This window comes from Delphinapterus leucas, chromosome 7 (genome assembly GCF_059928025.1).
Source record: "Delphinapterus leucas isolate spDelLeu-1000000601 "Yukka" chromosome 7, BTC_Dleu_Yukka2, whole genome shotgun sequence".
Lineage (NCBI taxonomy): Eukaryota > Metazoa > Chordata > Mammalia > Artiodactyla > Monodontidae > Delphinapterus > Delphinapterus leucas.
Window position 1 is genome coordinate 75707148 of NC_143135.1, and position 144179 is coordinate 75851326.

A 144179-nucleotide genomic window follows, 5' to 3' on the forward strand; every position below is an offset into this window, starting at 1 on the left:
TAATTTCTCCTCACGAGAAGGGATTCTCTGATACCCACTGCCTAGTGTAACACCTAACATATAGTAAGGTTATTGACTATGTAACTTATTTATTATTAATCGACCAAACTAGCTCTTTGAGATTCCCTTATGTCCTCTATGAAATAGGGATTATAATGCCCACCTCACGGTGACATAGAAATAGGTGAACAAGTTAATGTTTGCAAAATACTTAATGACTTAATACAGTACAGTGAGGATATGATAGCTATTGGTATTATTGTTACAGTTAATATTCTTATCTTTATATCGTTAGACTCACTCCTCCATATCCATGTCACTGCAGTCTAACAACTTGTTAGACATCTTCAGTACCTGGATCTCATTTATCTTCCACACCTCATCCTTAGCTACCATTTTAATACTCTGAACTTTAATTTATATTGGTGACACATCAAACATATTGTTCCATAAGTCCTTGACCTAATAATTATATTTCCCATTTCATTCCAGATAAACACAAATTCTCATCAAAAGTTCCCTACACTTAAATCACAAATTCTACTATTTTCTTCTCACAATTTCTTATTCTTACATCTTCCCCTCATAAAAACCTGGTTTCCTGGACTCTGCTCTTTTATTCTAACTTTGTTGACTTGGTCAGTTCCACTTCAAAATTATGTTATTGAACCAAACTTGAACTCCAGGACTATTCCAAAATACTTATATTTCACTCTTCTTCATGTCTTTCCTCTTTTATCATGGGCTTATTCAGACATTTTCCATTCTCCTCTAGCTCCCAATCCCATTCTCACCCAACAACCTTCACTTTCTGTGGATAATTTTTCCTTCTTTAGTGAAAAAAGGAGAACCTTCCCAAATGAGCTCTCCCAACTTCCCTTCTTAACATTTCAAAAGCTTTATCTCTCTATTCATTGTTTCTTCCTTAATTTCTCTAGAGGAAAAAAGTATGCCACTTCTCATGGTTATCCTCTACACGTTTGCTCACAATCCCAGTCTTTTGTCACCTTCCTGATGGAATAGTCCTTGTCTTCTAAGTCTTGAGTCTCTGCTAGCCACTGCTGGTTCTACTTACTCTTGATAAAACACTCATTTCTCATTTCCTAAAAATGTCATTCACTTGGTGATGTTTAAAAAACACTTTGTCCATCTCATCGTCCCTTCCTTATTTTGTACTCAGAGGTCTTTACTGTCTCCATCTCTTTAGCATTCCACCATTTCTTAGCTCCTTACAGTCTAGGTCAGCCCTTACTGCTCAGACTTCATAATCCCCAAATCCAGAGAGCAACTTGCTACATAAGGACTAATTTGGAAAATAAAATATTTAAAGGTGGATTATATTTTTCATTGAAAATAAAAGCATCCTTGCAGCTTGCATTGTCCATATTTGGGAATAGAAAAATGTTAATAAGGAAACTGACATTGTTCTTAGCCACTAAAATATCAACATTCTATATATTTTTGAATGTTATTAGAAATCCCTGTTTTAGAAATAGTAATACAGAGGTATATTTCTCCTCATATCAGATCTTGGTTGTTTTTTGAAGCTGGAGTCTACGTGCACATCACTTGATAATCACTATTCTATACCAATTTTTTATGATCAAAAGGGGAATAATCTCTAATTCATCATCCTCTCACCCTCACCAAAAAGTCATCATCATTATCATCATCTAATCATTTTTCCATGTCTCACTTCTAGTATATACTCTTTCTTGGTCTGAAATCTCATTATTTCAGAGCCTTTCATTGTTCACTGTTTGAATTTTTTTTTGTTTTGGCTGTGTTGGGTCTTCGTTTCTGTGCGTGGGCTTTCTCTAGTTGTGGCGAGCGGGGACCACTCTTCATCACAGTACGCGGGTCTCTCGCTGTCGCGGCCTCTCTTGCTGTGGAGCACAAGCTCCAGACGCACAGGCTCAGTAGTTGTGGCTCACGGGCCTAGTTGCTCCGCGGCATGTGGGATCTTCCCAGACCAGGGCTCGAAACCATGTCCCTTGCATTGGCAGGCAGATTCTCAACCACTGCACCACCAGGGAAGCCCTCCCTGTTTGAATTTAAGCTACTTGATAAGTACATCACACTATTTGTACACTGTACTCTTCGTGAACATGAAAATTAGGCCCATACACCTGTAGGTTTGTGGTAATGATGGGATTGTTTCTGTTCCTGATAGCATTGCCTATCACTCTGTTGTTGCTTCTGTAAGCTGTGATTGATTTCAAGAGTCATAGTTGCTCCTGACATTCAAATCCTTGTATTTGTTTTTAATTATATTTTCCTCTTCTATAAAATGCAATGCTAACTGGTAGCTGCCTCCAAGCACAAAGTATTAGAAAAAAAAATCTAAACTATAATTAAGTTATCCCCAGGAATCATGGAAACCAACTTGCATCTCATTTCTTTTTTACTGTCAACGTTCATTACTAAATATGTATTTCATTAAGATACTTACTAGTTTTGTTGGGTCCTTACTGGAAATACAATTTCTCATGGCTTGACCTTAACTTTATCCATTCCCTTTTGCTTATAGGTCCCCCAGGCCCACCAGGGATAGTGATCGTTGAGGAAATCACTGAGAGCACAGCCACACTTTCCTGGAGTCCAGCTACTGACAACCACAGCCCCATCTCCTCATACAACTTGCAGGCTCGCAGCCCCTTCTCCCTGGGCTGGCAAACAGTAAAAACAGGTAAGAGGCTCTAAGGCAGTGTCAGACACCACCAGAGCAGCTTCCTATGTCATGAGCTATATTTGCTAACAATCTTAGTTGGATTATTTTGGATTCTGGAAATTTTGTTATTTATGACAACATTAATCATTGTTGCCTTCTTTTTATAAAGTCACCTTGCTTTCTTCTTTTCTCATTTCCCAAGGAAGGACCACATCATTTATCTTTGTTTATTGAAATAACCTTAGACTCACATAAAAGTTGCAAAAATAATACAAAGATTCCCTGTGGGCCCATCCCTCACCTTGCCCCAATGAAAACATTCTACATAACAATGGCACAATGATCAAATCAGGAAACTGACATTGATACAATGCTATAAACCACAGATCATATTCAAATTTCACCCTTTTTTACATGCAATATTTTTAGGGTATAGTTCCATAAAATTCTATGAAATTTTATTATATCTATTCAAATCGCTACCAAGACAGATACAGAACTGCTCCATTACTCCAGTTCCTTGGGCTACCCCTTTAGAGTCATACATCTGTTTTACTTATCAAAAGAAAATCTAACATAAAATCACATTATTTAAAACAATACAGCATTTTAATGCTTACTTCTAAGATGTGTGCCTTCCACTTGCGTTATTTTAAAAATAATTTTCTTCCCTGAAGGTTTTCTCATCACGTTATAACTAAACTTCCCTTCCCTCTCCAAATGTGGCTGTCTGCAAGGATATGTGAAATTACACTCAGTTGATAGTTATCACCAATTTAGCATATTGGTGAAAAAGTGTACAGTATCTATAAAATGTAATCTTCAGAAGCAGTTGTCCATACTGAGCAGGGATTTGTGATTTTATTTTCTATCTAAATATAAAATTGATTTACCTGCATAGAAGTGAAATATAAAGTCAGTAAAATATCTGAGTGCAGTAACCATAAAACTCAATCTGAATGTTATAGGAGCAAAGTGGTCCATCTCATTGCTTAAATAAATTAAATTTGAGCAGAAAATTGTTTTGGGGTAAAAATTTGAAATTTAGGGGAAAGAAAGTATATTCATCCACATGCAAAATACAATTTAGGTTTTTCTTTTTTTTTCTTAATTTTATTTATATATTTATTTTACTTTGGCTGTGTTCGGTCTTTGTTGTTGCACAGGCTTTCTCTAGTTGTGGGGAGCTGGGGCTCTTCTTTGTTCGGGTGCACGGGCTTCTCATTACGGTGGCTTCTCATTTTGCAGAGCATGGACTCTAGGCACATGGGCTCAGTAGTTGTGGCACACGGGATTAGTTGCTCCACGGCATGTGGGACCTTCCTGGTCCAGGGCTTGAACTTGTGTCCCCTGCACTGGCAGATGGATTCATTTTTCCTTTCTTTTTTTAAACATCTTTATTGGAGTATAATTGCCTTACAATGGTGTCTTAGTTTTTGCTTTATAACAAAGTGAATCACCTATAAACATACATATATCCCCATATTTCCTCCCTCTTGCATCTCCTTCCCACCCTCCCTACCCCACCCATCTAGGTTGTCACAAAGCACCAAGCTGATCTCCCTGTGCTAGGCGGTGGCTTCCCACTAGCTATCCATTTTATATTTGGTAGTGTATACATGTCCATGCCACTCTCTCAATTCGTCCCAGCTTACCCTTCCCACTCCCTGTGTCCTCAAGTCCATTCTCCATGTCTGCATCTTTATTCCTGTCCTGCCCCTAGGCTCTTCAGAAACATTTTTTTTTTGATTGTATATATATGTGTTAGCATACAGTATTTGTTTTTCTCTTTCTGAATTACTTTATTCTGTATGACAGTCTCTGAGTCCATCCACCTCACTACAAATAATTAAATTTTGTTTCGTTTTATGGCTGAGTAATATTCCATTTTATATATGTGCCACATCTTCTTTATCCATTCATCTGTCAATGGACATTTAGATTGCTTCTATGTCCTGGCTATTGTAAATAGAGCTGCAATGAATATTGTGCTACATGACTCTATTTGAATTATGGCTTTCTCAGGGTATATGCACTGTAGTGGGATTACTGGGTCATATGGTAGTTCTATTTTTAGTTTTTTAAGGAATCTCCTTACTGTTCTCCATAGTGGCTGTATCAATTTACATTCCCACCAACAGTGCAAGATGGTTCACTTTTCTCAACACCCTCTCCAGTGTTTATTGTTTGTAGATTTTTTGAGGATGGTCATTCTGACTGGTGTGAGGTGATACCTCATTGTAGTTTTGATTTGCATTTCTCTAATGAATAGTGACATTGAGCATCCTTTCATCTGTTTCTTAGCAATCTGTATATCTTCTTTGGAGAAATGTCTATTTAGGTCTTCTGCCCATTTTTGGATTGGGTTGTTTGATTTTTGATATTGAGCTGCTTGTAAATTTTAGAGATTAATCCTCTGTCAATTGCTTCATTTGCAAATATTTTCTCCCATTCTGAGGGTTGTCTTTTCATCTGGTTTATGGTTTCTTTTGCTGTGGAAAAGCTTTTAAGTTTCATTAGATCCCATTAGTTTATTTTTGTTTTTATTTCCATTTCTCTAGGTGGTGGGTCAAAAAAGATCTTGCTGTGATTTATGTCATAGAGTGTTCTGCCTATATTTTCCTCTAAGAGTTTTATAGTGTCTGACATTACATTTAGGTCTTTAATCCATTTTGAGCTTATTTTTGTGTATGGTGTTAGGGAGTGTTCTAATTTCTTTCCTTTACATGTAGCTGTCCAGTTTTCCCAGCACCACTTAATGAAGAGGCTGTCTTTTCTCCATTATATATTTTTGCCTCCTTTATCAAAGATAAGGTGACCATATGTGCATGGGTTTATCTCTGGGCTTTCTATCCTGTTCCATTGATCTATATTTCTGTTTTTGTTCCACTACCATACTGTCTTGATTTCTGTAGCTTTGTAGTATAGTCTGAAGTCAGGGAGTCTGATTCCTCCAGCTCCATTTTTCTTTGTCAAGGTTGTTTTGGCTATTTAGGGTCTCTTGTGTTTCCATACACATTGTGAATTTTTTTGTTCTAGTTCTGTGAAAAATGCCAGTGGTAGTTTGATGGGGATTGCATTGAATCTGTAGATTGCTTTGGGTAGTAGAGTCATTTTCACAATGTTGATTCTTCCAATCCAAGAACATGGTATATCTCTCCATCTATTTGTATCATCTTTAATTTCTTTCATCGGTGTCTTATAGTTTTCTGCACACAGATCTTTTGTCTCCTTAGGTAGGTTTATTCCTAGGTATTTTATTCTTTTCATTGCAGTGGTAAATGGGAGCGTTTCCTTAAATTTACTTTCAGATTTTTCATCATTAGTGTAAAGGAATGTGAGAGATTTCTGTGCATTAATTTTGTATCCTGCTACTTTACCCAATTCATTGATTAGCTTTAGTAGTTTTCTGGTAGCATCGTTAGGATTCTCTATGTATAGTATCATGTCATCTGCAAAGAGTGACAGCTTTACTTCTTTTATCCAATTTGGATTTCTTAACGTTCTTTTTCTTCTCTGATTGCTGTGGCTAAATCTTCCAAAACTATGTTGCATAACAATGGTGAGAGTGGACAACCTTGTCTTGTTCCTGATCTTAGAGAAAATGGTTTCAGTTTTTCACCATTGCAAACGATGTTGGCTGTGGGTTTGTTATACATGGCCCTTATTATGTTGAGGTAAGTTCCCTCTATGCCTACTTTCTGGAGGGTTTATATGATAAATCGGTGTTGAATTTTGTCCAAAGCTTTTTCTGCATCTATTGAGATGATCATATGTATTTTTTCCTTCAATTTGTTAGTATGGTTTATCACATTGATCGATTTGCATATATTGAAGAATCCTTGCATTCCTGGGATAAACCCCACCTCATCATGCTGTATGTTCCTTTTAATGTGCTGTTGGGTTCTGTTTCCAATATTTTGTTGAGGATTTTCTCATCTCTGTTCATCAGTGATATTGTCTTGTAGTTTTCTTTCTTTGTGACATCTTTGTAGCTTTTGGTATCAGGGTGATGGTGACCTTGTAGAAAGAGTTTGAGAGTGTTCCTCCCTCTGCTATATTTTGAAAGAGTTTGAGAAGTATAGGTGTTAGTTATTCTCTAAATGTTTGATAGAATTTGCCTGTGAAGCCATCTGGTCCTGGGCTTTTGTGTTTGGAAGGTTTTTAATCACAGTCTCAATTTCAGTGCTTGTGATTGGTCTGTTTATATTTTCTATTTCTTCCTGGTTCAGTCTTGGAAGGTTGTCCTTTTCTAAGAATTTGTCCATTTATTCCAGGTTGCCCATTTTCTTGGCATATAGTTGCTTGTAATTATCTCTTATGATCCTTTGTATTTCTGCAGTGTCAGTTGTTACTTCTTTTCCGTTTCTAATACTGTTGATTTGAGTCTTCTCCCTTTTTTTCTTAATGAGTCGGTCTAATGGTTTATAAATTTTGTTTATCTTCTCAAAGAACCAGCTTTTACTCTTATAGATGTTTGCTATTGTTTTCTTCATTTCTTTCTCATTTATTTCTGATCTGTTCCTTATGATTTCTTTCCTACTGCTAACTTTGGGGGTTTTTGTTCTTCTTTCTCTAGTTGCTTTAGGTGTAAAGTTAGGTTGTTTGTTTGTTTCTTGTGGTAGGATAGTATTGCTCTAAACTTCCTTCTTAGAACTGCTTTTGCTCTATCCCATAGGTTTTGGGTCATTGTGTTTTATTTGTCCTTTTTTTCTAGGTATTTTTTGTTTCCTCTTTGATTTCTTCAGTGATCTCTTGGTTATTTAGTAGTGTATTGTTTACCCTCCAAGTGTTTGTATTTTTTACAGATTTTTTCCTATATTTGATATCTAGTCTCAAATCATTGCGGTCGGAAAAGTTAATTTATTTGATTTCAATATTCTTAAATTTACCAAAGTTTGATTTGTGACCCAAGATATGATATATCCTGGAGAATGTTCCATTAGCGCTTGAGACAAAAGTATAATCTGCTCATTTTGTATGGAATATCCTATAAATATCAATTAAGTCCATCTTGCTTAATGTATCATTTAAAACTTGTGTTTCATTATTTATTTTCGTTTTGGATGATCTGTCCATTGGTGAAAGTGGGGTATTAAAGTCCCCTAGTATTATTGTGTTACTGTCGATTTCCCCTTTGAAGGCTGTTAGCATTAGCCTTATGTATTGAGGTGCTCCTATGTTGGGTGCATAAATATTTACAATTCTCATATCTTCTTCTTGGATCGATCCTGTCATCATTATGTAGTGTCCTTCTTTGTCCCTTGTAATAGTCTTTATTTTAAAGTATATTTTTTCTGAGATGAGAATTGCTACTCCAGCTTTCTTTTGATTTCCATTTGCATGGAATGTCTTTTGCCATCCCCTTTCAGTCTGTACATGTCCCTAGGTCTGAAGTGGGTCTCTTGTAGACAGCATATATACAGGTTTTGTGTTTGTAATCATTCAGGCAGTCTATATCTTTTAGTTGGATCATTTAATCAATTTACCTTTAAGGTAGTGATTGATATGTAGTTCCTATTACCATTTTCTTAATTGATTTGGGTTTGTTATTGTCGGTCTTTTCTTTCTTTTGTGTTTCCTGCCTAGAGAAATTCCTTTAGCATTTGTTGTAAAGCTGGTTTGGTGGTCCTGAATCCTCTTAGCTTTTGCTTGTCTGTAAAGGTTTTAATTTCTCTGTCAAATCTGATTGAGATCCTTGCTGGTCCAGTAATCTTGGTTGTAGGTTTTTCCCTTTCACCACTGTAAATATGTCCTGCCATTCCCTTCTGCTTTGCAGAGTTTCTGCTGAAAGATCAGCTGTTAGCCTTATGGGGATTTCCTTATATGTTATTTGTTGATTTTCCCTTACTGCTTTTAATATTTTTTGTTTGTATTTAATTTCTGATAGTTTGATTAGTATGTGTCTTGGTGTGTTTCTCCTTGGATTTATCTTGTATGGGACTCTCTGCACTTCCTGAAATTGATTGACTGTTTCCTTTCCCATATTAGGGATGTTTTCAACTATAATCTCTTCAAATATTTTCTCAGTCCCTTTCTTTATCTCTTCTTCTTCTTGGACCCCTATACTTTGAATGTTGGTGTGTTTAATGTGGTACCAGAGGTCTCTGAGACTGTCATCAATTCTTTTCATTCTTTTTTCTTTATTCTGCTCTGTAGTAGTTATTTCCAGTATTTTATCTTCCAGGTCACTTATCAGTTCTTCTGTCTGATTTATTCTGCTATTGATTCCTTCTAGAGAATATTTAATTTTATCTACTGTGTTGTTCATCATTGTTTCTTTGCTCTTTAGTTTTTCTAGATCTTTGTTAAACATTTCTTGTGTTTCATCCATTCTGTTTCCAAGATTTTGAATCATCTTACTATCATTACACTGAATTCCTTTACAGGTAGATTGCTTATTTGTGATACATTTGTTTGGTCTGGTGGGTTTTTACCTTGCTCCTTCATCTGCCGTGTATTTCTCTTTCTTTTCATTTTGTTTAACTTACTGTGTTTGGGGATCTTCTTTTTGCAGGCTCCATGTTCGTAGTTCCCATTGTTTTGGGGGTCTGCCCCTAGTGACTAAGGGTGGTTCATTGGGTTGGGTAGGCTTCCTGGTGGAGGGGACTAGTGCCTGTGTTCTGGTGGATGAGGCTGGTTCTTGTCTTTCTGGTGGGCAGAACTGTGTTTGGCAGTATGTTTTGGGGTGTCTGTGATCTTATTATTATTTTAGGCAGTCTCTCTGCTACTGGATGTTGTTGTGTTCCTGTCTTCCTAGTTTTCTGGCATAGGGTGTTCAGCACTGTAGCTTGCTGGTCATTGAGTGGAGCTGGGCTTAGCATTGAGATGGGATCTGTGGGAGAGCTTTTGCCTTTTGATATTACATTGATCCCTGAGGTCTCTGGTGGACCAATGTCCTGAACTCGGCTCTCCCACCTCAGAGGCATAGGCTGGACACCCAGCCAGAGCCCAAGACCCCATCAGCCACATGGCTCAGAAGAAAAGGGAGAATAAAAAAGAAAAAATTAATAAAATAAAAGTTATTAAAATTAAAAAATATATCATTAAATGTAAAAAAATAAAAAGTCATTAAAAAAGAAAGTAAGAAAGAAAGAAGAGAGCAACCAAACCAATAAACAAATCTATCAATGAAAACAAGTGATAAAAACTATACCAAAAAGGTACAAAAACAAAAAATACAGACAGAAAGAACCCTAGGACAAATGGTAAAAGCAATGATATACAGATAAACTCACACAAAGAAACATACACATACACACTCACAGAAAGAGAAAAAGGAAAAAAAAATTATATCTATACTGTAAAAAAAAAGGAAGAGAGCAACCTAATCAATAAAACAATCTACCAATGATAATAAACTCTAAATACGAAAAGAAGATAAACATAAAACCAGAAACAAATTGGATTCAGAAAGCAAACCCCAAGTCTACAGTTGCTGCCAAAGTCCACTGCCTCAATTTTGGGATGATTCATTGTCTATTCAGGTATTCCAGAGATTCAGGATACATCAAGTTGATTGTGAAGATTTAATCTGCTGCTCCTGAGGTTGCTTGGAGAAATTTACCTTTCTCTCCTTTGTTCGCACAGCTCTTGGGCTTCAGCTTTGGATTTGGGCCCGCTTCTGCATGTAGGTCACCTGAGCGCATCTCTTCTTCAATCTGACAGGATGGTGTTAAAGTAGCAGCTGATTAGGGGGCTCTAGCTCACTCAGGCCAAGGGGAGGGAGGGGTACGGAATGGAGGGTGAGCCTGTGGCAGCAGAGGCCAGCGTGATGTTGCAACAGCCTGAGGCACGCCATGTGTTCTCCTGGGGAAGTTGTCCCTGGATCACGGCACCCTGGCAATGGTGGGCTGCACAGGCTCCTGGGAGGAGAGGTTGGATAGTGACCTGTTCTTGCACACAGGCTTCTTGGTGGCTGCAGCAGAAGCTTTATCATTTCATGCCCATCTCTGGTGTCCTCACTGACAGCTGTGCCTCATGCCCATCTCTGGAGCTCGTTTATGCAGTGCTCCATACCCCCTCTCCTTGCCCACTCTTTTGGGAAGTCTGAGGTCTTCTGGCAGGTGTATTCTTAACCACTGTGCCACCAGGGAAGTCCCACAATTCAGGTTTTTCTTGCTGTTAGGTTCCTATATTAATTCATAGAATTCAGTATGATTATCTTTATAGTGTACTATACATGCATATATATTTATCTTGTAATATATGTAATTGTGAGTATTAGACTCATTCCTGGCTCCATTTTAACCCTGTAATAATATGCAGAGTCAAGAAATTGGGGGAATGTCTATGTTCAGTAGATAATTCTGGAAAGGACACAAATTCAGACCACATGAACAGGTTTATACAAGAATTCTTATAACCTCCATTTATAAGATGCTCCCACATCATCCTTAGTGTGAGAGCCCAAACCCTTTGCTATGCTGAGAGGAAATGGATTCACCTTCAGATCTCATGTTGTGCACTCAGGAAACTCATTCTCCTGCTTGTGGCTATGTTCCCTGCCCAGTCTTGCCACATTGCCTACAATACTTACTTCTTGGGAAGTTTCACTTGTGGGTACATTGCAATACATATATATGTTTCCTTGCTCATCCGTACCCATGTTCTTGTGTTTCTTACCTTAACACATGGTACGGCAATCCAGGACATCTAATCTTCCATATTTTCCTAGTTACTCTTATTTCTTGATTTCTTACATACCTTGACTCACCTGTTTCTACATTTTGTTGTTTGATAGATTAATAGATAATGATAGATAGATAGATATGTGTATATATATCTATATATCTTGTGCATATATATGCATATATACATATATAAACTAAAATATTTTGGCATAAGCTAGGGAAAGACAAAAGCGAGGTGTGTGTGTGTGTTGGTGTTTGTGTGTGTGTGTGTTGTATGTATAGAGAGCTTAATTGTTTGGATTACATGCTATTTTAGGTATTTGTTTATTTATTTAGAAGTCCACGATATAAGGTTGCATTCTTATTTTTCTAATTTAATTTGAATGTTATAAATATTTTTGAGTAGAGAGTTCTTTTTAAATTCAGTTCAGCAAGTACTTATAAAAAAAATCTATGGTTGTACTGTATTTATAAGTAAATATATATTTTTCAGAAATATATTTCTATAAATGATCAATTTTATTTGCCCTTGAGAGTAATAGTTCTCTAGCAAGGAGTTCCTCACCTAAGTTAGTCACACCTTTCTCTAAAACTCAGCATCTCTTGAAGCTACTGGTAGAGGCATTGCCATCCTCCAGGCCAGCCAAAGAGCAGTCCTCACCTTTTGCATGCTCTAAAGGAGATGTTTCAAATGTTTCCTGGGTTTTGCCCCTAGCTCACACTGACCATAATTTTTTTCATGCCTGTGATAGGGAAAGAAGTCCTTCTGGATGCAAGTCATCTCCACTGGGCAGCAGGTCTTTTGTTTTCATAGTTACTATCTCACCTAAATCAATTTCAGTAGAGATATGCTCTAATGTAGAAACATATGATAGAAAAAATAATTTAGTTCTGCAGTTTGAACTCTCTGATGAAGTTAATGCAACACATAAGCTAGCATTTAAAAAGCTATTAAAATTCCGTTATATGCCAACATGAATACAAAGAATAATGAGTTCCTCATTTTTGACAAATGAAGTAATGAATCGCACATGGGCCTTCTAGCCGAGGACATCTGGAATTAACTTATCAATGCCACCCACCCAAAAATAAGACTTAAAACAGGTGACTGTGAATGGGGCTGTTTATTCATTTTGAAAGTATGAAAACAATCATAAGAAATAGATGATTTCACTTGCAAACCCCCTTTTCTGTTCAAACTACTTGTTTTTGATTTGAACACTTGCTTTCCTATTTGTATTACTGAGCAGTATTAGCTGACTTCGTTTTTTTGACTATGTCTGATTAAGAATACCAAATCACCTATAATCAAAGAATCGATTGGCCTTTATTCACTTAATTCAAATATGTTTCTTAACTATTCTTCAATCAGTAGATATGCCTCCTCTTTGTGGATAGTTTCCACTGACTGATTGGTGGTTAAATTTATCAACTAAATAGGTTTATTGTTTTAATATAATTTAATTTAATTTAATTTTTGGATACAATTTTTTAACAGGAAAAGCATTTTAACAAGTTTTTCTCCTGGAATCAATATGCAGTCCTCCACTAAAGTTGCTGTGTGTTCTCTCTGAAGCAGAATAGTTTCTTTGAAACCAACTTGTCTCCAGAGTTCCAGAAAGACTAATTTTATATAAAGATACATGCAAGTCTTTAAAAATGCATCCTTTGATATACATTCTCCATTATCTTTAATCTCCACAATATTGCATTTGAAATAAAAATACTAATTTTATAAAAGTATTTCTATTCTAGTTCATATTGTATGTTATTTCATCTCAAATATTAATACCTTCAACTCTTTTTTTTTGCAATTTTTTAATAGTCCTTACAAGTAGCAATGAATTCAGAATTCTAAACTTTCTTTTATCATTTTCAAAGAGAAATTAGAATTAAGGATGATGGAGAGGATATGGAATAGGGGTGGGAGTCTTTAGTTTTTGTTAACATCTTTATTGGAGTATAATTGCTTTACAGTGGTGTGTAAGATTCTGCTTCATAACAAATTGAATCAGCTATACATATGCATATATCACCATATCTCCTCCATCTTGAGTCTCCCTCCCGCCCTCCCTATCCCACCCCTCTAGGTGGTCACAAAGCACCGAGCTGATCTCCCTGTGATATGCGGATGCTCCCCACTACCTATCTATTTTATATTTGGTAGTGTATACATGTCAATGCCACATTCTCACTTTGTCCCAGCTTATACTTCCCATACCCTGTGTCCTCAAGTCCATTCTCAATGTCTGCATTTTCATTCCTGTCCTGCCCTTACATTCTTCAGAACTTTTTTTTTTTTTAGATTCCATATATATGTGTTACCATACAGTATTTGTTTTTCACTTTCTGAATTACTTCACTCTGTATGACAGTCTCTAGGTCCATCCACCTACTACAGAAACTCAGTTTGTTAATTTTTATGGCTGAGTAATATTCCATTTATATATATGTCATGTCTTCTTTATCCATTCATCAGTTGATTGACACTTAGGTTGTTTCCATGCCCTGGCTATTGTAAATAGAGCTGCAGTGAACATTGTGGTACATGACTCTTTTTGAATTATGGTTTTCTCAGGGTATATGCCCATTAGTGAGATTGCTGGGCCATGTGGTAGTTCTATTTTTACTTTTTTAAGGAACCTCCATACTGTTCTCCATAGTGGCTGTATCAATTTACATTCCCACCAACAGTGCAAGAGGGTCCCGTTTTCTCCACACCCTCTCCAGAATTTATTGTTTGTAGATTTTTTGATGATGACCATTCTGAATGGTGTGAGGTGACACCTCATGGTAGTTTTGATTTGCATTTCTCTAATGAATAGTGATATTGAGCATCTTTTCATGTGTTTGTTGGCAATCTGTATATCTTCTTTGGAGAAATGTCTATTTAGGTCTTCAGCCCATTTGTGGATTGGTTTGTTTGAATTTTTGTATTGAGCTGCTTGAGCTGCTTGTAAATTTGGGAGATTAATCCTTTGTCAGTTGCTTCATTTGCAAATATTTTCTCCCATTCTGAGGGCTGTCTTTTCATCTTGTTTATGGATTCCTTTGCTGCAGAAAAGCTTTCAAGTTTCATTACTTTATTATTTTATTACTGTAGTATAGTCTGAAGTCAGGGAGTCTGATTCCTCCAGCTACATTTTTCTTTCTCAAGATGAATTTGGCTATTCGGGGTCTTTTCTGTTTCCATACACATTGTGTAATTTTTTGTTCTAGTTCTGTGAAAAATGCCATTGGTAGTTGTACAGGGATTGCATTGAATCTGTATATTGCTTTGGGTAGTATAGTCTTTTTCACATTGTTGATTCTACCAATCCCAGGACACGGTATATCTCTCCATCTGTATGTATCCTCTTCAATTTCTTCCAACAGTGTCTTATAGTTTTCTGCATACAGGTCTTTTGCCTTCTTAGGTGGGTTTATTCCTAGGTATTTTATTCTTTTTTGTTGCAATGGTAAATGGGAATGTTTGCTTAATTTCTCTTTCAGATTTTTCATCATTAGTGTATAGGAATGCAAGAGATTTCAGTGCTTTAATTTTGTATTCTGCTACTTTACCAAATACATTGACTAGCTTTAGTAGTTTCCTGGTAGCATCTTCAGGATTCTCTATGTATAGTACGATGTTTTCTGCAAACAGTGACAGCTTTACTTCTTCTTTTCCAATTTGGATTCCTTTAATTTCTTTTTCTTCCCTGATTGCTGTAGCTAAAACTGCAAAATCTATGTTGAATAATAGTGGAAAGAGTGGGCAACCTTGTCTTGTTCCTGATCTTAAAGGAAATGTTTTCAGTTTTTCACCATTGAGAATGATGTTGGCTGTGGGTTTGTCATATATGGCCCTTATTATGTTGAGGTAAGTTCCCTCTATGCCTACTTTCTGTAGGGTTTATATCATAAATCAGTGTTGAATTTTGTCCAAAGCTTTTTCTGCATCTATTGAGATGATCATATGGTTTTTCTCCTTCAAATTTTTAATATGGTGTATCACATTGATTGATTTGCGTATATTGAAGAATCCTTGCATGCCTGGGATAAACCCCATTTGGTCATGGTGTATAATCCTTTTAATGTGCTCTTGGATTCTGTTTGCTAGTATTTTGTTGAGGATTTTTGCATCTATGTTCATCAGTGATATTGGCCTGTAGTTTTCTTTCTTTGTGACATCTTTGTCTGGTTTTGGTATCAGGGTGATGGTTGCCACATAGAATGAGTTTGGGAGTCTTCCTCCCTCTGATGTATTTTGGAAGAGTTTGAGAATGATAGGTGTTAGCTCTTCTCTAAATGTTTGATAGAATTCTCCTGTGAAGCTGTCTGGTCCTGGGCTTTTGTTTGTTGGAAGATTTTTAATCACAGTCCCAATTTCAGTGCTTTTGATTGGTCTGTTTATATTTTCTATTTCTCCCTGGTTCAGACTTGGAAGGTTGTACTTTTCTAAAAATTTGTCCATTTCTTCCATGTGGTCCATTTTATTGGCATATAGTTGCTTGTAGTAATCTCTCATGATCCTTTGTATTTCTGCAATGTCAGTTGTTACTTCTTTTTCATTTCTAATTCTATTGATTTGTCTTCTCCCGGTTTTTTTTTTTTTGATGATTCTGGATAATGGTTTATCAATTTCTTTTTATCTTCTCTAAGAACCAGCTTTTAATTTTATTGGCCTTTGCTATTGTTTCCTTCATTTCTTTTTCATTTACTTCTGATCTGATCTTTATGATTTCTTTCCTTTTGCTAACTTTGAGGTTTTTTTGTTCCTTTCTCTATTTGCTTTAGGTGTAAAGTTAGGTTGTTTATTTGAGATGTTTCTTGGTTCTTGAGGTAGGATTGTATTGCTCTACACTTTCCTCTTAGAACTGCTTTTGTTGCATCCCATATTTTTTGAGTCATTGTGTTTTCATTGTCATTTGTTTCTAGGTATTTTTTGATTTCCTCCTTGATTTCTTCAGTGATCTCTTGGTTATTTAGTAGTGTATTGTTTAGCCTCCTTGTGTTTGTATTTTTTACAGATATTTTCCTGTAAATGACATCTAGTCTCATAGAGTGTGGTCAGAAATGATACTTGATATGATTTCAATTTTCTTATACTTGCCAAGGCTTGACTTGTGACCCAAGATATGATGTATCCTGGAGAATGTTTCATGAGCACTTGGGAAGAATGTGTATTCTGTTGTTTTTGGATGGAATGTCCTATAAATATCAATTAAGTCCATCTTGTTTAATGTATCATTTAAAGCTTGTGTTTCCTTAATTATTTTCATTCTGGATGATCTTTCCACTGGTGAAAGTGGGTTGTTAAAGTCTACTTTGTGTCCTGTACTATGATTTCCCCTTTTATAGCTGTTAGCATTTGCCTTATGTATTGAGGTGCTGCTATGTTGGGTGCATAAATATTTACAATTGTTATATCTTCTTGGATTGATCCCTTGATCCTTATGTAGTGTCCTTCTTTGTCTTTTGTAATAGTCTTTATTTATAAGTTTATTTTCTCTCATATGAAAATTGCTACTCTAGCTTTTTTTGATTGCCCTTTACATGGAATGTCTTTTGCCATCCCCTCACTTTCAGTCAGTATGTGTCCCTAGGTCTGAAGTGGTTCTCTTGTATACAGAATATATACTGGTCTTGTGTTTTTATCCGTTCAGGCAGTCTGTATCTTTTGTTGGAGCATTTAATTCATTTACATTTAAGGTAGTTATCGATATGTATGTTACTGTTACCATTTACTTAATTGATTTGTGCTTGTTATTGTAGGTCTTTTCCTTCTCTTGTGTTTCCTGTCTAGAGAAGTTCCTTTAGCATTTGTTGTAAAACTGGTTTGGTGGTGATGAATTCTCTTAGCTTTTACTTGTCTGCAAAGATTTTAATTTCTCCCTCAAATCTAAATGAGATCCTTGCTGGGTAGAGTAATCTTGGCCGTAGGTTTATTCCCTTTCATCACTTTAAATATGCCCTGCCCCTCACTTCTGGCTTGCATAGTTTCTGCTGAAAGATCAGCTGTTAAACTTATGGGGATTCTGTTGTATATTATTTGTTGTTTTTCCCTTGCTGCTTTTAATATTTTTTCTTTGAATTTAATTTTTGATAGTTTGTTTAATATGTGTCTTGACATTTTTTTCTTTGCATTTATCCTGTATGGGGCTCTCTGCACTCCCTGGACTTGACTATTTCCTTTCCCATACTAAGGAAGTTTTCAACTATAATCTCTTCAAATATGTTCTCAGTCTCTTTTTTTTTTTCTCTTCTTCTTCTGGGACCCCTATAATTCAAACGTTGTTGCTTTTAATGTTGTCCCAGAGGTCTCTGAGAATGTCCTCAATTGTTTTCATTATTTTTTTCTTTATTATACTCTGTGGTAGTAATTTCCTGTATTTTATGTTCCAGGTCACTTATCCGTTCTTCTGCCTCAGTTATTCTGCTACTGATTCCTTCTAGAAAAATTTTAATTTCATTTTTTTGTTGTTGTTCATCATTGTTTGTTTGCTCTTTCATTCTTCTAGGTCCTTGTTAAACATTTTTGTGTTTTCTCCATTCTATTTCCAAGATTTTGGATCATCTTTACTATCATTACTCTGAATTCTTTTTCAGGTAGATTGCCCATTTCCTCTTCATTTGTTTGGTCTGGTGGGTTTTTACCTTGCTCCTTCAACTGCTGCGTGTTTCTCTGTCTTCTCATTTTTCTTAACTTACTGTGTTTGGGGTCTACTTTTCACAGACAGTAGCTTCGTATTTTCTGTTGTTTTAGGTGCCTGTCCCTAGTGATTAAGGTTGCTTCAGTGGGTTGTGTAGGCCTCCTGGTGTAGGGAACTGGTGCCTGTTTTCTGGTGGGTGGTGCTGGATCTTGTCTTTCTGGTGTGCAGGACCACTTCCAGTGGTGTGTTTTGGGGTGTCTGTAACCTTATTATGATTTTGGGAAGCCTCTCTGCTAATGGGTGGGGTTGTGTTCCTGTCTTGCTAATTGTTTGGCATAGGCTGTCCAACACTGTAGCTTGCTGGTCGCTGAGTGGAGCTGAGTCTTAGCGCTGTGATGGAGATCTCTGGGAGAGCTTTCACCATTTGATATCACATGGAGACAGGAGGTCTCTGGTGGGCCAATATTCTGAACTCGGCTGTCCCTCATCAGAGGCCTGACACCCAGCTGGAGCACCAAGACTGTCAGCCACATGGTTTCAAAGGAAAGGGAGATTAAAATAAAAAATAAATAAATAAATAAAATAAAGTTATTAAAATAAAATTTTTTTTAAATTATTAAAAATTAAAAAGTAATTTAAAAAGAATGAAAGAAGAGAGCAACCAAACCAAAAAACTAGTCCACCAGTGATAACAAGTGCTAAAAACCATACTTAAAAAAAAATAAAAAGGACAGAGAGAACCCTATGAAAAATTGTAAAACATAGCTATACATACACAATCACACAAAGAAGCATACACATACACACTCGCAAAAATAGAAAAAAATATATATCTCAAGTCTGCAGTTGCTCCCAAATTTCACCGCCTCAATTTTGGGATGATTTGTTGTCTATTCGGGTATTCCAGAGATATAGGGTACATCACGTTGATTGTGGAGACTTAATCCGCTACTTCTGAGGCTTTTGGGAAGTCTGAGGTTTTCTGCCAGCATTCAGTATGTGTTCTGTAGGAGTTGTTCCACATGTAGATGTATTTCTGTTGTATTTGTGGGAAGGAAGGTGATCTCCACATCTTACTCCTCTGCCATCTTGAATGTCTCCCCCTAGGTAGGAGTCTTTAAAACTTATAGTTATGGCTAGGAGAATATAAATATATGTAGCTTTAGGAGGAAGGATAGTTATAAATTTTATATTAATTTTGTTTTTTAGCATTGCATCAGAAATAATTACATCAAGATTAAAACAGAAATTAACTGTTGGTCACACCTGGCAATTTGAACTCCCCTTTCATTCATTCAACAATAATGTAACAAGCAACCTTCAGACAGTGATCTAGGCATTTAGGATGTATGAGGGAACAAAACAAAACAAAACAAAACATTCATGCTCTTGTGTAGAGAGTATTCACATGGGTGAGGACAAACAATAAACAGAGAACATAATAAACATGTAAGTTAAATAGTATCTTGGAAGTTAATGAATGAAACAAATAAAGAAATATTATATTGTAAGGAAGATCAGAAATACTGTGGAAGAGGTAGTATATTAGTCTGCTTGGGCTGTCATAACCAAATGCCATCACCTAGGTGGCTAAAACAACAAAATATTATTTTCTAACAGTTCTGGTGACTGAGCATGTAGGTGTCAGCCAGTTCCTTTTGATTTCTGCTGAGAATGCTCCCCCTGGCTTGCAGATAGTAGCCCTCTCACTGCGTACTCACATAGCAGACAGACAGGAAGCAAGTTTTCCAGTGTCTCTTCTTATAAAGACACTATTCTTATCAAATCATTGTCCCACCCTTATGACTTCATTTAACCTTAATTACTTCCTGTTTTCAACATAGCTTAATATATTAAAGATAACACAGTATCAATTCCCCAATGTCTCTTCATTTCTCTCAGGATGAAAGCCCAAATCCTTTATGTCTTGGTTCCTCCAATCCCTCTACAAACTCATTTTCTACCATTCTCATTCTGCTCCTGATTCACTGGTCTTCTAATGTCCTGCCTATAATGCATCTAATACCTTTGTACTAGTTACTCGTTTTACATGGGATGCTTTCCTCCAAATATTGGCGTAGCTAAATCCAAACTTCATTCAAAAGTTCACTCAAATGCACCTTCATAATGAGGCTCATACTGACCACTCTGTTTAAAATTTCAAGAGATGTGTGGTGAAGATAGCTGAGTAGAAAGATCCTTAACTCACCACTTCCCATGGACACACCAAAACTACAGCTATTTACAGAGTGACTACCTATGAGAATGACCCTAAGACTAGGAGAAAATATTATTCTGCAACTGAAGATATAAAGAAGAAACCATAAAAGAGATGGGGACGAGGGACAGAGACACTGTGTATTTGAAACCCACACCACCAGGTATGTGACCCACAAATGGGAGGATAATCACAGTCTCAGAGGTTCTCCCCAAGGAGCAAGGATTCCAAGCCCTACATTGGGCTCCCCACCCTGGGCATCCTGCACCAGGAAGAAGAGTCTCTAGAACTTCTGTCTTTGAAGGCTAGTGGGGCTTGCATTCAGGAGAATTGGAGGGCTGTAAGAAATAGGGACTCCACTCGTAAAAGGCATGCACAAAATCTCACACATTTCAAGTCCCCGTGTAGAGGCCATAATTTTAAAGGCATCTGGGTCAGCCCACTTGCTGATCTTGGAGAGCCTCCTAGAAAAGCAGGAGGCAATGGAGCTCCCCTTGGGGATGGAGACACTGGTGACAGCCATTTGGGGGAGCTCATTCTACCACACGCACACTGATGCTGTCAAGTGCCATTTTGGAGTCCTTTGTCTAACCTATTATTGCTGAGGGCCTACCTGCCCACCAGCAGGCTGACACCATCTCAGGGCCCACCCAGGCTGAGCAGCCAACCATTTCAAAACTTGGCCCTGCCCTTAGCAGGCCAGCAGCCATGAGGCAGTACCTGAGAGTCAAACAGAATGGAGGCCAGTCTAGCCCACCAGAGCACCCACAGTAGTCAGCCTCACTACAATAGATGGGTCCATGCAACCCAAATAGGGGAGACCCCTAGAGTATATAGCTCCAGTGACTAGAAGGGCGTGTGCTGTTGGACATCTATTAGATGTCTCCTACATGAGGCTACTTCTCAATGATGGGGAAGTATAACTGACTTATCCAACACATAGAAATAAGCAAAGAATTAGGCAAGATGAGGAGACAGAGGAATATGATAAAAAGGAAAAAGAAAAAATCTCATAATATCTCAGAAAAAGAACTAAACAAAGTGGAGATAAGCAATCTACCTGGTAAGAAATTCAAGATAATGTTCATAAAGATGCTCACTACACTCAGGAGAACATAGATGAATGTGGTGATAATTTTAACAAAGAGTTAGAAAATATAAAGAGGATCCAAACAGAGCTGAAAAATACAATAACTGAAATAAATACACTAGAAGAAATCAATACTATATTACATAATACAGAGGAACAGATCAAACTGAAGACACAGTAGCGAAAATCACCCAAGTTGAAAAAAGAAGAAAAAATTTTTTAAAAAATAGGACATGGGCTTCCCTGGTGGTGCAGTGGTTGAGAGTCCATGTGCCGATGCAGGGGACACGGGTTTTTGCCCCGGTCCAGGAAGATCCCACATGCCGTGGAGTGGCTGGGCCCATGAGCCATGGTCACTGAGCCTGCACGTCTGGAGCCTGTGTTCCACAATGGAAGAGGCCACAGCAGTGAGAAGCCCACATACTGCAAAAAAAAAAAAAAAAAAAGGACAGTTTAAAAGACCACTGGGACAACATCTAATGTAGTAGCATTCATGTTATAGAGGTCCCAGAAGAAGAAGGGTCAGAGAAATCATTTGAAGAAATAATAGCTGAAAACTTCCCTAACCTCATAATGGAAACAAACATCAGGTTCCTGGAAGCACAGTGTCCCAAACAAGATCAACCCATAGAAGCCTAATAGTGGAGAATTTAAGATCTTGCTTACCTCAATGAACAGATCATCCAGGCAGAAAAACCAATAAGGAAACACTGCCCTTAAATGACACATTAGACCAGATAGATTAACAGATAGCTACAGAACATTCCATCCCAAAACAGCAGAATACACATTCTTCTCAAGTGCACATGAAATATTCTCCAGGATAGACCACATGCTAGACCACAAAACAAGTCTCAGTAAATTCATGAAGAATGAAACCATACTGAGCACTTATCCAAATGCAATGATTTAAGACTAGAAATCAACTACAAGGAAAAAAACTACAAAAAACACAAACACATGGAGGCTAAACAATATACTACTAAACAACCAATGGCAGGGGATTTCTCTGGTGGTCCAGTGGTTAAAACTCTGCGCTTCCACAGCAGGGGGTATGGGTTCAATCCCTGGTTGGGGAACTAAGATCCCGCAGGCTGCACAGACAAAATAAATAAATAAATAAAATAAATTTTAAAAAATAAAGAAAGCATTGTTCTGCTAAGATATATTGTTTGGAAAAAAGAATAATAACTAACATTAAGAAATGAAAGACTCCTTATAAAAAAAAATCAATGGGTCACTGAAGAAATCAAAGAGGAAATCAAAAAAATTCCTGGTGACATATGAAAATTAAAACAACGTCTTAAAATCTATGGGATGCTGCAAAAGCAGTTCTAAAGTTTTAGAAATACAAGTCTACCTCAGGAAACCAGAAAATTCTCAAGGAAACAACCTACCCCTACCCCTAAAGGAACTAGTAAAGGAACAAATAAAACCCAAAGTTAGTGGAAGATATGAAATAATAAATTTCAGAGTAGAAATAAGTGAAATAGAGATTAAATAAAACAATAGGAAACAAAAACCAATAAAACTAGGAGCTGTTTCTTTGAAAGTATAAACAAAATTGATAAACCTTTAGTCAGACTCATCAAGAAAAAGAGAGCCCATATCAATAAAATCAAGAATGAAAGAGAAGTTACAACCGTTACATAAATAAAAATAATACTAATCTCTTATAAAGGATCATAAGAGATTACTATGAAAAATTATTTGCCAATAAATTGACAATCTAGAAGAAATAGATAAATTTCTAGAAACTTATAATCTCCCAAGACTGAATCAGAAAGAAATGGAAAATAAAACAATCAGTTACTAGTATTGAAAATGAATCAGTAATAAAAAAAATAAAAGCCAACAAAAAGAAGTACAGGACCAGATGACTTCAAAGGGTATTTCTGCTAAACATTTAAAGAAGAGTTAGTACCTATTCTTCTCAAACTATCCAAAAAAATTGAAGAGGAAGGAACATTTCCAAACTCTTTCTATGAGGCCAGCATCACCCTGATAACAAAACTAGATAAAGACAACATAAAAAATAAAAATATATGCCAATATCACTGATGAACATGGATTCAAAAATCCTCAACAAAATGTTAACAAACTGAGTTCAACAATGCATAAAAAAGATCATACAGCAAGGTTAAGTGGGATTTATACCAGGGATGCAAAGATGATTCAATATTCCTAAATCAATCAGTGTGATATACCACATTAAATAATTGAAGAATAAAAATCATATACATATCAAAGTAGATACAGAAAAGCTTTTGAAAAAAATCAACATCCATTTATGATAAAAATTCTCAACAAAGTAGGTATAGAGGAAATATGCTTCAACATAGTAAAGGTCATAAATGACAAGCCCATAACTAACATCATATTGAATGGTGAAAAGCTGAAAGCATTTCCTCTAAGATCAGGAACAAAACAAGTATGCCCACTTTTACTACCTTTATGGAAGTCCTAGCCATAACAATCAGACAAGAAAACATAAATAGAAGGAATCCAAATTGGAAAGGAGAAGTAAAACTCACTGTTTTCAGATGAAACAATACTATACATAGAAAATGATATAATGAAAGAATTAATATTGTTAAAATGACCAAACCACCTAAGGCAATCTAAAGATTCAATGCAATTTCTATCAAAATACCAATGGCAATTTTCACAGAACTAGAACAAATAATTCTAAAATTTGTATGGAAACACAAAACACCCCAAATAGCCAAAACAATCAAGAAAGAAACAAAAAGCTGGAGGTATCATTCTCCCTCATTTCAAACTGTACTACAAAGCTACAGTAATCAAAATAGTATGGGAAATGAGAGCCCAGAAATAAACCCACACACATATGGTTAACTAATCTATGGCAAAGGATGCAAGAATATAAAATGAGGAGAAGAAAGACCTTTCAGTAAATAATGCTGGGAAAACTGGATAGCTACATGCAAAAGAATCAAATTGGACCACCTTCTCACACCATATACAAAAATAAACTCAAAATGGATTAAAGACTTAAATGTAAGACATGAAACCATAAAATTCCTAGAAGAAAACATAGTACACTGTTCGACATCAGTCTTAATATTTATTTTGGATCTGTCTCCTCAGACGAGGGCACTAAAAGCAAAAATCAACAAATGGGACTACATCAAACTAAAAAATTTTAGCATAACAAAGGAAACTATCAACAAAACAAAAAGGTAGACTACTGGAATATTTGAAGATATTTGCAAATCATACATCTAATAAGGGGTTAATATCCAAAATATACAAAGAACTCATACAACTCAACATCAAATAAAAAAATCAAACAACCTGATTAAAAAATAGGCAGAGGGCCTAAATAGACATTTTTCCAAAGAAAACATAGAGATGGCCAACAGACACATGAAAAGGCACTCAACATCACTAAGCATCAGAGAAATGCAAGTCAAAACTACAATGAGATATTACCTCACACCTGTGAAAATGGTTCTTAGCAAAAAAGCAACAAATAACAAATGTTGGTGAGCATATGGAGAAAAGGAAACTCCTGTGCATTCTTAGTAGGAATGTAAGTTGGTATATCCACTATGGAAAACAGTAATAGCTTCCTCAAAAAAATTAAAAATAGGATTACTAAAATCTGGTGCTTGCTGTTGTATTGCCAGATGCAGAAATGCAGCAGAACACTGATGCTCCCTCCACAAGCTCTTATCGTCGACCAAGCTCTTGATTTTTTTAACATCTGGACTTAGCCAAGTATATTTGGCCACGTTAAAAATAGTATCTTTGTTATTAAAAATTTGATTGCATAATTTTAAAAAATAGAATTACTATAAAATCCAGCAATCCCACTTCAGGGTACTTATCTAAACAAAACAAAAACACTAGTTCAAAAAGATGTATGCACTCCAATGTTCATTGCAGCATTATTTATAATAGCCAGGATATGGAAGCCACTTAAGTGTTCATTGATAGATGGATAAAGAATATGTGGTAAATATATAAACAATGGAATATTACTCAGCTATAATAATAATGAAATCTTGCCATTTGACATCATGTGTATGGATTTAGAGGGTCTTATGCTAATGAAATATCAGAGAAAAACAAATACCACATGATCTCATATACGGAATTCAAAAAACAAAAAAAGAAAGAAAACAGACTCTTAGATACATAGAACAGACAGATATTGCCAGAAAGTTGGCACTGGGGGATGTGAAATAGGTGAAGGAGATTAAGAGGTACAAATCTCTAGTTATAAATAAATAAGTTACAGGCATGTAACATGCAGCCTAAGAATATGGTCAGTAATATTGTAATATATTTGTTTAGGGACAGATGGTTACTAGACATAATGTGGCAATCATTTCATAACGTATGCAATGCCAAATCATTCTGTAGTGCACGTGAAACTAACATAGATTGTGCATCAAGTGAATTTCCAAAATTAAAATAAATTTTAAAAATCACAACCTGCCTGCTATGGACTGACTTGTGTCTCCCCAAAATTAATATGTTGAAATCTTAACCACTGTATGACTGTATTTGGGGGAGACACCTTTAAAGAGGTCAGACAGAAATTAGATATACAAGGCTGGAGTTTAAGAGTGAGGTTTAGAATAAAGATATAAATTAGGAAATTATTGGCATATAAATTTCATTTAATACCATAAAACTGCATGCCATCTCAAAGGATATAAGCATAAAATAAAGAAGAAAGGAGTGTGAAAACTAAGCCCTCAAGTATCAAATAGAAAAAAGTTGTGGAAAAGGAGCCATCCAAAGGATACAGAGGGGAAGCAACCATTTGTTAAAAAAAAAAAAAAAAAGAATGTGATATCCTGACAGAAAAAAAGAGTAAAATCTATCAAGGAAGAGAAAGTAATCAACTGGGTCAAATGCTGCTGACTTGGAAAGTATGATGAGGAATGAGAATTGATCATTGATTTAAGCAACATAGAAGTAATTTGTGATCTTGACACTAGAAGTTTTAGTAAAATAGTAAGGACTAAAGTCTCATAAGAATTGGTTTAAGAGAAAATGGAGAAAAGTTAATGCAGACAACTCTTTTAAGAAGTTTTGCTCCAAAGGGAAGTGGAGAAATCAAAACACTTTGAAGTCAGAGATGTCATAATTTGCTTATGAGTTGGAGTAGTGCAGGGGAAAAAGAAAGAAATCCAGGATGACCCCCAAATTTTGGATACAGAAATTCTCATTCACTGAGTAGGAAATACTGCAGAAGTAGGTGTGGGAAATTAAGGTTAAGAATCCCATCTAAATAGAAATGTTTAATAGGTCATAGGACATGTGAATTTGGAGTCTAGGGAGGAAGTTCATGGCTGAAAATATTGGCGTCATCAGCATACAGAAGGTATTTAAAATCATGAGACTAGATAAGATCACCATGGAGTTAAAAAAAAATGGGAGTTAGTAGAACTGTGGTGCACCTGGAAGAAGAAAAGAAACTAGCAACGGAGACTGATAAGGCATAATCAGAAAGGAGAAAAACAGAAGTTTTGAAAAGTATTTCAAAGAGCAGAGCATGATCAACTGTGTCATAGCATGATGTTAGAACAAAGAATCTAAGGAACAGAGACCCAACCATACGGTTTTAGCAATAGAGACCATTGGTGATCTTTACAGGAGCAGTTATAGTGGAATGCTGGAGGTAAGAGCTTGATTGGAGTGGGTTCAAGAGTGAATAGAAAGAGAATAATTGGAGATAGCAAATAAGGCACAAATAACTCTCGAGAAGTTTTGCTATAAAAGAAACATAGAGACTGAGTGAAGGCTGGAAGGAGAGAAAATTTTGAGACAATTTTGTTTTGATTTGTTTTTAAGTGGGAAAAATACCTGCATGCTTGCTTTAGAGACATTTGTGGGGGAGGTGGGGAGGAGAGAGACACAACTGAGATGGATTGACCTCTTCTTTACAATATCTTAAGAGGGCCACCCCTTGAGAGGCATAAAGTTGCCTTAGAGTAGATTCATGTTTCTACTGTAGTTAAAAGTTGGAAGAATGTTCAGAAAGAAGAATGGGTATATGGCAATTTTGCTAATGACGGATTATGAATTCCAAAGGCCCTAATAAAAGGATTTTAAACAGTAGGGAAGGATGACAACTGAGACAGAAAGAGGAAATGTGCAGAGTTCTATGGGGATTAGAATAAAACGGATGAGGCACAACCTATCTGTCTGGAGTTGCTTGAAATGACTGACATAAACAGAAGTCAATGAAACAGTAAGTCCTGAGGGACCCAAGGCAAGTATTGGCGAAGCAGTGTATGTTGGGCTCTAAGGAGAGCTGAGTGTCTTGGTATCTCTTCTTCCCACCTTTATGTTTGGCATACACAGCTCAGTATTCTACCAAGCTATGGACTGAACAGTGGCCTTTATCCCCTACCTCTTAGACTCCAAGCATGTTGGTCATTTGCCAGTGCAGCAAAAGGGGACAGACTTTTTTCATGTCTTCATTTCACTGCTTTAAAAAGTCAGCTCTGTAGGGCTGTGAGATTTGTCAGGCAGCCCACACTGCCTATGCGCTGATCATTCACCTTTCAGGGAGCTAATTATTTGGTAATATTCTACTGTTACATTTCAAAAGAGATTTTTATGGGAAATCCAAGATGCATTTAATTACACCTTGTCACAGTAAAAGTCCATCAAGTCATCAGATCAAGAGCTCCCCCCTGCCACTGCCCTGCCATGTTTAAACAGAAATCCAGGGCTGATATAAACCCAGAGAATGACTGAACTTCATAAGGGAGGTTTTCTACTTTCCCCCTTTTCACCTCTATAACAAATGTTCTTCCAGAAATATTTCCTACACAGCAGAGATGAGTGAACAAGAAAAGCAGTCAAATAGAGCATAAATGCTATGTAAAAAATACTTTACTATGTGGTAATTATATTGACACACAATTTTATGTTTTAATAAAATCTAAATGTAGTGCAAAAATCACTCCAAGGAGAGTTCAGAGCTTCCACTTTGAAACCACAAACTGGAGTTTTTAAATTAGAGAAATATATTCTTACTCTGCTGCTTGGAACTGCCAAGTGGCTAAGCATGTTTGCCAGAACTGTGAGGAGAAAACTGCTCAAGAAATTTCTCTAGAAATATGAGAACTATTTGCTTAAATTAGAGCACTAGTTGGTGTCTTATCTGGGGCTGAGGGGTTGACAAAATGATCATGGCAAGTTATGTTATGTCAATCTATGTGTAAATATGAGATGAAAGAATTCTAACTACAACAAACTGACATGTGCAAGTGTTTACTTCTGAAGATTGATTTTCATTTTACTAATGAGATGGGAGGTGACACATGGCCATGTGTTATAAGGATGTACGCAGCAGCCTGCCAATTATGTCAGTGCCTGTGATATCTTTGATCGCGATCTATAAGCATTTCCAGTTCACTTAATGGCATGAAATCTACTTCCTCTCCACAGTCCCAGAAATCATAACAGGGGACATGGAATCAGCCATGGCAGTGGACCTGAACCCCTGGGTGGAATATGAATTCAGAGTGGTGGCCACCAATCCAATTGGGACTGGAGATCCAAGCACCCCATCTCGAATGATCCGCACAAATGAAGCAGGTAAGAATATTGGGGAGTCAGCATTCTATTTGGTATGTCCCTAATCACTTTTAAAGCAAGTTGAATTAACCATTAATGCTTGCTTTAGTATAATTTTTCCTGATTCATTTACCTAGACATCATAAAATATTTTTCTTCAAAATAATTCTTTCATTTTATCTGTTTTCAGAACATTCTTTCCTTGTTTCTACAAGTACAGGTCTAGGTGCTTCAATTTCCTCCCAAACCTTGCCTGCATCAAGTTACCATGAAACTGAAGCAGTTAGTTTCTTCTTCTAATTATATTCATTCAATACAGCAGACCTATAAAATTCAGAATAGATTAGCTCACCCTCTTTTTCACCAGTGATAACAGTTACCTCTAATTATAGGGTACTTCCTTAAACTCTTTATGTTGCCCTTTACCGTCTGAGCTGGTATAAATTACACTTGGTAACGACAAACATAGTCTTAACTTGACCTACTGCCTTCTTGATGTCTATGTGTAAAATAACTGCTTCCTAACTTAGAAAAAAAAACAGTATTCTTCCGGCCTTTAGAATGAAGTATCTCTGATAGAATCTTTCTAAAGACCACACAAGGAAAATTAACAGCTTTATTTAAAAACAAATGTTAAGATAACTTGTCCATCATCTGAAAGAAGCAGAATAAAGAAAAATTGTTAGTAGAGTTTTGATTACTTTGGACAAAGTCTTATTGAGATTTATCTGTATGTCCCTATACAATTGTATATAAAAAGTATTTAGTAAGGCACTAGCTTAGGCAAACACAAATATCAATAATGTTGATAAGAAAGATTAAAACAACAGAGAAATGAAGAGGGGGTCGATTACAGATACGAGAAGGAGAAATACAAATTAATGTCTTTACACTCAATGGTAACATGAATCTCAATAATCATTACAACGTAAGTACACTAAGGATGAGAATTTTGTCTTATTTGTTCACTGTTTTATCTTCAATACCTAGAACAATGTCTGGCACTGGTACTCCATATGTCTTTGTTGAAAGATTAAAAAGGAATATTCCTTTTCTTTCCTTTATATGCTGCTATCCACATCAGGACCCAGGTCAGAGACACATGTGCATAGAAGGTTAAGAATGAACTGTGTATTGTACATTTTGTATCATAGTTATAGAATTGGACCAAAAATGTGATTTGTGACTTCTTAGAAATCGAACAAAGCTTATAATAATTAAAATAAATTATCAAAAGTGTTGGTTCTTTCTCTAAAACACACTCAGTCTGGTTCTTAAAAAGAGAAAGAAAGAAAAGAAAAGAATCCCAAATGATCAACTTATTGCATAAAGTGTGAATAATCATTAAAAAGATGTTCAAATTCTTTTCATATAAAAATTAAGCAACGAAGAAAAGAAAAACTAGTCTAAATATGTTGGAAAAGATTCATTCACAGAAAAATCCAACTTTTCTGCTTTTGTGATTTGCCTATCACAAGTTTTTTTTTTCTGCTACTTTTTCAATAGTGTGAATTTTTAATTGAACATTAATTGCTAGGTTGGATTTCCATGCATTCGTGAAATCAGCCATGCTTTCATTGTGTACAGGTGTTCATTAATTAAGGGCATAACAGGTTAGTTGTTCCTCATTTTATGTACTCACTGTGCAGATATTGAAATGACTGCCAATATTAGTACTTAGGCTCACATATTTTCTAAAAAGCACTGCCTTAATTTGCATATTGTTAATTGTGTTTAAACAAAGGCAAAGATTACTGCCTAATTCAGATGTTCTCTATAAATATTCATTTCAAAATAAATAATCCGTTTGGGGTGAATAATCATTTTAGACTTTCTGTAGTACAAATCTCTTTGTGCTATTAAAAATAACAACAACACTTTCACTTTTCAAGTTAAATCGTATTCAGATAATGCATTTTAAAAGATTTGTCCCTTGTCTATTTCTGAAGCTACTTCAATCATATAGTGCCTGTCTCTCCATTTTATCATGAGTTCTATACACATGACGTACTCTAGTCCATTAAAATCTTATGGAAGAGAAGAGAAATAGCATGAAAAATACATGAAATACTCTTTTTTGAAAGTGAGTTGAGGAAGGCTGTACTGCATACTTTATGCTTCTTGTGCTTTGGTACCACACAGGGCTAAAGCTGCTAATGGTGTTGAACCAAGGGTTGAGTTTTGTGCCTGTTTTGTCAGGCAGCACAGATTAAAAGGGACACTAACATCCTGAGACATCCTCTCAAGTGATGCACTCTGCCTCTGTTAAGTACATGTCCTGTATTTTAAAAGATGATGCTGTTCTAATGGGCCAAGTAATCTTTGAAAACCAATGGAGCTGCCTGGAAGAGAAAAGGTCTCACACTCGGGATATTGAATCAAAAGTTTTATGTCCCTTTAAAATTCTCCTCTTTACTAGGATATTCTAAATCCCAAAGCAGTTTTAGTAAAGCATTTTTACCTTAGATTGTTTCTTGCCCACACACCAAAAACGGTTAATTTTTCTTTGCAATATACTGTAGGGTATATTTTGAATTTTATGGTCATCAAAATACTCTTCATAAGCAATAAATATAAGATAAATTGGTTTAGTCAACTTATTATTTTTAGGATGTCAAAATCGTGATACAAATGCAGATTTCCCCAGCTATCTAAAAGGAAAGCATTCCTAAGAAAACTTGTAAGCCAAAATGGCATAAAGTGAAGAATCAATTTTCATTTTTCACCTTTTTCATAAAAGTGAAAATCTATTCAGATTTTTTTCAGTTTGTGAAAATAGGTACTAATGTAGGTCTTTTGTAAAAAACAAAGTGGTATAAAGCAAACTTTTGAAAAGCAAGGGATACCTGTATATGTTTGCACTTTAATGTATATTTATATTTATTTATTTATAGTTCAATTTTCTTACAAGTTTTAGTGAGTTTGTTAGCTACAGAGAGAGAGAAAGAAATTTGCAAATGTGGAAATGTGTTACTATCTTCAAACCAGTATATAAGTTTGTGTTGAATATTGGGAATGCTTTCTCTACCATTTAAAAAGATGACACTCAAGAGAGAAAAATCACATTTTAGGAAATGAATTTTGAAATAAACACTCTGGTAGAAATGATAAAATATGTAAATATGAATTTAGCAAGAACAATTCTCTCATTTAACTGAACTTTAATATTCTGTGTTACATATTTATAACACTAACTGATGAAAGATAAATGAAAAGGAGAGAAGATACCATTAACTATGTAATCTATAGTTTAGAAAGGTTTGGTCTTCTCTGTTCTATAAAATTTCTATTATTATTAAAGCTCTTGGTTTAAATCTCAATACCTGCAGTTTTTTATTTCAAATTATGATGAACTGATAGAGAGAGATAAAAGAAGGTGCTACCTAATACCTGTAATTAAGAGTTTGAGGTTCAGAGTTATGCAGATCTGGATTAATGTTCCTCTATGCCACTTACTAGCAATAAACATAGGTAAGCTATATGCATTGTTCAAGGCTCAATTTTTTCACTTGTAAAATGGAGATCATATAGCAACCTACTTCCTTGGATTATTGTGTTAAATAAGATAATGAAGGTAAAGAGTTTGGCACATGGTAAGTGCTTAACATTAGCCATTTATTATTATTATTATCATGAATTTAAATGAGTTATTACTTTATTAAATATAAATTTAAATGAAAGTAATTATGCATGTTGCTATTTTCGTATAGAGGAAACATTTTCAGGTTAAATATATGTTTGTCAACATAGTAAGAGCCATTCAGTCTCTTGGCTTGCAGTTGCCTCCAAGACACTGTCCTGTTGAGAAGTCTCCACAGCAGACTGTTTGTCATCCATCCTGGCCCCTCAACCCACCTGAATGATTGGGGAGTCAAGAGAGCCCTTCAGAGTGTGGTGCCCCGTACAGAGCACCATGTTCCCCTCTACATCCCCCTTCTCCACCTCCATGTCTGGGCTCTCCATGCTGCTTTTCTTGTCTAGCCATCCTAATCCATAAGTGGATCATGATATTGTCACAACACGTAGCCATTTTCTTTGGTTCTTATAGATAACACAAAAGGAGCAGAGAAGAAGAAGTGTCAAATGAAAGACTTTGCTTAAACACATTGTTGCATATTCAATAACTTTCTAGTTTCTTAGTGCATTGTAGTCTGTCCTGTCATTCTCTTTGGACTTTGAAATGGAAAATGTCACATATTTTTTGCCACACAAGGAAAAACTTTTCTACATTTAAGAGATTAATGGTCAACCAGATAAATATGACTATCAGGTAAACAATCAGATGAAAATCTTTCCTAGCCTTAGCACTTTCTGTACTATATTATGTTACAGTTAGGTAACTGGTTTACTGAGCAGACTGAAATACATAGAGTTTAAACATAAGAGCTTAATTCTTCTCCCACCATTGTTCTCCAATATGTTCCATCTCATCTCTGGCTTCAGCCTCAACTATATCCAAAGCCCTTTTAGGTACTAGGACAGTTTCATTTTCAGCTATTAAAAAATTCTATACTGGGGAGGAGCTTCAACATGACGGAAGAGTAAGACGTGGAGATCACCTTCCTCTACACAAATACATCAGAAATACATCTACATGTGGAACAGCTCCTACAGAACACCTACTGAATGCTGGCAGAAGACCTCAGACTTCCCAAAAGGCAAGAAATTCCCCATGTACCTGGGTAGGACAAAAGAAAAAAGAAAACACAGGGACAAAAGAATAGGGACAGGACCTGCACCAGTGGGAGGGAGCTGTGAAGGAGGAAAGGTTTCCACACACTAGGAAGCCCCCCCAGGCGGAGACTGCGGGTGGCTGAGGGGGGGAGCTCCGGAGCCAGGGCTGAGAGCGCAGCAACAGGGGGGCGGAGGGCAGAGCGGAGACATTCCCACACAGAGGATCGGTGCCGACCGGCACTCACCAGCCCGAGAAGCTTGTCTGCTCACCCGCCAGGGCGGGCAGGGCTGGGAGCTGAGGCTCAGGCTTCGGTCGGATCGCAGGGAGAGAACTGGGGTTGGCTGCATGAACACAGCCTGAAGGGGTTAGTGCACCATAGCCAGCCGGGAGGGAGTCCGGGAAAAAGTCTGGACCTGCCAAAGAGACAAGAGACTTTTTCTTCCCTCTTTGTTTCCTGGTGCCCGAGAAGAGGGGATTAAGAGCGCCGCTTAAAGGAGCTCCAGAGACGGGCGCGGGCCACGGCTATCAGCGCGGACCCCAGAGACGGGCATGGGATGCTGAGACTGCTGCTGCAGCCACCAAGAAGCCTGTGTGTGAGCACAGGTCACTATCCCCACCTCCCCTCCTGGGAACCTGTGCAGCCCGCCACTGCCAGGGTCCCATGATCCAGGGACAACTTCCCTGGGAGAACACATACCGCACCTCGGGCTGTAGCAACGTCATACTGGCCTCTGCCACCGCAGGCTTACCCCCATCCATGCCCCTCCCTCTCTCCGGCCTGAGTGAGCCAGAGCCCCCGAATGAGCTGCTACTTTAATCCCGTCCTGTCTGAGCGAAGGACAGAGGTGCCCTCAAGCGACCTACACGCAGAGGCGGGGCCAATTCCAAAGCTGAGCCCCGGGAGCTGTGCGAACAAAGAAGAGAAAGGGAAATCTCTCCCAGCAGCCTCAGGAGCAGCGGATTAAATCTCCACAATCAACTTGATGTACCTGCATCTGTGGAATATCTGAATAGACAACGATTCATCCCAAATTGAGGAGGTGAACTTTGGTGGCAAGATATATACTTTTTTTCCCTTTTTCTCTTTTTGTGAGTGTGTATGTGTATGCTTCTGTGTGTGATTTTCTCTGTATAGCTTTGATTTTACCATTTGTCTTAGGGTTCTGTCTGTCCGTTTTTGGATTTTTTTTCTTTTTTTTTTTTATTTTTCAAACGTTTTTTCTTAATAATTATATTTTTATTTTAATAACTTTATTTTATTTTACTTTATTTTATTTTATTTGATCATCTTTCTTTCTATTTTTTCTCCCTTTTATTCTGAGCCATGTGGAATGTGGAATGAAAGGCTCTTGGTGCTCCAGCCAGGTGTCAGGGCTGTGCCTCTGAGGTGGGTGAGCCAACTTCAGGACACTGGTCCACAACAGACCTCCCAGCTCCATGTAATATCAAACAGCAAAAATCTCCCAGAGATCTCCATCTCAATGCCAAGACCCAGCTTCACTCAACGACCAGCAAGCTACAGTGCAGGACACCCTATGCCAAACAACTAGCAAAACAGGAACACAACCCCATCCATTAGCAGAGAGGCTGCCTAAAATCATAATAAGGCCACAGACACCCCAGAAAACACCACCAGATACAGTCCTGCCAACCAGAAAGACAAGATCCAGCCTCATCCACCAGAACACAGGCACTAGTCCCCTCCACCAGGAGGCCTACACAACACACTGAACCAACCTTAGCCACTGGGGACAGACACCAGAAACAACAGGAGCTACGAACCTGCAGCCTGCGAAAAGGAGACTCCAAACACAGCAAGTTAAGCAAAATGAGAAGACAGAAAAACACACAGCAGATGAAGGAGCAAGATAAAAACCCACCAGACCTAACAAATGAAAAGGAAATAGGCAGTCTACCTAAAATAGAATTCAGAGTAAAGATAGTAAAGATGATCCAAAATCCTGGAAATAGAATAGAGAAAATACAAGAAACGTTTAACAAGGACCTAGAAAAACTAAAGAGCAAACAAACACTGATGAACGACACAATAAATGAAATTAAAAATTCCCTAGAAGGGATCAATAGCAGAATAACTGAGGCAGAAGAACGGATAAGTGACCTGGCAGATAAAATACTGGAAATAGCTACTGCAGAGCAGAATAAAGAAAAAAGAATGAAAAGAACTGAGGGCAGTCTCAGAGACTTCTGGGACAGCATTAAACACACCAACATTCAAATTATAGGGGTCCCAGAAGAAGAAGAGATAAAGAAAGGGACTGAGAAACTATTTGAAGAGATTATAGTTGAAAACTTCCCTAATATGGGAAAGGAAATAGTTAATCAAGCCTAGGAAGCAAAGAGAGTCCCATAGAGGATAAATCCAAGGAGCAATACTCCAAGACACATATTAATCAAACTATCAAAAATTAAATACAAAGAAAAAATATTAAAAGCAGCAAGGGAAAAACATCAAATAACACACAAGGTAATCCTCATAAGGTTAACAGATGATCCTTCAGCAGAAACACTGCAAGCCAGAAGGAAATGGCAGGACATATTTAAAGTGTTGAAGGAGAAAAACCTACAACCAGGATTACTCTACCCAGCAAGGATCTCATTCAGATTTGACGGAGAAATTAAAACCTTTACAGAAAAGCAAAAGCTAAGAGAATACAGCACCACCAAACCAGCTTTACAACAAATGCTAAAGGAACTTCTCTAGGCAGGAAACACAAGACAAGAAAAAGACCTATGATAACAAATCCAAAAGAATTATGAAAACGGGAATAGGAACATACATATCGATAATTACCTTAAATGTAAATGGATTAAATGCTCCAAGCAAAAGACATAAACTAGCTAAATGGATACAAAAACAAGACCCATATATATGCTGCCTACAAGAGACCCACTTCAGACCTAGGGACACATACAGACTGAAAGTGAGGGGATGGAAAAAGATATTCCATGCAAATGGAAATCAAAAGAAAGCTGGAATAACAATTCTCATATCAGACGCAATAGACTTTAAAATAAAGAGTATTACAAGGGACAAAGAAGGACACTACATAATGGTCAAGGGATTGATCCAAGAAGATATAACAATTGTAAATATTTACGCACACAACATAGGAGCACCTCAATACATAAGGCAAATACTAACAGCCATAAAAGGGGAAATCGACAGTAACACATTCATAGTAGGGGACTTTAACACCCCACAGTCACCAATGGACAGATCATCCAAAATGAAAATAAATAAGGAAACACAAGCTTTAAATTATATATTAAATAAAATGGAATTAATTGATATTTATAGGATATTCCATCCAAAAAAAACAGAATACACTTTCTTCTGAAGTGCTCATGACACATTCTCCATGTCAGATCATATCCTGGGTCACAAATCAGCCTTGGTAAATATAAGAAAATGAAAATTGTATCAAGTATCTTTTCTGACCACAACGCTATGGGACTAGATGTCAATAAAAGGAAAAAATCTGTAAAAAATACAAACACACAGAGGCTAATCAATACAATACTAAATAACCAAGGGATCACTGAAGAAATCAAAGAGGAAATCAAAAAATACCTAGAAACAAATGACAATGAAAACACTAAGACCCCAAACCTATGGGATGCAACAAAAGCAGTTCTAAGCGGGAAGTTTATAACAATACAATCCTACCTTAAGAAACAAGAAACATCTCAAATAAACAACCTAACCATACACCTAAAGCAATTAGAGAAAGAACAAAAAACCCCCAAAGTTAGCAGAAGGAAAGAAATCATAAAGATCAGATCAGAAATAAATGTAAAAGAAATGAAGGAAGTCATAGCAAAGATCAATAAAGCTAAAAGCTGGTTATTTGAGAAGATAAACAAAATTGATACACCATTAGCCAGACTCATCAAGAAAAAAAGGGAGAAGACTCAAATCAATACAATTAGAAATGAAAAAGGAGAAGAAACAACTGACACTGCAGAAATACAAAAGAGCATGAGAGATTACTACAAGCAACTCTATGCCAATAAAATGGACAACCTGGAAAAAATGGGCAAATTCTTAGAAATGCACAACCTTCTGAGACTGAACCAGGAAGAAATAGAAAATATGAACAGACCAATCAAAAGCACTGAAATTGAAACTGTGATTACAATCTTCCAACAAACAAGAGCTCAAGACCAGATGGCTTCACAGGCGAATTCTATCGAACATTTAGAGAAGAGCTAATATCTATCCTTCTAAAACTCTTCCAAAATATAGCAGAGGGAGGAACACTTCCAAACTCATTCTACGAGGCCACAATCACCCTGATACCAAAACCAGGCAAAGATATCACAAAGAAAGAAAATTACAGGCCAATATCACTGGTGAACATAGATTCAAAAATCCTCAACAAAATACTAGCGAACAGAACCCAACAGCACAATAAATGATCATACGCCATGATCAAGTGGGGTTTATCCCAGGAATGCAAGGATTCTTCAATATATGTAAATCAATCAATATGATACACCGTATTAACAAATTGAAGGAGAAAATCCATATGATCATCTCCATCAACGCAGAGAAAGATTTCGACAAAATTCAACACCCATTTATGATAAAAATCCTGCAGAAAGTAGGCATAGAGAGAACTTTTCTCAACATAATAAAGGCCATATATGACGACAAACCCATAGCCAGCATCATTCTCAATGGTGAAAAACTGAAACCATTTTCTCTAAGATCAGGAACAAGACAAGGTTGCCCACTCTCACCACTCTTATTCAACATAGTTTTGGAAGTTTTAACAACAGCAATCAGAGAAGAAAAAGAAATAAAAGGAATCCAAATTGGAAAAGAAGTAAAGCTGTCACTGTTTGCAGATGACATGATACTATACATAGAGAATCCTAAAGATGCTACCAGGAAACTACTAGAGCTAATCAATGAATTTGGTAAAGTTGCAGGATACAAAATTAGTGCACTGAAATCTCTGGCATTCCTATACACTAATGATGAAAAGTCTGAAAGTGAAATTAAGGAAACACTCCCATTTACCATTGCAACAAAAACAATAAAATATCTAGGAATAAACCTACCTAAGGAGAAAAAAGAGCTGTATGCAGAAATTTATAAGACACTGATGAAAGAAATTAAAGATGATACAAATAGATGGAGAGATATACCATGTTCTTGGATTGGAAGAATCAACACTGTGAAAATGACTCTACTACCCAAAGCAAGCTACAGATTCAATGCAATCCCTATCAAACTACCACTGGCATTTTTCACAGAACTAGGACAAAAAATTTCACAATTTGTGTGGAAACGCACAAGATCCCAAATAGCCAAAATAATCTTGAGAAAGAAAAATGGAGGAGGAGGAATCAGGCTCCCTGACTTCAGACTATACTACAAAACTACAGTAATCAAGACAGTTTGGTACTGGCATAAAAACAGAAGTATAGATCAATGGAACTGGATAGAAAGCCCACAGATAAACCCATGCACCTATGGTCAACTTATATTTGATAAAGGTGGCAAGAATATACACTTGAGAAAAGACAGCCACTTTAATAAGTAGTGCGGGGAAAACTGGACAGGTATATGTAAAAGTATGAAATTAGGACACTCCCTAACACCATACGCAAAAATAAACTCAAAATGGATTAAAGACGTAAGTGTAATGCCAGACACTACCAAACTCTTAGAGGAAAACATAGGCAGAAGACTCTATGATATAAATCACAGCAAGATCCTTTTTGACCCACTTCCTAGAGAAATGGAAATAAAACAAAAATAAACAAATAGGACCTAGTGAAACTTAAAAGCTTTTGCACAGCAAAGGAAACCATAAACAAGACGAAAAGACAACCCTCAGAATGGGAGAAAATATTTGCAAATGAAGCAACTGACAAAGGATTAATCTCCAAAATTTACAAGCAGCTCATGCAGCTCAATATCAAAAAAACAAACAGCCCAATCCAAAAATGGCCAGAAGACCTAATTAGACGCTTCTCCAAAGAATATATACAGCTTGCCAACAAACACATGAAAAGATGCTTAACATCATTAATCATTAGAGAAATGCAAATCAAAAGTACAATGAGATATCATCTCACACCGGTCAGAATGGCCATCCTCAAAAAATCTACGAACCATAAATGCTGGAGAGGGTGTGGGGAAAAGGGAACCCTTTTGCACTGTTGGTGGGAATGCTAATTGATACAGCCACTATGGAGAACAGTATGGAGGTTCCTTAAAAAACTAAAAATAGAACTACGATACGACCCAGCAATCCCACTACTAGGCATATACCCTGAGAAAACCATAATTCAAAAAGAGTCATGTACCAAAATGTTCATTGCAGCTCTATTTACAATAGCCAGGACATGGAAGCAACCTAAGTGTCCATCAACAGATGAATGGATAAAGAAGGTGTGGCAATATATACAATGGAATATTACTCAGCCATAAAAAGAAAGGAAATTGTGTTATTTGTAGTGAGGTTGATGAACCTAGAGTCTGTCATACAGAGTGAAGTAAGTCAGAAAGAGAAAAACAAATACCGTATGCTATCACATATTATGGAATCTAAGGGGAAAAATAAAGAGTCATGAAGAACCTAGGGGCAAGACGGGAATAAAGGCACAGGCCTACTAGAGAATGGACTTGAGGATATGCGGAGGGGGAAGGGTAAGCTGTGACAAAGTAAGAGAGTGGCATGGACATATATTCACTACCAAACGTAAAATAGATAGCTAGTGGGAAGCAGCCACATAGCACAGGGAGATGAGCTCGGTGCTTTGTGATCACCTAGAGGGGTGGGATAAGGAGGGTGGGAGGGAGGGAGATGCAAGAGGAAAGAGATATGGGAACATATGTATATGTATAACTGCTTCACTTTGTTATAAAGCAGAAACTAACACACCACTGTGAAGCAATTATACTCCAATAAAGATGTTTAAAAAATTAAATAAATAAGTAAATAAAATAGAGAAGAGGTTATTCTCAATATTTTCAAACTACCCTATGTATTAGCCATTCAAGTATAACTAGTGGTTTGTGTGTGCTTCTTTTATTTCTTTTTTTCTTTTTAAATACTTAGTGGTCTATTTGGAACTAGGGAGTTATGAAACTGAATATCTATATCTCATGTGTATAGCTCCAGGTAGAGCTGAAATAGTAAGTTCTAATAGGTACATTTTTTTTCCTGCAAAGATTTGTCTTGGAATACAATAGATATGTGTAACCTTTTGATTGTTTATTGACCTCGGTGACAAAAGAGTCTGAAATAAACATCTAGTACCCAAAAAGTAACAACAACAAAATTCTATATTAACTTAATAAACACTTTCATCTCATATCGAGTTCCATGTTTCTGTCCCTCCATCCCAGCACAGCCTTGACTCAAGGGTTACGATTTGTCTTTTCTTTCTTCTTTCTACTTCCTCCCTGACCTTCCAACTGCTCTTCTGGTCACTTCCCAGGTCAGAAAAGAAGAAAATGAAAAATGGCTTCACGTGTTGTAATTTGTTGTTCTCACGTAAATGTTGAGTGCTCCAGGAGATGGCATTTGTCCACATTCTGCTTCTTTCATTCTCGGAGTACATTGGGTTCTTAAGAGACTATCCTATCTCCTAGCAGGCAGCTTCATTGACTGTGATACCAACAGGCTTATTCAAACCTACCTTCCACAGTGTCTGCTTTGCCCATGATAATCATTTCACATTTCTGACCTGCCAAACTCTAGAAATGCCATATGTTCTCAAGAACTATTTTGGTCTCTGCTCTAGTGGCATAGTGCAGGGCTGAGCCATCTTACATAATTCTGAAGCTCAACAGCATCCAGCCAGGATGTGAGAGGTAAGCATCTGTACTCTCCTCATCAGCTGTTTTGCTTCTCTTGTCACTTAGCTTGAGGGGGAAATGATACTCCCACTTTGCTCCTAGAGACAGCTGGGGAGGGAGGGATATGCCACAGCACATCCATCTACTAAGCTGACAGCCTTCTTCCAAAACACTGCTTGAGCTAAAATTTTATATATATGGCTGGAGGGGGGTAATGGGAAAGGGTCATGAAATTGGTTTTCTCTATTTCCTAGTAGTTCTGTGGTTTTGTCTAGCCAACCTCATTTTAGCATCTGAGGTTACATGTGTCTCATCCCAAGTCCAGAAAAGACTCATTAAACTTCCTACTGCAGTTTCTTTCCCTGTACATTACCTTCCTACTTCTGAAAGGATCTTGCTTTGTTCATATTTGTATATTCACAGTTCTTGTCCATGATAATTACTTAGGAAACTTCACTGAGTTCAAAAGTTATGGAAAGAACACAATAAAATACTATTATAAGATGGGGCTGAATTAGTTTTCTCAGGGGCATGTGGGTTGGCCTTGTAAATGGCGTTTAATGGAGCTTTGAAGGCCAGACCAAATGAGACTCAGGCAGAATTATTTATAGGGGGCAATTAAAAAATCTACATACTATTGTCAGGCACTGGTGTGTGCAGAGAAAAGGCATAAAGCTGTGGGGTTTTTAAAGGTCTTTCTAGCCTACGCTTCTAAAAAATATATATGATATAAAAAATGTAAAGTAGTCAACTGAAATAATTGGGAAACTCTAAAAGAAAATACTATTAAATGAACATAACTTTCTTCAACTCAATGAGTAATTTAATTATATTAAATAAAAGAAATTGTTCTTAGTAACATTAAGAGCAGACAAAAATCATAGCAAGAAACAGACCTCTAAGACCAAATCTCAATAATTAGGAAAAAAGAAGATAATAGTATGGCTCATACAGCAGACAGTATTTTAAATCACGAAACCACTTTGGTCCAGGAAAGCCTTTTCTGCAAAATATATTCAAGAAATATATCTTCAGTTTCAGAGACACTTTGCAAACAGAGATGGTAACTTTAACAAATTCCCTTCTAAATGAAACATGGTTAATTGCTAGGCATGCCCCTTTCTGATTAATAGCAAGATGAGGGAAGAGCAGTAGAAGACTTGAGCATGAAAGACAAAAGGGTAATGAGAGGTTATCAACCCAGGAGTAAATGTGAGACACTCAAGTTAGACTTTTCCCATCTTCCTAGTCCCTATAATGCCATATGCCAGTCATAAATCATGAACCATGTTTCAAGCCCTATACTAAGCCCTTGCCTTTCACTATAGCATTTAATTCTCACATCAACCCTCTAAAGCAAGCAGGCTTATCCCCATCTTACAGACGAGAAACAGAATAAGAGAGTTAAAAACTTGTACAAGGTTATCTAATAAGTAAGTGGCAGAGTTGGAATTCTAATCTTAAACCAAAGGTGATGACTCCCAAGTTATCTTCCTCCCACCCCTCCCTTCTTCCTCTTGCCTTTTTCTTTCTCTTCATTTTACCACACGTTCCAACAAATTTTGCTCAAAGATTATTATGCCTATCCTCTGCTTCTACTTCCTTGTGGAATAAAGTTCAGAGAAAATGAGTGAATGGAAACACCTTTTATTGTCTATACATACCTCCTGTGGTCCTGACTATTGCAATTTATGAGAAGGTTCATATATCAGAGAAATCTTGCATTCTCTGAAATATCCTAGCAACGAAAGTTGTAAATCAAAAATGATATATTGCCTAGGTTTTCAAATTAAAGCAAGCTGAGCCAAAACTGAAAGCACAATTTCCATGGTACTGTTGAAACTGTATTATCCAGATTTCCAAAAGAACAGTCTATTTCAAGATCACATGTTTATAGATTCCTACTGAACTTAGTGTTTATCATAGAAGACACCTACATTTTCTTTTTGAAGTAGATAATAACATTAGGTAATAGTTATAAATTACAGTTCCAGGCACTGTGATACATAATTATGAAAACCTTAAAAAGTAGGTACTATTATTATCTCCGTGAGACAACTAAAGGACAAAGTGGTTAAGAGATATTTTCAACCCATCAGCTAGAATGGTAGAACTGAGATTCAAGCCCAGATCTTTCTCAGTCCCAGAAGAATACTTTTACCACTTACACATACCACCTTAGCTACCCTATTGATAGGAATAACAGCATTATCTGAACTCTTTAGGAAACACCACTGGTATTATTTTTTTTTTAATTTTGGAAGCTCTTTAACTCTTTTTATAAAGTGAGCTTAGATGATAATCAGTTAACTGAAATATTTGTATGTTACATACTTCAATTCAGGTAGGAATTTTTTTTTAAATTTCTCTCCTGACTCCCACCTTCACTATATTATCAACCTCCATTCCCTCCTTCCATTCTTTTGCACTTTTCTGCCCAAACCAGTTGCTGGATTTCCTCCTAAATTATGTGACCGCTCCCAGGTCTCTAGTAAAGCTGTATTATTTAATGAGCTATGTAAACATCTACTGTAATAGATTTGGAAATTTTTCAGGGAAAAAAAGAGAGATTGGTAAACGATTTCATCCTGTATTCTTTTGTTTAGTTGAATGCTAATTAAAGCATGTTTTTAGTGTGATTGACTTTGTTCAGACTATTACACTTAGGAAGAGTTCTTTGAGACTCAAGCTTAAATTCATGCACGCTTAAACTAAGGTAGTACACTATATTTTAGTCACTCTGAGCATTTACAACCAAATGTATAAGATAAAAAGGGACAAGAGTCTACATTTCAACATGCCAGATAAGGCACTAAAACAGCAAGACATTTATAGATTGTTGTAAAAGTATTAATCACGTTATTCCTTCATGGAAGACTAATGTTCAAAAGAAATTCTGATGAATAAGAGTTTAACTCATTAACCATGCATGTGAACTTGATTCTCTAAGCTAATAAGCTCATGGCATTGATCAGTAGCCAACGGAGGGAGAAAAGCATCTAGCTGCTTAATTCTAAATCAGATTTTCAATAATTATATTGAAAATAAATTTGGGTTTAGGTAAATATGTATTTCTCTGAACTCAATGAAAGCATTTATTACATGTTTGATTATATTAATTTTATTCTTCTAACAAGAATTATAGAACTTTTACAATAGAAGAGCTCTGAACAATTAAGTGAAACCTCTACATATCATGAATATGTTGTTTTAAAAATAAAAGGATATAATTAAAATCAGTGTTGACTGCAGAGATAATAACTGTGAGCCACCAACTTGAAAAGGAAACCAATGAGCATGGGTTCCACTGATCATCTGCATGTAATTAGGAAATTTAAGCCAATTAGAATTAGAGTACCCAATTCAAACATTGTGATCCTGACAGCAAAGCACAATGCCTGAGTTGCATCTATTAAAGACTTAGGTTTTCTTTTTTGTTTGTTTGTTTGTTTTTCCAGTTTTATTGAGATATAATTGACATATAGTACTGTATTAGTTTAAGGTGAACAACATAATGAGTTGATATATTTATATACTGCAAAATGATTACCACAAGTTTAGTTAACATCCATCACCTCACACAAGTACATTTTCTTCCTTGTGATGAGAACTTTTAACATCTTCTCTCTTAGCAACGTTCAAATATACGAAAACAGTATTGTTATCTATAGTCACCATGTTGTATATTATATCCCTAGAACTTATTTATCTTATATCTGGAAATTCATACCTTTTGACCACATTTCCCCATTTCCCCCACCCTTCATTCCCATCTCTGGCAATCACCAATCTGTTCTCTGTTCCTACAAGTTCCATATTTTTAGATTTCACATATAAGTCAGATCATAAAGTATTTGTCTTTCCCTGTCCAGCTTATTTCACTTAGTATAAGGATGCTGATGTCCATCCATGTTGTCTCAAATGGCAGGGTTCCCTTCTTTGTATGGCTGAATAGTATTCCATTGTATAATACACCACATTTTCTTTATTCATTGACCCATGGACATTTAGGTTATTTCCATGTCTTTAAAGCCTTAAGTTTTCTGTTAGTATTTCCTATTATATCTAGTAAGCCTTTCTTAAAAAAGAACAGTTGGTGCTTATACACATATACTATTAAAACTCAATGAACTATAGTGCCTCTTTTGTGTCATTTATTATACATTAAAATTGGATGATCTTTATTTACATTATTTTATTTTCTTTATTTACATTTATTTATTTTATCTTCTTAAAAGGAATTAGTAGCAGTAGGAAGACTTCAAAGGCTAATTTCAAATGATAAAAGAAATTTTACAGAATCTAGGTCATTTATGGATAATTTGATATGGAAGTAACTCACACAGAAACAAATTAAATTTTGCTTTCTTGGTTCCTCAAAGTGGAAATTTTCACCACATTTTTCATTAGTTTCTTTTCAATTTTTTTACTCACAAAGTTAAAACTTTTGAAAACTCTAAATATTCTTTTTAAAAATAAAAACACTATTAGACTATGGAACAATACTACCAAAGCTCCAGAAGAAAGATTTGACCTCAAATCATCACTTGAATTTCATTTTACTCATACTTCTTTAATGAGCTTCAAGAGAGAGATGCTCACAAGATAGCCTATAGCCTACTCTCCAACCCTAAGCTAGAGGTTCCAAGCATCCTCTTTTTAGATGATGTTTGAGGGCTGAATAAAATAGAAAAGGATGCTCAGTGCCTAGTCTTTCCACAAAATCCATGATCATAGGGAGGGTATCTTCAAAGAAAAATATTCAAATTCCTACATTTAGGGTATAAACTAGCAATTCCAATGTAGCAGATGAAGTAGGTGGTTGTGGTAGATATTATTTGTAATATTATTTACCTGTTAATTATTGTCAGTGATGAATGTGAAGCATATGTGTGTGCATAACTTTTTATATTTTACAAACAAATGGTACTAAGAGAAACCATAGTGGCACCATATCAACAAATTAACTTGCTTCTACTATTTATCTGACCATGCACTCATGGTCACAATATTCAGAACTCTGAGATTAGCCACTGAGGGTATATTTGGAAATGTGTAGCCCTACCCTTTTACACATACAGTTAAACCAGTTTTCCTCCTGTGTGCTTTACTCATACCATACACCAGAAAATGAATTTAAAACTACTACTCTATAACAGTGGTTTTGAGACATGGTGTCAAGGCAGACTGATGTGTCATAGATTGTTACACGCAGTGATAACTTATGACTACTAGTAAAAAACTCAAGTTAAATCATCTGCCTGCTCTTCATATAAATTAGGGCATATTCACTGTTATTGCTCTAATACCATCATTCTTCTTAGTTGAATTCCTTTTGATTTCCCGATTGAGAGACAAAGGGGTATCCAATTCCATGTAATTCTGAGGGAATTCATGAGAGTGAACTCCACATATGAATAATCCTTAATGTGTATGTAACTGTGAAAAAAGAAAGATTGGTAACGGCTTCTGTATATATCCTTCTACATGTGCATGAGAAAAACAAGAACTCATGTCCACGGAGAAAAGTGTCAAGGAAATGAAATTTGGACCTGGTGAATAAATATCATCTAGTTCAATGGAGGCAATGATAGTGTTCTCTCCCACCTCCGTGGTCCAAGAAGAATTGTTTTTTTCCTTTCTAGTAGCATATAAATTCTGCATCAGTTTTTCCAGTATATAAAATGCTGTGTTAATATCTACCAGTAATTAACAGCCTTCCACTCTAAGTAGGTAATAAATGGGAGTGAATTTATTGTTTATGAGTATATCAATATTTTTTTAAAAACTATATGCTGGGATATAAAGACAATGCTGAAGTGTAAAATTGCTAATGCAGGCTCATAGCCTAGAAAAAGATTTCTTTTAATAGTTTTCTTCATTTAACAGTTCTTCATTTGAATATATTCCCTTTCAACTACATGTTTTGTGGTTTGGTGCTGTGAAGGGGAAATTTATTCCTTTGACACATTTATTCTTTTAATAGTTTTGCATTTGAAAAAGCTTCACCAGGTATCTATATATTTTGCAGTTTGCAGAGAGGTTCATTCTTGACAGTTTTTTAAAATGTTTATTCATTTAAATAGGTTCTCACTCCATAGAACTGTTGCTAAGATTTCTTTAAACTGGAGCCACCTGGGAGTTCTAGTAAAGCAGTAAGGCTAATGTCAACCTGTGGACTTTCCAGGGGCTCTGCAAGCCCTGAAATCACAGAAGATTCACATCCTCAGGAAGAAGAAAACATGTAGGATGTAATTTAACTAACCATTAGCAGATGTCCTTGACTATAGTGTTAATTATGATTTGGACCTTAGTAACCACAGAGCATTTATACAATTGAACTAGTTTGGGGATGCAGTATGTGGCCATGAAAAATATATATCAAACTCCCCCACATATATTTTAAAGCAAGGTATTTGTCACAAACATTTTGTTTAATATTGAGTAAGACCACTTTGACTTCCAGCCACATTTTGATTTGTTTATTTGGGGATGTTACCCAACCAGAGTAGGGTTATGATGCATTCTTGGTGTAGGGACACTTAAATTGTACATCTATGTATTGTCCTCACTCTTGGCCCATTTTTAACGACAGTTCCAAAGACAACACCCACCAATGTAAGAGGAAGAAGTGGAAGAAGGCACGAGTTAGTCATCGCCTGGGAGGTAAGAAAGCCTACTCAGATGTCAGAACTTGTTGATTCCTTAAAAAAGAAAGTTACACATAGAGTATCTGTATTTGGTATAGAGTAAGTGAGTAACTTCTGTTTAAAGGAGGTTAAGAAACACTTTGAGCATGTGTTACTCACATGAATATTTCCAAAATGAACTTTTCTCATTTTCATACAAAGTCTAAAGTGTGCCGTCCTGTCATATAGGCTGTCTCAGAATACAGTTTGAATGATTAAAACACATTCTCTCACAAATTACTTCAGATGTTTATTTGGCTTAGTTTGATATTTATTTACTTCACAATTGAATAGCACTCTTGACATATATGGAGGCTAAAACCATTGAGGTTTTCCTGGAGTAGTGACTGGGTTAGCTCATTTATCTCATACAACCATCCTATTAGTGGGGATAATTTTCCTTGTTTTACAAAATTATGAAACTGATGCACAGTTTGAGTACTTTCCTGAGAAGCAGTAGATTTGGGGCTTTGAATCCAAAACCCTTATTCTTTTGTGTCCCTCACTGTATGACCTCCAAAATTCCTTCTGTCAAAGGAAAGGAACAGGGGAGAAAGAGTGGGAGAGGTACATTTATTTTCCATAAAGCCACCTTCCTTCTTTAATGTTAACTTTATTATCAAATATAGCTAGGTAGCTAACAGAACAATGCGTTAGAATATGGAGATGGAAATAACTATTGGAGAAAACAACCAATCCCTGACCATCTCTAAGAACAATGATAGAATGTACAGAAACATACAGAAAAACTCCTTTCCCCAGTAAGAAATCTTCCATGAGCACATACCCTGACCTGTTCTTCTGTTCATATGCCTCTTCTTCAATAAAACTTTATGCCTTGTTTTTGATTTCTGCAGAGGTATTAACTTCCCAATACCTGACCTTCACTGAGATCAAACCTCTCTAAACGGAATTGCCTTCCCTGTCAGTTTTATGTCTTAGTCAGCTGGGGCTGCTACAACAAAAATACTGTAGACTGGGTGGCTTATAAACAACAGAAATTTAATTCTTACAGTTCTGGACACTGGAAGTCTAGTTCTGGAAGGCATTGGTGGATTCAGATCTGGCAAGGGCCTGCTTCCTGGTTCATAAGACACAATTTCTCACTATGTCCTCACGTGACAGAGGGGCAAGACAGATCTCTAGATTCTGTATTACAAGGTCAATAATCTGATTCATGAGTACTCCACCCTCATAGCCAAGTCACCTACCAAAAGCCCATCTCCTAGTACCATCACATTGTGTTAGGAATTCATCACATGAATTGTGGGGGAGGAAGGGGTATAAACATTTAGTCTATAGTACTTTGATATAATAGGCTTTGTCTCTTTTCCTCCACTCAATACATAGTTTTTCCTCAAATCAAAATTCAAAATAAGAAAATGTAGCAAAGGTTTATTGTGTGTCTATTTGTCAAACATTGTGCTAGGCAATGTCTGGTAACTGCTCCACTGACTAACTAGTTAATGACAATTACTGTTTTCTTTGGTGTGCAATTGATGCTCATTTAACAAATTTAAATGTAAGCCATGGAGTACAAGTCTCTCGAAAAAATTCTGTATTCTAATTTTTTCATATGTTAGTAAAGCACAAGAGTAATTGAGAAAAAACTAGAAGAAAGGTCTTACATTAATTTCACCGAGATTTTCTGTGCAAAGCCCTCTGCAGAGCATTACCAGTGACAAGATTTTCCCGACCACCAGACCATATGACAGTTTTCCCCAGCATATTACATTCTAGTGTGGAATCCAAGGACCTTTGTTTCATATACATGACTAGTTCGAGCAAATTTGTTTCACTTCAAGAGTTTTCAATACTCCTGATGCTTTTCTTAAATACCAACTGATACCATTTAATTTTTTAATCTTATATCTTTAAAGCCTTTTAAATTTCCGGTGACTGTCAAGCTATTTTTCTATGTTGGCTTCCAATGTAATAGAGAGTTCTATTGAGACTCTCAATAGTCTCTCAAATCAAAAGATTGGAGAGTCTCTATTGCTCTAGTTAACCATAATCTTTAAAAATTTAAAGATTGGAAAGAGTGGGGGTTTTGATGAATTATTTTCCTGATATTTAATTGCATTTTTCTTCTTTAGCCAGTATCAGAAGAGTTTCAGAATGGGGAAGGCTTTGGCTATATTGTGGCTTTCCGACCCAATGGAACACGTGGCTGGAAGGAAAAAATGGTGACATCTTCTGAAGCTTCAAAATTCATTTATCGAGATGAAAGTGTCCCTCCTCTTACTCCCTTTGAAGTGAAGGTTGGCGTTTATAACAATAAAGGAGATGGACCTTTCAGTCAAATTGTGGTCATATGTTCAGCTGAAGGAGGTCAGTTTTTTTCATGCTTATTATTTTCATTTAACATTTTAATATTTTATTTTGGTACATGAATGTGACATTATTGTGATATATTAGATAATACAGGTACACCAAAAGCAAAAATAAAACTTACCCATAGTCCTACTACACTTTTTAGATATATTTTTCCAAAATTTTTTCCAAATAATTTTTATTGAAAAAAATTGATCATTCCATATACTTTGCTTTATGTTCTTCACTCCCTGATGATGTATGGCAAATATCTTTCCATGACAATACAATATTAGTAACGCCTGTAGAATATCCTCTGGATGGATGGACATTTAACCATTCTTCTCTGTTTCACAATTTAGATCATTTTCTATTTTAACCTTATTCTAATTTAAATTTAGAAATTTAGATAACTTCTATTTTAATTGAAAAATTTAACTTATGTGAAATAAATTTAAATAAAGACTCCAATAACTATTTATTACTAACCTCATACACAAAACAGCCGACTGATAAGTATCAGACAGGATTTTTTGTTTGAAGCTTTTCACACATGGTATTATTAAATCCTCACAACAATCTTGTCTAATAGGCTTTATTACCCCCATTGTAGAGAAAGAGAAATTGAAGTCCAGAAAAGTTAAGGAACTTGTTAAAAAAAAGTTAAATAGTTTCTAATTGAGAATTAAACCCAGCCCTTTCAATCAGTAAATCCTTGATTTGTCTATAGCAAGCTGCCTTCATATGTATAACCTCATTTAATTCTCAGTATAAATCTACTAGGTAGGCAGGACCTAGGCAGGAAACCCATTTTACAGATCAGTAAACTGTAAATCTGTGACTTATTCATGGTTACAGTCAACAGGTGGTAGTGCTAGAGGGCAAACTCAGTTTCCTACATCAAAATCCTTGATTCTTTCAAATTTTAATACAAAAATGTATTTTCTGAGTGAGAGAAAGCTTGATAGAGCTAACTCCCTAAAGTTAGCTTTTCTGCACAGTCCTTCTTCAATTCAAGTGCAAAATTTCAATTGGCTCTGCAAGTAAGTAAAATGCCTTACAGGCCGTAAACCTGACAGAAGACTGAGCTAATGTTACACCAAAGGCAGCACACATTTGACCTTCCAAATAATTATTGTTTTCTCATAAACTGACCCTTTTACTTCCTTTGTGCCTACATGTGTGACTTGAATAGCTTAAGAGAATTACCAATCTTTTTGGTATGGAGAATTCATGGTGGGGGAAATAAGTAAGGTTGTTTGAATACTGAAGCACAAAGGTAGTGTCTAATTTACGTAAGATGTAGTTTTTCAGCACTAGCTGCCTTGTATTTTATGACATAGAGCCAAATTTTGAAGCAGAAGTAGAAAGTTTTTCCTAGTATAAGAATGAACAGGAAAGTGAAGAATCAAGTAATAATAAGGAACCATAGGTGTTCTGATGAGATATTCATGCACTTAGCATCTCAAGTTTCTGATGTTTTTTTCAGATAGTATAGCCAGTCTCCACATTACTTATATTAACTCTTACAATAAAATATGAGGTAGGAATCTCAAGCTGCAATGTATTTTGCAGGAAACTGAGACTCAGAGAGGCTAAGTAACATGCTCAAATCAACCCAGTAAATAACAAAAGTTATAAGTAACTGTAGTAAGTGACAGGGCTGGAATTTCAACACAGGTCTGTATGACTCCAAAGCTAATGCTTTTAATCACTACCCTATGCCTTCTCATCACGAGTGTCTTTAACAATAATGTTTCATTATTGTATTATATTAGTGTATATAATAATAATATTTTACATCATTTGTTACTCTGATATCTGTTTTGAAGTACGTCTTATTCAGGAAGTGCATATTCTTGTGGTTTTAATTTATTTAACCTAACTATAAAGTGCATGGTCCCAAATGTCACATGAGATGAATTGGACAGGTGTGTACATGCTTCGTATGGTAACACCAGTGTTGCCTTTAAGAAATCCAGATTTGTATGTTCCTTGTCAACCTTTGCTTTAAAATTAAATTATAGCAGCCACCATGGGTTATTTATACTGTGTTTTCTTAAATTTGAAATGGCTTGCTTTTAGAGATTTCTCTTTCCAGCTAGATAGGAAATATGCATATTTTCTTTCAAAGACACCGAGGTTGTTGCTGTAACATATTTCACAGTAACACTTCATTTACTTTGGTGGACTGAAATATGAAAGATACCAGGCAAATTAAATCCGAATAGAGGGAGGAGCTTCAAGATGGCGGAGAAGTGAGACGTGGAGATTGCCTTCTTCTCCACAAATGCATCAGAAATACATCTACATGTGGAACAACTCCTACAGAACACCTACTGAACACTGGCAGAAGACCTCAGACCTCCCAAAGGCAAGAAACTCCCACGTAACTGGGTAGGGAAATAGAAAAAAGAAAAAAAACAAAGACAAAAGAATAGGGATTGGACCTTCACCTCTGGGAGGGAGCTGTGAAAGAGGAAAAGTTTCCACACAATAGGAAGCATCTTCACTGCAGAGATGGCGGGGGTGGTGGGGGGAATCTGCAGAGCCACACAGGAGAGCACAGCAATAGCGATGCAGAGGGCAAAGCAGATAGATTCCCACATAGAGGATCAGTGTCGACTGGCACTCACCAGCCCAAGAGACTTCTCTGCTCACCAGCTGGCCGGGTCAGGTGAGGGCAGGGCGCTGAGGCTTGGGCTTCAGAGGTCAGATCCCAGGGAGAGGACTGGGGTTGGCTGCATGAACACAGCCTGAAGGGGGCTAATGTGCCACAGCTAGCCAGGAAGGAGTCCGGAAAAAAGTCTGGACCTGCCTAAGAGGCAACAAGACCATTGTTTCGGGGTGCACAAGCAGAGGGGATTCAGAGCACCACCTGCCTAAATGAGCTCCAGAGACGGGCACAAGACGCGGCTATCAGCACGGACGCCAGAGACGGGCATGAAACACTAAGGCTGCTGCTGCAGCCGCCAAGAAGCCTGTGTGCAAGCACAGGTCACTATACACACCTCTCCTCCTGGGAGCCAGTGCAGCCTGCTACTGCCAGGGTCCCATGATCCAGGGACAACTTCCCCTGGAGAACACACAGTGCACCTCACGCTGTTGCAACGTCATGCCACCCTCTGCCGCCACAGCCCCTCCCCGCATTCCATACCCCTCCCTCCCCCAGCCTGAGTGAGCCAGAGCCCCCTAATCAGCTGCAACTTTAACCGTGTCCTGTCTGAGCGAAGAAGAGATGCCCTCAGGTGACCTACATGCAGAGGCAGGACCAAATCCAAAGCTGAATCCCAGGAGCTGTGCGAACAAAGAAGAGAAAGGGAAATCTCTCCCAGAAGCCTCAGGAGCAGCAGATTAAATCTCCACAATCAACTTGATGTACCCTGCATCTCTGGAATACTTGAATAAACAATTATCTCAAAATTGAAGTGGTGGACGTTGGGAACAACTATGTAACCATTCAGACAGTGTATGTCTTTTGTTTGCAGTATTCAATCCATTTACTTTTAAGGTAGTTATCAGGCCTGTGCCTCTGAAGTGGGAAAGATGAGTGAAAAACATTGGTCCACCAGTGAGCTCCAGGCTCCACATAATATCAAACACCCAATGATCTCCCAGAGATCTCTATCTCAACACTAAGACCCAGCTCCACTCACCAACTAGCAAGTTACAGTCCTGGACACCCTATGCCAAACAACAAGCAAGACAGGAACACAACCCCACCCATTAGCAGAGAGGCAGCCTAAAATCATAATAAGATCACAGACAACCCAAAACACACCAGCAGATGCAGTCCTGCCCACCAGAAAGACAAGATCCAGCCTCATCCTCCAGAACACAGGCACTAGGCCCCTCCCCCATGGGAGCCTGCACAACCCACTGAACCAACCTTAGCCACTGGGGACAGACATCAAAAACAACGGAAACTATGAACCTGCAGCCTGCAAAAAGGAGATCACAAACACAGTAAGTTAAGCAAAATGAGAAGACAGAGAAACACACAGCAAATGAAGGAGCAAGGTAAAAACCCAACAGACCAACCAAATGAAGAGGACATAGACAGTCTACCTGAAAAAGAATTCAGACTAATGTTAGTAAAGATGATCCAAATTCTTGGAAATAGGAAGGAGAAAATACAAGAAATGATTAACAAGGAGCAAGAAGAACTAAAGAGCAAACAAACAATGATGAGCAACACAATAAATGAAATTAAAAATTTTCTAGAAGGAATCAATAACAGAATAACTGAGACAGCTGAACTGATAAGTGACCTGGAAGATAAAATAGTGGAAATCACTACTGCAGAGCAAAATAAACAAAAAAGAATGAAAATAATTGAGGACAGTCTCAGAGACCTCTGGAACAGGATTAAACACAACAACATTCGAATTATAGGGGTCCTAGAAGAAGAAGAGAAAAAGAAAGGGACTGAGAAAATATTTGAAGAGATTATAGTTGAAAACTTCCCTAATATGGGAAAGGAAAAAGTCAATCAAGTCCAGGAAGCACAGAGAGTCCCATAGAGGATAAATCCAAGGAGAAACATGCCAAGACACATACTAATCAAACTATCAAAAATTAAATACAAAAAAAAAAATTTTTAAGCAACAAGGGAAAAAAAAATAACATACAAGGGAATCCGCATAAGGTTAAAAGCTGATCTTTCAGCAGAAACTCTGCAAACAGAAGGGAGTGGCAGGACATATTTAAAGTAATGAAAGGGAAGAACCTACAACCCAGATTACTCTACCTACCAAGGATCTCATTCAGATTCAATGGAGAAATTAAAAACTTTACAGACAAGAAAAAGCTAAGAGAAGTCAGCATCACCAAAGCAGCTTAACAACAAATGCTAAAGGAAGTTCTCTAGTCAGGAAACAAAAGAGAAGGAAAACATCTACGATAACAAACCCAAATCAATTAAGAAAATGGTAATAGGAACATACATATCGATAACTACCTTAAAAGTAAATGGATTGAATACTGCAAACAAAAGACATACACTGTCTGAATGGTTACAGAAACAAGACCCATATTATATGCTGTCTACTAGAGACACACTTCAGACCAAGGACACATAAGCAGACTGAAAGTGAGGGGATGAAAAAAGATATTCCATGCAAATGGAAATCAAAAGAAAGCTGGAGGAGCAATTCTTATATCAGACAAAATAGATTTTAAAATAAAGGCTATTAAAAGAGACAAAGAAGGACACTACATAATGATCAAGGGATCAATCCAAGGAGATATAACAATTGTAAATATTTATTCACCCAACATAGGAGCACCTCAATACATCAGGCAAATGCCATAAAAGGGGAAATCAACAGTAACACAATCATAGTAGGGGACTATAACACCCCACGTTCACCAATGGACAGATCATCCAAAATGAAAATAAATAAGGAAACACAAGGTTTAAATGGTACATTAAACAAGATGGAATTAATTTATATTTATAGGACATTCCATCCAAAAAAAAAACAGAATACACTTTGTTCTTAAGTGCTCATGGCACAGTCTCCAGGTCAGATCATATCCTGGGTCACAAATCAAGCCTCAGTAAATATAAGAAAATTGAAATTGTACGAAGTATCTTTTCTGACCACAATGCTATGAAACTAGATGTCAATAACAGGAAAAAATCTGTAAAAAATACAAACACACAGAGGCTAATCAATACATAAATAAATAATCAAGAGATCACTGAAGAAATCAAAGAGGAAATCAAAAAATACCTAGAAACATAGGAAAATGAAAACACAATGACCCAAAACCTATGGGAGGTGGCAAAAGCAGTTCTAAGATGGAACTTTAGAGCAATAGAATCCTACCCCAAGAAACAAGAAATATCTCAAATAAACAACCTAACTTTATACCTAAAGCAATTAGAGAAAGAAGAACAAAAAAACCCCAAAGTTAGCAAAGGGAAAGAAATCATAAAGATCAGATCAGAAATAAATGAAAAAGAAATAAAGGAAACAATAGCAAAGATCAATAAAAGTAAAAGCTGGTTCTTTGAGAAGATAAACAAAATTGATAAACCATTAGCCAGACTCATCAAGAAAAAAAGGGAGAAGACAAATCAATAGAATTAGAAATGAAAAAGGAGAAGTAATAACTGACACTGCAGAAATACAAAGGATCATGAGAGATTACTACAAGCAATGCTATGCCAGTAAAATGGACAACCTGGAAGAAATAGACAAATTCTTAGAAAAGCACAACCTTTCAAGACTGAACCGGGAAGAAACAGAAAATATAAACAGACCAATCAAAAGCACAGAAATTGAGACTGTGTTTAAAAATCTTCCAAAAACCAAAAACCCAGGACCAGATGGCTTCACAGGCAAATTCTATTAAACACTTAAAGGAGAACTAACACCTATCCTTCCCAAACTCTTCTACGATATAGCAGACAGAAGAACACTCCCAAACTCATTCTACGAAGCCACCATCACTCTGATACCAAAATCAGACAAAGATGTCACAAAAAGAAAACTACAGACCAATATCACTGATGAATATGGAGGCAAAAATCCTCAACAAAATACTACCAAACAGAGTCCAAAATCACATTAAATATCACACACCATGATCAAGTGAGGTTTGTCCCAGGAATGCAAGGATTCTTCAATATAAACAAATCAACCAATGTGATACACCATATTAACAAATTGAAGGATAAAATCCCTATGATCATCTCAATAGATACAGAAAAACTTTTGATAAAATTCAACACCCACTTATGATAAAGCTCTCCAGAAAATAGGCATAGAGGGAACTTACCTCAACATAATAAAGGCCATATATCACAAACTCACAGCCAGCATCGTTCTCAATGGTGTAAAACTGACAACATTTCAACTAAGATCAGGAACAAGACAAGGTTGTCCACTCTCACCACTATTATTCAACATAGTTTAGGATATTTTAGCCACAGCAATCTGAGAAGAAAAAGAAATCAAAGGAATACAAATCGGAAAAGAAGAAGTACAGCTGTCACTGTTTACAGACGACATGAAACTATACATAGAGAATTCTAAAGATGCTACCAGAAAAATTCTAGAGCTAATCAATGAATTTGGTAAGGTAGCAGGGTACAGAATTAATGCACAGAAATCTCTTGCATTCGTAAACAAATGACAAAAAAATCTGAAAGAAACATTAAGGAAACACTCCCATTTACCATTGCAACAAAAAGAATAAAATACCTAGGAAAAAAACCTATCTAGGGAGACAAAAGACCGGTATGCAGAAAACTATAAGACACTGATGAAAGAAATTAAAGATGATACAATCAGATGAAGAAATATACCATGTTCTTGGATTGGAAGACTCAACATTATAAAAATGACTATACTACCTAAAGCAATCTACAAATTCAATGCAATCCCTATCAAACTACCAATGACATTTTTCACAGAACTAGAACAAAAATTTCACTATTTATATGGAAATTAAAAAGACCCTGAATAGCAAAGCAATATTGAGAAAGAAATACAAAGCTGGAGGAATCAGACTCCCTGACTTCAGACTATACTACAAAGCTACAGAAATCAAGACAGTATGGTACTCGCACAAAAACAGAAATGTAGATCAATGGAACAGGATAGAAAGCTCATAGGTAAACCCACGCATATATGGTTACTTTATTTCTGATAAAGGAGGCAGGAATATATAGTGGAGAAAAGACAGCCTCTTCAATAAGTAGTGCTGGGAAAACCGGACAGCTACATGTAAAAGAAAGAAATTAGAACACTCCCTAACACCATACACAAAAATAAACTCAAAATGGATTAAAGACCTAAAGGTAAGGCCAGACACTATAAAACTCTTAGAGGAAAACATAGAACACTCTATGGCATATATCCCAGCAAGATCATTTTTGACCAACCTCCTAGAGAAATGGAACTAAAAACATAAATAAATAAATGGGACCTAATGAAACTTAAAAGCTTTTACACAGCAAAGGAAACCATAAACAAGATGAAAAGACAACCCTGAGAATGGGAGAAAATATTTGCCAATGAAGCAAATGACAAAGGATTAATCTCCAAAATATACAAGAAGCTCATGCAGCTCAATATCAAAAAAAACAAACAACCCAATCCAAAAATGGGCAGAAGACCTAAATAGACATTTCTCCAAAGAAGATACACAGATAGCCAACAAACATATGAAAGAATGCTCAACATCACTAATCAGCAGAGAAATGCAAATCAAAACTCCAATGAGGTATCACCTCATACCAGTTCAGAATGGTCATCATTAAAAAATTGACAAAGTATAAATGCTGGAGAGGGTGTGGAGAAAAGGGAACCATCTTGCACTATTGGTGGGAATGTAACTTGATACAGCCACTATGGAGAACAGTATGGAGGTTCCTTAAAAAACTACAAATAGAACTACCATATGACCCAGCACTCCCACTACTGCCCATATACCCGGAGAAAACCATAATTCAAAAAGAGTTATGTACCCCAATATCATTGAAGCACTATTTACAATAGCCAGGACATGGAAGCAATCTAAGTGTCCATCAACAGACAAATGGATAAAGAAGATGTGGCACATATATGCAATGGAATATTAGCCATGAAAAGAAAGGAAATTGTGTTATTTGTAGTGAGGTTGATGAACCTAGAGTCTGTCATACAGAGTGAAGTAAGTCAGAAAGAGAAAACAAGTACTGTATGCTAACACATATATATGGAATCTAAAATAAAAAAGTCGTTCTGAAGAACCTAGGGCCAGGACAGGAATACAGATGTAGACATAGAGAATGGACTTGAGAACACTGGGAGGGGGAAGGGTAAGCTGGGACGAAGTGATTGAGTGGCATGGACAAATATACACTACCAAATGTAAAATAGATAGCTAGTGGGAAGCAGCCGCCCAGCACAGGGGGATCAGCTTGGTGCTTTGTGACCACCTAGAGGGGTGGAATAGGGAGGGTGCAAGGGAGATGCAAGAGGGAGGAGTTATGGGGATATATGTATATGGATAGCTGATTCACTCTGTTATAAAGCAGCAACTAACACACCATTGTAAGGCAATTATACTCCAATAAATATGTCAAAATAAAAAAAATCTGAATAGAGTCTGCCTTTGTTCTGAAAACAAAATTCAAACATACATTAGCATTTGCTCACTAATTAAATTTACTAATTTGGAACTTCATGTGTAAATATTAATAAAGTTTTAGCATCATTAAATTGTGTTAAACGTGAAAAGCAGGACAATGGAAGGAAGAGAGTGTATTTGCCTAGGGTAAGCGGAGCTTGAGTTTCAAGCTCAGACTAACTGTAAGGTCTTGGGCATTTTTTTCACCTTTCTGAGCCTTACCTTCCTCCACTCTAAAAATGAAAGTCTAGAAGTAGAACATCCCTGGACGCCATTAAAAATCTAAGACTAAAATTTTGTCAATTTATTCTACATTCTGAAATATTATTTTAAATTTTAAATGTCCCAGTATAGGCAATAATAACAGATCGACTTTTGCTCTATAATAAAAAGAGGGAAACCAACATCCTTTTTAGTCACTTGACAAACTGCTTTACTTGAAAAGGAGTGAACATTTTCAAGATTGAACCATTTTTAAAAAGAGTCAAGGCCTGTAATAAACTGACGAAATAATATATTGTGCTCATGCCAGAGCAGGGGCCTCTCTTCCATGTCTGTGGATGTTCACAGAGATTCACAGTGAGTCTTTGTCATCATACTCTTGCCCAAAGCCCAACTGATCTGAATGAGACTGTATTTCTCCATAGACCACTTCTGTTTCTTTTTTCTTCCATTAACCTAGTCCACATGTCCTCTGTATTCTTAGATAAAGCAAAGAACAAGAGCAGAGGGACTGGCTTTCTATCTCTGTTTATGGCCATAGTTCCTTCCCTTCATATCATGATACAGCTACACACCTAGAGTACCATGGAGAAGGTACCACCCTTTCACAGCTGACATCAAGACATGAAGAGAAATGTACCAGATGCCATATCAAACACAGCCATGTTTTTTGGAGGGAAGCACAGAACACAAGGACTTCAAGTCACACCTGACAGTACTAGTTCTCAACCCATTTCCCACTGACTCATTGACAGTGGATGACATTCACATCCAGAACACACTTCCATAAGTGCTTGTGTGCATTCCCCATACCTCTATGTTTCCCTTTTCCTCTCAAGAAACCTATTGGGATGCAAGTGAGTAGTACATTATTGAAGGGAAAACCTTTAATGTAACCTGTTATAGAATGATTCATCATTTATACATATAGATACTTAGTAAATCACTTGGGAAATAACCTTGACTCTTGCCACTCGGAGGTTGACTATTGCCCTAAAGTACTGTCAGAAAAGCTCCAAATGGTTTTTCTGCTAACACCTTTGAGACTTTGAAACCTTTCAAGGTTTCCACAACAGAAATAATCCCGAATGGCTCTGTCAGTGACAAGCAACATTCGACATAAACCTGGGAGGAAAGAGATTTGCCTTCTGGGACTTCCATGCATCATGCATATTTATCTATACACTTTGAACCAGGCAAAAATTATGTGCATTCTAACCCTGATTTGATTTCAGGTCTCAGGGTATGATATAATCCCATGCAATACTCTCATCTTGGAAACAATTCTATTTTTTTAAAGAATAACAAAATTCCAACATAATTGATTTTAAAGTGCATGGTATAAGTGATAAAAAGCAATATTTCCAACATGAGAAATCAAATTGGCCTTCATTTCCATATTTCTAGAAATACTTATTAATTAAACTTACATCCATTTTCCACTTGAGATTTGGAAAGGGAAAGAAACTGAGCATTCAAATACATCTAATAGAAAAATAGAGGGAAATTCAATATAGATTAATTGTAGGTTGAAATATTTGTTTACGTGTGATGTGATTTAACCTTCTCTAGTTTTTTTGGCTTTTTCCTTATATGTAAAAATATGCGGCTTTTATGTTTTATTAAAGTCAAAAAGCTTCTTGTTTGCAGAAAATGATATGCAATTATCCTCTTGTAAATTGAGCTACCACAGCTCAAATTAAAACCTGACTTTCATGAGGTGTTATTCTGCAAATCAGTCCTTAGCTGAAACTGAGCTCAGTGGGATTTATGTGAACTTGAAAATTAATAAATTGGCATATTAGTTGTAAAATACGAGGAATAATTTCCTGTCTTTGCCAGATGATCCATTTGGATTAGTGCCTGTAAAAGTTCAGCTACAGCTGTCTTAACTGAATTTTTAAATAATGAAACCATAACCCTCCTCCCAAGGAGTTTATTAAACTGTCCTTTGATTAATGCTCTTACCCACCCCTCCTGGGAAGTCAAACGTATAATCAATATTATAAGCACATCCGCCCATATTACTTGGAGAACTCCAGCTGCTAGGTCACTTAATACAAATGTATCATCTAAATTCATGAACACGGTAATGCTGTACAAAATTTTTAATCTAACAGGAACTGAATTCTATCAGTCAGCCTGTCCACTTCATATCCCAAGATTGGAGTGAAGGAGTCAGCCATGGCCTAATTAATATCATCATAAGTGAAAAAAAGAAATCTTCAAAAATCTTCGAATCTATTAGACAAAATGCTAGTGTAATCTCAAATAAATCCCTGAATTTTCGTCAAATTACCCAAGCATAACAGATAGAAGTGAGCATGGCAAGAAGCATCCTGTGATTTACAGATCAGGAGAGTTTTAGAGATGCCTGAATATGACAAGATCTATGAGGAGCAGTGTAGCTGTGGTTCAAAATTACCAAAAGTTCCATAAAATAGGAATGAAAGGAGTTGATAGTATGCCTGTGGCAGGGTTAAACAGGAGATGACAGGGGTTTAGGTGGTTTCTGGCATGACTTAGAGAGGCCAGCTGGGGATTCCAACATAAATATTCTTGAGAGAAGTTAGGCGTGGTGGGGCAAGGAGAAGAGAAAGCAGTAGGAAGAAGCACCAGGGGGGTAAACACAGATGTGTGCACAGAAGCAGAACAGTGTGGTGGTCAGGGCCTGACTGCTCTGTTCAAATCTTCTCTCCACCCTCTAGCAGCTGTGCAACTTTGGGCAAGTTGCTTAACCTCTCTGCCCCTAGATTTCCTCATCTGAAAAATGGTGACAATGATAGTAGGGTTGTTGGGAGGATTAATTGATACATTATAAAGAATTTTAAATAAGGCTTGGCATATATCAAATCTTCAGTAAATGGCAGTTACTATTATTATCTTTGGTTATTCCCCCCTCATCTATTTCCTTTGTTATTTTTGTTCATTTGTTTTTAATCTTATTCCATTCATTCATCTGTCAGTTATTTGGAAACAATTGTGCAGCAAGAGAATTGACTATATATTCTTCTTGTAAAATCTCTTCTGCACCCCAAAACTGACCCTAAGAGTAAAGAATGAGCAAGCTGCTTCCTTGGTGCCATTTAAAAACAACAGAAGAGAGAGCACTTGAGACCTGAGTTCTACTTGGGGCTCTTTCAGAGCCAGAAGCAGAGTTCAGATAAATCAACCTGTTTCTATGTCACTTTTTTCATCTGCAAAATGAGGGCATGTTTAAGTTTTCAAACAGTACCTATTATATACAATGATATTCGTAAGTCCTTTTTCCTTTATGCAGGTAATATAGCCTGTGCAAACTTATCACAGAGACACAAATCTTCATTGAGTCTACAATCACTAAGATGAGGGAGCAATGAGAACTGTGTGTGTGTGGCATCTAAACAATTTCACGATAGGGAGCATTCATCAAATTAACAATAAATTTCATATTTTTAAGTTTTAGAAGTAAGAGAATAATAAATATTTACAGTGAAAGAGCACTGGATTTATTATTTTGCTCCTGATGACGCTTTGCCTTCTGAATCATATTATGTGATTTTACAGTATTTTAGATTAAAAAAAAATTTAAAAAGAAAAAAAAAGAAAAAAATGAGAGCATGGATTTAAAACATAGGTTTGTAACTCAAAAGCCTATAGACATCAGGTAAGAAATATAAATAAGTGAAGTAGTTCCAGAAGTGAGACAATAAAGACTGGTAGAGAATCTGGCAAACTAAAAAGAATATGCCCTGACTAATGGGAGCAACTGCTAATCCTCATCTACCAGCACCCAAGGATTCAGACTTGGTATCCCCCTTTTTTCCCCCAAATAAGCCATAAATTCTTATTTTTAGATGGAATGTTGGAATTAATTAATTTAATAGACTATTTGGGCAAACAAAATATGGCTGAAGACCCACTGGCCATCCATGTGTGACCTTTGATCCAAGTGACTTTCTCAAATTCTTTCTAGTTGTGACTTTCCATCATTCAACTGCAATGGGATGCCCAAACAGGACAGCTAGTTCCAATTCAAAGCAGACATTCTATGATCTAGTCAGTTACTCTTGCCTGCAGACAAACTTTTTGATACACATGAAAATATTCACTGGCTAATAAACCGTACAAATTGAAACTTTTGGAAGTAAACTGAATGAGGTCACTTTTTTACATGCTTAAATTTCCAGTGCAGGTCAGCATGGGTCTACTTCTGATAGTATTTACATCCAGAAGGTGAAAAAAATAAGAAATGACTCTTCAATTCTTGTTTCATTTACCCTCATTCATTTGATGCAACTATAATATTTATCCCCCAAGTGTGTAACTGTGAAATGTCTTCTTGTGTCTGACCTGGATTTAAAAAGCTTAGAGGTTTTAAATAGAAATTAGGGTGCTGGTTTGGGAAATAATTTCTGAATATTTTTCTTTATTTTTTACTTTTTTAAAACTTTTTTTATTCTATTTAAAAAGTACTTAAACTTGTGTAGTGCTACAGAAAGCTGAGAGAGAAATTTCTTTCTCTAGTGGTAAAGAAAGATCGAAAGGCTGCCATCCAACCACATGTTTTGTGCTTCTGAAATTGTTTATCCCCCTGCAATCTCCTTTGACAAAGATGTAATTGCCTCAATAATAAAAAAAAGTTGAAAGAAGGCATTTGTCACACAAATCTCTGCAATGCATTCACTTAAAAGATAAGCAAAACTTCTTCCAAATAACAAATGATATTCAAAGGGTGGCTTTCTTTGAAATAAATCATATCCTAAATCCTGGAGATCAGATTATACACACTTAAGAACATGAGCATTTCTTTTCATTTACTTGCAAAATAAAGAATTTTAACTCCTGTTAAATAGCAATGAAAAAAAATTTTGTTGCAGGTCTGCTGAACAGAATTCTAGAATGAAATAAAAGTAGAAGCTTTTCACAGAGTTTTGTTTTTTTTTTTTAATCTGGTAGATGCACAAATAATAGGCAGTTGGAAAGTGGGATGAAGGAACCATTGAGCAAAAGAAAATAAAAGATATTCAAAGGGCAGAATGAGAAATGACAATTTATACCATGGCAGAAACTAATGTCAGCTTCTGTGTAAAGATTAATGTGAATTTACCAAAGCACTTTGAAGTAACACAAATATAGTATATAATTTTAATGAAAGCTTTACCAAAAGAAAAATCATTGCTCAGTGCAAACATATACTTTTGAAAAAGTCTTCTGTGTGCTTTTTTACAGTAACAAGGGTAGATGTTTTTGACTTATATTTTTCAATTAATAATATATAAAGGCTCTCCAGGTAGATATATGGCCACTTTCCTTCCATTAGAAAAGGAAAAATCTCAGCAAATGGTTACATTGTGTTGTCCAAAAAGTTCATTTGGGTTTTTCCATAACATCTTACGGGAAACCCAAACAAAATTTTTGACCAACTCAATAATTCCCTTTATATGACTAAGACTTAAAATTTTTTTTGCGGTACGCAGGCCTCTCCCTGCTATGGCCTCTCCCATTGTGGAGCACAGGCTCCGGATGCGCAGGCTCAGCGGCCGTGGCTCACAGGCCCAGCCGCTCCGTGGCATGTGGGATCTTCCCAGACTGGGGCACGAACCCGTGTCCCCTACATCGGCAGGCGGACTCTCAACCACTGCGTCACTAAGGAAGCCCAAGACTTAAAAATTTTATTTAGAACTCTGTCTTTGCAGTAAGGTTCCCTGAATCTAAAAACAAAAAGAAAAAATGTGTGTGTGTGTGTGTGTGTGTGTGTGTGTGTATATATATATATATATTTGTGTGTGTGTGTGTGTCAACAGTTTCATCTGAAGTCTTACCAGTGATATGGCATTAGAATCAAAAAGCCTCTACAATTTTTATGGGGTAGGAGTTTTTGAAATCGACTTTGTATAGACTAGTTGAACTAACTTATGGCATTTATTCCACCATTTCATTTAACCTGTGTTTGTGACACAGTATTTATGATTCAGCAATGTCAAAGCTGAAAATATTTTGTTCCTCACATAGATTACAACCTCAAATAAAGTGCACCTCTTGATGGATACCAGTCAGACATGGTGTATTTGAAAAAAAAAAAAAAGTAATAAGAAAGGTCACTGAGCATAGGAATGAATGAAAAGGTGGTTTTGAGCAACAGCACTGAGACCTTAGGGGACTTTACTTTTTGGTCTATATCTGTCTTAAAAGTCAATGCATGCCTTTCAAATATCATGATTCATAACACATTCCTTACACAATCATGGAAATGTAGCTTTGTGGTTGGAACAACAAAAGAAATCTAATGAAATTTAGATTCTGTTTGTGCCTTCACAGGGTAAAAAATTAAAATAAAAAGTGATATTTTGTGAATGAATGTTTTAAGTGCCAAGCACTGTGCTAAATAATTTATATGTATTATTTCAATTAAAATTAACCTTAAAAGTTGATGAGCTAAGTACTCTCAATATGCCCAAATGACAGAAGATGGAACTGGAGCTCAGGAAGAGGTAAAGCAACTTGTCTGAAGGTAAGTAATTTTTTGGAAGACAAAAATCAACAACAACAGCAACAAAAAAATCCAAGCCTGACTCCTAGTCCATTCCTTTGATCATTATGTTAGACTGGCAGACAATTTTAAGTCAGACAATTTAACTTCTCCAGAAATGTCCTTGTTAATCCAAGGATAAAGATCTCTACTTGTCTTGCTAGATTTGTTATTTGTCATTGGTAAGGTACTGATGAGACTTGAACACAGTGTAGAAATCCAAAAAGAACATCTTTTTTTTCTTGCTGTGCTTTTCATAATCATCACAGCACTTCATTTCAAAAATCAGATAGAAGGAAGTAACACCTGAAATATTCAGGTGCAATGCCTTGGTATGCATAACTTGTTACCATCGTGGTTTATTATTTCCATTTTCCTTCATACAGAACCCACTGCTGCTCCCACAGATGTCAAGGCTACAAGTGTGTCTGTGTCAGAGATTCTTGTTGCATGGAAACATATTAAAGAGAGTCTAGGAAGACCACAGGGATTTGAGGTATGAACAGAATTACTGAAAATAAGCCTTGTTATTTCTGCCGGCACTGTACTCTCTTGAAGAAATTGTTTGGTGACACTTCAACAGAATTACATTCCTTTGAAATTCACTCTATGGAAAAGAAATGAGAAATATACTATTCTACTGACATGTATTATGTTGCTCATTAGCTAGCTTATTTTTCAATGTAGTAGTTTCCATAGCACTGGGCAGATATTAAAAAAAAAAAAAGAAAATAATAGACCTTTAGATAAAAAACCAGGAGCTACAGGTTGATATTTACTGGCATCCAATTTATTGGTGGTTAAAAATGCTTTTTGTGTATTTCTCTCTAATAATTTAATGTATAAAACAAGTTTTCCTATTATATTGTTCGTGGTAGATCTTACCTCCTATACTAACTTGTCAGATTTGCTTGGAACTTAGTGATCTGTACCTATTCACTCAAATGACTTTTTGTCCTTCAAATTTTACTGTTTTTAAACATAGTTATGCCAGCCTTATAGTGGTGAATATTTTAAAAAAATTCATTGACTTCAATAAAATTTTATCCTCCACATGGACTAAAGGATTGTGGGCAGTCTGTGAACTTGAGTATTCCACAAAAACAAGAGCTCTCATACAGCTCTTGTTCTTGCCTTTGCCAGTGAGGGATAGGATTAGGGGAGTAATTTATAAAATACAAAAAAGAATTAGCATCCAACTGAGGATCTTAGTTGTCTTTAAACTTTTTAATGTTTACTTTTCCTCTGTTTCAACTGCCACTAAGAGAAAATCATCTTGATTTTTAAATAATGACCGAATATAGGACTTGTATACCAACATGGTTTCCAGGCTAAAAACACATTTCTTTATTATATTTGAGTTTTCAAATAATGGCTGAGAACTATTTGATTAATATACAGCCAGCATTAAAGATTACAGTGATTAACAGTTTATACAATATTTCTAAGAGTTACAGCAAATATCATTTATATGAAACCATTACCTATACAATATCATGGATTTATTTCTACAATCTTGCTTCAGTTCATTATTTGGTGATACTTCAATATGTATCATATCAGGATTGCATGCTTGTTTTATTAAAATCTCTTTTTCTCCCTAGCCATGCTGCAGGGACCATGTCTGTTCACCAGTGAATCCCAGGACTGGTAGTACTTGGCTCAGGACAGCTACAATAAATATTTGTTGAACAAATGAATATCTGTGCTTCACAAACAGCCCCTTTTGCTCCCACTGTAGAAGACATTGGGGTGGCCTGCCCTGCTCCCCTTCACTGGGCCAGGGCACCATCCCCTAGCTGCTGTGAGTGTTGGCTATGAATGGTTTTCAGCTTCCCCTCTGGAGAACTGCTCTCCACTTAGGGGTGATGCCTTACCTGAAAAGGTACCAACCCCACAATCAAGCAACCCAAGGTCAATGACTGGCTGATACTGACTGATACTGGTCCCTTGCTTCAAGGAGGAAACAACTTTATGGTGCAATTTATGATCCAGAGCCTTAGTCGTGTGCATCAGGCCAAGGCTAGATCACCTGGGACCACACTCCTGCTCAGTTCCTTCTACTTCCCATCCTCTTTTCCACCCTTCCTTATAGATTCACCTGCAAGCACTCTCACAGTAAATCACATCATTCAAATCCCTGTCTCAAGCTCTGCTTCTATGGAACTCAACCTAAAACAATTACATGAGTATAGGTCCACTTAAACCTCTGAATCAGAACATCTGGTGTGCATACTTGTAGTAAGCCATAAAGTGTATTCTGCTGTTCAGAAGAGTGAGGATCCAGGCTTCTACATCTCAAAGTGGTGCTCCTGTCACACAGCCAGTCACCCTCAACAATTTTTCTGCCTGTCCTAATAGCATGACATTCATATTCCCACTGTGATTCACCTGTAATAACAGCTTTCTATGAGGTCCTACAGAGATCACATAAGATTTAAGCTTGTGAACAATGGTTCTCTTTCTATATATAAATCATCATTCATTCATTCTTTCAACAAATATTTATTGGAGGCCTACTAATTAGCAGACACTGAGCTAGATGCTAGGGATAAAACAATGAGCAAATTAAAGTCCCTGTCCTCATGAAGCTTATGTTGTAATAGGGAAGGCAAACAATAAACAAGCTCACAAATAAATGTGTGATATAATTTCAGTTGATGATGAATGTTGTGCAGAAAAATAGTACTGCACAAGAAGGTAGAGTGAGAGTCTGCTGTTTATAGAGGTTTGAGGAATTAACCTTTCTGAGGTTCTGACATTTGACATGATCAAATGAGAGAAAGAAAGAGAAAGAGAGAGAGAGAGAGAGAGAGAGAGAGGCAGAGAGAACAGGCCCTGTCTTAAGAGCATGCTGGCCTTGTTCAAAGAACAGGAGCAATTTTGGCTAGATAACAGTGAACAACAGGAAGAGTGGTAGCAGGAAAAATCGCTGGGACAAGAACCAGGTTATACGCAGTCCTGTGAACCAGGAAAGGGAGTTTAGATTTTATCTTCAGTATAAGGAAAAGCCATTAACGATTACAAACAGAGAGTCCAATCAGGCTCTGACTCATATTTTAAAAGCATCTCTTGGTCTAGAGGGTGAAGAACAGACTCGAAGAGGACCTCAGGTAGAGCAGTGGAGAAGCGGTCCTTCCAACCTAGCAGACAATGAAGTTGCTTTCGAATAAAACAGTAGAGGTGGAATTGATGAGAAGTGGACATTTTAAGATATATTTTGAGTGGAAGTGTGGTAGGATTTGATTATGAATTGGATGTGGACTATGTCAAAGTTAATTCCAGAGCTTTCTGACCCAAGAAGCTGGGAGAATGACAAATCATTCACATACATAAGGAACTGATGGAGAAGAGCATATTTTAGAGCAAAAGATCAAAGATTCTGGTTTAATGTGTTAAATTTTATAAGCCTTTTATTTTATTTTATTTTTTTACAAAAAGAGCTATCAAGTAAGTCTTATTTTAAGAGAAAGGTTAGAGACAGAGCTATAACTCTGAGGAATCTTCAGTATATAAATGGTTTTTATACATGTGCTGGCTGAGATCACCAAATGTTGATAAAGATGTTTGAGAATTGAGCCCTATGGTGCCTCATCATTTGGAACTCAAGAAAGAAGATATGGCCAAAGAAACTATAGAAGACATTGAAGAAGTTCAGAAGCCAAGAGAATTTTAAAATGGAGTGTCAAATGCTGAGTCAAATGTTGCTAAGAAATTCAGAAAGATGAGGCCTGAGGCTTCAGAAAGATGAGGCCTGAGATTGCCCAATGGGTGTGCCATGCAGAGACCTTACTGACCATGGTGAGAAGGGTTTTATAAAATGCTGGTGATCAAGGTTTGACTAGAGATCAAGACCAAGATCACTCAAGCATGGCATTCAAGGGTGTCAGAGCACAAAGTTTTCTCTAAATCTATTTTATTCAAAGCAACAACTTATCACAAGCAAAACTGGAATATCTTTGAGGATATGTTAATAGCATTTAATCAAATTCTGGAGCAATCATTACATTGACTGAATTTTATTTAAAGTAAATCAACACAAATTCTGACAACTATTTTTACACAAAGAAACAACACAGCTTCCATGGGCACAGTAACATTTATAGTATTTTATAGTGCATTATAAATTGTATTTTTAAAAAGATGGCATCTTGTTACCGAAAAAAAAAAACAAAAAACAATATCTTGTTAATGGGAAAATCAAATGTATGCTTTTCATTTCAGAAAATAATTAAAACTTTATATAATTCAATGACCAAATATGACATAACAGTTATTTTAAGTAAAATATAGTCAGCAAAAACTCTTTATAAGATATACTGTCTCATAAGTGTATAGTTGCATGTAGATTTAAAAAATAAATGTGAAATTTGGTCATTTGTAGAGATGTGAATGGACCTAGAGACTGTCATACAGAGTGAAGTAAGTCAGAAAGAGAAAAACAAATATCGTATATTAATGCATATATGTGGAACCTAGGAAAATGGTACAGGTGAACCGGTTTGCAAGGCAGAAATAGAGACACAGATATAGAGAACAAATGTATGGACACTAAGAGACAAAAGCGGGGTGGGTAGTGTTGGTGGTGGTGGTGGAATGAACTGGGAGATTGGGATTGACATGTATACTCTGATGTGTATAAAATATATAACTAATAAGAACATGCTGTATATAAAATAAAATAAAATTCAAAAATAAATAAATGTGATATAAGTAAAACTTACCAGCATCACTCCCACCCCCTCTTTTTTCTACTCTCTATCCCTTTAAGAAAAGCTCTACCTCTGCTCTTCACCTTACCCATCCCAGAATTTACTGTTCTCATTGTCTCCTCATCTTTCTTTTCAGTAAAAAGATCTCCCAAACTAAATATTTTTAAAATGTAGTAACCCCTAAAGCTTAATATTTTATCTCATCACTATCTCCCTCCTCTATTCTATCCCGGCCACAATCCTAGTTGTATTTACTAATAGTAGAATTCTGAGCATGATGACGATGAAACAAGTATTGTTTTTGTCACAAAAGCCAATGAGACTGGTTTCAAGTTTTATGTACTTATCATATCAATCCTGTGAGTCGTTTTGCTAGCCATAATTGCAGCTTTACCTGCAATGTCTAAAGTAGTTAGCTACTATAACCGCTACCAGTCCTGTGCCATTCTGAAAATAGTGGAGACAGTGTTTTTGGTCAAGTCTCCTGTTTTTCCTGAATTGAATGGGTGAATAAGATAGAAAAGGTCCTGCTCTTATGAATACTGCATCGTAATGGGAGAAAATAAATAAATAAATAAATATGAGAAAAATAAACTTAGATAACAATACATGTAGAAGTGCAAAGGTAGAACACACCTGATTCATTTAAGGAAGAGAAGGAAGTGGAGCAACTACACCTTGGTGAACAGTGATGTGAGTGAAATTTGAGGTAGTCAGAGAGTTAGGTGGGCAGACACAATATTATGTAGGGATATATAGATTATGAGAAGAGTTTGTATTTTATTCCAAATACAATGAAAAGCCATTGAGGCAATTTTAGGAGGAGAGTGACAATGTCTAATTTACATTTTTTAAAATATTATTCTGGCAGCTATTCCATGCAGAATGAAAGGGTGAGGAGAGAAAGGTCAAGAGTAGAAGTTAGGAGGTCATTGCAATAATCCATGCAAGAAATGATGATAACTTAGGCTAAGGTCATAACAGTGGAGTAGGAGAAAGGTAGACATACTTTAGAGGCAGGCCTGGCAGGATTTTCTGAATGATCAGATGTGGAGGGAAGGAAAATGATGATTCCTACATCATGGCCTTGGTCAAATGGATGAATAGTGGTATGATTTACCAAATAATAATAATAATATTTTAAAAATTTAAAGGGAAAACCTGGACAAAGAAGAGATTTGAAAATGGGAAATAAAGAAGTCTGTTTTGGCTAAATTAAATTTGAGATGCCTATTGGAAATTTAAGAGGATAAGTCAGATAAGCAATAGGATATGTGAGTTTGGAATCTAATTAAGAGATCAGTGCTGAAGACATAAAGGAGGCAATCATAAAGGTGGTATTTAAAGCCATTCTATTACATTAAATCATCTAAGGACAAATTCCCAGAAGGGAGTAGAGGAAAGGAGAGGATAAGAGGAGGAATGAAGGGGGAGATAAGCTGTGTCCTGGTGCAATCAGCATGTAGAAATTTAGCTGAAGGAAAGGAATCAGCACGGAGAGTGGCAAGGAGAGATCATCTTGATGGAGAGAAAATCAAGTGTGTGAGGTGTCAAAGAAACTAAAAGAGCTAATCAAAAACAAGGAAATGGTCAACTGTGTTTACACCTGCTAAGAGATCGAGATGAAAGCAGAAAAGTTTCTATTGGGTTTAGCAGTTACTGGTGATCTTCAGGAAATTTTCACAATTAAGTAAGTGATCCATATCCCTTGTGTTATCAGTTTAGTTACTTCAGGTTGTAGACATCAAATACCCTTAAGAATATTACTTCTATCTAAATAATGGCTAGTGGCAGCAATTTAGAGAGAACCTCAATTCAGAACTCCAGACCAGCAACACATTTGTTTGTTGTGGAATCATTTAAGTCTCTTGTCAGGATATCAAGGTGTCTTGATATACATTAGAATCATAACTATCCAGTGTTATCAGAAATGGGTAAGAGTCAGACTCAACCTCTCAATATGTTTTCACACCAGTCAATGACTATAAGAGAATTGAATTAACCACTGCAGACAACTATCTTAGCCTCAGATAAAAGCAGTTAAAGGAAGTCAAGGGCTTCCCTGGTGACGCAGTGGTTGGGTGCAGGCGGACACGGGTTTGTGCCCCGGTCCGGGAAGATCCCACATGCCGCGGAGCGGCTGGGCCCGTGAGCCATGGCCGCTGAGCCTGCGCATCCGGAGCCTGTGCTCCACAACAGGAGAGGCCACACCAGTGAGAAGCCCGCATACCGCAAAAAAAAAAAAAAAAAAGAAGTAAAGATGAGACTTTTATATGGGAAACTTCCCTTGATACACCAGGCATAATAATGGAGGTAAATGAGAAAAAAGAAATCATTTCTGAAGTCATGACCACACCTTTAATTCCTTCTAGGATATGGCTCCTGTCAAACACATACTCAACTGCCATTTTGATATGGACAAACTTTATCTCTAGGATACATAGTACAGTATTAACTAATGATAACCCCTCAATGAACTCTTCTTAATAAATAATCAAACTTGAACCTATGTCGTTCACTTGACTCTGAAATCTTTGTGTTTTCTCTTCCACTAATCTTGGGAGGCTACCCTCAAGCAAGGGTCATTTAGAGGGAAGATGGACATCATCAAGAGCAATAAAGTCCTTAAGGCTCTTATAACATCACCTGATCCCCCATCTAAGCTCCCATCACTGTGCTCTGCTTCCCCTGTATGCTCCTCAAGTGACTCACAGCCTGATTCTAATTGTGACCTGGATTGTCAGATTTGGACCTCGTTTGTGCCTGATCTGACTTTCTGTGCGTTTCGTCTGAATTTCAGTTATCATTTATTATTCATTCACTTACTTATCCACGTGCTATTTATTGAATGCCTGCTAAGTCTTGGTGCAGTGCGTGGGGTAAAACAATAAGTAAAATAGACAGATTCCTTGCCCTTATGAAGTTCACAGTCTAGCAAGGGAGACTTTATTTCAGTTTCTTTCTTTCATTTTTGTTTTTCTGTTTTTTGGTAAGGCCTTTTAGCTCCTTTTGTTTGATGTCTTGGTTTTGATATTCTTTTCCCTGATGTAGCCAGACCTATAGGGCAGCTGTAAGGATCTCAGTAGGAGGCTTTCCCTGATACCATCTGTCAATTACCTACCTACATTTAGCATTTTTGTCCTTTACAAGGAAGCCTCCATTACACTCTAATTTGTTTACCAAATAATGAATCAAGCATTTTGACTTAAACTATGTTCATCTGCAACTAACTTACACTTTCAAATACATTAACCAATTAATTCAAATCAAACTGTTTTTGTTATTAAAATGACTAATTGCTCTATCTAATAGAATGGTCAAAGCAATTGATATGGTAGAAATAGCTATGCATAAAGATAGGGTCAGAATGATGACAGCCCCTAGCCTACCAGAAAATAAAATGACTTTATGGTAAGAGGCTTCAGGAAATTTTAGAAATATTATCCCCTTTAATTTCAAAGTGGGTCCACCCATGGACATTTCTAAATGTCACAATTAGGCTAGATTCAAATTCTGCTATGAAAAGAAAAAGAGTGGTCTTTTCAACAAGTTTGCAAGGCTGCCTTTTATTATACAAGTCTTATACTACCTCACAAAAATGACCATCTGAGGAAATAAGAAAGAATATGAAATCACAAATATAGACACCACTCCATCTAATTGTATTTTACAAATACAATTGAACAATTTTGTTGACATTTTCTTAAAACAACCCATTTGAGAATTTTGTTTACTTACATGGAAGTAGCTTGAGATTTCATGGTTACAGAGACTAAATGTAGAAAGCATTGACATTAAGATATGTGAAATTTCTAGCTTATGACATGCAGCATGATTGAAAATCAGAAGTGAGCTATATTTATTGAATGACTGATTTTTGAATTATCATGACTGCCCCATCTCAATTGCCATCCCTGTCATTGGCCCATGCAAATAAATTATTAGTTTCAGTTTTGAATTTATGAACCCACCAGCACTAAGTGTCCTTGAATGGTAATTCCTGAATCTTCGAGCAGAGCCTCTAAAGCTTTTCCTAGAACACTGGGATTTTTATGTGCATACAAAATCAGAGCAGATGCCAGTCTAGCAAGAAAAAAGACTAAAGAAAAATAGGGCCAAATTTCATCATCTTTTCTCTGATTTTCCCAAATTGGGAGGAATGAAAAAGGAAATTGGGTTATAATGCAATGTTGGATGATTAATATTCGTTATTCCTTCACTTAACAAGCATTTATTATCAGGCACTGTTCTAGGCAGTGGAAATGCAAAAACTATTAAGATCTAGTCCCTGCTCTTAAAAAAAATCACAGTTTAATACTGAGAGATGTTTGTGGGAAATTTAAATAAGCAAAAGGCAGAGAGGAAGAGATTGGAACAATACAATTCTTATGTCCATAATTACCCTGGGATTCCTTAGCATCCTGATCCTCTGAAGAAACACTAGTAGCATAAACCCATGCCAATGCCCTCCATGGGCATAGGTTTCTGTTTGGTTGAGCATAGGCTTCTGTCCCTAAATGTCCTCAATTTTCCTAAATAAAACAATAAATCAATCGATAGAAATTTTATTGAATAAAATAAAAAGGAAATTTTTAGACATATTTTTAAATATTATATTGTATATTCTGCCTGTGAAACAAAATTCCTCATGATTATCAAGTTAATGGTGCTTGTATTCATTGTGACCTTTTTGAAAGAGTATTATTAAGTATATTTTTTAATGGCTGGGTTCATTTCAATAATAAGCGACAATGTATTTTTATAGCAGAGTGAAAAGTGCACAGTGTCCTAGTCCTAATTCTTAACTTTTTCATGCTTATTATGAAGAAGAACAAAAGACAAAACAACTTGTCCCATTTTACAATTCTCACTAAAAGACACACACACCCCTAGCGACTCCTTTTCCCAGGCTATATTCAAGACTTGCATGTATTTATTTTAGAACTTCCAGAGGGTATGTAACTCAGAAATTCATTTTAGACATGTCACTAAAGCCATTTCCACTTACTGATTGCACTGAAAAGACACTAATTGTGTTTTGCTCTATAAAGTAAGTTGTAGTGGGGATTTCTTAAGGGGAAAAGGGATGAGATTGTTGTTTTTATTTTATGAGCTGACTCTAATCATCAAAGCAGGAGACAAAAAAAAAAAAAAATGGTCCTCACTGCTGTTTGACAATAACTCATACTAGGCAGATTGCATTTAATTGGTATAGCAGAGGGTGCAAGGGTGAGTGTGTGTGTGTGTGTGTGTGTGTGTGTGTGTAAAATGGAATTTCAGACATAAATTAAAGGGGGAAAAGAAGCTGAAATGAAACCAGTTACCAAAAGGCTAAAACAAAGGCTGTTTTATTTTCCATATGGTGGGTAGCAGCCGTTGTACAGATTCTCCTTTGGCTTTTTGTTATGACTATATAAAAATAAGAATATAAAAAACTAAACAGTGAGAAGAAAATATTTCTACACTCCCTTTTCTGAAATTCTGCGGACTCTGGAAAAATCAAATAGCTTTCATGTCTCTATCATTAGATTTCCTTCTCAGGTTATTTTCAGAGACTGGGAGGCTAACTAAAACTATTTATGATTTTAAAAAATCAGCAGATCAAAAGGAAATTATAGAAGTAACTTGAAGATGTAACAGTTGTTTCACTTGTTCCTTCCCCTGTCCTATTGAAAGGCAACCTGTAGAATTCTTTTAGAAAGTAATGAATAACTCAGTGTATACTACGTTTCTGTTTCATTTACTTCTAAATACATTGCTTCATGGAGAAAATTCCCTAACCCAAACCACATTTAATATTTTCTTCTACTAAAACTTTTATAAACCATTTTATTTTCAAGAATATTAAAATATTTGCCTGAATATATTGTTTTACCCACATGAAGAACCAAAAGGGTATGTATGGATGATATCTTTTATCATATTCAGAAGTACTTCCTATTTTTTTCACTCTTTGACACAAATGGTAATTTACTGTGCGACCTCTAAACAGGGTTTTTTTCTTTACTCCTAAACGCAGCCATCCTGAGCTCATCATGTCCATCCACAATCTCACTCTCTGTTACATAATACACATTTGTACACAGAAAGCATCCACGCAAAAAATAAAATAACAAATGTAGACATCAACCCATTTAATTTTACAAATACTTGGAATATTTTTGTTGACATCCTCTTAGAATGACTCATATGAGAAATACCAAATTGCAACAAAATCTTCCTTTTGAGGGTTGGGTTTTTATCTTAAGTACCTGACAACATACTTGTGGCATAGAGGTCCTAATTCAATGAGTGTTGAAGAGTTAGATACAGACATGGTCTTGCTTACTATACTAAGAAATATAGAAATATTATAAGGTGTTTGAACACACACAAAAATGAAGTTTTGCAAAAGACATGCTTAGCATTATAAAAATGCCAATTACTAATTGACTATTTGCTAATTACAAAACGGCTGAGACTTTATTTTCAAAGGGCAAGACTTTTTTTAACCTACATATAGAAAAGTGCACAAACCATAAATGTACAGCTCAGTGAATTATCACGAAGTGAACATACCTGTGTAACCACAATCCAGGTCAGGAAACAAAACATTTCTAAGAACTAGAGAATCACCTTGTGTCTCTTATAGTCATTATCCTTATTCTGAACCCCACACCCCCACCAAAAACAAAAACAAAAACCAAGTATCCTGACTTCTGATTGGTTTTACTAGTTTTGGGAATCATATGGAGCTTTTTATGTCTTGTATTTTTCACTCAACATTATATCGGTAATATTCATCCATATTTTTATGCGTTTTCTCCTAAATTTCATTTGTGAGTATGCCACAATTTATTTATCATTCTTCCATTGATGGATATTAGGTCTGTTTGCAGTTTGGGTCTGTTTTGAAGAGAGCTGAGTACAGAGGAAAATTTTGGTAGAATTATCCACTTGCAATATTAAATCTAATCCATGATTATTATATCCCTCTTTTTTTTAAACCTTCTTTGATCTTTGTCTATACTGACCTTGCAAATCTTTCCTTAGATTTATCCCTATTTAATATTTTTATTCTAATGTGACTGTAACCTTTGTGGGGTTTTTTACATTTTTTTAAATTGTTTTTATTTAATTTTTTAAAAAAATCTTTATTGGAGTACAATTGCTTTACAATGTTGTGTTAGTTTCTGTTGTACAACAAACTGAATCAGCTATATGTATATATATATATACCCATATCCCCTCCCTCTGGAGCCTTCCTCCCACCCCTCTAGGTTGTCAAAAAGCATCAAGCTGATCTCCCTGTGCTATGCAGCAGCTTCCCACTAGCCAACCATTTTACATTTGGTAATGTATATATGTCAATGCTACTCTCTCACTTCGTCCCAGCTTCCCCTTGCCCTCTTGTGTCCTCAAGTCCATTCTCTATGTCTGCATCTTTATTCCTGTCCTGTCCCTAGGTTCATCAGAACGATTTTTTGTTTTTAGATTCCATATATATGTTTTAGCATATGGTATTTGTTTTTCTCTTTCTGACTTACTTCACTCTGTATGACAGGCTCTAGGTCCATCAACCTCACTACAAATAACTCAATTTCATTTCTTTTTATGGCCAAGTAATATTCCATTGTATATATGTGCCACATCTTCTTTATCCATTCATCTGGCAATGGACACTTAGGTTACTTCCATGTCCTGGCTATTGTAAATAGTGCTTCAGTGAATATTGGGGTACATATCTCTTTTTGAATTATGGTTTCCGCAGGGTATATGCCCAGTAGTGGGATTGTTGGGTCATATGGTTGTTCTATTTTTAGTTTTTTAAGGAACCTCCATACTGCTCACCATAGTGGCTGTATCAATTTACATTCCCACTAACAGTACAGGAGGGTTCCCTTTTCTCCACACCCTCTCCAGCATTTATTGTTTTTATATTTTTTGATGATGGTCATTCTGACTGGTGTGAGGTGATGCCTTATTGTGGTTTTGATTTGCATTTCTCTAATAATTAGTGATGTTCAGCAACTTTTCATGTGTTTGTTGACAATCTGTATATCTTCTTTGGAGAAATGTCTGTTTAGGTCTTCCACCCATTTATAGATTGGGTTATTTGTTATTTTGATATTGAGCTGCATGAATGCTTGTATATTTTGAAGATTAATCTTCTGTCAGTTGCTTCATTTGCAAATATTTTCTCACACTCTGAAGGTTGTCTTTTTGTCTTGTTTATGGTTTCCTTTACTGTGCAAAAGCTTTTAAGTTTCATTAGGTCCCATTTGTTTATTTTTGTTTTTATTTCCATTATTCTAGGAGGTGGGTCAAAAATGATCTTGCTGTGATTTATGTCATAGAATGTTCTACCTATGTTTTCCACTAAGAGTTTTATAGTGTCTAGCCTTACATTTAGGTTTTTAATCCATTTTGATTTTATTTTTGTGTATGGTGTCAGGAAGTGTTTAATTTCTTTCTTTTACATGTAGCTATCCAATTTTCCCAGCACCACTTAATGAAGAGGCTGTCTTTTCTCCATTATATATTCTTGCCTCCTTTATCAAAGATAAGGTGACCATATGTGTGTGAGTTTATCTCTGGACTTTCTATCTTATTCCATTGATCAATATTTCTGTTTTTGTGCCAGTACCATACTCGCTTGATTACTGTAGCTTTGTAGTATATTCTGAAGTCAAGGAGCCTGATTCCTCAAGCTCCATTTCTGTTTCTCAAGATTGCTCTGGCTATTCAGGGTTTTTTTTGGTTCCACACAAATTCTACAATTTCTTTTTCTAGCTCTGTGAAAAATGTCATTGGTAGTTTGATAGGGATTGTATTGAATCCACAGATTGCTTTGGGTAGTAGAGTCATTTTCACAATGTTGATTCTTCCAATCCAAGAACATGGTATATCTCTCCATCTGTTTGTATCATCTTTAATTTCTTTCATCAGTGTCTTATAGTTTTCTGCATACAGGTCTTTTGCTTCCTTAGGTAGGTTTATTCCTAGGTATTTTGCTTTTTTTGTTGTAAAGGAAAATGGGAGTGTTTCTTTAATTTCTCTTTCTGATTTCTCATTATTGATGTATAGGAATGCAAGAGTTTTCTGTGCATTAATTTTGTATCCTGCTACTTTACCAAATTCATTGATTAGCTCTAGTAGTTTTCTGGTGGCATCTTTAGGATTTTCTATGTATAGTATCATGTCATCTGCAAAGAGTGACAGTTTTACTTCTTCTTTTCCAATTTGTATTCCTTTTTTCTTTTTCTTTCTCTTCTCTGATTGCCATGGCTAAAACTTCCAAAACTAGGTTGAATAATAGTGATGAGAGTGGGCACCCTTGTCTTGTTCCTGATCTTAGAGGAAATGCTTTCATCTTTTGAGGTGATTGATTGAGAATGATATTAGCTGTGTGTTTGTCATATATGGCTTTTATTATGTTGAGGTATGTCCCCTCTATACCCACTTTCTGGAGAGGTTTTATCATAAGTGGGTCTTGAATTTTGTCAAAAGCTTTCTCTGCTTCTATTGAGATTATCATGTGGTTTTTATCCTTCAATTTGTTAATATGGTGCATCACATTGATTGATTTGCTTATATTGAAGAATCCTTGCATTTCTGGGATAAACCCCACTTGATCGTGGTGTATGATCTTTTGAATGTGCTGTTGGATTCTGTTTGCTAGTATTTTGTTGAGGATTTTTGCATCTATGTTCATCAGTGACATTGTCCTGTAATTTTCTTTTTTTGTGACATCTTTGTCTGGTTTTGGTATCAGGCTGATTGTGGCCTTGTAGAATGAATTTGGGAGTGTTCCTCCCTCTGCTATATTTTGGAAGAGTTTGAGAACGAAAGGTGTTAGCTCTTCTCTAAATGATTTTTAGAATTCACCCGTGAAGCCATCTGCCCCTACACTTTTGTTTGTTGGAAGGTTTTTAATCACAGTTTCAATTTCAGTGCTTGTGATTGTCCTGTTCATATTTTCTTCTTCTTCCTGCTTCAGTCTTGGAAGTTTGTACTTTTCTAAGAATTTGTCCATTTCTTCCAGGTTGTCCATTTTATTGGCATATAGTTGCTTGTAGTAGTCTCTCATGATCCTTTGTATTTCTGCAGTGACAGTTGTTACTTCTCCTTTTTCATTTCTAATTCTGTTGATTTGAGTCTTCTCCCTTTTTTTCCTGATGAGTCTTATGCAGTGTCTTTTTGGGCTCACCATTACCCCAGTTGCCAACAGGCACAGTGCATGGTAAATAATACATATTCAAAACAATTTTTTGAAAAAGTAATTAAATTAATAGTTTTGAAGTTCTCAAAGTATGGTAAAATATTTACATTTCAATATGCATTTTGATTATTTTTTAAAACTCTAAACTTTGGCTTCCCTGGTGGCATAGTGGTTAGGAATCCACCTGCCAATGCAGGGGACATAGGTTCGAGCCCTGGTCTGGAGAGATCCCATATGCCACAGAGCAACTAAGCCTGTGCACCACAACTACTGAGCCTGCGCTCTAGAGCCCAAGAGCCACAACCACTGAGCCTGCACACCACACTACTGAAGCCCACACACCTAGACCCTGTGCTCTACAACAAAGAGAAGCCACCACAATGAGAAACCCATGCATCGCAACGAAGAATAGCCCCTGTTCACCACAACTAGAGAAAGCCCACACATAGCAACAAATACCCAACACAGCCAAAATAAATAAATTAAAAAAAGAAAAACTTAAAAAAATAAAAACTCTAGCCTTATTAGTCTAGAGAATAAATTACTTTCAATGGTGCAAAAATCACATTTTTGTTTTGCAACATTAAATAACAGCAGAAAGTAGAGCTGTCTGTATTAAATTCAGGGAGTACACTATTGAATGAGCAGTGATCATTGAGTGCAATTTAAATTATAAAAACAAGTGAATACAGGAGCTAAGAATTGTCTTTTTAAAATCTAACAAGTAACAAAAATCAGACAGGAGAATATAAAATACTAATAAGAATTCTTTAGTGATTATATATATGACTGAATGAAGACTGGGAAGTAGGGGAAAGTTCATAGCTCATCCAGCAACCACTGACTCCATATAGCAGCATTCATGGATTTTAGATCCTGTAAATTCATGTAAGGGAACCAGACTGTGTATGACATGGATATCTTAGAATCATCACATCAGATGATTGAATATGTTATCTGCTTAGTTAAAATCATCATTATGGAGAATCAACTTTGGAAAAAAATAGGTTATCTACTAAGAAAAACCATCTAGATTTAGGTTCAAATCTACAATCTTAAAGTTATCAGCTGACTCAGAATTCATGCTTCCTGCCTGCCACTATTAATATTACATAATTTGGAGGAACAAAGTTAAAAAACAAAACAATATGAAGGATAGCAAAAAAGTAAACACAAATTACAAAAATCAGAAATGTTAAGCCATCAAGAAACAAAATAGTTCAAGTAGTTGGGTGACAATAAGGGAGCTGTCTAAAACTATTCATAAAACTGAGGTTTTTATAAACAAGGTTATAGAGATTCAGTGGTTAAGTAACTTGTCCCATTATATGAAGCTTATAGATATCAAAAATAAGATTAAAATTTAGGCCTTCTGACTCCAAAACCATGATGTGCCTAGAGCTTGCAACATTTTGGCGTATCTCTCAGATTCATACACTTTTGTTGCAAGTGAAAATTAGTGCAAACTATTTGAAAACCAGTGTGGCATTTTTGTATCAAAATCATAAAAATCTCAATAATCTTAGACCCCATAATCACCTGTCTGGAATTCTATTCTGGGGAATTATTCCAATATGTGGGAAAAAATGTACATGAACATATTCATGGCAACATTTTAATTAAGAGAGCAAAAGTTGGAAGCTACCCAAATGTTCCACAATAGAAAAGTGGTTAAATGATATTTGGTACACAAGACATATGATAGGCTTTTAGTATTGATATAAAAAATGGGAAAATATTTATATGTGACTATAATGTTAGAGAAGAAAAGTAGTTACATAATTATATTAACTATATGTAATAAAAATACAGGAAGGGATAAACACAAAAAAATCCCCAATTGTGTGAGGGCGATAAAATAGCAGGTTACCTATTCTTCCAGTTTCAGATATTTATATCTTTTTAAATGTTTTTAACCTTATTTCAAATGATCTCATACAGAGTTCAAAGTTTATAGCTTGATAAAATCTATCATCAGGATAGAATTGAATCATGAAGAAATAAATTGAATGAAGAGGAACTTTCAACTTTCAGAGGTACAGTGTGACTTATGAATACTATATTATCTCAATTCCAAGTTAAGAATCACTAAATAAGCACGATGCTAAACTCCAAATATTTTTCTGTTTTTCTGATTTACCCTATCCTCCATCAAAAAAAAATGTACTAAATAAAATTATTATTTCACTGTGAAGGTCATAACTTCTCCAGCTCTTTTTTTCAATATGCCAGAAAAAGAAATAATGTGTGGATTTTTTAGATTTATCACAGGTTTTACCTGATGCAGCTAGTATTTGTGTTTTCTCACAATCAGTTACTTCCAAACATTTTATCTTTTACTTGGGATGTTTAATTTTGTGGTGATTCATCAGAAAATTAAACATTCAATATTTAACCTAAGTGTCCATCGACAGATGAATGGATAAAGAAGATGTGGCACATATATACAATGGAATATTAGCCATAAAAAGAAAAAAAATGAGTTATTTGTAGTGAGGTGAATGGACATAGAGACTGTCATACAGAGTGAAGTAAGTCAGAAAGAGAAAAACACACCCCGTATACTAACACATATATATGGAATCTAAAAAAAAAAAAAAAATGGTTCTGAAGAACCTAGGGGCAGGACAGGAATAAAGACGCAGACATAGAGACTGGACTTGAGGACACGGGGAGGGGGAAGGGTAAGCGGGGACGAAGTGAGAGAGTAGCATGGACATATATACACTACCAAATGTAAAATAGATAGCTAGTGGGAAGCAGCTGCATAGCACAGGGAGATCAGCTTGGTGCTTTGTGACCACCTAGAGGAGTGGGATAGGGAGGGTGGGAGGGAGATACAAAAGGGAGAGGATATGGGGATATATGTATACGTATAGCTGACATTTTGTTATACAGCAGAAACTAACACACCATTGTAAAGCAATTATTCTCCAATAAAGATGTTAAAAAAATTCAATATTTAGAAGTCCAGAATTTGTATTGAAATCTGTGTTTGTATCAAAATCTATAATTTGCTGAATTTAATCACATTCAACTCCCTCAAATATATATATTTAACTAACTTAAAATAATCTAGCCAATTAAAGAAAATTGGCTAGATTATTGCCTAAATTGAAGCAGAGACCTAGAAATCAGATATGTCACTGGGAAGGAGAAAGATACACATTTGTTCATCCAACAACATCTCATCAAATTTTGTAGTTTGAAAATAACTTAGATTTCTTCAGTTAAAAGTATGCTCGAGACCAAGCAAGATAAGTTAGTTCTTGGAACCGGGACTAATGGGGCAAACATAGTACAGAAGGCAGTGTTAGAGCATTTCAGCTTAATCAAACAAATTTCTGAAGTTCAGTCACTCAGCTGTATGCCAGGTCAAATCTATGAAGAGACAGGGATGAGAAATAGAAATTTGATTATGATTATCTTATTAACCATATATATATATATTCATATTCAAGATCTGTGTAGGTGTGTCAGGCAGTGTTTAATTGCAAAGAACTAAATTACTCTAACTAGTTTAAGTAAGAAGTGTTTTATTATAAGTATTAAATGGTTTACAGAATTATTGAGTTAAATTACCAGACTCCAGGGTGATCTTTCAAAAGTAACTGTTAAAGCTAGTCAATAAGACTAAGACACCAGGAAGACACTGATGTCTTCTAAAAACAGGAATTCTCCAGCCCTAGTCCCACACTCCACTGCCATGGTTTGGAAGCCACCATGAACAAAATGGCACCACATTCAGGAAGCCTCTGTGATCTGGAAGCCTCTGCTATTACTGCCTGTTCCAGAATCCTGCCATGTTTGCTATAATTTGCACCAATAAGATGGATGTCTTGTGCCTGGCTCCTTGACTCCCATAAAGCTAATGGTTAGACAATAAGCCATTCATTTTTGCTGCTACAGTCAGGCGGTGGAGGGGAAAGGAAAAATAATGTCTCCATTACTAAACTCATAGGCAAAAGAAACAGAATTTGTAGAAATTCACTCTCCATCTCATTTTTACTTTCAAATACCAGGCATGGCAACTGACTGGTTAAGCCTAAAACATATTCAGAGCCCTAACTGCAAGGGAGTCTTGAAAGTATGATTTTTATCTTTGCATCTCTTAAGTCCAGGAAGACACTAGAATGAGGGTGAAATGGATGCTGAAAGCTAAAGTACCATATCCCTTTGGTTACTCAACATCCATACACATCCTTCTCCCCATTCAACAACTCCCCAAAAGCAACAACTGGCAATGACAATGCTCCATTGTGCAAGTATCTCTTAAACAAATGAAAATGTACCCACCATCTCCCTAAAAGGGAAAGCCAAGGAAATTTCCATTAGTCAGTCTGTCCATCTCCTGTAATGAACTACATTAGAAATTTACCTACCCACAACACTCTATCACAAGAAAGGAAGAGACCCAGGTTATTTAATATTTAGTTATAAAACAGTATAAGGAAGAAAATATGGCTCTTACAGTCTTCATTTCATAAGGCTGCAGTTATAATTTGTAACTTTCTTCCCCCTCTACCCATTTCTTACACCCTTTGTCTTTAGCCATCATCTAGGCTGGTAGATGCATTTTAATATGGTACAGTGACTCAAATGTTTTTCCTGAGAGGTAGGAGCCTACAGTGACTTCCTACGGCCCCAAGGTACTGGTAGTCCTAGGCATGCTCCAGAATATCTCAAGTTCCAAACAAACTCCTCACTGCCCAAATTTTGTAGCATCAACCTTAGGTAAGCCAGAATCTGGAAAATGTGATGTTTGGTTTTCTAGCCTGCAGAGTAGAAAAAGCACTTGAAGGATGATGAAATGTATGCAGCAGTCCACTTCTTTCACCACAGTAATTAATTGGAGAAAGAAGAATCACTCTTCCATTATTTTTACCGCAGTAAATAAGTAGGGGTAAGAAAACTACTCTCTTGTGCCTTTATGCATGGTTAAATTCCAGTGTCCGAATAAGGTTAAGCTTTAGGTACACAGAGGTAATTATTGAATCTCATAAAGGGATCAAGATCTGTATGAGACCAGCCACCAGGAGCTCATAACCAGGGAAGATCACCTCAATGCAAAAACTGTGCTTTGACAAAGAGCTGTTCCCTTCTGCCGCCCTCCCATATCCTAGCAAAGCCATTTCTCTGCATTTAAACCATTCCAAATTATCATGAGTGTTCTGTCGCCTCTCCTCTGTTAAATCCATCCAGCTGTGTGATTCACCTTTGTGTGGGGCCCAGGAGGAAATATTTCTCATGCCTCTTTCTCAAATAATTCATTAAAAGCCCCATGGCTTTGAATGGGAACTGGTTCTGATGACCTATGAGAAAAGAACTTCTTCAATTTATTTGAATGATTCTTCATACTACCAGGTTACAAGGTAGCACCTTTCATTGCTTTGCTAAGTTGCTGCAGTTTACACAGCTGCAAATCATGCAGTGGCCAAGATAGTGATTTTAGCCTCATTAGTAGAACCTGTTAATTGGATGATACAGGAGTGATTTCCCAGGGATGGGTTTGAGAAACATCCAAAGGGGGAAAAAAAATCAACAATCATAAGCACAGGAGAAACTTTAAAATTAATCTTTCATGTTGACAGATTGGCTATAGGAAAGACATGGAACAAGAAGATGCAGCAGAAACCATCAAAACTAGGGGGAATGAGTCATCTGTCATCCTGACAGGATTAGAAGGAAATACATTATATCACTTCACAGTGAGAGCTTATAATGGAGCTGGATATGGGCCACCTAGCAGTGAAGTGAGTGCAACCACAAAGAAATCCCGTAAGTGACCTGGGCTTTTTGTTTGTTTCAGACAAAAGGGAAACATCTTTTAACATTTCTGAAAGCCATGTGAGGTACATAAAAAGCAGAGTTGAAGAGGAGTTTTGATTTATAGTCTTGCTTCATGCTTAGATCTGAATTCCAAAACTAGCTCAGAAAATTTTGTATTCATAGTAGATAAGGGTTATCTTCCTGTGAAACAAGGCTAAGCGATTTTGACACAGAAGGGAGATAAAAGGATTCAGGTTCAAAAACTCAGCAGAGTAGCTATTAAAATGACACTCCTGGAGCAAAACCTTCCTTCTCTGACTCTAGCTGGAAAGAAGCCTATGGTGCCAGTCAACTAGAAAAGACTGATGTACTCACAAGAAAAGACTGAACACAAGAAAAGACTGAAATACAAGGATTTAAGTGAATAAATGTATTTAAGACTCTTCATCCACTCACTTTTGCTTTTTATTTTGTAGCCCCCAGTCAAGCACCTAACAACCTCAGGTGGGAGCAGCAAGGCTCTCAGCTTTCTCTGGACTGGGAACCTGTCAGACCATTAGCCAACGAGTCTGAAGTCATGGGCTACAAGGTCAGTGTTTTTTCACTCTTTGGATAGACTCTCATCTAAAAAATTGCTAATGTGAGGATGTGTAATTTAAAAGGTGTATAAAGACCTATTAACATACCTATTTTTTTCTCAATCATTTTTCTACCTGTATCTTAGAAAGAGCCTTCCTGCAGTGGGGAATCCAAGGCAATCAAAATCAGTTTCAGCTACACAAGGCACAAGAAGGGAATGGGTAGGAAAGACAACAACAATTTGAATACAGGGTAAAAATGGCTCATGAAACAGTGTCAGGACAAGCAGAACTTAGAGAGTCTTGACATTCTCTTCCCAAAGACAAACTGTCCTGGCAGATGGAAAAGACTGGACCACATAGTTTGAGTATAAAGACTTTCCATTAGCAAAGAAACACAAGAAGAAAAAATGCTAGCGTCAGCACAGGGGATAGGAAAGAGACCATGGAGAGAGACAGCAAGCTCCAAAATAGATACAACATTTCACATATGGTCATCGTGCTATGTGCCAGCAAGAGATCTGCAAATATAAAAATGTTTAGGCAGTTTGTTTTTGAAAAACAGCTTTGTCTCTGATTTTAAAATATGTGGTCAATATACTGAATTGGCTGAATTTCAAATTCTTTTTCCATAACATCAGATTCTATTTATTATTGTCTTAAACTCATACTGATTCATTAGTGGAATATTATTTATAGCAGATTTTATTTTTAAATTTCAATGATAATATTTGACTGAAAAGCATCATTTAGGTGGCTGTTCAACTATCAGAGATGGTAACACAGCACTTTGTATATAAAGTGCTAAAATTCTGAAGCTAAAAATTGAAAAAGTTATAAATGGAATATATTTTTAAGTTAGATAATTCCCATTAAGAATATCTTAAGGCACAAACTGTAGCAATTCTTACAGACTATGATTGGTATGGATCATAGACATCCTCACAATTAAACACTCACACTCAAATCTGTCCTAATCCGCGTGGGTATTGAATTTGATCTTTGGGGGGAGGGCAGATGTGCCATCTTCTGTATCCTTCTCTTAGTCCTCTTCTTTCCACATCCTTCCCCTCATCCTCACAACTTGTATTCTAAGGCAAAGATACCCTTCAATGATTAAGGGTAGCAGTCTGGCCAGAAATGGTGATGGACCATCCGAGAAAAAATCTAATGTCATTAGAACTCTAGCAAGCAATCTCCCAAACTGGAGAGGCAAATAGACGCAAGAAAGAGCTAGATAAAAGCATATGACTGCCTAGAAGATCCATTTGGCTTCAGGCACCTTTCAGGTGAGAAAAGAAATACCATACCACATGGAGAATACATGAGCCTTGGCATAGGGCTCCCAGGTGGGATGACCCTCCTTGTTGCTCGCATTTGCCACTTCTACTTCTGTCATTGCTCACCTCTTTCCACGTGACTGTCTCCCCAAGCTGTTTATATATGATTGAAAGCAAGGCCTCTGTCTTACTCATCTCTTTATCCCTAACATTTCTAGAGTGGATGAATAAATTAATTTTTGACCCAACTTGAGGTATTTTATGCAATTACTCACAAGTGTGTACTATCAGCTGTGTGTTTTTCCTATCATGGCCTTCCCATGTTTTGTGGTGGAATGGGAAAAGAGAACCGGCTTCTGAGTCAGACAGACTTGAGTTCAAATCCCAGTTGTGTAACTTTGAGCTAGTTGCTTAACTTGAGTTTCATTTTAACTTCAAAAAAATGCAAAAATAATGATAACATATTATACAGATTATTTTAAGGATTAAGTAAGATAATTTGTGTAAAATGCTTAGCATATAAGAAGTGCTCATTGAAAAATAGCTACTGTCTTTCTTATTGTTATTGGAAGAATCCCACCTAGTAAGGTGGAATTTTTAAATATTTTAACAGAAGAAACTGATCTTTAAAAGTTGCCTGCCAGTTCTGTCTCAATGAAGACAGCACCAGTCACCTGGAATACATTGTTGTGGAGGGGGTAATCACTAACATGGTCCATCTTAGTTGTATAAATAATGACAAGTAGGTACATGTCGACAGAGGATTTTTTTCTTTTATTTCCTTGAAATGGTCTCACCTCCTTATGTCCCTGAGAAGGAAAATCTAGTTCCTAAGAAAGGACTCTGCTGATAACAAATGGAGTGAGACCTCAAAGCCTGTTCTTTTGTAACTAAACCTTATTAGAACTTCTGATGTATGGGCTAATCCCCAGTTAGAGACCTACTGGCAGGAATGAGACAAAGTGCCCTGTGAGGGAAAGGGGACTTCAGATTGATGATTGAGGCTTAACATAGAGCCTGGATTCTCCTGGGAAGGTCTGGTTTTCACAGGGCAGGTGATTAACCATGAAAGCTCCTATTGACACAGGCATAATGGTACAGGAATATGATTAGGAACAGTAGCTGTGAATATTTACTAAAGAGATGGAACCCAAAGGACACAAGCTTGGAGCCCCCTTTTCTAAGCATGAGTTGGAGGAGCACTACTGCAGCCTTAGGCAAGGATCTGCATGCAACGAAAGAGCTGTACCATCTGGAGGGAGGTTCATACAAATATGGAGTGGCTAGTATGGTACTCAGAGGGAGAAGACTTTGATTCCTACTACATCCCCAAAAAACTACTGCCAGACCAAGAGTGGCACCACTCTTAAGAGCCCCATCTTCTTAAACATAATTGTGTGTGGCTGTCACAAAAAAATTAACAAAATTAGGGACATGTCAACACACTAATTTTTTCTCTTTCCATGAGGTAATTTGAGGTAAGCTTGCTGTATTAAGACTAAGTTTGCCTCTTGAGATTCTTGGAAAATTTGCAGTAGAGGATTTCCTGCTAATCAGGGCAAGAGAGAACTTCCACAATTAATTGCAATATCAAAAGGAAAGTAAATTTATTTTTACTTTTTGTCCTGGCCAAGTTACTTTGCTTGTAAAATCAAAAGAGATCACTAGAAATATACATGGTATGTAAATTTGAAGCTGGAAACTAGGAGTTAATGCCTGAGGTTTAAAATGCAGGGATTGTATATTCCATGTTTTATATCAAGTCCAGTTTAAGATGGATGAATTAAGAAAACGTCCTCACCTAGAAATTTTCCAGATTGTGAAAATGATTAAATGTGATAAATATGGAGAAAAATGGATTTGTTCCATAGGCTTGATCCATAAATAATCCATTAAACTATTCCTTTTTATAGTTAAGATATTATATACTAGATGCAATTTATTCTCAAAAAAATAAACCACAAAAAAAACATAAGATAATAAGATAAAACAGCAGAGCTTGGAATTAGACCAACCCATTTTCTAAGGAAGCATGAATCTTACTCCTTTATTTGATTCCACAGATTGAGGTGTCAGCAACATACATAAGGACAAGATATTACCAGAGAAAGATACAATAACAAAGGAAATTTGGTTCAAAGGTGTTAAGAGAAAAAGAAGGTCTCCCCACCACAACATCTTATCAGGGACTTCAAAAGTGACCAAGATTATAGTGAAAGAACGATGGAATTGAACCATATATGACAGTGTCACAGGAAACACATTAAAATTGAATCTATTCAGATAAATAGAATTTGCTAGTACTGAAATTTCTCACTGCTCTTTGAGACTGTCCAAGAGAACTTGGACTTCTTGGGATTTTGTTTAAGAAGTCCAGATTTAAAAGTAATACTTTTAAGATATCACAGCTTCTATTAATAAGCAAGAGGAATAGAAGCATGAAGAACAAGAAAAATGCTGGAAAATAATTGTCATTTGTAGACATGGCTACAAATTATTTCCACTCAAACAAAATAGCTTCCCACCTAAAAATATGAGTCAAATTTGGGAGTTTATTTAGCATATTCATCACTTCTTCAGGTCATTTTAATATTTGACTTTATTTTACATTTCCCAATTCAGATTAGCTGCATATTTTCTTTATATATATATATATATATATATAATCAGGAAAGTGGAATAAAAACTTCAAAGAAATTTCCTAATTTAACTTATTTTTCCCAAATAAGTATTTTTAAATGAAGAAAACTTTGTTTTTATGACTCCACTAGCTTGAGGTCTGAATCTAGAATCCTTACTAATTTTGGCACATGTTATGTCTGTTACTACCACTTCCAAAGAAATGCCAATAACAAAACTAAAGTATATTTAGCCATAATTCTCCTTAATGATCTTGAGAATGGAGAATATTTTTTCTTTGTACTGTGAAAGAAACTTACCAAGATTATAAAGTAAAACAGCCATCTTATCCCCACCTTATTCTCCTTATACAGACTTAAACTTAAGTGAAAGAGAAAATAAATGCTAAATATCCAGGGGCTATGCTTTCCCTTGTGCAAATATCCCCTTCCCCACCAAGACAGACTTCTGTCCATTCAGAAGACAAAAGCACTCAGAGGGAATTCAGGATAAGGGCTTCAGGCTACATATCAAGAAAACAGGGTCTCATTTTTCTGTCTATATCTAGAAATATCCTTTCCTGGATATACGACCTCTTCACCATACATCTTCTCCCTCACCTCTACTTTCTGGTATTTATAGAGCTAGGGAGAGTATGGGGAAAATCAGGCTCAAAGCTTACTAGTTATTATATGATCCATCAATATAGACAGAAATTTTTGTTTGTTTATTCCATTTAGATATCAGTTAGGGCCTGCCAGACTCCTGAGATATAGGTACACTTGAACTGAAATTGTATTCCACAGCCTGTGGAACTTTGAAGTCCATCCCTATATTTCTCCAGCTTCTCAGGGAGCCTAAGGTCTGTGGCCATTCTGGTCTCCTTGATTTCTTGTATCTTACAGCTGTTACTTTATCTTATATTTACTCCAAATATGTGACTCAGCCTCTTTCCTGTGATCCCTACAAGTTAAAAAGACTCATATATAATGGTTTATACCATCATTTCTATATTTGATTATGCTTATATGTTTTCATCATAAAATATTTTCTAAAGATTAAAACAGAAATGGCTTGTATAATGTCAAGTATATACATATACAAGGAAGATTTTGTGGAAATGTCAGTGGGAGATAGAGTGAAAGGCACAGCATACAAACAAACATCTGAAAATTGCCATAGGAACTCCTGTTCTTAAAAGTCCTTGGAGTCACCCTACAGCTTGTGGCTTCTCACTGGTACTTGAGCCTCCCACCTTATTTTCACCTAGATTCTACTATCTTGCTGATTCCTCCTCACCCACCCATTGCCACTGGGGTTTTGGATTCCTCACCCACTTTTGTGAAGAACAATTGTACCCAAGATGCTAAGCAAGTGAATAGCCCTTCCATTTAATAGGATCCATCCTTCCAATGACACTTGTGGGTGAAACTAGCAAAAATTTATTCTGCTATATTTCTAGGCACACTCACACCATTATTGTTACTATCAGACATGTAAACTAGCCATTTCTAGATCATGCCTTTGAGAATAACAGGACTGCACTAAATTTTTGTTTAGGATCATCTCTTTGGCTAAGTTTTTTAAGTAGAATTTGAGAATAGTCTTGACAATAGACAATTTTCTTTATGCCTAGAGATAGCCATCATTGCAACTTCCAATTTATAAATGTCCAGATTCTCAAAGTACTCCCTGGTCTTCTTACTGTCAATAACTATTTCTGACATGTCTTGATAACTCCTTAACCTTCTCATATTTCTCATTCGTAGTCATGTCTTCTAAATCAGTACTTTAAAATGAGCAAAGATTCTCTAAATCACGCAAGACTAACCATTAACTTAATGTATCTTTTCACTTAGTATACCTGCTTATTGACTCATAGCACTACATCTCCCTGGATGTATTGTTTAAAGCCACATTTAATCTCAAACTTCTTTTGCTACCATTAACTGATATTTTCCTGCCTTTACCTTTGTTCCTAAATCTCAACTGATCCACACATTTTTCTTCAACTCTGGATTTTACAGCCACATTAGATATGCATTATTGACTGCATTTTTCTTTGTCATAAGGATTGTAATTTATTGAACCATAATAACAACGTCCTGTAAAATAGTCACTCCCCTGCCAATCCTCACCAATTTACATACTTTTTCGTTGCCATAATTTTGCTTTCTAATTACCTCGTGTGGATGAACAGAATTCTAATTCAGTATGCTGCTACAGTCAAAATGAGAGGCATAAATTCTGATACAATTTTCATTTTTTAAAGCCAAAAGAATGTGCAATAGGCATCCTCCTAGAAATATTTCTGATTCCCAAATCTGTAACACTCTGTACATGGCTATAGCATCAAATATGTTTCCTACTGCAGCACATAGCACACTCAATTGCACTGTTTATCTGTCTCCACTGTTAGACTGTAAGTGCCATGAGGGGACCATATAGTCTTATTCTCTGATGAATCTCCAGTATATAGCACTGTGCCTAACTCACATGAGATACCCAGTAAAATATTTGATGTTGCTCTTGCCACTTCCCAACTATGTTAAACCTATGGCTTCCTTCCCTATAAGAATTTCAGTAGATAGAATTATTGCACATATTTTATACTTTTACAGAGAATTTACTTCTCTCCCAAGACTCCGAAGTAAATTTAAATCCATGAAAGACAGAGAAAGTAAATGGAGGCAGCATACTTTACCAGAATGCAGAAAGGAGGATCGAGTACGGGCATGCTTCAATATATGAAAATATTACTTTTCTAAAGTATTTTTTTCTTGTATGTAGGTTAGTTCAAGTTCAAAACACTTTTTTTTTTTTTTTTGCGGTACGGGCCTCTCACCGCCGCGGCCTCTCCCGTCGCAGAGCACAGGCTCCGGACGCGCAGGCCCAGCGGCCATGGCTCACGGGTCCAGCCGCTCCGCTGCACGTGGGATCCTCCCAGACCGGGGCACGAACCCGTGTCCCCTGCATGGGCAGGCAGACTCTCAACCACTGCGCCACCAGGGAAGCCCAAAACACATTTTTAATAAACAAAAAGTATTATAAATTTTTGTCTAGTCTCCCAAGGAAGTTCATCTTTTATGATGCAAATGAAATACTGACCATTGACAAGGAACAATAATAGCAACAGAAAAAGTCGCTTTCTCTTATTAAGCTTACCAGGTCCTGTGCTAGGCATTTTACATGCATTTCCCTAACAAAACCATGAAATAGGTGTTATTATCTCTACTATACAGTACAGGCACTTCAGATTTAGAAAGGTTAGTAACTTGCTCAAATTTGCTCAGACAGGAATGTGTAGGAGATTGTTTTGAATCCAGATCTGTGAGACTGCAAAGCCACTGTTCTCTCCATTATGCAAAGCAATCATAATACTCACAATTATGATAAAAGCACTAAAACAATGAAACAATGCAAATGCATTTAAAATCTTAACTGCTGCTACTTGACCATTATACACACACACACACACACACACACACACACAAAGTTTATTGGGCGCAAATGAGTAGAAACAGTATAATACAGTGAAACACCTCTGAACTGATCATCTGAATACCAATCTTCCAATGCAATTTCTTCTACAGCTAGCCGTATGATCTTGTATAAATCATATAATCTCTATGACATTAGTTTTCTGACCTGTAAACACAGGATAATTCTGTGTCCTAATCTGTAGTTATAAAACTCTGTTTGCCATGAATACATGTTCAATTCTAGTACCATGGACAGATGTCAAAAAACACTTAACTTGGCTACCCAATATATCCAAATGCCAATTTACCAAAAGGCAAACACAAAAGTAAAAATAAAAATACTCAATATAATTTTAAGCTTTCAGCTATCTTCTACGTTGTTAAGGATTTATTATTGATGTATTTAACAAATTTTCTGATTACTCCTTTCAAATGATTTGAAGATGACAGCTTTGAGTACTCCCTCAGAATGCTATTCATTTCAAGAACCAGGAATAACAGACTTTCAATGATCTGCCCCCTCACTACCTACTTCTCTAGCCTCAATTTCTCACTATTCCCAAATGTCTTCTAATGCTATTGCTTTCTTATTGCTTAGATGTATTTTTAATCTTCTCTTATCTCTTTGTAGACTTTTTTTCCTGCCTTTTCCAACTGGTGAACTCTACTTATCTTTAAATACTTAACTCAGCATCACCTTCTCCTAAAAACCTTCCTTAAACCACCAGACAGAATTAAACTCTCTTTTGTATTCCCATAGCCCCTTATGTATATTCCATTGCTGCATATAACACATACATTGCATTTACTTACATATCTGTCTAAGCTGTAAGCTCCCTGTACCTAGCTCAGAATGTGACATACAGAAGGCAGTCAATAAACATTTGAAATCCTTGATTGAATATCAAATGTTTAAACATCTGATATTGTTCCCAGGTATTTTATAGGCAAGAGGGTCACAGCAACAGTCAAATTATTGAAACACAGAAACCTCAAGCAGTAGTCCCACTCCCTGATGCTGGAGTCTATATTATTGAAGTTCGAGCATGCAGTGAAGGAGGGGATGGAACCGCTAGCTCCCAAATCAGGGTCTCATCATATTCAGGTAAGTTTTGACACAATAGGCTTAATTTGATAACCACTAACAATATTAAGATGATGTAAAACTCATCAAAATTAACACGATGGACTGCATAATTCAGAGATTTTGAAGTTTCTCTTATTTTACTCTGATTTGCTATATGATCCTCCAATTAATACAAACCATGGCAGCCCACTCACAACTGTGGAATTTCTACAAATCTAGAAAAGAGTTAACATTTTCATTAAAATATTTTTATTTGTGAAATTCCCCTGTCTATCCTGATCTCAAGTAGTGTCTTGCTGGTCATTTGTGCTTTTCAATATTGCTTTTAACCAGTATTTTACTAATTTAATATATTATACCCATTTCTCTATTGTCATGATTGCCTTTATCATTAGATAATGGAAAGTGAGGGACAGGAAAGTTTAAAGGGAATGCTTTTTAAATTAAAATTTGATTGTGTTTATTGATTTCAAAATAAATTATAAATTTCATTGAATATCTTTGTTTTGGGTTTTTTTTTCTTTTACCAACTTTATTGAAATATAATTGAGATATAGCATTGCATAAGTTTAAGGTGTACAATAGTTGATTTGATACACTTGTATATTGCAAATATGTACACAGAGTTATTGCAAAAATATAGCTAATACCTCCATCACATCATATAACTGCTATTTCTTTTTTGTAGTGAGAACATTTAAAATCTACATTCTTAACAACTTTCAAGTATATATTACAGTTTTATTAATTACAATCACTATGCTATATATTAGATCTCTAGAACTTATTTGAGCATCATTGTTATTATTAGCAATATTAATCATTTCTAGCTTTGACTGAGCCCTTGCTATATGTAAGGCACGGTCATAAGTGCTTTACTTACATCATCTTATTTAATCCTCTTAACAATCTATGAGGTAGGTTGCATTATTCTTGTTTTACAGAGAAAATTTAAGTAACTTGCCTAAGATCACACTATTACTAAGTAGAAGAACCAGGATTCAACCCCATTGCCATCATTATTACACCAGCAAGAGAAAACTGATTAAAGGAAGGGAGATTTTTACAAATTCAGAAGAAAGTAGTCATTTCATTGAGATAGTCAAAAAAGAAAGGAAAAGATTTCATTAAACAAATGCCTCATTGAGAAAATATTGGGCAATTTTTATTAAGGCCTTGTATAAAAATGTTTAATGTACATTTAATTAATAGGTAATTATGAATATTATTTATTGAGCAGTCATTCTCAAGCAGAAGCATCAACCTAAAGGGAAGTATCCAATGATATTCTGTAGAGCTCTGAATGTGGCTTTATTATATTCAATGTATTGCTCAACTTAGGTTAAGACCAGAGGCATTTCTTATGATTGTTTTTTGATGCCACAAAGTGAGATAGAAGGAAAACATAGTGGAAAAAATAATATGATAGACTGTAACTTTGAGGAAAAGCTGTTGCCATAATACTTGGTAAGTAAATTCTTGCATAAAAATATAAGATGAGATAAAGGACATTGTTGGGACAATTGATAACTTTGAATAATGTCTGTAAATTAGATAATATTATATCAACATTAATTTCCTGTTTTTAAAAATTGTACTGTGGTATACAAGAAAATGCCTTATGTTTAGGATATGAACATTAAAGTATTTAGGGGTAAAGGTACATCATGTCTTCAACTTACTTTCAAATGGTTCAGGAAATAAACGTATGTATTTATAGGGAGAATAATAGAGCAAGAAGATAAAACATAAACATTTAAGGAATCTGGATGAATTCTTTATTTTATTCTCACTACTTTTTGTGCATCTAAAATTATTTCAAAATGAACATTTAAAAATAAAAATCACACGATACAGAAAATCTAACTTTTTCAGAAATTCAGGTGAAAAGACCTGAGAACTTAAATACATTGTGGCCACACAATATTTAATACACTTTATGATTTATTTATAAAAGTATAGTTTCAAGAGCAAGAAAGGTAATAATGTCTCTACACTGATTCATTCACAATTGAAATGTTCAGATTTTCAAGAGCACATTGAAGAACTAAAGATTATTTCTGAAAAGTAAAAAAGATGACAACTCTCTGCCTGCTTGATAAGTCTTAAATTTCGAATAACAACAATACAAAGAGCATTTACTGCACTCTGGTCATGTTCTTTGCATTGTGCTAGCTGTTTTCTATATGTCATTTTATTTTATTCTCCTAGCAAACTTATGAGTTAAGTATTTTATTATTCTCTGGCTCTCCAAAATTCCTTTCAACTGTAACACAATCAGATTCTAAAGTATCATCCAAATAATATCACCCCCAAGATTGAAAGTACTTACAAACACCTTGATTCTCCCATTTATATTTTAATTAACTTGTAACTTCTATTCCATAAAAAAAAATTTATCAACTTTCATGTTTTAGTTAATAAAACACTTTGGCCAGTACAACCCATTTCCTGAGTTTTAATGAAGTGAAATCTCATGGTATTTTCTTAGACCGATAAAACATGAGCAACGATTGATTTCCTTCTTATCTTTTTCCAAAAACCAAAAGCCTAAGAAGTTGAATGACCTGCTCAAGTGAAATAGTTAGTTTTATATCTGGGACTAGAACTTAGTCCAATGTTTGTTGTTGTTTGTGTTTTGTTTTGTTTTGTTTTGCTATGCTGAAATAGCTTATTTTTGCTTTGTGGATTCTATGTGGAATTTGAGATATAGATCCTACTTAGCATTATGAAAGTGAGGGTTTTTTTGTAAAAATGTAATGTAAGTTGACTTAACAAGGATGCAGCCACTCTCAAATAAAGAGAAAGAATGTTTTCACAGTCATTTATTAAGCATGCACATATCACTCCAGTGAGGCTTTGTCATCATGCCTTTCTTATAGCTCACGTGTGGCCATGCACTTCACAATGACCCCATTTTGTACAAGTTGAAATATATGTAACACTCCCCAACATGTTGAATAATAGCTTTTATTAGTGCCTTAGCTGTAACAGTTTTCAAAGGAAAGAAGATTTGCTGCTTTTAAAGTGTGTATATGTTTAGTTTATCAAACAAAAGTTTCTTCGGCTCTTAAAGAAACATCTGAAAAATAAATTTAGACTCTATCCTGTAACAAAAATCACACCCAGAATCCTGTTACACTCAGTCTGGTCAGAGAGGATAATGTGACAGAAGAATAATTCCAAAAATCAATTCATACATTTTATTATCAGTCTATCATGGTTTTAATCAAGGCCAATCATTGTTTTAATAGAGACAACATATAAGAGCATCTCTTTCCACTAAAACCTAGCTCAATGACTTTAAACAAGTTTCTATAATCTTTTTAAGCCCTGGTACCATCTGCAACACTAGGATAAATATTAGCACTTACTACATAGGAATGTTGTGAAGATCAAATTAAATAACATGTATGAAGGGCTTTGTACAGTACTTGGCATATAATAAGCCTTCATTAAATATCAATCATGATGATGATACTTCCAAAGACCTCTGGCTTGAAGAAACATTCCTGAAGTTAGGTCTAAGGGTCGTACTTAGTTTGTGAATTTATGGAGCTATCAAAACTTCTTCAGACTAATACATTAAAATCAGTGAGTTTAATCAAGCAACCACCCTAATACATTAACTGTATACAATGCTTTTGTCTCAAGAAGGAAGAACTTATCCTGGGTAGAGGTAAGATTAATGAAAGATGCCTTTTCTTTACCAAGTTTGGCATGAGAACCTATAATTTAAGCCTGCTCAATTGAAACAGTCAAATCAATCAAGGACCCATAAGTAAATTAAATAAATTAATATTTTATTATTAAATTTAAAAATTTACTTAAAAAATAAAAAAAATAAATTATGAAATCTTGTTGCCACAAACTTTTGCTAATTATTTTTACTCCATTTCCTGAACTGTGCACTATAGAAATTATTTTATTTTCATACCTGGAATTTGGGATATTTTCCATCAGTGCATCATGTTGAAAATTATACTGAATCTTCCGATGAGGTGTATTTGTTTGACATGACACAGCCTTTTTAACACAATATTCCATATACACTTCTGCCCTCCATATACCTCTTGAGAACCCCAGATAATATCTTGTTTCATAAGCACAAGGAACGCTGTCATCAGAAAGAGGATTGATGTTGCATTCATTTATCTTAACATACCTAAAACAACTCTTTTCTAGCTCAGGCAAAACCAAAATAATTTTGTCCATATAATGCTTCTCTTTTCCACAGGTGGGAAAATCACTAGTGCTCAGTCAACCCTCCACACTCTTTCCACGTCCTCGTCATCAGTAACGTTGCTTTTGGCATTGATGATTCCTTCAACCTCTTGGTGAAAACTACAGACTTAATTTGCTTTTCTTTGCTTTAGCTTGATAACAGCAGTGAATAGAGTGTAATGTAAGTGGAGACCCAGGACCTTGAGATAAGCGTTAAAAACTTGGAACTACACATGTTGCACTTACAGGAGGTTGGGGGGAATATTACTTATCCGTCAGGTTTCTCTTTGGTTTTTGTAAATGGAGAGGACAGTTATTGGTCCAATAAAAATATGCAGATTGTACGTAATAAATTTTGTAAGCAAAGGTAATTTCTGTCAAATGTATTCTTTACTTTTTTAGTATGTTGGAATCTGATTTTATATCTGATGACCCTGAGTGTGTGCCATCCATTTGTTAAGCAAGTGGTCTCTAGCAGATCTGTTTCAAACACAAATACAGAACTGAGAATGAAAAATTTGCTTAAGACTCCAAGTCTACTGTTTTTCATTTTTCCTTTGGCTGACTATTCCAATTGACAAAGCAGCAGGAGATATAAAAAAAATACTTCAACTGTGTGGTCCATTATAGGATAAATACACAAAAATTTTCTTAAAAAATATTGTATGATTGCATCGTGAAATAGCAAAATTTGTCAATATGCTATTCTATATGCATCCCTAGAGCAAGTTATTAGGATAGGGAATAAGCCATTTACATTAGTGCAAGGTAAATAGAAAGTGAGTCCAAATGAACTGAAGTGCTATTGTTTTTCATCAAGTACTATGTTATCTAGCTGCAAATATAGTAAATGTTTATTTTTAATAACAAAATATAAAGTCACAAAAAAATATATATGATCACTAAAAGCTGAAGATACTGACATGCTGCTAAGGGTGCTAGCTTGAAAATGAAATGAATATGGGACACAGCTTCCCCATTTCCCCACCTACTGCCAAAAAAGGTGTTGAATTAGGCCCAAGGTTTTCTTCTAACTGCAAATAATTTTAAGGACAATGAAAATCTGTTCTGCAAGTAATTTTGCATAGAGATAGTCTATGGATTAAAATGGTTCAAGCATAAAAAATGTTGATTTTTTTAAAGAGTTCCATGCATCACATGCCATTAATAAAATCTTACCAACTATTAAAATAAAGAGGACCTCTTGGATAAATTGATTTTTTTTTTAAATTAAGCAGTGTGTGGAAACATGGCCTCAATACAGGGGCTCAGCTAGTCCATCTAGCCATACACTGCTTAGGAGGTAATACCCATTTGCTCTTTGAGGACTCAACTTGAACCTAAGTGATCCTAGATAGTTGTCGGAAAGTGAGGTGAAAGTTTTCTATGTGATATTTTACAGATATTCTAACCAGTATGAGAACATGCCAGAGTTCACATTAGACCCAAGAAGATTCCTGAAGGGATAGTTATTGCAAAGCCATATGCCAAAAAATAGCCTGGAGAAACTACCGTTTTACAGGTGTTGTTAATATGAGAACAAAAGGTAGATTCTTTTCTTTTCCTTTATGAAATCTAAACCTGCTAATTCTATTCACATCTTTAACAGCAAGCAAAATGAAGCAGTATTGAGCTCAAACTGCCAGCTCTAGAGGCTAATCCTTGTAGAACCAGAAGAGAGATTGGAGTTTCTGTTCTGAACATCCTCAGAAATTGGGTTCAGAGACACAGAACCACTCTTTGTGTTGGTTACTCATCTTCTTTGGGGGAGATTATGCTCAAGACAACCCTAAACAAACAAGAAGTGATTTAGAAGCCTATTTTGGTTAATAGATTATTATAGTAAATTACCACGGATGGTGAATATCAAAGCCTGTGAATAATGACAACCAAGTGGCCTTCCTTGAGTACCTCCTTTGGAGTGGGAGAGGCTGGACTTTGCATATAGAGGGATGGTAACTGTTTTGCAGGCAAAATATGAGTTCCCTCCAAGTATGGTATAGCTTGCAGGAGCAGATTGTGCATCTGAAAAAACTGCAGCAAGAATATTAAAGAATGGGCAATAATTTTTACTTCATATTTGATGAATAAAATCATTTTCTTCATTTTCCATGGTGTTTCATACTAGATTTAGCGGACTTTAAGAATTGAATTATTACTAAAACTCATAAAACAAAGCCCAATGAAATATAATGTCAATACATGGCAAATTCAAATTAACCAATATTTCTGACTAGCTGATGGATGGTGTGTATCTGACAGAATATTTAAATACAGAATGTCTGATATATTCTTACAGGAATCAGCGATACGGGATGTTTTAATGCAACATGCACAGAATATGTATTCTGCATCATAAACCTATTAAAAACAGGTTTTAAAATGTTTATGTACTTATGCATTACATACTTGTTACTTTGTAAAAAGCAGAGCAGCATTCCTTATCAAGGTACATTATACTGAGTCAGCTTTTTCTTGGATGGAAGAGTAACCACACAGTCTTAAATCACTAAACAGACTGTAGTTTTATATAACGTCAGTTGAACTCTGAAGAAAAAGACTCCTCCTAATTAAAAATTTCATGAAATTGAATGCCTTGCATACCCAAATGAAGGTACTGTGGACCCCATGTCAAACCGTTAAATATATTGTATGCAGTCTGTATATATACTATATATAATGGTATATACCATGTGGAAGGCACAGTCAGATAATAGTTCTGTGTACTGTTCTTGTAACATTAGATCTTTTTAATAAATAATTCTCTTTTTATTGTCTTTTATCTTCTCTCCTGTCAACTACATGAGTAACATTATTTTATGCAAACCACAATATGCTCATAATTATGGTAGTGTTTTCACACTGAAAATATCACTATGTTAGGACTCTGCATGTTGTTATCACCATAGGTTCAAAAATCTTTATAGAGGTCCATGGTAGTTTCAACTTGAAAACTGAAAGCTATGTCAAAGAATAAACCAGCAAAGAAGCAAGTACAAATGAGATAAATTCAGAGTTAAACTCATGTTTATTTATTCTCAAGAAGAATCCATTAAATTAGTTTTATAAACAGTTTATTAAATACATACTTCTGCTTTTTCTAAGAGCAGTATATCCCAATCTATACCAGGTACAATTCTCATAGACAGAGTTTTTGTGCCAGCAATTTTTTGTTTCCTTAGTACCAAGTATACATCTCTATTATACCAGCAATCACATGATGTTACAATGATTTCTATATAAATGTTTCTTCTCCACTATCTAGGTTATGAGATCCTCCAAGGGAGACTATATTATGTTCATCTTAGAATTTCTCTCATTAGTGCCAAGCATAATACCTAGCACATATCAAGTGAGCAATTGATTGGATTTAATTTCATGTTGGACTTTAAAATTTCCTTCAGAACAAGATTCCAAAAGCCATCCAAATCACCTGGGAACCTAAAGCTCAGAGTCTGATTCAGTAGGTCAGAGACAAGGGAACTCTTATTTTCAAAATCTTCTCAAACACAAAATGATACAACTCTATTGAAGGGAACTTGGCAATAACCAATAAAATTTTATATGGATTTACACTTTGACCTAGCAATCCTATGTCAAGGAATATATTCCTAAGGTAGACTACAAAAATATGCAATTTTAGGTGAATAAATAAGGTGCAGAACAGTGAGTATATGCTCCCTTTTGTGGAAGAAGTGGGAAAAATACAAACACATATTTGCTAATATTCTCTAAAATAAATAATGGAAGAATAAACTAAAAACTAATAAAAATTGTTAGTTACTAAGGAAGTGGAGAATTGGATGTGGGAACAAATATGCAAACAAGCTGTTTCTCAATGTACTTGTTTCATAGTTTTGAGTTTGGAACTATATACATGTTTTACATTAACTTAAAAATCAAACAAAAAGGAAAAAACAAAGCAATCTCCAAAAAATAAGAATAAATGGAAAATTAACTATATATCAGATGACTGAGAAGTTAAATTTTTTCTTTATAAAAGAATTATAACCACAAAGATAAGTTTTTTACGTGGGCTTCTCACTGTTGTGGCCTCTCCCATTGTGGAGCACAGGCTCCGGACGCACAGGCTCAGCAGCCATGGCTCACGGGCCCAGCCGCTCCACGGCATGTGGGATGTTCCCGGACCGGGGCACGAACCCGTGTCCCCTGCATCGGCAGGTGGACTCTCAACCACTGCGACACCAGGGGAGCCCCAAGATAAGTATTTTAATTCAGTATTTTGACAGTATGGAACTGTCATGTCCCATGTCATGCCTTTAATGAGACGTACATACCAAGGACAAACCACACACACACAGACACAAACAGACACACACACACACACACACATCTAAATCTACGTTCATTGGTCTTCTTGTGAGTAATATAATTAGTATAATTGTTTTTGAAATAGCCAGTATGTACATTTAAATGTTAAAATTATTAAAAGAGTATACTTTCAGAATAAACGAATAGAGATACATACGTATATAAAATAAAACCTGTAATCTTTGACTTAGAAATATCAGTATGAATTCATGGTTTATTTAACATTTTTCTTAAAAATGCCTGTTTATTAGCTTTGTTCACTGTAAAGGTTTATAAGAACAATGAACACCTGTAATGGACAAATAATACAAATAATGAATAAACAGTGCACAACTTGTGGTTTCCAAATTCCATTCACCACTAAAAGAAACCTTCTTGGGGAAATAGCTGATTTAAGGTCTCAGTAGGAATGTACAGGTTGAGATTGGGACTCATCGTGGTTATAAAGGCTATCATTTAAGTGGAGACTTAATCACATCCCATTAGAAAAGACAGGATAACTTGAGCTCATAAAGAACAATGACAACAATGAATTGAAACATGTATAATATATAAAAATTTATTATTTCACGCTAATAAATGCAAAATCAATAATTTTCTTTGCTGGATACAAGATTCATCATTCTGGGAATTGCTATAATATAAAAAATGGAAAGAATTTAAGTATTTTGCCTTTCCTATAGGGACTGTGTTTCAGGACAATCAAATAATTCATGAAGGATAGCTCTACTTTACAAAATAATCACAGTTAATAAATGCAAAAGGAGTCATAGAATTAAAAAAATAACAAATACTTCACTCAGGCAATGATTATTAGTAGATGTTAAAACCATTAGTAAAGTGCTGATGAAGAACATTTCAGTAGAAATATCAGTCTGCCATCATCTGAACCCACTGATTTTTACATCATTGAAAGGAAGACACACAGACACTTAGTACATCCTAATATGATAGAATGAGATGTACACAGCACTACATCTTATTTCTTTCAATAAAAGAAACTTTTGTTCTTAGAAAAACATATATCATGCCACATTGTTGTGTTCTACTTTGTTTTCCAATATTTATGTAACAGTAATAATACTGAGTCATATCTTTTTTTTTACATGAGGTATTTTAATCATTATTTGTATCATTTTAAAACATTATATTAAGGTGAATCCCATTTATTGCACACAGCATCTCTTCTCAAATCCCCCAAATGCTACCCAAATCCTTGGCTTAAATGATTGGGGTTTTTTTACATGTTTATTGGAGTATAATTGCTTTACAATGGCGTGTTAGTTTCTGCTTTACATCACAGTGAATCAGTTATACATACACATATGTTCCCACAACTCTTCCCTCTTGCATCTCACTTCCTCCCAACCTCCCCATCCCACCCCTCCAGGTGGTCACAAAGCACTGAGCTGATCTCCCTGTGCTATGCGGCTACTTCCCACTAGCTACCTATTTTACATTTGGTAGTGTATATATGTCCATGCCACTTTGTTACAGCCTACTTTCCCCCTCCCCATATCCTCAAGTCCATTCTCTAGTAGGTCTGTGTCTTTATTCCTGCCCTACCCCTAGGTTCTTCATGACGTTTTTTTTTTTTCTTAAATTCCATATGTATGTGTTAGCATATGGTATTTGTCTTTCTCTTTCTGACTTACTTCACTCTGTATGACAGACTCTAGGTCCATCCACCTCATTACAAATAGCTCAATTATGTTTCTTTTTATGGCTGAGTAATATTCCATTGTATATATGTGCCACATCTTCTTTATCCATTCATGCGATGATGGACACTTAGGTTGTTTCCGTCTCCGGGACATTGTAAATAGAGCTGCAATGAACACTTTTGTACATGACTCTCTTTGAATTATGGTTTTCTCAGGGTATATACCTTGTAGTGGGATTGCTGGGTCATATGGTAGTTCTATTTGTAGTTTTTTAAGGACCCTCCATACTGTTCTACATAGTGGCTGTACCAATTCACATTCCCACCAGCAGTGCAAGAGTGTTCCCTTTTCTCCTCACCCTCTCTAGCATTTATTGTTTCTAGATTTTTTGATGATGGCCATTCTGACTGGTGTGAGATGATATCTCATTGTAGTTTTGATTTGCATTTCTCTAATGATGATGCATTTCTCTTCATGATGTTGAGCATTCTTTCATGTGTTTGTTGGCAGTCTGTATATCTTCTTTGGAGAAATGTCTATTTAGGTCTTCTGTCCATTTTTGGAATGGATTGTTTGTTTTTTTGTTATTGAGCTGCATGAGCTGTTTGTAAATATTGGAGATTAATCCTTTGTCAATTGCTTCTTTTGCAAATATTTTCTCCCATTCTGAGGATTGTCTTTTGGTCTTGTTTATGGTTTCCTTTGTTGTGCAAAAGCTTTGAAGATTCATTAGCTCCCATTTGTTTATTTTTGGTTTTGTTTCCATTTCTCTAGGATGTGGGTCAAAAAGGATCTTGCTGTGATTTATGTCATAGAGTCTTCTGCCTATGTTTTCATCTAAGAGTTTGATAGTTTCTGGACTTACATTTAGGTCTTTAATCCATTTTTAGCTTATTTTTGTGTATGGTGTTAGGGAGTGATCTAATCTCATACTTTTACATGTACCTGTCCAGTTTTCCCAGCACCACTTATTGAAGAGGCTGTCCTTTATCCACTGTACATTTCTGACTCCTTTATCAAAGATAAGGTGACCATATGTGCGTGGGTCTATCTCTGGGCTTTCTATCCAGTTCCATTGATCTATCTTTCTGTTTCTGTGCCAGTATCATACTGTCTTGATTACTGTAGCTTTGTAGTATAGTCTGAAGTCAGAGACCATGATTTCTCCAGCTCCGTTTTTCGTATTCAAGATTGCTTTGGCTATTTGGGGTCTTTTGTGTTTCCATACAAATTGTGAAATTCTTTTGCTCTAGTTCTGTGAAAAATGCCAGTGGTAGTTTCATATGGATTGCATTGAATCTGTAGATTGCTTTGGGTAGTAGAGTCATTTTCACAATGTTGATTCTTCCAATCCAAGAACATGGTGCATCTCTCCATCTATTTGTATCATCTTTAATTTCTTTTATCAGTGTCTTATAATTTTCTGCATACAGGTTTTCTGTCTCCTTAGGTAAGTTTATTCCTAGATATTTTATTCTTATTGTTGCAATGGTAAATGGGAGTGTTTTCTTGATTTCACTTTCAGACTTTTCATCATTAGTGTATATGAATGCCAGAGATTTCTGTGCATTAATTTTGTATCCTGCTACTTTACCAAATTCATTGATTAGCTCTAGTAGTTTTCTGGTAGCATCTTTAGCATTCTCTATGTATAGTATCATGTCATCTGCAAGCAGTGACAGCTTTACTTCTTTTTTTCTGATTTGGATTCCTTTTATTTCCTTTACTTCTCTGATTGCTATGGCTATAACTTCCAAAACTATGTTGAATAAGAGTGGTGAGAGTGGGCAACCTTGTCTTGTTCCTGATCTTAGTGGAAATGATTTCAGTTTTTCACCATTGAGGACGATGTTGGCTGTTGGTTTGTCATATATGGCCTTTATTATGTTGAGGAAAGTTCCCTCTATGCCTACTTTCTGCAGTGTTTTTATCATAAATCGGTATTGAATTTTGTCAAAAGCTTTCTCTGCATCTATTATGATCACATGTTTTTTCTCCTTCAATTTGTTAATATTATGTACCACATTGATTGATTTGCATATATTGAAGAATCCTTGCATTTCTGGAATAAACCCCACTTGATCATGGTGTATGATCCTTTTAATGTGCTGTTGGATTCTGTTTGCTAGTATTTTGCGGAGGATTTTTGCATCTATGTTCATCAGTGATATTGGCCTGAAGTTTTCTTTCTTTGTGACATCCTTGTCTGGTTTTGGTATCAAGGTGATGGTGGCCTCGTATAATGAGTTTGGGAGTGTTCCTCCCTCTTCTATATTTTGGAAGAATTTCTGAAGGATACGTGTTAGCTCTTCTCTAAATGTTTGATAGAATTCACCTGTGAAGGAATCTGGTTCTGGGCTTTTGTTTGTTGGAAGATTTTTAATCACAGTTTCAATTTCAGTGCTTGTGATTGGTCCGTTCATATTTTCTATTTCTTCCTGATTCAGTCTTGGCAGGTTGCGCATTTCTAAGAATTTGTCCATTTCTTTCAGGTTGTCCATTTTATTGGCATAATGTTGCTTGTAGTAATCTTTCATGATCTCTTCTATTTCTGCAGTGTCAGTTGTTACTTCTCCTTTTTCATTTCTAATTCTATTGATTTGAGTCTTCTCCCTTTTTTTCTTGATGAGTGTGGCTAATGGTTTGTCAATTTTGTTTATCTTCTCAAAGAACCAGCTTTTAGTTTTATTGATCTTTTCTATTGTTTCCTTCATTTGTTTTTCATTTATTTCTCGTCTGATTTTTATGATTTCTTTCCTTCAGTTAACTTTGGGTTTTTTTTGTTCTTCTTTCTCTAATTGCTTTAGGTGCAAGTTTAGGTTGTTTATTCGAGATGTTTCCTGTTACTTAAAGTAGGCTTGTATTGCTATAAACTTCCCTCTTAGAACTGCTTTTGCTGCATCCCATAGGTTTTGGGTCGTCATGTCTCCATTGTCATTTGTTTCTAGGTATTTTTTGATTTCCTGTTTGATTTCTTCAGTGATCACTTCGTTATTAAGTAGTGTATTGTTTAGCCTCCATGTGTCTGTATTTTTTACAGTTTTTTTCCTGTAATTGATATCTAGTCACATAGCGTTCTGGTTGGAAAAGATACTTGATAAATTTAAGTGTTCTTAAATTTACCAAGGCTTGATTTGTGACCCAAGATATGATCTATCTTGGAGAATGTTCCATGGGCACTTGAGAAAAATGTGTATTGTGTTGTTTTTGGATGGAATGTCCTATAAATATCAATTAAGTCCATCTTGTTTAATGTATCATTTAAAGCTTGTGTTTCCTTATTTATTTTCATTTTGGATGATCTGTCCTTTGGTGAAAGTGGGGTGTTAAAGTCCCCTACTATGAATGTGTTACTGTCGATTTCCCCTTTTGTGGCTGTTAGTATTTGCCTTATGTATTGAGGTGCTCCTATATTGGGTGCAGAAATATTTACAATTGTTATGTCTTCTTCTTGGATCGATCCCTTGATCATTATGTAGTGTCCTTCTTTGTCTCTTCTAATAGTCTTTATTTTAAAGTCTATTTTGTCTGATATGAGAATTGCTACTTCAGCTTTCTTTTGGTTTCCATTTGCATGGAATATCTTTTTTCATCCCTTTACTTTCAGTCTGTATGTGTCTCTAGGTCTGAAGTGGGTCTCTTGTAGACAACATATATATGGGCCTTCTTTTTGTATTCTTTAAGCCAATCTGTGTCTTTTGGTGGGAGCATTTAGTCCATTTACATTTAAGGTAATTATCAATATGTATGTTCCTATTCCCATTTTCTTAATTCTTTTGGGTTCATTATTGTAGGTCTTTTCCTTCTCTTGTGTTTCTTACCTAGAGAAGTTCCTTTAGCATTTGTTGTAAAGCTGGTTTTGTGGTGCTGAACTCTCTCAGCTCTTTCTTGTCTGTAAATATTTTAAGTTCTACATCAAATCTGAATGAGATCCTTGCTGGGTAGAGTAATCTTGGTTACAGGTTTTTCTCCTTCATCACTTTAAATATGTCCTACCAGTCCCTTCTGGCTTGCAGAGTTTCTGCTAAAAGATCAGCTCTTAACCTTATGGGGATTCCCTTGTGTGTTATTTGTTGTTTTTCCCTTGCTATTTTTATTTAATTTTTGACAGCTTGATTAATATGTGTCTTGGCGAATTTCTCCTTGGATTTATCCTGTATGGGACTCTCTGTGCTTCGTGGACTTGATTAACTATTTCCTTTCCCATATTAAGGAAGTTTTCAACTATAATCTCTTCAAATATTTTCTCCATCCCTTTCTTTTTTTCTTCTTCTGGAACCCCTATAATTTGAATGTTGGTGTGTTTCATGTTGTCCCAGAGGTCTCTGAGACTGTCCTCATGTTCTTTTCATTCTTATTTTCTTTATTCTGCTCTGCAGTAGTTATTTCCACTATTTTATCTTCCAGGTCACTTTTCCGTTCTTCTGCCTCAGTTATTCTGCTATTGATCACATGTAGAGTATTTTTAATTTCACCTATTGTGTTGTTCAACATTGTTTGTTTCATCTTTCGTTCTCCTAGGTCCCAGTTAAATGTTTCTTGCATTTTGTCTATTCTATTTACAAAATTTTGGATCATCTTTACTATCATTATTCTGATTTCTTTTTCAGGTAGACTGCCTATTTCCTCTTCATTTGTTAGGTTTGGTGCATTTTTATCTTGCTCCTTCATCTGCTGTGTGTTTTTCTGTCTTCTCATTTTGCTTATCCTACTGTGTTTGGGGTCTCCATTTTGCAGGCTGCAGGTTCGTAGTTCCCGTTGTTTTTGGTGTCTCTCCCCAGTGCCTAAGGTTGGTTCAGTGGGTTGTGTAGGCTTCCTGATGGAGGGGACTACTGCCTGTGTTCTGGTGGGTGAGGCTGGATCTTGTCTTTCTGGTGGGCAGGTCCATGTCTGGTGGTGTGTTTTGGGGTGTCTGTGGCCTTATTCTGATTTGAGTCAGCCTCTCTGCTAATGGGTGGGTTTATGTTCCTCTCTTGCTAGTTGTTGGGCATAGGGTGTCCAACACTGTAGCTTGCTGCTCACTGAGTGAAGCTGGGTGCTGGTGTTGAGATGGAGATCTCTGTGAGATTTTCACCATTTGATATTATGTGGAGCTGGGAGGTCTCTTGTGGACCAGTGTCCTGAAGTTGGCTCTCCCACCTCAGAGACACAGCACTGACTCCTGGCTGCAGCACCAAGAGCCTTTCATCTCAATTTGGGATGATTTGTTGTCTATCATGTATTCCACAGATGCAGGGTACATTAAGTTGATTGATGAGCTTTAATCCGCTGCTTCTGAGGCTGCTGGGAGAGATTTCCCTTTCTCTTCTTTGTTCTCACAGTTCCCGGGTCTCACCTTTGGATTTCGCCCCACCTCTGCGTGTAAGTCTCTGGAGGGCGTCTCTTTTTGCTCAGACAGGATGCGGTTAAAGGAGCAGCTGCTTTGGAGACTCTGGCTCACTCAGGTCGGAGGGAGGGAGGGGCACAGAGTGTGGGGTGAGCCTGCGGCAGCAGAGGCCAGTGTGACATTGCACCGGCCTGAGGAGCACCGTGCGTTCTCCTGGGGAGGTTGTCCCTGGATCCCGGGACCCTGGCAGTGGTGGGCTGCACAGGCTCCCCAGAAGGGGGGTGTGGATAGTGACCTGTGCTCGCACACAGGCTTCTTGGTGGCAGCAGCAGCAGCCTTAGCGTCTCATGCCTGTCTCTGGGGTCCACTCTTTTAGTTGCGGCTCCACCCGTCTCTGGCACTCCTTTAAGCAGCACTCTTAATCCCCTCTCCTTGCGCACCAGGAAACAAAGAGGGAAGAAAATGTCTCTTGCCTCTTCAGCAGATCCAGACGTTTCCCTGGATTCCCTCCTGGCTAGCTGTGATGCACTAACCCCCTTCAGGCTGTGTTCATGCAGCCAACCGCAGTCCTCTCCCTGCGGTCCGACCGAAGCCCGAGCCTCAGCTCCCAGCCCCGCCCGCCCTGGCGGGTGAGCAGACAAGCCTCTCAGGCTGGTGAGTGCCGGTCGGCATGGATCCTCTATGCAGGAATCTCTCCGCTTTGCCCTCCGCACCCCGGTTGCTGTGCTCCCCTCCGCAGCTCCAAAGCTTTCCTCCTCCACCACCCACAGTCTCCGCCCACAAAGGGGCTTCCTATTGTGTGGAAACCTTTCCTCCTTCACAGGTCCATGCCACTGGTCCAGACCAGGACACAAACCCGTGCCCCCTGCATAGGCAGGCGGACTCCCAACCACTGCACCACCAGTGAAGCCCCCCATCCCTATCCTTTTGTCTCTGTTTATTCTTTTCTCTTTTGCACTACCCAGGTACATGGGGAGTTTCTTGCCTTTTGCGAGGTCTGGGGTCTTCTGCCAGCGTTCAGTAGGTGTTCTGTAGGAGTTGTTCCACGTGTAGATGTATTTCTGATGTATCTGTGGGGAGGAAGGTGATCTCCGCTTCTTACTCTTCTGCCATCTTCCCCTTGTCCCCCACTCTCTGTTTTTTGATTGGAGAATTTAGTCCATTTACATTTAAAGTAATTATTCACAGGTATGTATTTATTGCCATTTTCTTAAGTGTTTTCAGTCTTTTTGTGTTCTTTTCTTCTTCTTTTACTCTCTTTCCTTGTGATTTGATAACTGTCTTTAGTGTTATGTTTGGATTCCTTTCTCTTCTTTGTGCATATATCTATCATACGGTGTGTTTTTTTATAAATTTATTTATTTATTTATATTTAGTTGTGTTGGATCTTCATTGCTGCACCCAGCTTTTCTCTATTTGTGGTGAGTGGGGGCTACTCTTCACTTTGGTGCGTGAGTTTCTCATTGCAGTGGATTCTCTTATTGTGCAGCATGGGCTCTAGGCATGCCGGTTTCAGGAGTTGTGGCACACTGGCACAGTAGTTTTGGCTCACAGGCTCTAGAGAGCAGGCTCAGTGGTTGTGACACACAGGCTTAGTTGCTCCATGGCATGTGAGATCTTCCCAGGCCAGGGCTCAAACCTGTGTCCCCTGCATTGGCAAGCAGTTGCTTAACAACTGTGCCACCAAGGAAGTCCCATAATTTTTTGTTATGTGGTTACTATGAGGTTCACATATAACAACTTATATCTATATGTGGTTATGTTAAGAGGACAATCACTTGACTTCAAATAACCCTGTAGGGCTTCCCTGGTGGTGCAGTGGTTGAGAGTCCACCTGCCAATGCAGGGGACATGAGTTCATGCCCCAGTCCAGGAAGATCCCACATGCCGCGGAGCAGCTGGGCCCGTGAGCCATGGCTGCTAATCCTGTGCATCCAGAGCCTGTGCTCTGCAATGGGAGAGGTCACAACAATGAGAGGCCCGCGTACCACAAAAACAAACATACAATAAAAACCCCTGTATTCTTAACAACTCCTCAACATTTAATGTTTTTGATATCATATTTTACCTCTTTTTGTTTTTCATATCCTTTAGCTACTTTTGTATCTTAATCTTCTTACTAGCATTATAAGTGGTTGATCTACTTATAATCTATAAGTAGATCTAAACCTTTGATATATACCTTACTGTATATTTGCCTTAATGAACGAGATTTTTCCTTTCATAATTTTGATATTTCTAGCTGTGGTCTGTTCTTACTTAGAGAAGTCCTTTTAACATCTCTTGCAAAGCTGGTTTAGTGGTTTTGAACTCTTTCTTTTGCTTGTCTGTAAATCTCATTATCTGTCCTTCAAATACAAATGAAAGCCTTGCTGGTTAGAGTATTCTTTGTTGTAGGTATTTTTCTTTCATTATTTTAAATATATTATGCCACTCCCTTTTGGTTTGCCAATGTTAGTGCTGAAAAGTCAGCTGATATAGGAATTTCTTTGCACATAACTAGTTTCTTTTCTCCTGCTGATTTTAAGATTCCCTCTTTATCTATTTTTGATATTTTAATTATAATGTGTCTTGATGTGAACTTCTTTGGGTTTATCTCCTTTAAGACTTTCTGTCTTTCCTGGACCTGGATGGCTGTTTTCTTTCCCATATTAGAGAAGTTTTCAGCTACTATCTCTTCAAGTAAATTATCTAGTCCTTTCCCTCTCTTTTCTCCTTCTGTAAACTTTAGAATGTAAATGTTGATATGTTTGACATTGCCTCAGAGATCTCTCAAACTATCCTCATTTATTTTTTTTTCTTTTTTCTATTCAGCTAAGGTGATTCTCACTACTCTGTCTTCCAGTTTGCTGATCCATTTTTCAGTATCATCTAATCTGCTATTGATTTCTTCTAGCACATATTAAAAGAATAATAAAGGAATACTATGAACAACTCTATGCCCACAAATTTGGTAACCTAGATGAAATGGATCAACTCCTTGAAAAACGCAGTTTTTCAAAACTTATACAGGAAGAAGTAGACTACCTAAATAGACCAATATCTATTAAAGATATTGAATCAATAAGTAATAACCTTCCCAAACAAAAAGCGCTAAGCCCAGATGGGTTCACTTGTGAATTCTACCAAATGTTTAAGGAATACATTTTACCAATGCTCTACAATTTCTTTTCAGTGAATAGAAGCCAAGGGAATACTCCTGAATTTATTCTATGAAGCCAGCAATACCCTGATACCAAAACCAGACAAAGATATTACAAGAAAAAAAAAAACAAAACCTGGAAACCAATATCTCTCATGAACATAGATACAAAATCTTCAACAAAATATCAGCAAATAGACTCCAACAATGTATAAAAAGAATTTACTCCATCATCAAGTATGATTTATCCTTGGTATACAAGGCTGAGTTAACCTTCAAAAATCAATTAATGTAATTCATCACATCAACAAGCTAAAAAATAAAAATCACATGACCATATTAATAGATGCAGAAATAGCATTTGACAAAAATCCAACACCCATTCATTATAAAAACTCAGTAAAGTAGGATTAGAGAGTAACTTCTTAAACTTGATACATAATATCTACAAAAAAACTACAGTTGACATCATCATTAATGATGAGAAACTAGATTTACCTTATGATTTGGAGCCAGGCAAAGGATACCCCTCCCACTACCCCTTTTCAATATCATACTGGAAGTCCTAGCTAATGTAATAAGACAAGAAAAGGAAATAAAATGTATACATATTGGGAAAGAAGAAGTGAAATTTTCTTTGTTCGATCGTGACATGATCATTTATGTAGAAAATCTAAAATAATCAACCAAAAAGGTTTTGGAACTAATAAGCAATTATAGCAATGTTTCACGACACAGGTCAATATATAAAGTCAATTGTTTTCCTATATACCAGAAATAAGCAAGTGAGAGTTGAAATTAAAAACACACTGCCATTTAAATTAACATCCCTGAAAATGAAATATTTAGGCATAAATCTAACAGAATATGTACAAGATCTATATGATGAAAACTACAAAACTCTAATGAATAAAATCAAAAAGAACTAAATAAATAGAGACTTATTCCATGTTCATGAACAGAAAGGCTCAATATTTTCAAGATGTCAGTTCATCCCAACTTGATCTGTAGATTCAATGCAATCTCAATCAAAATCCCAGCAAATTATTTTATTGATATTGACAAAATGCTTATAAAGTTTATAGGGAGAGGCAAAAGACCAAGAATAGCCAATACAATATTGATGAGAAAGAACCAAATTGGAGGACTGACACTACCTGACTTCAAGACTTACTGTAAAGCTACAATAATCAAGACAGTGTGGTATTTGTGTAAAAATAGATCAATGAAACAGATCTGAGAACCCAGAACTAAACTCACATAAATGTAGTCTACTGACATGGACAAAGAAACAAAGGCAATATAATGGAACAAAGATTGTCTTTTCAACAAATGCTGCTGGTACAATTGGATATCCATCCATATACAAAATAAATTTTAAAAAAAATCTAGACATAGACCTTACACTCTTCACAAAATGAATTATAGACCTAAATGTAAAAATATAAACATATAAAACTCATAGAAGATAGCATAGTAGAAAACCTAGATGACCTTGGATATGATGATGACTTTGATATAACACCAAAGGCATGATACATAAAAGAAATAATTGATAAGCTGCAGCTTCTCTCCCTCAACAAACACATCAAAAACACATCTATATGTGGAACAATTCTCACTGAAAACTAATTAAAAATTAGAAGAAGTACTCCTGTGCAACCAAGGCTGTAACAAAGATATGCATATAATTGGGTAGGAAGGAAAGAACAGTGATTGGTTCAAGACTTGTGTTCATAGGAAGGAACTCAGAGTAAAAGTTAGAATTCACAGACAGACACCCATCTTGGGGAGTGAGTGGTGAGAGCCACAGACTGGATACCCTAGTCCTAGGGGCCTACATGAAGGAGACAAACCCCTTTGGCTGGCTGGAAGAGTTCTGGGACTAACAGGTGGGCTGTGGAAAGCCAAACTCCACTTGTGAGGAGTGTGCATATAGTCTTGCCTGTGAGGCAGGGTAGAGAGTTCTGAAAAGTGGCTGCAGGGTTTCTTACAACTGCTTTGACTCACACCTCAGCCAGAGCCAAGTAAATTCTCCAGCCCTGCTCCACAACACAGCTTGGCACTGGATCTGGGGCAGCCACAACCAGGGAGAAGACTTGACCATGGGAAGCAGAGGTGGCCCAGTCCTGGGGCAGAGCCTGGGTGAGGTGGCAGTGGCCAGTTTTTGTGCTTACCCAAGCAGTGCATCAGAAGCTGCCAGATCTCTGAGGGTGGCCTTTACACCATAGCTCACTCCCCAGTACGTGTTGAGAGTCCATGCAGGCCCCGACTTCCCTATAGTGTGGCTCCACAATAGAGCAGGGACAGAAGAAACTGGGGACACTGACTGCAAGGGAGAAAGGAGACTTGCACATGAGGCTGTGTCTGAACAGATTGAGGGGAAAAATTGTGGGCACCTGTACTGACAACACTTTGGAGACAGCTCAGACTTCTGTCTGAGGCCTGCATGAGCCAAGAGCCCACATAGGCTCCACCTGTTTCAGCACTCCTGCCCTCTGAAGCAAGTATCCCAGTGCAAGAAGAGGGGAAAACACACACTTAAAGGGAACAGAGCCAACTTTCACGGAACCCTAAGGGCTTCTGCTCCAGCAACTTAGGATCAGAACACCCTCCAGATAGGGCAGTGATGGTCACTGAGCAGAAGGGAAATCTCACTTCACACCTGGCTCCAGTTCTAACCCCTCCATCTCCAGCTCCACCCCTACCAAGGTGATAGTTGCCCACTCACACTGAAGAAAGATGTGATTTGCCCTCACATCAAATCCAACTCTTTCATCAAAGGCACTGGGTACACATAGTCTGTATAGGGATGTTCCCACATAAGAACAACCCTTCAAGACAGCAGTAGGTAACTGTTTCATCTAAATTTAAAGAGACAGAGAAAGTTAAGCAAAGTGAAAGGGCAGAGGAATTTCTCTCCATTGAAAGAGCAAGAGAATACTACCAAAAAAATAATGAAAGGGAAATAAACAATTTACTATATAAAAAATTCAAAGCATTGGTAATAAAAATTAACTGATTTAGGGAAAATAATATATTTACACAGTGTAAATTTTAATAAGGAACTTGAAAATATAAAAAATCTAATCATAAATTAAGAATTAAATAGCTGAAATTAAAAACACACTAGAAGGAATGAATAGTAAACTAAGTAATACAGAAGAACACATAAGTGATTAGCAAGGTAAAATAACAGAAGTCATCCAATCAGAACTGAAAAAAGAACAGATTTAAAAATATGAAAACATTGGAATTGGTACATATACACTATTGATACTATGTATAAAATAGACAACTGATGGGAACGTACTATATAGCACAGGGAACTCTACTTAATGCACTGTCGTGTCCTAAGTGGGAGGGAAATCCAAAAGGGAGGGGATATATGTATATGTATGGTTGATTCATTTTGCTGTGCAGTAGAAGCTACTTTGTAAAGCAACTATACTCCAATAAAAATTAATTAATTTAAAAATATGATAAAACAGTTGAGTTCTCTGGGATAACATTATGCATACCAAAATTCACAATTTATGCACCCCAGAAGGAGAAGAGAGAGAGAAAGGGATTGAAAATGTATTTGATGGAATTGTGGCTGAAACATTCCCAAACATGAATAAGGAATCAGATATCTAGGTACAGGAAGAACAGAGGATCACAAACAAGATGAACACAAACAGACCCACGCCAAGACATATTATAATTAAAATGGCAAAAAGTATAGATAAAGAGAGAATTCTTAATGCAGCAAGGGAGAAGCATGGAGTCAAACACAAGGGAATTACCATAAGGCTTTAGCTAGTTTCTCTGAAGAAACTTTGCAGGCCAAAGGAAGTGGCATAATGTATTCAAAGTGCTGAAAGAGAAAAACCTGCAACCTAGAATACTCTACCCACCAATATTATCATTTAGAACAGAAGGAGAGATAAAGAACTTCTCAGACAAGCAAAAACTAAAAGAATTCATCAATACCAAACCTACCCTAAATGAAATGTTAAAAAGTCTTATCTAAGTGGAAAAGACGTAAGAATCTATATTAAATGGAAAAATCCCACAGGTAAGGGCAAATATCAATATATAGTAAAGGCAGTGACTCAACCACTTAAAGAAGCAAGTACAAAGGTTAAAAGACAAAAATTGTTAAATTGACTATAATTATAATAACTAGTTAAGGGAGAGGCATGAGATGTAAAATGTAACATCAAAAACACAAAATGTAGGGGGAGGTGTAAAAAATGTAGATCTTTTAGAGTATGTTTTTTTTTTTTTTTTTTTCTTTTGCTGTATGCGGGCCTCTCACTGTTGCGGCCTCTCCCATTGAGGAGCACAGGCTCCGGACGCGCAGGCTCAGCAGCCATGGCTCATGGGCCCAGCCACTCTGCGGCATGTGGGATCTTCCCGGACTGGGGCACATACCCGTGTCCCCTGCAACAGCAGGTGGACTCTCAAACACTGTGCCACCAGGGAAGCCCTTAGAGTATGTTTGAACTTAAATGACTATCAGTTTAAAACAAGTAGATATACTTATAGGTCAATATATATGATCTCCATAGTAACCACATATCAAAAACATACAATAGACATGCAAAAACTAGAAAGAAAGGAATGCAATCATACCACTAAAGAAATTATCAAACCACAAGGGAAGAAACTAAAAGAAGAGCTCCAAAAACAACCAGAAGACAAGTAACAAAATGGCAATAAGTACATATGATTTAATAATCACTTTAAATGTCAATGCATTATATGCTCCAATCAAAAGACATAGGATGGTTGATTAGACTAAAAATAACAGGATCTTTCTATATGCTGCATATAAGAGAGTCACTTCAGAGATAAAGATACACTGAAAGGCTGAAGAGAAGACAATGGAAAAATATATCATGCAAACGAAAATGAAAAGAAAGCAGGAGTAGCAGTACTCTTATCAGAAAAAATAGACTTTAAAACCTAGACTATAACAAAAGATAAAGAAGATCACTATATAATGATAAAGGGTTCAATACATGAGAGGATACTATACTTGCTAACATATGTGCACCCAACACGGGTACACTTAAATGTGTAAAGCAGAGTAAAAGACATAAAGGGAGAAACTGACAATAATACAATAATAGTAAGGGACTTTAACACTCCACTGACATCAGAAACAGATCATCCAGACAGATAATCAGTAAGGCAATAGTAGTCTTTAATGACAAAACAGACCAGTTCAACTTAACAGATATCTATAGGACATTACATTGAAAAACAGAATAATACACATTATTTTCAAGTGCACATGAAAAATTCTCCAGGCTAAATCACATGCTAGGCCACAAAACATGTCTCAACAAAGTTAGAGGACAGAAATTGTATCAAGCATTTTTCTCTGACAATGATATGAAACTATAAATTAAATTGAAGAAAGAAAAATGAGAAAAGAACAAACTTGTGGAGACTAAACAATGTGTTAATAAAAAAAAAAACAGTGGGTCAATGAAGAAATCAAAGAGGAATCAGAAAATACCTCAAGACAAATGAAAATGGAAACCCAATACTGTAAAATCTATGAAGTGAAACAAAAACACTTCTAAGAGAGAAGATTATAGCAATACATGCCTTCCTCAAGAAACAAGGAATATCTCAAATAAGCAACTTAACCTACCACCTAAGAGAATTAGAAAAAGAAGAACAAAGTCCAAAGTCAGCAGAGGGAAGAAAATAATAATGATTAAAGAGGAAATAAATAAAATAGACATTAAAAAACTATAGAAAGAGCAATGAAACCAAGAGCTATTTTTTCTAACAGATAAACAAAAATGACAAACCTTTAATCAGGATCACCAAGAAGAAAAGAGAAAGGACCCAAATAAACTAAATAAGAAATTAAATAGGAGAAATAACACCAAATACCACAGACGCAAAAATCATTAGAGGATATTATGAACAGTTATATGCCAACAAACTAGACAGTCTAAATGAAATGGACAAATGTCTAGAAACATACAACTTTTCAAGACTGAATCAAGAAGAAAAACACATTTGAACAGACTGATCACTATTATGGAAATTGAGTTTGTAGTAAAAGAGAAAAATATTCCCAACAAACAAAAATCCAGAGCTTCACAGCTTCACAGGGGTATTCTACCAAATATATAAAGAAAAGATAATCCCTGTCCTTCTCAAACTATTCCAAAATGTTGAAGAGGAGGGAACACTCCCAATTTCATTCTACAAGGCAATTATAACCCTGATATCAAAACCAGACAAAGACACTGCCCAAAATAAAGAAAATTACAGGCCAAGGTGTTTAATGAATATAGGTGCAAAAATCCTCAACAAAATAGTAAACAAAATCCATCAATATATAAAAAAGATCATACACCATTTTCAAGTTGAATTTACTCCAGGGACACAAGGATAGTTCAACATTCACAAATCAATCAATGTGATACACCACATTAACAACAACAAAAAAGAGATAAAAATTACTTGATCATTTCAGTAGACATAAGAACAAGCATTTGACAAAATTCAACATCCATTCATGATAAAAAACTCTCATCAAAGTGGATATAGAGGGAACATATATCAAAATCATAAAGGCTTTTTGTGACAAATCCACAGCAAACATCATTCTCAGTGTCTCAAGACAAGGATGACCACTCTTGCCACTTCTATTCAACATAGTATTGGAAGTTCTATGCACAGCAATCAGAGAAGAGAAATAAATAAAATGAATCCAAATTGGATGGTAAGAATTTAAATTGTCACTTTTTGAAGATGATATGGTACTGTATATAGAGAACCCTAAAGTCTCCACCCAAAAACTTTTAGAACTAATAAATGAATTCAGCAGAGTTGCAGGATAAATGATTATTATTTAGAAATCTGTTGTCTTTCTATACATTAATAATGAACTATCAAAAAGAGAAAGTAAAAAAAACTATCATGTCTAAAAACATATAAAAAATAAGGTACTTAAGAATAAACTTAATCAAGGAGGTTAAAAGTCTATAGCCTGAAAACTATAAAATGTTGATAAAGGAAATGGAAGATGATACAAAGAAATGGAAAGATATCCTGTGTTCTTGGATTGGAAGAATTAACATTGTTAAAATGGCCATACTATCCAAATCAATCTACAGATTTAATGCAATCCCTGTCAAAGTACCAATGACATTTTTCACAGATCTAGAACAAAAAAAACTAAAATGCATATATAACCATAAAGACATAGAATTGCCAAACTAAACCCATCTTGAGAAAAAAGAACAAAGCTGGAATTATCAACCTCTCAGACTTCAAACTAAACTACAAAGCTAGTGTAATCAAAAGAGTATCGTACTGGCACAAAAACAGACACATAAATCAATGGAACAGAATAGAGAATCTGTAAATATACCCACACAGCTATAGTCAATTAATATACAACAAAGGAGCCAAAAGTATACAATGGAGGAAAGACAGCCTCTTCAATAGCAGTGCTGGGAAAACAGGACATCTACATGTAAAATAATGAGATTAGAACATCTTCCCACACCATATAAAAAAATAAACCAAAATGGATTAAAGGCCTAAATGTAAGACCTGAAACCATAAAACTCCTAGAACAGAACATGGCAGAACACACTTTGACATAAATTGTAGCAATAATTTTTTAAGTCTGTCTCCTAAGGCAAAAGTAATAAAAGCAAAAATTTTAAAATGCAACCTGACTAATCTTAAAAGCTTTTGAAGAGCAAAGGAAACCATTGACAAAATGGAAAGAAAACCTACTGAGTGGGAGAAAATATTTGCAAAATGATATTACCAACCATGGATTAATATACAAAATATATAAACATCTCATACAATGCAATATCAAAAGAAACAAACAACCCAATCAAAAATGGGCAGAAGTCCTGAATAGACATTTTTCCAGAGAAGACATAAAGATGTCCAATGGGCACATGAAAAGATGTACAACATTACTAATTATTAGAGAAATGCAAATCAAACCACAATGAGATATCACCTCACACCTGTCAGAATGGTTATCATCAAAAATGCTACACATAACAAATATTGACAAGGATGTAAATAAAAGGGAACACTTGTACAATGTTGATAGGAATGTAACTTGGTACGACGACTATGAAAAACAGTATAGAGGTTCCTCAAAAAGCTAAAAATAGAACTACCATATGATCCAGCAATTCTACTCCTGGGTATACATCAGGAAAAAATGAAAGCAGTAATTTAAAAAGATGCATGCCTCCCAATGTTCATAGCAGCACTATTAACAATAGCTAAGATATGAATACAACCCAAGTATCCATCAACTGACTACTGGATAAAGAAGATGTGAGATTATATATATATATATATATATATATATATATATATATATATATATATATATATGGTGTGGTACATATATATATATATATATCTTATTTATAAAATAAGATATTACTCAGCCATAAAAATAAATGAAATTTTGCCATTTTCATCAATGTGGATAGACCTAGAGAATATTATGCTTAGTGAAATAAGATAGAGAAATACAAATACTTTATGACAACACTTTATGTGGCATCTAAAAGATAAAATGAACAAATGTATATAATAAGACAGAAACAGACTCACAGATATAGAAAAAAAAACTAGTGATTACCAGTGAAGAAAGGGAAGATCAGAGAGGCAAGATAGATGTATGGGATTAAGAGATACAAACTATTATGTGTAAAATAGAGAAGCAATAAGCATATATTGTATAGAACAGGGAATTATAGTCATTATTGTGTCATAACTTTTAATGGATTATAATCTAAAAATACTGAATCACTATTCTGTATACAAGAAATTAATATAGCATAGTAAATCAAAAGTACTTCAATAAAAAGGTAAAATAAATAAAAAATAGAGACCAGAAAAATAAGAGAAAAGATCAATGAAACTAAGAGCTAGTTTTTTTAAAAAAAAGGATAAAATTGATGAATATTTACATATACTAAGAAAAAAAGAGGACCAAAATAAATAAAATCAGAAATGAGAGAAGAGACATCATAACTGATACAACAGAAATATAAAGAATTATGTGAGAGAATACTATGAATAATTACATACCAATAAATTGTATAACTGAGAAAAAATGGATAAATTCTCAGAAACATTCAAACAATCAAGACTGAATCATGAAGAAATAAAAAATCTGAATAGATAAATGTTGAATAAGGTGACTGAATAGTAATCAGAAAACTTACAAAAAAGAAAAGCCCAAGACTAGATAGTTTCACTGGTAAATTTTAGCAAACATTTAAAAAAGAATTAACATCAAACCTTCCTAAAAAATAAAGGGAAAGAAACACTCCCAAACTCATTTTATTAAGGCAGCATTATTCTGATACCAAAGCCAGAGAAGGACACTATAAAAAAAAGAAAACTACAGGCTAATATCCCTGATGAAAGATATACTGTGTTCTTGGATTGGAAGAATCAGTATTGTTAAAATGATAATACTACCCACCTACTGATTCAATGCAATTCCTATCAAATTACCAATGGCATTTTTCAGAGAACTAGAACAAATAATTTTAAAATTTATGTGGAAACACAAAGGACCCTGAATAGCCAAAGCAATCTTGAGAAAGAAAAATGGAGCTGGAGGAATCATGCTCCCTGACTTTAGACTATACTACAAAGCTACAGTCATCAAAAAACTATCATATTGGCACAAAAACAGACACATACAAATTGAAAAATATATCATGCTCATGAATTGGAAGAATTAATATCGCTAAAATGACCATACTACCTAAGGCAATCTACAGATTCAATGTAATCTCTATCAATATACCAATGGCATTTTCCACAGAACTAGAACAAATAATTCTAAAATTTGTATGGAAACACAAAACACCCCAAATAGCCAAAACAATTGAGAAAGAAACAAAAAGATGAAGGTACCATGCTCCTTGATTTCAAACTGTACTACAAAGCTGCAGTAATCAAAATAGTATGGGAAATGAGAGCCCAGAAATAAGCCCACACACTTATGGTCAATTAATATACTACAAAGAAGGCAAGAATATACAATGGAGAAAAGACAGTCTCTTCAATAAGTGGTGCTGGGAAAACTGGACAACTACATGTAAAAGAATGAGATTAGAACATTTTCTCACACCATATGCAAAAATAAACTCAAAATGGATTAAAGACCTAAATGTAAGACCAGATACTATAAAACTCCTAGAGAAAAACATAGGCTGAACAACTTTGACATAAATTTCAGCAATATTTTTTTTTGTATCCATCTCCTAAAGAAAATAAAAACCAAAATTTAAAAAATGGAACCTAATTAAAATTAAAAGCTTTTGCACAGCATAGGAAACCATTGACAAAATGAAGACAACCTACTGAATGGAAGAAAATATTTGCAAATTATATGATTGATAAGGCATTAATATCCAGTGCAAATAAATAGCTGATACAATTCAACATCAAAAAAACAAACAATCTGATTAAAAAATGGGCAGAAGAACTAAATAGACATTAGAAGAACTAAATAGACATTAGAAGAACTAAATGCAGATGGCAAACCAAATTCAACAGAACATTAAAGGTATCATAATGATCAAGTGGGATTTATCTCTGGGATGCAAGAATGTTTCAACATATGCAAATAAGGAAATATGATGTACCACATTAATATAATAAATGTTAAAAACCATATAATCATCTCAATAGATTCATAAAAATAATTTGACAAAATACAATCTCCTTTCAGGATAAAAACTCTCAACAAACTGGGTATAGAAGGACCATACCTCAGTATATAAAAGGCCATGTATGAAAATCATAAGGGGAGAAATAACACAGGGTGCTCATTCTCATCACTCTTATTTAACATAGTACTGGAAGTCTTAGCAAGAGTAATCAGGGAAGAAAAAAAGAAAGAAAGAAAGAAATAGCACCCAAATTGGAAAGTAAGAAGTAAAATTGACTTTGTTGACAGACAATATAATCTCATATATAGAAAATCCTAAAGATTACACACACACACACACACACACACACACACACACACGCAAAACAGAACTAATCAATGAATTCAATAAAGTTGCAAGATACAAAATCAATATATGAAATAAAATCATATATGAAACAAAATCAATATATGAAATGCTTCATTTACAATAGCATCAAAACAAAAAATAATACTTAAGAATAAATTTAACCAAGGAGGTTTAAGATCTGTACACTGGAAACTATGACTCTGATGAAAGATATTGAAGAAGACAAAAATAAATGAAAAGATATCTTGTGTTCATAGGTTGGAATAATGAATATTTTTAAAATATGCATACTATCCAAAGCCATCTACAGATTCAATGTAATCCCTATCAAAATTACAATGACAGTTTTCACAGAAATAGAAAAATTAATCCTAAAATTTGAACGGAACCACAAAACACCCTGAAGAGCTAAGCGATTTTCAGAAAGAAGAACAAAGGCTGAGACATCACACTTCCTGATTTCAGACTATACTTCAAAGTTATATTATATTTAAAACAGTAGGGTACTGGCATAAAAATAGACACATAGACGACAAATGGAACAGAATCAAGAGCCCAGAAATAAACCCTTGCATATTCAGTAAACTAATATTTGACAAGGGAGATAAGAATACTCGATGGGATATAAATAGTTCCTTCAAAAAACTGTGCTCAAGAAACTAGATAATCACATGCAGAAGAATAAAATTGGACCCCTATTTTATACCACTTACAAAAATTAACCTGAAAAGGATTAAAGACTTAAACATAAGATATGAAACCGTAAAACTCCTAGAAGAAATCCTAGAAAAAAGAAGCTCCTTGACATTGGTCTTTACAACAATATTTTGGATATGACAAAAGCACAAGCAACAGAAGCAAAAGTAAGCAAGCAGGACTATATCAAACTGAAAAGCTTCTTCACAACAAAAGAAGTGACTGACAAAATAAAAAGGTAATCTACAGAACAAGAAAAAACATTTGCAAACCAACTATCTTCTAAGGAGTTAATATTAAAATATATAAAGAATTCATACAATTCAACAGCTAAACAACAAATAATCCAATTAAAAATGTCAGAGGACCTGAATAGACATTTTCCACAAAGGATATACAAATGGCCAACAGGTACATGAGAAAATGCTCAATATCAATGATCATGAGGGAAATGTAAATCAAAACCACAATGAGAAATATTCCTCAAACGTGTTGAATGGCTATATTTAAAAAGGCAAGTGATAACAAGGTTGGTGAGGATGTGGAGAAAAGAGAATCCTTGTACATTGTTCGTAGAAATGTAAATTGATACAGCCACTATGAAAAAAGTATGGAGGGTACTCAAAAAAGTAAAAATAGAATTACTGTATGATCCAGCAACCCCACTTCTGGGTATATATCAAAAAGAAATAAAATCAGTATCTCAAAGAGATATCTACACTCTTACGTTCATTGAATTATTATTCACAGTAGCCAAGATACGAAGTGCCCACTGGTGGATGAATGGATAAAAAAGATACGTGATATATATATATATATATATATATATATATATCTCACACAACACAGAATACGAATCATGAGAAAGAAGGAAATCCTGGGTTTGTGACAACATGGATGAAACTTAAGGGCATTATACTAAGTGAAATAATTCAGACAATGAAAGACAAACGTTGAATGATATCACTTTTATGTGAAATCTACAAAAATCTGAACTCAGGAACAGAGAGTAGAATGGTGGTTGCCAGGAGAGATATTGACCAAAAGGAACAAACTTTCTGTTATAAGATAAATAAGTTTGGGGGATCTAATGTACAGCATGATGATTATACTTAATAATGTGTACTGTATACTTGAAAGTTGCTGAGAGAATATATCTTAAATGTTCTCACCACACAAAAGGGTAATTATGTGAGTTGATGAAGTTGTTAACTAACCCTATTGTGGTAATCATTTTTTAATATATGCTTGTACAGAATCATCACTTAGTACACCTTAAACTTACACAATGTTATGTGTCAATTAATCTCAATAAAGCTAGAATAATAATAATAAATAATACATTTAAAATTCTTCTTCATCCTCAGTTGGGACCTACTGTAAATGAGAAATCTATAGTCCAAGAAGGTTATCACATTCCTTCTTCTCCCTTAGTCTGACCTAAGGTTTCACTCCCCTCACTTCCCACTTATTATAATCTATGGTTGTAACCCTAGCAGGTTCAAAGAGGTGGGATCAGGAAGGAAAAATTAGGAAATCAAGAAAACTTCTTATTTAAGTAGAACTAATGTAATATGACTTCCTGCTCTCTGAGCTAAGCAGGTGTTTAAAGCTAATTCTTTATCTCACTAATGAATGGTTCCATGGGTTCTTGCCTCGAATGTCAAGATAAGGGCTTTGAGAAAGCAAATTTCCACGAGGACTCTACCTAGGAGGTCCTAGGTAAGAAACAATTTTCTTAGTCCTACCTAAGAAACACTTAGTTCCTCATGCTTAAGAAGAACTCAAGGGAGAATATCAGGCGCGTCGCATTCGGCTGTGACTCTGTTTCTTGTCCTGACTCTCTCGGAACAGAAGTTATCTGATAAAGGTCTGCTTCCAACCTACAAGTCTGGCTTCCAAGCCAGACGTGAGGACTTAATATAACTGTGACTTTCCAATGCTTTCAGAAAGGGTGCCTCTCTGTAAAGAGCTTCCTAATTCATTAAGTGGGATAGTCATTGAGATGTTAAAGTAGATCTGAATCTAGAGACCTGTAGCTGGAGGTTGGAGGGAGACTTGCTTTTCCTTGGATACCCTTAGATACTGGTCCTCTTCCTCCTCGCACCACCCCCCCTCCCCTGCTTTCCTCCTTTCCTCCCTCCCTTCCCTTTCTTCTTTTCTTTCTCTTCCTCCTCCCCCTCTCCTTCCTCTGCCTCCTTCTTCTCCTCCTCCTCCTCCTCCTCCTCCTCCTCCTCCTCCTCCTCCTCCTCCTCCTCCTTCTTCTTCTTCTTCTTCTTCTTCTTCTTCTTCTTCTTCTTCTTCTTCTTCTCCTTCTCCTTCTCCTTCTCCTTCTCCTTCTCCTTCTGCTTCTCCTTCTCCTTCTCCTTCTCCTTCCCTTCTCCTTCTTCTTCTTCTTCTTCTTCTTCTTCTTCTTCTTCTTCTTCTTCTTCTTCTTCTTCTTCTTCTTCTTCTTCTTCTTCTTCTTCTTCTTCTTCTTCTTCTTCTTCTTCTTCTTCTTCTTTCTTTTTCTTCTTCTTCTTCTCCTCTCTCTCTCTTCCCATTCAAAAATTATTTTTTATATATACACACACTCAGAACCAGGGTCAATAAACACCAGTGACATTTTAACATCATATTCTCAAACAACTAAACCGGATTTGAAAATTGAAAGAAAAAACAAACACTAAGTATATTTGACTTCTCTTTCTGTGTTGTGGGAGATGTATTTTCCTCTGGCTAGTCATTTCCCCCTGAGTCTCTTCATTACTCAGCAGTGTTTTGGGGCAGGATTTAAAACAGACTAGGGACTACCCTCTCTCACATGATCTATATCTAGTCCTTGTGAAACACACAAATCCTTTGTCCTATTGAACTCTGCATGCATAGACCCAACCCAATGCAATGAATTTAACCCTAGGATTAGCAGCTAGGCTGCCTAATTCCAACCCTTTAAATTTCTCAGGAGGAAGTTTAAAAAAAAAAAAAACTTTACCATTTCACTCATTCTGCATGCATCATATATTAAGATCTCTGAATAGTCTCCTTGTAATACCCTCATTAGATAATTGGAGGTGGGACCTTCATAGCCAAATTCTCTTCAGAAATCTTCATGAGTCTTCCTGTTGTGTCAGTCAACTTTTTACACTATTGATGTGGATAACGTATTTTAGAACCATGTAACTACTTTTGGCTATCCATTTTGAAACACCTAAAAGTTTTCTGTCTTCCACCTCCCTTTGCTATCTGATGGCTATTGCCTTAAAGTCTCAGCCAAAACATGGCTTTTAACATCCTGTTATTAAGGTTTGAGAAAAGGAGGGAAATAATCAGAGTTATGTTGACAAGGAATTACTCTGGTTGTTCTGCTATAAAATAGTTTGTAGTGGTGGAAGAAAATGTGGAAGCACAAAAAAGCTTTTAGAGTAGTCCAAGTGAGAAGACTAGAGCTGTAAAAAGAAGTTACATGCCGTATATATTTTCAAGGTAGAATCAGCCATCTCATAAATGATACGAAAAGTGTGAGGAAAAGAGAGGAGTCCAGGGTAACTTCTAGATTTTTATCCTGAGCAATTAGGTGAGGGGAATGTCATTAACTAAATACTGGGGAGACAGAGTGTTTAGACAGGTAAAGTATTAAGAGTTCATTTTAGACATGTTAAGTTTGAAATGACTATTAAATATCCAGGTAGGAATGTCAAAGGGCTAATTGGATGTAAAAGTCTAGTCCTCAAGAGAAGTCTAGACATCAGGGCTAAAAATATGTATTTGTACATAATCAACATTTAGGAGATATTGAAAACTGTGGGATCAAGTAGTGTTACCTTGGAACTGAGCGCAGCTAGAGGAGAAAAGAGAGCAAAGAATTTAGTAGCCTTCAGACACTTCAAAATTCACATGTTATGAAAATGAGGAGGAACTAGCAAATAAGACTTAGAAGGAATGACCACTTAGGTAGATCCCAAGGTCTCTAAAAGGGGAAGCAATTAGGGGAGGGTCATTAGGTGAAATGGTGAAATGCATAATATCCCATTTCCAGATATTTAAAACTTAAGCATTGAGTTATACTGAGTTAATTTTTATATAAATATGAGTTTAGCTGATGTTTATTTTTTGGCCTATAGTTGTTAAAATCTACAGAATCATTTGTTAAAAATGCTGCCCTTCCATCATTAATTTATTTTGCACCTGGGTAAAATTTTAGTAGGGCATACCTATGCAAATCTATTTTGGGGTTTTTCACAGTGTTCTATTTATATGTGTGTCTATCCCTATGTCAACACCACAGTCTTGACTGTTGTAGTTCTATAATCAGTCTTATGATCAGATTAATTCTTCCTACTTTAGTCTTCTTTTCAAAATTATTTTAGCTATTTTAATACCTTTACATTTCCATGTAAATTTTAGAATAATCTTGTATACATTTGTAAAATATATGGCTGGGGGTTGATAGAAATTTGACTTAGGAATTGAGCTATAGGTTTTCCTATATATCTTTTTGAAGAGAATACAAATATTTATAATGTTTAGTATCCCAATCCATGAGCACAAAATGTCTTTTTATTTCTTTAGATCTTCTTTGATTTATTTAATCAGTGTTTTGCAGTTTGTAGTATACAAGTCACATACATGTTGGATTAACCCCTAAGTTTTTATTTATTTGAGTAGTAATGTATTTTTTATTTCAACGTACACATGTTCCACTGCAGTATCTAAAACTACAATTGATTTTTGTACTACATGTATCTTGTATCTTGAAATCTTTCTCAATTCACTTATTACTCCTAAGAACTGTTATATAGATGCATTGGGTTTTATCAGTATAGACAATCAAGTCATTTGTAAATAGGGATAGTATTATGTATTTAAGTATTACATAAATAAATTTTAAATCTTTTTTTAATTTAATTTAATTTATTTATCTTTGGCTGCATTGGGTCTTCATTGCTGCACACTTGTTATCTCTAGTTGTGGCGAGCAGGGGTTACTCTTCCTTGTGGTGCATGGGCTTCTCATTGTGGTGGCTTCTCTTGTTGCAGAGCACGGGCTGTAGGCATGCAGGCTTCAGTAGTTGTGGCGCATGGGCTTATTAATTGCTCCGTGGCATGTGGGATCTTCCTGGACCAGGGCTCAAACCCATGTTCCCTGTATTGGCAGGCAGATTCTTAACCACTGCACCACCAGGGAAGTCCCTAAATCTTATTTTATATAAATTTAAAAATAAAAGAATTTCAACGTGAAGGAGGCAGCCCATATAGTTGTTGGTTTAATGCACAATATTTCAAAAAAAAAAGTAGAAAAGATAAATGAAACTAAAAGCTGGTTCTTTGAAAACATAAGCAAAATATCAAAACTTTTAGCCAAACTCATCAAGAAAAAGGAGAGAGGCCAAATCAATAAAATCAGAAATGAAAAAGGAGAAGTTACAATGAACACCACAGAAATACAAAGGACCATAAGAGATTACTACAAGCAACTATATGCCAATAAAATGAACAGCTTAGAAGAAATTAACAAATTCTTAGAAAGGTACAATCTCCCAAGACTGAACCAAGAAGAAATAGAAAATATAAACAGATCAATTACCAGTACTGAAATTGAATCACTAATTTTAAAACTGCCAACAGACAAAAATCCAGGACCAGGTGGATTCAAATATGAATTCTACCATTTAGAGAAGAGATAACACCTATCCTTCTCAAATTATTCCAAAAAACTTGCAGAGGAAGGAACATTTCTGACCTTGTTCTATTTGGCCTCTATCACCCTGATACCATAACCAGGAAAAAAGGTCACAAAAAAGAATAATTACAGGCCAATATCACTGATGAACATAGACACAACAGTCCTCAACAAAATACTAGCAAACAAACTCCAACAATACATTAAAAGGATATACACCATGATCAAGTGGGATTTATCCCAGGGATGCAAGAATTTTTCAATATCCACAAATCAATCAATGTGATATACCACATTAACAAATCGAAGAGTAAAAACCATATTATCATCTCAATAGATGCAGAAAATGATTTTGATAAAATTCAACAACTCTCTTTTATCAATTTTAAAAATTTATTTATCAATTTTAAAATTTATCAATTTAAAATTTATCAATTTATTATTTAAAATTTATCAATTTTAAAATTCAACAACTCTCTTTTATCAATTTTATTGATAAAATTCAATAAAAACTCTCCAGAAAGTGGGCATAGAGGGAGCATATCTCAACATAATAAAGGCCATATATGACAAACCCAGTTATCATCATACTCAACAGTGAAAAGCTGAAAGCATTTCCTCTAAGATCAGGAAAAAGACAAGGATGCCCACTCTCACTACCTTTATTCAACATAGTTTTGGAAGTCCTAGCCACAGTGTTCAGAAAAGTAAAAGAAATAAAAATAATCCAACTTGGAAAAGAAGTAAAACTGTCACTGTTTGTAGATGACGTGATGCTATACATAGAAAATCCTAAAGTTGCTACCAGATAATTACTGAAGCTCATCAATGAATTCAGTAAAATTGTGGATACAAAATTAACAGATAGAATTAACATATAGAAATCTGTTGCATTTCTATATACTAACAACAAAATATCAGAAAGAGAAATTAAGGAAACAATCCTATTTACCATCACACCAAAAAGAATAAAACACCTAGGAATAAACCTACCTAAGGAGGCCAAAGACCTGTAGTCTGAAAACTATAAGACACTGATGAAAGAAATTGAAGATGACACAAACAGATGGAAAGATATACCCTGTTCTTGGATTAGAAGAATAAATATTGTTAAAATGATCGTACTACCCAAGGCAATCTATAGATTCAATGTAATCCCTATCAAAATACCAATGGCATTTTTCACAGAACCAGCACAAAAAAGATTGTAAATTTGTATGGAAATACAAAAGATCCTGAATATCCAAAATAATCTTGAGAAAGAAAAATGGAGCTGGAGGAATCATTCTCCCTCACTTCAGACTACACTGCAAAGCTACAGTAATCAAAACAGTATGGTACTGACACAAAAACAGACATATAAATCAATGGAACAGGATAGAAAACCCAGAAACAAACCCATGGACTTATGGTCAATCAATCTCTGACCAACAAGGCAAGAATATACAATGGAGAAAAGAGAGCCTCTTCAATAAGTAGTGCTGGGAAAACTGGACAGAGAGGAGAATGAAAACTGGATATATAAGAGAATGAAATTAGAACATTCTCTAATAGCACATACAAAAATAAACTCAAAATGGATTAAAGGCCAAAGTATAAGATCATATACTGTAAAACTTCTAGAGGAAAACACAGGCAGAACACTCTTTGACTTAAATTGCAGCAATATTGTTTTGGATTCACCTCCTAGAGTAATGGAAACAAAAGCAAAAATAAACAGATGGAACCTAATTAAACCTAAAAGGTTTTACACAGTAAAGGAAATCATAAACAAAATGAAAAGAAAACCTATGGTCTGGGAGAACATATTTGCAAACAATGCTGCCAGCAGACAATTAATTTCCAAAATAAACAAACAGGTCATACAGCTTAACATCAGAAAAACAGCTCCATCAGAAAATGAGCAGAAGACCTAAATAGATATTTCTCCAAAGAATACATACAGATGGGCAACAGGCACAGGAATACTGTTCAATATTGCTAATTATTAGAGAAATGCAAATCAAAATTACAATAAGATATCACCTCACACTGGTCAGAATGGCCATCACTAAAAAGTCTGGAGAGGGTGTGGGGAAAAAAAGTACATTCCTACACTGTTAGTGGGAGTGTAAACTGGTAAAGCCACTATGGGAAACAGTATGGAGGTTCCTTAAAAAACTAAAAATAATTACCATATGATCCTGCAATCCCAATCCTGGGTATATATCTGGAGAAAACACTAATTCGAAAAGATACAAGTGCCCCTATATTCAGTGAAGCATTATTTATACAGACAAGACATGGAAGTAACATAAATGTCCATCAACAGAGGAATGGATAAAGAGGATGTGGTATATATACACAATGGAATATTACTCAACCATAGAAAAGAATGAAATAATGCTATTTGCAGCAACATGGATGGACCTAGAGATTACCATACTAAGTGAAGTTAAGTCAGACAGAGAAAGGCAAATATCACATGATATCACTTATATATGAAATCTAAAAAAAAAAAAGAAAAGATACCAATGAACTTATTTACAAAACAGAAATAGACTCACAGAAATAGAAAACAAACTTATGGTTACCAAAGGGAATAGAAGGGGGTGGGGAAAAAATAAATTTGGAGTTTGGGATTAATATATACATACTACTATATATAAAATAGATTAAAAAACAAGGACTTACTGTATAGCACAGGGAACTGTATTCAATATCTTGTAATAACCTACAATGGAAAAGAATCTGAAAAAGAATATATATATATTCAGTTACATATATGTATATATCGATACATAAAACTGAATCACTTTGCTGTACACTGGAAACTAACACAACTTTGTAACTTAACTATACTTCAAAAAGAAAATGGTTAAAAAATAAATAAATAAGAATATAGCACAATATTGCATGCCCTGCAAGACAGCATCTGGTACTCCCAACGTGTTTTCTTATCAGTGATGCTCTAGCTAAGACTATAAAGGATCAATATAGCATTTTATAAAGCTAGAAGAAAATTCCTTACTACTTTGTCAGTTAGTATATATCCATGTTATCCTATCATTGAAAGAATAACAATGTGTCCCTGAGTCAGTACTAGGAGAGAATTCTCATTTAAAAAAATAAATTAAATTTTCAAAAAAAGATGTAAAGAGTTTCAGTTACTTCAGAAACAGAAAGAAGAAAATATATAATTTTGCTTCACCATCTGCATTCATCTATTTGCTCTACAAAGGACACAATCTGATGGACAAAGTTGTTCAGATCCAGCCCTGACATACTCCCCAATTAACTCTACCAGTGCTTTCAAAAATGGACTTTGATTTTGCCCATTTAATGAACAAATCCAATCAGACACCCTGTAGAGAAAATGGAAAACAGGTGTCCTTGAGAATGATAAGTAACTAATTGTGGAGGGGGCTTGTAAAGCATACCACTATAGAAGTTGTTTTATATTCAATCTCAGCACTGGATTTTTTTAGTGGATTAATATCAGGTTTTCTTTGCCCTATGACAAACTCCCAGTTCAGACTGTCAGGAGACAATCCATCACATTGGAATACTATTACCTTTCAACTGAGTCTATGAAATCAGATTCATGAGAAAATAAGTGGCTGTTGTTCAAATTACCTCCATTTGATGGAAAGCTGAGGAATCACCCACTTATATAAGCATGAATTTCTTGTGTGAAATGGTTTGTTTGAGGTGCCTTTGAATACTAATGCTGAGCGAATAGAAGCTGAATAATTTTCTCTATGTTCAAGTCACCAAGGTAATACACTGCATTGTAGAATCAGAGGGTCAAACACAGATCACTGGAATGGATCATATGGTTTGTAAAATCTTAATCCCAGCATTCTCCTAAATCCTACTAGAATCAAAAACCAATTGTTTATATATAGGTATTGAGGTGCATGATTGCTATATAACTAGGGAAATTCGCCTGACAAACTCCTCATCACCTCTCAATCCCTAGTTCATATTTCAACTTCTCCATGAACTTTTTTAATTCTCCGCTACTCGTCTCTCCCTTCTCTGCTTGCACAGATTCACATCACTTTGATGGCACCTATTCACACTTTCCTACAATCATCCACTTACAAGTCTATTGCTCACAATCTATAAACTTAATCACTACTCTATTCCCAGAGCACAGGTTAGTCCTACAACATAATGGGTCTCTCTAATCATCTCTAGAATGAATAACTGAATAAATATAGCAATGTGACAAGGTGTAAAGAATCATGCTGCGAAGGCAGCATTTAGCTCACAGCCCCTGGTTAAGTCTTCAACTTATTTTGCTGATAACCACCAAGGAGGTATATAACCTTGTGCTGTCCTACTGTAGTGGATACTGTTGGTATCTTTCCCTGAACACTTTTACTATTTACTATGTCTTGTACACACACACACACACACCCTAACCCCAACCTCAGTTGCTGTGAATGTTGGCTGAGAATAACTCACAGCCGGTATCTTCACCAAAGAAGGAACACATCCCCCTGAAACACTGCAGACCTGACTTATAGCCAGAGACAAAGGGAAAGCAAGGGAATTCAAAGGGCTAGACCTCTGAACTCAAGGTGGGATAGGCTCTGTGGTACCATATGTGTTCCAGAGCTTCCCTAAGAGATAAGACTGAGCCAATCTCCAGATGAGACTTAATTTTTGCTTCGTTTCTTCCTCTCCAATCCTGTTTTGCTCACTTCCCTCCTGCTTTAGTGAATCACTTGAAGAAGAATCTCCATCTCAGGTTCTACAGTACTTCAGGGTAATTTGACCCAACATAGCTGGTACTGGAAGTTGTTCTTAGAAGCAGACTTTGTGGCTGGAATTCTGAAGTGGTTCACTCGCTGGCTGGATGGCAAGGAGGGCCTATCAGTGGTGGTGGGTGTTCTATTTATAGGTCATGGCATGCTCTAAGGTGCAACTGCTAAAAACTTCATCTTTTCTGGACCCAGAAGGGACACAGGCAAAGGGGAAGCAAGCACTAGCTTGTACAGTGTCTTGAGTTTGCAAGATCAGGGAGAAACAGCAACTCTAAGGACTATGAAATTTGGTGGCTGTGCTAAAACGCCACTGATTCATTGAAGAGAGAAAATGACAAGCTCAACCCTATTAATCAACAATTTAAAGCAAAGTGTGAGAGTCAGAGGGCAGCATTTAAAGCGATGCTCACCTCCTGCAGCCAGAAGATAGACATAGAAAATCAGTCATAGGACATAAGTGGAAGAGAAGCAGAGCTTCAGAGAAAGCTGAGTTCTCAGCCCTGGCGAGTCTTGCATGCTGTAGCAAGAGCTTTTATAGGGAAGAAATAGGATCCTGAAACCTGAGATGGGGATGTCTGGATAGATGAAAATCATGCTACCTAACTAACAGAACCAGAATAGGGTTTCTTTAATAATTCAATGTCAGAATCCATGGAAATTATTTAACTATGTTTGGGACAGGGGATGCACTTGAAAACATGGCTGGTAGTATTTTTCACTTAGACAAATAAGGTCTGGTCTTCTTTTAAATTTTTCTTTTGGGCAGAACTAATTTGGAAAGATGACACGGGATGTGTTGGAATTATCTTAATCTAAAACTTTTAAATGAGATAGCTCTAGATTACACTGACCAATACAGTAGACTGGAACCACATCTGGTTATAAATTAATTATAGTCAATTAAAATTCAATAAAATTTTAAAATCAGTTGCTCAACTGCACTAGGTACATTTCAATTGCTTTGCTCAATAGCCACACGTAGCCACATGCAGCTTCTCTAATGGAAAGCGCAGATAGAGGATGTTTCCATCATCATGGAGCACTGCTCCAAATCATACAAATTTCACAAGGTAAAAGAAGGTTCTTCTCTGAGAGTGATTTATATGTATAGTAGCTAACAGCACTTATGCCTACATCGGGGTGTGTGGACCTTAATTGTATTGCCTTTTTATTCTTCACAGACTGAAATTTAAATGAAACAATCCTTGCAGAACTTTGATCTTGTTGAGTGTGGCAAGAAGTGTTAGCCTACACAGTGTCATTAATGAGAATATCACTTATAAGATCTCTATAGTCATTAAAAAACACTTACATTATACTGTCTGCTAACTTTCATTGGGATTTTCCCTAATTATAATAATGCAGTTCTTCAGCTATTATTTGAATATAGTGACAATGCAGAGGCCAACTTGATCGTTTTTCATTTGTTTCGTAATACCATATTAATCCTTTTCCCATTTAATACTTTGTACCATCAATTTTAAATTCTGCCAGCAACTTCCTATATATAGTTTGCAGCCTTTATGCCATTTACAAATGATCACATTCTTTCAACGTAAGTGATCATATCTCAAATTTAATTTCATCAAGAATAATGTCTGTCTTTCCTACTTCTGTGGCATTTATTCACATTGTCTTGAACTGTTGACGTGCAACTTCTGTTACTAGTTGAAGGATAAACTTATTTAACAACAGATAGACTCTGTGGTTGGCAATATTATAAACTACAGAAGTAATACAAGATTTTGCTTCTTTTTCTGTTTGAAAATGATAAGACTAATCCTGTCTCTATTCTTTTCTCTAATCCAGTCTGGTTTTAAGAGCCGTTCTGTATAATCATTATTCATTAATTGTACAAGCTTATATTAAACAGCTGTACTGTACTATTAGTAGGACAATTATATTCAAAATTCCAAAATCAGAACTTTTTTCTAAAAATTACTGGATGCTAAGTTGGTCATTTGACTATATTTTTCATTTCTGCAGTTATTTTGTTGTAATTTATGCAGGGCCACAGCACATAGTAGATGTGATCCTTGCCTTTGGTCAGTGATAGGTCACAGTTAGATACTAATCTATAGGATAAATATCCCAAATTTATATGTTGCATATTAAGGTCAAAAACTCAAATACAGAAAAGTATAAAATATATATTGCAAAAAATTAGATGAAATAGAAACAGATTAAATGTTCATTCTCATCATGGTTTCTTGTTTTGATGGGTGGGGTGTAAACATGAGAAATGGCTGATGTGAAAAATCTCAAAAAAAAAAACCCAAACAGGAATTGAACAACTTTATATCGAGCTCCCTCCAAACCCACAAAATGTAGGCAAGTATAGATTTAACAAAGAAACTTGACCTGTTGGTTTAAATAATAATTGTCTGCATGGTGTGATTTAACAACTACTGATCCATCAGGCCAAACTAGGTTTTGCTGCAGTAATAAATAACCCAATAATCTTAGTGGCTTGTAACACAGTTTTATTTCTGGTCAGGATTCATGTCTATCAGGCATCAGCAACTGCTTTGCTCTACAACATCCTCACTCCAGGACCCAAGCTTGTGGAGCAGCCTTTGTCTGGAATATGCTCGTCCTGGTGGCAGAGGGAAGAAAGACATGGAAAACCACACACAGGCTCTTAAAGTTTCCCCAGCAAGTAACACATGCCACTTCCACCACACCTCATTGTCAACACCAGTCTTGTGCTCACTCCTAAGTTTAGTAGAACAGAGATGTATAAAACTCCCTCAAGGAGGGGCACAACAGGCAGAGGAAGCAAAATATTTGCTTAGAGTACTACAAACTACCCTAACTCCCAAGGTCAATTCATTCCAAAATGCCAAACACATGTTTTGCTGCACTGCCTGATTGTTTCCATGTCATCATATTATCTTAGCTGATTTCCATTAAAATTTAAATATGCTACTTTCTGAAAAGTCTTCAGCCTGAGCTCTGAATCTGAAGAGAAATTTACAGTTTTCCTGCTGTTCTGCAACAGTGTTCCAATTCAGTTTACCACTAATAAAGCTGATATTTTAATTTGTTCCTAACTTCCATGTCTATTTCCTATTTCTCATATGGACCAGAAAATAGGAGGAAGAGGAGGTTGACTGATAGCCTGGGGCCCAACCTCTGTGTGACAGTCTCATTCACAGTGCCTTCTGATCAGAGAATGCTTTTCTCTGCAAAGGAAAGGCATCTGCAAGAGGATTTCACACACTTTATCCCATTTAATCCTCATAGGATCCCTGTCTAGTATTATTATTGTCATTTAACGGGTGATGATACTGAGACTCAGATAACCTAAGTCAATTGCTCAGAGCAGGGATTTAAATCTTTGCCCTGTCAGCAACTTCACCTTGCCCATTTCCTTTTGAGCCAAAAGTGTAAGCATCCTTTAAGACCCAGATCTGATGTCATATTCTCATGGAAGCCTGCCTTGTTGTCTATCTCCCAAGCTAAGTTAGCACCATCCCTCCCAGCACTGTGTGATTATCTCCCCCACCAGACTATACGTTTCTTTAGGGCAAGTAAGTTCTTATTTACCTTGTATCCTCAAGGCTTAGGACAGTGCCTGTCATGGGCCTCACCATTATTAAGATTAATAAAATGAATGAGTAAACTGTGCATGTAGTTTCAAGTTTGGTCAAAAAATGCTCAAATCAATGTACTAAATCAGATAGGGTACAAATACACTGAACCTAGATAGTACTGAATAATTGAAGGTAACTAATTGGAAATCAATTGACCTGGATCTTAATTGTGGCTCAGTCACTATCTACTATTGTCATCGTAGCACTTTAGCTTTCACAGCTATTAAGTAAAGGGGTAGGAGTTGTCAGGAGTACAAAAAAGATTTTTCCCAAAGAGGGGACAGCACAGGAAATAATATAAAAAATGAGAGGCCATATGTTTTGGTGGAAAAACAAGACTGCACGACCAGGGAAGCCCCATTTCTCATAATTTTTTAAACTATAAGTATTACTTGATTCCTATAAATGATTAACATAGATATTTGTGCTTAAATTAAATTTTAGTGAACTAGTGAATGAAAAAATATTTTAGGGCCTCCCTGGTGGCACAATGGTTGAGAGTCTGCCTGCCGATGCAGGGGACACGGCTTCGTGCCCTGGTCCGGGAGGATCCCACATGCCGCGGAGCGGCTGGGCCCGTAAGCCATGGCCGCTGAGCCTGCGCGTCCGGAACCTGTGCTCCGCAATGGGAGAGGCCACAACAGTGAGAGGCCCTCGTACCGGAAAAAAAAAAAAAAAAAAAAAAAAATTTTAGTGAACTACAAATTTTTTTTTACTAGTTCCCGTGCTGAATTAGATTAATTGCTTCACCTGCACTTTCAAGAAAGTGGTCCTTCTGTCTTTTAAAATTTTGTAAGTAAGAACACTAGCTATCCAATATGACAGGAAATCCACTCATCTTGCAAAGGCAGAACCTTAAGTCCTCAGGAGATGCCTCATCATAACAGTGAATGAATTTATGGTGAACAAGTATTTTCCTACTCCCTGACAGATTTCAATCTTGACTTTCTTCTAGAACTCAAATTCTTTTTTGTTTGTTTGTTTTTTACATTGTTTTTTCCTTCTTAAAAAACAGCTTTATTGAAATGTAATTCATATACCACACAATTTGCCCATTTAATATGTGTAATTCAATGGTTTTTAGTATATCCCTAGAGTTGTGCAGCCATTACCACAAACAATTTTAGAACATTTTCATCACCCAAAAAAGAAACCCCATACACATTAGCAGTCACTCTATCTTCCCCCAAGACCCCCAGACCTAGGCAACCACTATTCTACTTTCTGCCTCTATAGATGTGACTACTCTGGGCATTTATATAAATGGAATCATATAATATTTTTCCTTTTGTGACTTTTTTTCACTTAGCATAATGTTTTCAAGGTTCATACATGTGGTATTGGGTATCAGTACTTTATTCCTTTTTAAGGCCAAGTAATACACTATTGTATGGATATACTACATTTTATCTATTCATCAGTTGATGGGCATTTGGGTTGTTTCCAATTTTGGCTGTTATGACTAATTCTGCTATGAACATTTGCCTACTCTGGGCACTTTGAGAGATGTCAATGCTATGGAAGAAAGGTAGGGTTCTGGGGCTGGTGTTCTTTCCCTTGCTGCCTTTTCACTCCTCTGCTCCAATAGATGAGAAACCCCCAACCACAGTTCTTGAAGCTTCTACAGAAGTGTTTCTTTTAGAGGCTTGCTTCTGGTTCTCTCTGTCAAGCTCTGTTCCTTGGTGTTGGGCACAGGAACGCAAAAATGGGAAGGTCACCTCTTTCCCCAGCATCAAATTAGGAATGTTGAGTTCCCCAATGTGATTTCCACAGCAACTCCTTTATGGAACTCAAATTCTTGACCTTGGCTCTGCTGTACTGAATTGATACTTTGCACAGCTACCTCCAGACTCAGCTCTAACTATAGATATTAGATTTTGGCATGCTGCAGAGGCTTCTTTTTATTTCCTTTTCATCCATGCCCAGCATCCAACACCAACTCCATCCCCTTCTTCAGCTTTATTATTTCCCTGTTGTCAGTGGCAGCTGGAGGTGCCTCACCTCCCTAAGCCTCCTAATATGACACATCAAACATTGCAAATAGCAAACATCTAGTCATAAGAGAAATTAAGTTTTTTGCAAAATTCATCAACTTCTTCATGATGAACTATATCCTTTACACCTTGTTTTAAAAGAGGGTCTTAATTTTCTCCTTAATTCTTAGAGGACTAAGTCACACGTTTGGAAGATGGAACAGGGCATCCCTTAACCAGGCAGCAACTGTACAGCTTACAGTAATTTTGGAGAAAAGAAGTAGCTGGAGAGTCACTGGGAAGTCACAGATGGGCTCTGTGAGAGCTTGATTTGCTTTAACATACTCTTGTGTAGCTGTCTCAACTGGCTTCAAAAAGACAGTTGTTGGAAATGTAGTTTATGATTCATCTAAAAGTATTCACTGAAGCATATGTTTCTTGGCTGTTAATAGTTATTTCGGAGAAAAAATAGGTTGTGTTTATTCATTCTTAAAATACTTTACATTCGATTGTGGTTGTAATTTTTGATTGCACAATCCATTCGATGGAAGAACAAGATAAGAAAAATGTCTGTGATTTTTATGGCTTCCTGTTTATTTACCAGGCTCCTAATTCCTTTTCGCCTACACAGTTACCAAGGGGAATTAAGGCTTCTGCTCAATCTGGCATGCAGAAATAACTTCTTCAAATATGTTTTGCTTTGTGATACTGAAAATGCATCACTGGTGTAACTTTTTAATCAAAACGTATTTCCAAAGTCATTTTAAAGCACAAATTAAACCAGTCTAGATAATGGGCCAATTTTAACATTAGACTGTCTTTCAGATACCCAGTGAAATGAAATGGAAGGCTGAATCTTAGTCCTTAAAACATCATTGGTTAAATGAAACAGGATCAGCCAATGGGGAGGTGAACATAGTATTTCACAGCAGGGTGAGTTAGAGAATTCTGTCCTTAGTGATTCCAACCCAATTTTAAAAAATCAGTTTGAAGTAAATTCCATGTCAGAGACTTGGGAAACCTACTGATACTCATTAAAATTACTTCCTAAGAAGAATAGGGTGTTCTTTAAGTAAAGAACATAAACCTTTGAAGGGAAAGCCAAAAATTGACTTTTAGTTTTCAAAATCAGCTTTATTGAGATCCACTGAGTTGATTTTTACTTGCTCATGAGGTGTCAGGCTTTAAAAGCTCCTAAGTGGACAAGATGGGTGCCTACATTTATCTCCATTCCAGGCACATGCTCCACTTCCCATTCTCTGTATTAAAGAGAAAAAAATCTTCCTGAGCTTAAAGCCTGCAATGACAACAGCCCTGGCTTTGCTACAAAGCTGAACTGCAGAGCAGAATATTAAGTGCTAAGGGCTAAACCCACCCTAAGGTGATGACTCTTAGTTCATACTGAATTCAATTAGACCAGCTTCATTTTCATCATTAAATTATTTTGATGGGAGTCCTGTAGCCACTAAGGAAAGAGCCAGCCTTCAATATAATTCACAGAGGAAATGCCCTTGTTTAGTAAATCAAAAAGTAAGTGGAATTAGAAGGAACCTCTAGCTCACCTATCGCTCACCATCCCCACCACATCTTGGGCAAATGGATTTTACCATTCCTAAATCATGCTTGACAAACTGATATCACACCACTCTCCTAAAGCAAGTCACAAGACAATTAGCCATTGCAAGGGTATTAAGTAAGCTTGCACAAAATAAAGATGAAGGAATACCCGGTGGCCATTGTTGTCATAGCTGACTGACCTCCAAGAAGCTGAAGCATATTAATATTTAGCCCATATGAGTTATTTAGAAACCACTAGAATTTCCCAGTATGCTGGACACCTTACTGTATC

At 36.0% G+C, this 144179-nt stretch overlaps 1 protein-coding gene across 1 annotated transcript; it reads left to right on the forward strand.

The window, feature by feature from the left end:
- Positions 1-28707: 28707 nt before the first annotated feature.
- CNTN5 (contactin 5) lies at positions 28708-100258 on the forward strand. The gene is made up of 8 exons (XM_030760521.2): positions 28708-28834; positions 47924-47994; positions 50114-50348; positions 66576-66685; positions 86694-86880; positions 87348-87460; positions 95767-95935; positions 100155-100258. The coding sequence occupies exons 1-8, from the start codon at positions 28708-28710 to the stop codon at positions 100256-100258; spliced, it is 1116 nt and encodes a 371-aa protein (XP_030616381.2).
- The last annotated feature ends 43921 nt before the right edge of the window (positions 100259-144179 follow it).

Bases quoted from the DNA above. Each gene is read 5' to 3' on its own strand.
- CNTN5 (XM_030760521.2), top strand. From the start codon at position 28,708: ATGGAATCAGCCATGGCAGTGGACCTGAACCCCTGGGTGGAATATGAA. The intron at 66,686-86,693 runs GTATGAACAGAA...TCATGTTGACAG, and splicing joins GAAGACCACAGGGATTTGAG to ATTGGCTATAGGAAAGACAT. The intron at 87,461-95,766 runs GTCAGTGTTTTT...TATTGTTCCCAG, and splicing joins CTGAAGTCATGGGCTACAAG to GTATTTTATAGGCAAGAGGG.